This window comes from Entelurus aequoreus, linkage group LG10, assembly GCF_033978785.1.
Source record: "Entelurus aequoreus isolate RoL-2023_Sb linkage group LG10, RoL_Eaeq_v1.1, whole genome shotgun sequence".
In the NCBI taxonomy this organism is placed as follows: Eukaryota; Metazoa; Chordata; class Actinopteri; order Syngnathiformes; family Syngnathidae; genus Entelurus; species Entelurus aequoreus.
In genome coordinates, this window is record NC_084740.1 from 53,856,496 (window position 1) to 53,999,744 (window position 143,249).

At 40.6% G+C, this 143,249-nt stretch overlaps 4 protein-coding genes and 1 long non-coding RNA gene across 9 annotated transcripts; 3 read left to right on the forward strand and 2 right to left on the reverse strand.

Moving 5' to 3' along the window:
• Positions 1 to 13,241: 13,241 nt before the first annotated feature.
• On the forward strand, positions 13,242 to 70,760 carry fam107b (family with sequence similarity 107 member B). Of its 4 annotated transcripts, none has more exons than XM_062061183.1 (4): positions 13,242 to 13,448; positions 54,952 to 55,090; positions 68,048 to 68,204; positions 69,911 to 70,760. In XM_062061183.1, exons 2-4 carry the CDS (start codon positions 54,963 to 54,965, stop codon positions 70,028 to 70,030), a joined length of 405 nt encoding a protein of 134 aa, XP_061917167.1. In that variant the 5' UTR covers positions 13,242 to 13,448; positions 54,952 to 54,962; the 3' UTR covers positions 70,031 to 70,760. The 4 variants fall into 4 exon arrangements, with proteins under 4 accessions (XP_061917167.1, XP_061917166.1, XP_061917165.1 ...); XM_062061182.1 differs by having other exon boundaries at positions 13,243 to 13,448; positions 54,919 to 55,090; XM_062061181.1 differs by lacking the exon at positions 13,242 to 13,448 and adding an exon at positions 51,713 to 51,882.
• A 12,975-nt stretch (positions 70,761 to 83,735) lies between these two features.
• gcsha (glycine cleavage system protein H (aminomethyl carrier), a) lies at positions 83,736 to 89,642 on the forward strand. The gene is made up of 5 exons (XM_062062192.1): positions 83,736 to 83,928; positions 84,034 to 84,116; positions 84,192 to 84,255; positions 86,915 to 87,046; positions 89,208 to 89,642. Exons 1-5 carry the CDS (start codon positions 83,778 to 83,780, stop codon positions 89,303 to 89,305), a joined length of 528 nt encoding a protein of 175 aa, XP_061918176.1. The 5' UTR covers positions 83,736 to 83,777; the 3' UTR covers positions 89,306 to 89,642.
• A 2,987-nt stretch (positions 89,643 to 92,629) lies between these two features.
• si:ch1073-390k14.1 (deoxyribodipyrimidine photo-lyase) lies at positions 92,630 to 105,210 on the reverse strand. 2 transcript variants are annotated; one of them, XM_062061186.1, is made up of 9 exons: positions 104,459 to 105,210; positions 102,432 to 102,915; positions 102,043 to 102,354; positions 99,565 to 99,737; positions 99,407 to 99,491; positions 96,686 to 96,918; positions 96,423 to 96,617; positions 94,838 to 95,063; positions 92,630 to 93,891 (listed from the first exon to the last, which is right to left on the reverse strand). In XM_062061186.1, the coding sequence occupies exons 1-9, from the start codon at positions 104,678 to 104,680 to the stop codon at positions 93,347 to 93,349; spliced, it is 2,475 nt and encodes an 824-aa protein (XP_061917170.1). In that variant the 5' UTR covers positions 104,681 to 105,210; the 3' UTR covers positions 92,630 to 93,346. The 2 variants fall into 2 exon arrangements, with proteins under 2 accessions (XP_061917170.1, XP_061917171.1); XM_062061187.1 differs by having other exon boundaries at positions 102,432 to 102,932; positions 104,459 to 104,585.
• On the forward strand, positions 104,133 to 140,275 carry LOC133658793 (uncharacterized). Its single transcript, XR_009827528.1, has 3 exons — positions 104,133 to 104,281; positions 104,481 to 104,672; positions 139,775 to 140,275. It is a non-coding gene; the product is annotated as an uncharacterized LOC133658793 (long non-coding RNA).
• On the reverse strand, positions 118,600 to 140,392 carry LOC133658789 (zinc finger homeobox protein 3-like). The gene is made up of 11 exons (XM_062061185.1): positions 140,067 to 140,392; positions 131,721 to 133,398; positions 131,122 to 131,654; positions 130,817 to 131,030; positions 129,090 to 129,191; positions 128,894 to 129,027; positions 128,714 to 128,824; positions 127,124 to 127,280; positions 122,423 to 127,038; positions 121,674 to 122,330; positions 118,600 to 121,581 (listed from the first exon to the last, which is right to left on the reverse strand). Exons 2-11 carry the CDS (start codon positions 133,360 to 133,362, stop codon positions 121,465 to 121,467), a joined length of 8,283 nt encoding a protein of 2,760 aa, XP_061917169.1. The 5' UTR covers positions 133,363 to 133,398; positions 140,067 to 140,392; the 3' UTR covers positions 118,600 to 121,464.
• Positions 140,393 to 143,249: the final 2,857 nt, after the last annotated feature.

Here is a 143,249-nt window from a genome sequence, read left to right on the forward strand (position 1 = left end):
GTCATTTTCACACACATCTGTTTCCTGCATTGGGGGAGGCTGAGAGTGGTGGTCCCTGGAGGGGACTGTCACCTCTCTCAGAAATGCCCTTTGTGACTCATCCTATTGTTCAGCGCTTAGTCACACACTCCGAAATGATTAGTACCCCGCCCTAGAGTGGAACCCTTGCTTGTTTTCCCTCATTTCCAGTCATTCTTGGAGGCTTTTTTCTCTCCTGAAAAGAAGGCTGTGGTGGTAAACAGTGCTTCCAGGAAAGTGGCAGCTCAGCGTCAAAATAAGGGGTTTGTGTGAGAGGATTGGACAGAAGGATGGCCGGATAAGTAGATGCACTGACCCCCCATCACTAAGCAGATTACTCTCCATCACAAAGAATACTCCGGATATTCCGTCTGCAACAAGAAGCTGTTGTAATTAAAGGCAAGAGTGATCAAACTGATCTGTTGGAATCAAAGCACTGAATGAACACCCTTAAGCCCTTTTTACAATGCCTCTGCACTTTTACATCTTTTTATGCAAGAAGTGTTGAAAAATGTTAACATTTTTGAGACATATTTTTCGGCCCATAGGACGCACCAAATTATAAGGCGCACTGCCGATGAGTGGGTCTATATAGTTCTATTTTCATACAAAACGGATTTTAGAACAGAATAGAATAGAATAGAAAGTACTTTATTGATTCCTGGGGGAAATTCAGCACCACAGTTCGCTCACAATAGACAATAAACACTTGGGTATTTTTTACATGTGAATAATATAAATACAGTCTATTATACAGCATTATTCACATGTGAATAATATAAATACAGTCTATTACACAGCATTATTCACATGTGAATAATATAAATACAGTCTATTACACAGCATTATTCACATGTGAATAATATAAATACAGTCTATTATACAGCATTATTCACATGTGAATAACATAAATACAGTCTATTATACAGCATTATTCACATGTGAATAATATAAATACAGTCTATTATACAGCATTATTCACATGTGAATAATATAAATACAGTCTATTATACAGCATTATTCACATGTGAATAATATAAATACAGTCTATTATACAGCATTATTCACATGTGAATAGTATAAATACAGTCTATTATACAACATTATTCACATGTGAATAATATAAATACAGTCTATTATACAGCATTATTCACATGTGAATAGTATAAATACAGTCTATTATACAGCATTATTCACATGTGAATAATATAAATACAGTCTATTATACAGCATTATTCACATGTGAATAATATAAATACAGTCTATTATACAGCATTATTCACATGTGAATAGTATAAATACAGTCTATTATACAGCATCATTCACATGTGAATAACATAAATACAGTCTATTATACAGCATTATTCACATGTGAATAACATAGATACAGTCTATTATACAGAATTATTTGAATGTGAATAACATAAATACAGCCTATTATACAGCATTATTCACATGTGTATAACATAAATACAGTCTATTATACAGCATTATTCACATGTGAATAACATAAATACAGTCTATTATACAGCATTATTCACATGTGAATAATATAAATACAGTCTATTATACAGCATTATCCACATGTGAATAACATAAATACAGTCTATTATACAGCATTATTCACATGTGAATAATATAAATACAGTCTATTATACAGCATTATTCACATGTGAATAATATAAATACAGTCTATTACACAGCATTATTCACATGTGAATAATATAAATACAGTCTATTATACAGCATTATTCACATGTGAATAATATAAATACAGTCTATTATACAGCATTATTCGCATGTGAATAATATAAATACAGTCTATTATACAGCATTATTTGCATGTGAATAATGTGAGTGTGAATGTTGTCTGTCTATCTGTGTTGGCCCTGTGATGAGGTGGCGACTTGTCCAGGGTGTACTCCGCCTTCCGCCCGATTGTAGCTGAGATAGGCTCCAGCGCCCCCCGCGACCCCGAAGGGAATAAGCGGTAGAAAATGGATGGATGGATAATATAAATACAGTCTATTATACAGCATTATTCACATGTGAATAATATAAATTTAGACTTCCTTGTGGTCTACATAACATGTGATGGTGGTGCTTTGGTCAAAATGTTGCATAGATGATGTTTTACAGATCATCTTCCAGCCGCTTTCTGACCATCTCTTCAGGATGCGGCGTTTTGTGGGCAGTCTTATTTACGTGGCTCACCTTCGACAGCGTCTTCTCCCCATCATCTTTTTTGTAGTTGTCAGCACTTCCATAGCGAATCTACTGACAGATACATGTTCGAACTGTACGCTACTTTATTTTTAGAAACGGCAACAGCGGAGGATGAATGCCTCACAACAAGAGGATAGACTACACAGGCGGACGCGCGCAAATTTTCAGGACTTATGCAGACCTCAAAAAACACCACAGATACCATTAGGTAAGAAAAGTTGTTTTTTTCCATAATTTCGCGAAACAAAACGGCAGATAATATGTCTGCTTGTAGGTGCAATTCTGGGGTCCTTATACACACGCGATAATAATACCAGATTGTTGAAGCACTGTACGCCTGACTATGGTGGCCGTAATGTTCCGCGTTCCATCAAGTGATGTGGCTTTGTAGCTTACTAAAGTCGTACTAAAATGTGTGTATATATGTGTGTATATATATATATATATATATATATATATATATATATATATATATATATATATATATATATATATATATATATACATGCTACCAGGTAGCATGATTTATTGAACAAGGGTAGATTTGCAGTGGGCCAGCAGAGAAGGCCTTGCTGGCCCACCATTGTAACATACAAGCATTATAATAAGAGCAACAAGTTGTTGTATAGCCAAGTATACAATATCGTAGATGTGGTGCACATGAAAGCAAACTTGCATTAATGAGCAACATTAGTGCTCATTGGGAAAGATGTTACAGGCTTTTCAGAACGGAAGTTTGCCGAGACAGACTTCCCAAGGGGCATCACTTACTGAGAGCACCTTTTAAAATGTTGGTTTATAAACACATCAAAGCTTGCTGGCTGGCTAATTGTCTTTTATTTTTATTTTTTTATTTTTTTGTTTTCACAGTCATACTGGAGCAATATGCTTGTTTTTGTCAAACGTCTGACCAGTGGGGGGTGCACGCCAGATTATTATTAAATACTAGAAAACACATTTATATTTATGCTAGTGGTGAAAAGTACATGTATCACACTTTTGAATTGTGAAAAATATTTGGGTGATTAATCTAATAATTAATGCGATAATGTTTTGTGATTAATCGCATGACTTAATGCATTAAACTTTACAGCCCTAATTCTTGAATTGAATGTATTATTTACAGAAAATATATGTACATAACAGAATAGAAATAATAATAATAATAAAATAAAATACAACGAATCACACTTTTAAATTGTGATTAATTGCAGTAAATTACTTGCTTCTTTTTTATTTAAATACCCCAATATTTTGACACAAATGCAATTATTCATTTTCATTTTTGCAGTTAAAATAAAGGAGCATAAGCGCAAAAAAATAACCGAGTGATTAATCAGAGCTAATAGATAATTAATGTGATATTGTTTTGTGATTAATCGCATGACTTAATGCATTAAATTTTACAGCCCTAATTCTTAAATTTAATTTATTATTTACAGAAAATATATGTGCATAGCTCAATAAAAATTTTAATAATAAAATAGAAGACAATTAATCACACTTTTAAATTGTGATTAATCACAGTAAATTACTTGCTTTTGTTTGTTTTTTTAAATACCCCAATATTTTGACACAAATGCAATAATTCATTTTCATTTTATCAGTCAAAATAAAGGAGCATATGCGGGAAAAAAATAACTGAGTGATTAATCAGTGCTAATAGATAATTAATTCAATATTGCTTTGTGATTAATCGCATGACTTAATGCATTAAATTTTACAGCCATAATTGTTGAATTTAATTTATTATTTACAAAATATATATACATAACTAAATAAAGATAATAATAATAAAATAAAATTCTATTAATCACACTTTTAAATCATGATTAATCGCAGTAAATTACTTGCATTTAAAAAAAAAAAAAAATATTTTGACACAAATGCAATTATTCAATTTCATTTTTGAAGTTAAAATAAAGGAGCATATGTGGGAAAAAAATAACTGAGTGATTAATCAGAGCTAATAGATAATTAATGTGATAATGTTTTGTGATTAATCACATGACTTAATGCATTACATTTTACAGCCCTAATTCTTAAATTGAATGTATTATTTACAAAAAATATATGTACAAAACTAAATAATAATAATAATAATAAAATAAAATACAATTAATCACACTTTTAAATTGTGATTAATCACAGTAAATTACTTGCATTTAAAAAATAAATAAAATACCCCAATATTTTGACACAAATGCAATTATTCATTTTCATTTTTGCAGTTAAAATAAAGGAGCATATGCGGAAAAAAATAACTGAGTGATTAATCAGAGCTAATAGATAATTAATGCGATAATGTTTTGTGATTAATCGCATGAGTTAATGCACTAAATTTCACAGCCCTAATTCTTAAATTTAATTTATTATTTACAGAAAATATATGTGCATGGCTCAATAGAAATTGTAGTAATAAAATAGAAGACAATTAATCACACTTTTAAATTGTGATTAATCACAGTAAATTACTTGCTTTTGTTTGTTTTTTTGAATACCCCAATATTTTTGACACAAATGCAATAATTCATTTTAATTTTATCAGTCAAAATAAAGGAGCAAATGCGGAAAAAAAATAACTGAGTGATTAATCAGCGCTAATAGATAATTAATGCAATATTGTTTTGCGATTAATCGCATGACTTAATGCATTACATTTTACAGCCATAATTTTTAAATTTAATTTATTATTTACAAAAAAATATATACATAACTAAATAAAAATAATAATAATAAAATAAAATTCAATTAATCACACTTTTAAATCGTGATTAATCGCAGTAAATTACTTGCATTTAAAAAAAAAATACCCCAATATTTTGACACAAATGCAATTATTCAATTTCATTTTTGCAGTCAAAATAAAGGAGCATATGCGTAAAAAAATAACTGAGTGATTAATCAGCACTAATAGATAATTAATGCGATGATGTTTTGCGATTAATCACATGAGTTAATCCATTACATTTTACAGCCCTAATTCTTAAATTGAATGTATTATTTACAAAAAATATATATACATAACTACATAAAAATAATAATAAAATAAAATAAAAAAATACAATCAATCACACTTTTAAATTGTGATTAATCGCAGTAAATGACTTTCTTTTTTTTTCTTTTTTTAAAATAACCCAATATTTTGACACAAATGCAATCATTCATTTTCATTTTTGCAGTCAAAATAAAGGAGCATATGCGGAAAAAAAATAACTGAGTGATTAATCTGCGCTAATACATAATTAATGCAATGTTGTTTTGTGATTAATCGCATGACTTGATGCATTAAAATTTACAGCCCTAATTCTTAAATGTAATGTATTATTTACAAAAAATATATATACATAACTAAATAAAAATAATAATAATTAAATCAAATACAATTAATCACACTTTTAAATTGTGATTAATCGCAGTAAATTACTTGCATTTAAAAAAAAATCAAATACCCCAATATTTTGACACAAATGCAATTATTCAATTTCATTTTTGCAGTCAAAATAAAGGAGCATATGCAGAAAAAAATAACTGAGTGATTAATCAGCGCTAATAGATAATTCATGTGATAATGTTTTGTGATTAATCGCATGAGTTAATGCATTAAATCTTACAGCCCTAATTCTTAAACTGAATTTATTATTTACAAAAAATATATATACATAACTACATAAAAATAATAATTAAAAAAATAGAATACAATTAATCACACTTGTAAATTGTGATTAATCACAGTAAATGACTTGCTTTTTCTTTTTTTTAAATACCCCAATATTTTGACACAAATGCAATTATTCATTTTCATTTTAGCAGTTAAAATAAAGGAGCATATGCGGAAAAAAATAACTGAGTGATTAATCAGAGCTAATAGATAATTAATGCGATAATGTTTTGTGATTAATCGCATGAGTTAATGCACTAAATTTCACAGCCCTAATTCTTAAATTTAATTTATTATTTACAGAAAATATATGTGCATGGCTCAATAGAAATTGTAGTAATAAAATAGAAGACAATTAATCACACTTTTAAATTGTGATTAATCACAGTAAATTACTTGCTTTTGTTTGTTTTTTTGAATACCCCAATATTTTTGACACAAATGCAATAATTCATTTTAATTTTATCAGTCAAAATAAAGGAGCATATGCGGAAAAAAAATAACTGAGTGATTAATCAGCGCTAATAGATAATTAATGCAATATTGTTTTGCGATTAATCGCATGACTTAATGCATTACATTTTACAGCCATAATTTTTAAATTTAATTTATTATTTACAAAAAAATATATACATAACTAAATAAAAAATAATAATAATAAAATAAAATTCAATTAATCACACTTTTAAATCGTGATTAATCGCAGTAAATTACTTGCATTTAAAAAAAAAAATACCCCAATATTTTGACACAAATGCAATTATTCAATTTCATTTTTGCAGTCAAAATAAAGGAGCATATGCGTAAAAAAATAACTGAGTGATTAATCAGCACTAATAGATAATTAATGCGATGATGTTTTGCGATTAATCACATGAGTTAATCCATTACATTTTACAGCCCTAATTCTTAAATTGAATGTATTATTTACAAAAAATATATATACATAACTACATAAAAATAATAATAAAATAAAATAAAAAAATACAATCAATCACACTTTTAAATTGTGATTAATCGCAGTAAATGACTTTCTTTTTTTTTCTTTTTTTAAAATAACCCAATATTTTGACACAAATGCAATCATTCATTTTCATTTTTGCAGTCAAAATAAAGGAGCATATGCGGAAAAAAAATAACTGAGTGATTAATCTGCGCTAATACATAATTAATGCAATGTTGTTTTGTGATTAATCGCATGACTTGATGCATTAAAATTTACAGCCCTAATTCTTAAATGTAATGTATTATTTACAAAAAATATATATACATAACTAAATAAAAATAATAATAATTAAATCAAATACAATTAATCACACTTTTAAATTGTGATTAATCGCAGTAAATTACTTGCATTTAAAAAAAAATCAAATACCCCAATATTTTGACACAAATGCAATTATTCAATTTCATTTTTGCAGTCAAAATAAAGGAGCATATGCAGAAAAAAATAACTGAGTGATTAATCAGCGCTAATAGATAATTCATGTGATAATGTTTTGTGATTAATCGCATGAGTTAATGCATTAAATCTTACAGCCCTAATTCTTAAACTGAATTTATTATTTACAAAAAATATATATACATAACTACATAAAAATAATAATTAAAAAAATAGAATACAATTAATCACACTTGTAAATTGTGATTAATCACAGTAAATGACTTGCTTTTTCTTTTTTTTAAATACCCCAATATTTTGACACAAATGCAATTATTCATTTTCATTTTAGCAGTTAAAATAAAGGAGCATATGTGGAAAAAGTTAACTGAGTGATTGATCTGCGCTACTACATAATTAATGCGATATTGTTTTGTGATTAATTGCATGACTTAATGCATTAAATTTTACAGCCCTAATTCTTAAAATTAATTTATTATTTAAAAAATATATATATGCATAGCTCAATAAAAAATGTAATAATAAAATAGAAGACAATTAATCACACTTTTAAATTGTGATTAATCGCAGTAAATTACTGGCTTTTGTTTGTTTTTTTAAATACCCCAATGTTTTGACACCAATGCAATTATTAATTTTCATTTTAACAGTTAAAATAAAGGAGCATATGCGGAAAAAAATAACTGGGTGATTAATCTGCGCTAATACATAATTAACGCAATACTGTTTTGTGATTAATCACATGACTTAATGCATTATATTTGATAGCCCAAATTCTTAAATTTTATTTGTTATTTACAAAATATATATACATATTTAAATTAAAAAAGAAAAATAATAATAAATTAAATTAAATTAAATTAAATTAAATTAAATTAAATTAAATTAAATTAAATTAAATAGTAGTCTTGTGTTTATGGTACGTTTTTATTCTACTTTATACCTGCATTATCCTTTCCAACCTTACCCTTTCCATCCTTTGTAACTAAGCTACTGTGTAGAACAATTGCCCTTGTGGATCAATAAAGTTTGTGTAAGTCTAAGTCTAAGTTTTACCAAAGTTATACAGGGTAAATCCCACCTAACCTTATCCTTGACCACACACACACAATGGTCGTTTAAGACCCCCTGCCCCCCACCATCAGCCGGGGCAACATGACCTAATACGCATGCGCAGAAAATGCACAAGTCATAGTCACCTCCAGTGTTGCTTTGTGTGCAAGTTCTTAAATGTAACTTATCTGAACAATAACTAGTGTTGTGGTATTTCAATGAACTGGAATCCAGTGTGCTGTGGGGCCCTATTGTAGTGAATCACACCTGAGACATCATAAATGTATCAAATCTTTATTAGACACGTAAACAATGTGATAAAGAACAATTTACATCAATCAAACTAGGGATTTAGATATCTGGTCAGGACACGCCTCACTCTTTTGCCTTCACCTTCATTGTCCATTCCTTTTTGGTGACTTTATATACTCTGAACCTAGACGTTGAGTCCGCAACATACATGGCGGACAATAACTGATACAGTCTGCTTTGCCAGTCCAAAAGCATTCGCTGTTTTCCGTAGTCTTCCCTCGTTGGCCAGGTAATACAAAGCACACGCTACCTTTTTTTTATCGCATCCGCGGGAGCCCGCATTCTCGTTGTCACTCCTTCGACAAATGGACAAAGTTTTTCGGTAAGTAGAATCACAGCTGACCCGGACATTGGAAAGTTCTCTTGCCGTCTGAGATGTGTAGTATCCCAAATAGCTGCAATCGCGCGTTTTCTTCTCTTAAGGTATTCATGTGTGATTTCCACAAGCGTCTGTACATGTAGAAGAAGTTGAAACACGGGCACGTCTGGATGACTCGCCTCCATATTTCCAGTGGTTAGCGCCGGTTGTTATGAAGCTGGCTGACGTCACTTCCTGTGTAGGGCGCGGTCTTTCTGACTTCACTTCCTCTCCGAACTCAGTTTGTAAACGATCAATGAGTCCGGAGATTCAAGAAATACACGGCGCACTTACCCGTGTAAAAAAAATATCCAAGGAGGGGGAATCTTAAACGATGGTTTACTGTGGCTGAAACGGGGCTCAGGCTAAAAAATTATTCGTGGTGGGTTTGTTTTCTTTACCCTTTGTGTTCCCATTTCGCTGTGTTTGTTGCATTTTTGTTGCGTTTCGCTTGATTGTAAAATATGTGGATGGAGAGGGGTTGTGACGTTTATATGTTGTCAATATTCAGTGTTTTATCCTTCATAGTTAATATTGTAAATCCCACATTCTTTATTTTCATGTACATTCTGGGTGTCTCATTCAGTAAAATAACGTAAACTTCCATTCCGTTTTTTAAGGGGGTCTGTTATAATGTGTAAAATATGTTTTTAAGCATTCAATCAAACATTATTGTGAGGTTTTGTATTATTGTTCCTAAAAATCAGATATACCGGCCCCCCAGACACATTTTTTTGTCTAAATTTGGCCCCCCCAAGTCCAAATAATTGCCCAGTCCTGGTTTAAGGGGTTATCCGGCTTAGTGTAGACCAGTGGTTCTTAACCTGGGTTAGATCGAACCCTAGGGGTTCGGTGAGTTGGCCTCAGTTCGCGGATGTCAAGACACACCCAACTCATCGTGTAAATAAAAACTTCTCCCTATCGCCGTAATATGGATACCCCTAAACAATGTTCCCTCTAATTTTCCATCTCATTTCCAGGTGTGTAATTGGTTGTGAGTTCATGTGTTGGTTTTGTTCTTTGAACAAGGGGATGTTCATGCACGGTTCATTTTGTGCACCAGTAAAAAAAACCTATAACTTTGTCTTGAATTAGAATTTTTTATTTGTTTATTTTTTCACTAAAGGGTTCGGTGAACGCGCATATGCAATTGGTGGGGTTCGGTACCTCCAATAAGGTTAAGAACCACTGGTGTAGACATAGCCTAAGTATCCACATTATTCCCAGGATATGGCCGGATATGGTCACATATGACCTAAAGTGTTGGTTGTACTTTCTTCAAATAAAATGTGAATGCATTGGCCATTGTTGTTTACTAGCTTGTATGTATCCATAATTCATTTATAATAATGCTGTATTTATATTATTCACATGTGAATAATGCTGTATAATAGACTGTATTTATATTATTCACATGTGAATAATGCTGTATAATAGACTGTATTTATGTTATTCACATGTGAATAATGCTGTATAATAGACTGTATTCATGTTATTCACATGTGAATAATGCTGTATAATAGACTGTATTTATATTATTCACATGTGAATAATGCTGTATATTAGACTGTATTTATATTATTCACATGTGAATAATGCTGTATAATAGACTGTATTTATATTATTCACATGTGAATAATGCTGTATAATAGACTGTATATATATTATTCACATGTGAATAATGCTGTATATTAGACTGTATTTATATTATTCACATGTGAATAATGCTGTATATTAGACTGTATTTATATTATTCACATGTGAATAATGCTGTATAATAGACTGTATTTATATTATTCACATGTGAATAATGCTGTATAATAGACTGTATATATATTATTCACATGTGAATAATGCTGTATATTAGACTGTATTTATATTATTCACATGTGAATAATACTGTATAATAGACTGTATTTATATTATGCACATGTAAAAAATACCTAAGTGTTTATAGCAGTGGTTCTTAACCTGGGTTCGATCGAACCCTAGGGGTTCGGTGAGTCGGCTTCAGGGGTTCGGCAGAGCCTCCGCCGCGGAGGTCAAGACACGCCTGACTCATCGTGTAAACAAAAACTTCTTCCTGTTGGCGTATAATGGATACCCCCAAACAATGTTTCCTCTCATTTTCCATATGTGTGAGCAAACGCAAAAACTCCTTGAGCATTCAGTGGAGCCCATGTGAGCAACATCAGACGTGCACACTGTGGCCACACCAGCAGCACACCTGTCCCAAACCTGACGAAACAACAAGTTCAATGTTTTATTATTATAATCAAATGACAGCAGTCATTTTCATGAGATTATTTTCTACTATAAGTGTTTTGGCCCACTTACAATGACTATAACATATTGTTTTTCATGAGTTGTGTACTAGTATTATATGTCTGGGTGGGGGGTCCTGCTTTGGAAATAATGTGTACCCCTTTCAGATATCGCATTTAGTTCCCACTAAAACATTCACATGTTGCACAATGAGATGTAAACATGGGATCATGTGTACATTCCTGTAACTTTCTGTTTGTAAAATATATATTTATTAGTATGTATTTAATATAATAACATTGTTTTATTATTACGGTTCGGGTTCGGTGAATGCGCATATGAAACTGGTGGGGTTCGGTACCTCCAACAAGGTTAAAGGCCTACTGAAAGCCACTACTACCGACCACGTTTATATATCAATGATGAAATCTTAACATTGCAACACATGCCAATACAGCCGGGTTAACTTATAAAGTGCAATTTTAAATTTCCCGCGAAACTTCCGGTTGAAAACGTCTATGTATGATGACGTATGCGCGTGACGTCAATCTTTGAAACGGAAGTATTCGGACACATTGTATCCAATACAAAAAGCGCTGTTTTCATCGCAAAATTTCACAGTATTCTGGACATCTGTGTTGGTGAATCTTTTGCAATTTGTTTAATGAACAATGAAGACTGCAAAGAAGAAAGCTGTAGGTGGGATCGGTGTATTAGCGGCTGGCTGCAGCAACACAACCAGGAGGACTTGACTTGGATAGCGCTATCCGACGCTAGCCGCCGACCGCATCGATGATCGGGTGAAGTCCTTCGTCGCTCCGTCGATCGCTGGAACGCAGGTGAGCACGGGTGTTGATGAGCAGATGAGGGCTGGCTGGCGTAGGTGGATAGCAAATGTTTTTAGCATAGCTCTGTGAGGTCCCGTAGCTAAGTTAGCTTCAATGGCGTCGTTAGCAACAGCATTGTTAAGCTTCGCCAGGCTGGAAAGCATTAACCGTGTAGTTACAGGTCCATGGTTTAATAGTATTGTTGATTTTCTGTCTATCCTTCCAGTCAGGGGTTTATTTCTTTTGTTTATATCTGCAGTTAAGCCCGATGCTATCACGTTAGCTCCGTAGCTAAAGTGCTTCGCCGATGTATTGTCGTGGGGATAAAAGTCACTGTGAATGTCCATTCCGCGTTCTCGACTCTCATTTTCAAGAAGATATAGTATCCGAGGTGGTTTAAAATACAAATCCGTGATCCACAATAGAAAAAGGAGAAAGTGTGGAATCCAATGAGCTCTTATACCTAAGTTACGGTCAGAGCGAAAAAAGATACGTCCTGCACTGCACTCTAGTCCTTCACTCTCACGTTCTTCATCCACGAATCTTTCATCCTCACTCAAATTAATGGGGTAATCGTCGCTTTCTCGGTCCGAATCGCTCTCACTGCTGGTGTAAACAATGGGGAAATGTGAGGAGCCTTTCAACCTGCGACGTCACGCTACTTCCGGTACAGGCAAGGCTTTTTTTATCAGCGACCAAAAGTTGCGGACTTTATCGTCGATGTTCTCTACTAAATCCTTTCAGCAGAAATATGGCAATATCGCAAAATGATCAAGTATGACACATAGAATGGATCTGCTATCCCCGTTTAAATATAAAAATGTCATTTCAGTAGGCCTTTAAGAACCACTGGTTTATAGTCTATTGTGAGTGAACTGTGGTGCAGAATTTCCCTCAGGGATCAATAAAGTACTTTCTATTCTATCCTATTCTATTCTATTCTATTATACCTATTCTGAGAAATAACAGAAATATAAGAAACTCAGTCTGCATTTAGAGAATATAAAATGACTAAATAAGTCAATCTGCAGCCTTCATTCACTCTGAGCCTGAGGACTCCTGTGTGTGATGAGGGAGAGGGGGGAGGAGCGTTGTGTGACGTCACGTAGCCCCGCCCACTGGCCTTAAATTTACATTTTCTGTGTGTCCCGGCCTGAGTGGATGCGAGTGGGAGAGTGTGTTGACCAGTTTCCAAAAGCGGCCGCGGCAAAGCGAAGACACACCTCGGACCTCACCGGCGACCGTGACATGTGCTCGCCTTGACGTCCCCGCACTTTGGCATCGTACGAGTGGCTCAAAAGTCGCAGGAAAAGAAGAGCTGTTGAGGTGAGTGCGTGTCTGCGTGGGTCTGCCGCGGGAGTCCGAACAACAAAAGCAGAACCGTCGCGTTGTAGAACGTCTGCTTGTTTGTGAAGCCTTTCCGAGGGGGAGGTTAGCTGAGCATAAATGTCCGACACAAGAGTAAAAAGAAGAAGTACAAAAGGGAAGGAGGGATGGCAATTTCAAAATACAAACTCTTTTGTTCTCCTTTTGTTGTTAGCACACGGGACAGTGGAAGAAGCACGTCGCTGTTGTTGCGGCAAGCACTTGTTGTTTCAGCAGCGCACATTTTTTTGGAGAGGAAACCGATAGTTGTTTCAACAGCGCACATTTTTTTGGAGAGGAAACCGATAGTTGTTTAACCAGCGCACATTTTTTGGAGAGGAAACCGATAGTTGTTTCACCAGCGCACAAACTGATAGTTGTTTCACCAGCGCACATTTTTTTTGGAGAGGAAACCGATAGTTGTTTCACCGGCGCACATTTTTTTTGGAGAGGAAACCGATAGTTGTTTCACCAGCGCACATTTTTTTTGGAGAGGAAACCGATAGTTGTTTAACCAGCGCACATTTTTTGGAGAGGAAACCGATAGTTGTTTCACTAGCGCACAAACTGATAGTTGTTTCACCAGCGCACATTTTTTTTGGAGAGGAAACCGATAGTTGTTTAACTGGCGCACATTTTTTGGAGAGGAAACCGATAGTTGTTTCACCGGCGCACATTCTTTTGGAGAGGAAACCGATAGTTGTTTCACTGGCGCACATTTTTTTGGAGAGGAAACCGATAGTTGTTTAACCAGCACAAACTGATAATTGTTTCACCAGCGCACAAACTGATAGTTGTTTAACCAGCGCACGTTTTTTGTAGAGGAAAGCGATAGTTGTTTAACAGGCGCACATTTTTTTGGATGGGAAACCGATAGTTGTTTCACCAGCGCACATTTTTTTGGAGAGGAAACCGATAGTTGTTTAACCAGTACAAACTGATAATTGTTTCACCAGCGCACAAACTGATAGTTGTTTCACCAGCGCACGTTTTTTGTAGAGGAAAGCGATAGTTGTTTAACCGGCACACATTTTTTTGGAGGGGAAACCGATAGTTGTTTCACCAGCGCACATTTTTTTGGAGAGGAAACCGATAGTTGTTTCACCAGCGCACATTTTTTGGAGGGGAAACCAATAGTTGTTTAACCAGCACAAACTGATAGATGTTTCACCAGCGCACAAACTGATAGTTGTTTCACCAGCGCACGTTTTTTGTAGAGGAAAGTGATAGTTGTTTAACCGGCGCACATTTTTTTGGAGAGGAAACCGATAGTTGTTTCACCAGCGCACATTTTTTTGGAGAGGAAACCGATAGTTGTTTAACCAGCGCACATTTTTTGGAGGGGAAACCAATAGTTGTTTAACCAGCACAAACTGATAGATGTTTCACCAGCGCACAAACTGATAGTTGTTTCACCAGCGCACGTTTTTTGTAGAGGAAAGTGATAGTTGTTTAACCGGCGCACATTTTTTTGGAGAGGAAACCGATAGTTGTTTAACCAGTACAAACTGATAATTGTTTCACCAGCGCACAAACTGATAGTTGTTTCACCAGCGCACGTTTTTTGTAGAGGAAAGCGATAGTTGTTTAACCGGCACACATTTTTTTGGAGGGGAAACCGATAGTTGTTTCACCAGCGCACATTTTTTTGGAGAGGAAACCGATAGTTGTTTCACCAGCGCACATTTTTTGGAGGGGAAACCAATAGTTGTTTAACCAGCACAAACTGATAGATGTTTCACCAGCGCACAAACTGATAGTTGTTTCACCAGCGCACTTTTTTTGTAGAGGAAAGTGATAGTTGTTTAACCGGCGCACATTTTTTTGGAGAGGAAACCGATAGTTGTTTAACCAGTACAAACTGATAATTGTTTCACCAGCGCACAAACTGATAGTTGTTTCACCAGCGCATGTTTTTTGTAGAGGAAAGCGATAGTTGTTTAACCGGCACACATTTTTTTGGAGGGGAAACCGATAGTTGTTTCACCAGCGCACATTTTTTTGGAGAGGAAACCGATAGTTGTTTCACCAGCGCACATTTTTTGGAGGGGAAACCAATAGTTGTTTAACCAGCACAAACTGATAGATGTTTCACCAGCGCACAAACTGATAGTTGTTTCACCAGCGCACGTTTTTTGTAGAGGAAAGTGATAGTTGTTTAACCGGCGCACATTTTTTTGGAGAGGAAACCGATAGTTGTTTAATCAGTACAAACTGATAATTGTTTCACCAGCGCACAAACTGATAGTTGTTTCACCAGCGCACGTTTTTTGTAGAGGAAAGCGATAGTTGTTTAACCGGCACACATTTTTTTGGAGGGGAAACCGATAGTTGTTTCACCAGCGCACATTTTTTTGGAGAGGAAACCGATAGTTGTTTCACCAGCGCACATTTTTTGGAGGGGAAACCAGTAGTTGTTTAACCAGCACAAACTGATAGATGTTTCACCAGCGCACAAACTGATAGTTGTTTCACCAGCGCACGTTTTTTGTAGAGGAAAGTGATAGTTGTTTAACCGGCGCACATTTTTTTGGAGGGGAAACCGATAGTTGTTTCACCAGCGCACATTTTTTTGGAGAGGAAACCGATAGTTGTTTCACCAGTGCACATTTTTTTGGAGAGTAAAACCGATAGTTGTTTCACCGCTGCACATTTTTTGGAGCGGTAACAGATAGTTGTTTCACCAGTGCATATTTTTTGGAGAGGAAACCGGTAGTTGTTTAACCGGCACATATTTTTTTGGAGAGGAAACCAATAGTTGTTTCACCAGCGCACATTTTTTTGGAGAGTAAAACCGATAGTTGTTTCACCGCTGCACGTTTTTTGGAGCGGTAACAGATAGTTGTTTCACCAGTGCATATTTTTTGGAGAGGAAACCGATAGTTGTTTCACCGGCGCACATTTTTTGGAGCGGAAACCGGTAGTTGTTTAACCGGCACATATTTTTTTGGAGAGGAAACCAATAGTTGTTTCACCAGCGCACATTTTTTGGAGAGGAAACCGATACCGTAGTGGTGAACAGAAACGATGTTTATTAGCATGCTTTTGTCTTATCCTTGCTGTCACCGCTGCTTTGATTGTGCTTAGATAATTGTGCCGTCCTCCGGATGACAGGCACTTTGTTGCAAAAAGGTCACTTTTCATGCTGCAACACACTTTGTCCGTCAAACTTTAACTAAAAAGTTGCATAAACCGGATCTAACTTGAGCCTTTTTACAACTTTTTCAAGTCGTCAGGTGTGTTTGAGAGTGACAGCTGGTGTCAACCATCCCGTCCAAAAAAGGAGCTGTCGTGTGTGTGTGTGTGTGTGTGTGTGTGTGTGTGTGTGTGTGTGTGTGTGTGTGTGTGTGTGTGTGTGTGTGTGTGTGTGTGTGTGTGTGTGTGTGTGTGTGTGTGTGTGTAAATGATAAGGGGGGGTACTTGCACATGTGTTAGTCATTTAGAGAGTTTGCTAAAGGAGTTTCATATGTTTTCTGATCTTTGAACCCCCTCCCTCTCCTCTTGTTTCCCGTAAGGCTGGGATGCTGTCACTGCATGTAAGTTGTGTGTGTGTGTGTGTGGGGCAGTGTTACAACTGGAATGTGCTCAACTCCGTGATTATTGCGCTCGAAGGAATTTAAGGATGTGCCTGAAATGCCCGCGTTTCCATTCTCAACGGCGCTACGTGTCCATTAGTGGTTCTGGGTCATCTCTCCGACATGTATCATTATAGAGTTGGGGAATGTGTGTTTTGTTGCTACAAAAATCAAGGTATTTTTGGTGCGTGTCCGTGCGGGGGAGCGAGTGACACACGTGTGTGTGTTGACGGTATTATCTCAAAAGTCCGTCTGTGGGCATAAAATGTATTACTCTGCAGAATGCACTGATCCTCAAGACTTACGCCCCCCCCCCCCCCCCGAGACTGTGTTGAGTTTTGTGTTCAGGCCTTGTTGTTAACACTGTTCAAAGAGATCCAACTGTGCTGCTTTGCCCTGCGCTTGACTTTGGGAGTCTAAAAGTTCTGCCTTTTGCAGTCAGGACAAAGAAGTAGTTGTAGTGCAGACAACACAAGGGATGATTACCCAATTCTGAGCTTTTAGACGTACCGACCGAAGTGCTTCCGTACCACCGGGTATTGATTCGCGTAAAATCCAACAGTGCCATTATTTATTCATACATGTGACGTCACCGGCTCAAGCACTTGGCTGGGAAACAAGCAGTCAAACACTCAGCCAGACTGCCTCTATCGGACTGTGTTTACACTGCAGGCCAAAGTGGCCCAAATCTGATTTTTTTTTCTTTTTCCAGCTGACTGTTTACATTGTAAGTAAAAAGTTATCAGACTCCAGTGTAGACATGCGCAGGCCCCGATAGTGGCCTTGACGTCACTTGCATGCGCAGTTGGATAAAGTCAACACAAAGGAAGTTGACTGGATTAAGTAAATGAACAAGGAAGTCGCTGCTACTGCTACTACTACTTTGCAAAATAAAAGTCGCCACACCTTTAAAAAGTATTGCTTTTTACGTGAAAATAAATTAAAGTAATATAATGTATAAATGGATACATATAGTGTGATATATTTTGGAGGGTTATAATCTTTTTATGGCTAAGTAAAGGAGACACGGACATCAGCGTGAATCTACGTTAGCTTAGATTTTTCAACTCACGTAAACAACTTGCGCAATGTACGTAACCAACGTTCATTCTAAGGTGCGCACTGCTCAAGCGTCCTCTGCGCGCGGCAAATCTATGCCACGCACAAAATCAAATAAAAAAAAAAAGCGCATAACAATTTTCGACACACGGACACGACGGAGAAAACAGTTTCCCTCATTATTGTTCAAATATTGCAACGTCTGTCGAGACGCTTTGAGGACATGAATTCCATCCTTCACTTTACTGAGCAAAACTCTTTATTGTCGGCCATAAACACATCACCAAAACATTAGTAAAAAAAATTATATCTAGCAAAATGGTAATTTTCTGCAGTACAAACCAGACCAAAAGCAACTTTGTTATATCAACAGCAGCCACTCGCTCTTTCTCACTTGCGCCAACACATGCACATATGGCACTTAGCCAGTGATGCGTTTACAGACACACAAAAATTCGGAAAACTGCAACACCACACATAAAGTGTCATTCCAGGTCGTTACACTATGATTTACCAATCAAATGTGTGCTTATTCTAATGTCATTTATTAGGAATCTTAATTTATAAATATTAATCATGAAATGCTGTTAGTATATTAAATAAATACTAATAAAAATATAATTTTTTACAAACAGGAAGTTGTAGGGATGTACACATGATCCCCTGCTTCATGTGAATGTTTTAATGGGAACTAAATGCAATGTCTGAAAGAGGTACAAATTATTTCCAAAGCAGGACTTCCACCCAGACAAACAATACAAGTACACAGTTCATGAAAAACAATGTTTGTTGTTATTGTCATTGTAAGTGGGCCTAAACACTTATATTAGAAATGGAAATGACTGCTGTCATTTGATTATAATAATAAGAGAATGTTGTCTGTCTATCTGTGTTGGCCCTGCGATGAGGTGGGGACTTGTCCAGGGTGTACCCCGCCTTCCACCCGAATGCAGCTGAGATAGGCTCCAGCATCCCCCGCGACCCCGAAAGGGACAAGCGGTAGGAAATGGATGGATGGAGATTTAACTTGTTATTTAGTCAGGTTTGGGACAGGTGTGCTGCTGGTGGAGCCACAGTGTGCACGTCTGATGTTGCTCACATGGGCTCCATTGAATGCTCAGGGAGTTTTTGCGTTTGCTCACACACATGAAAAATTAGAGGGAACATTGTACGTAACTATGTAAGCAAATATACTACAGTGTACACGTCTGTTCTGGTCCTCCACTTACGTAAACAACTTGCGCAATGTACGTAACTATGTAAGCAAATACGCTACAGTGCACACGTCTATTCTGGTCCTCCAATGATCACTATGTCTTTAGAGTCAAAGTATATAATGTTCATGTCTTAATATATTGCATATAGCCTATTATTTATGTACTTTTGGCTAGTGAAGCGCCCAAAATTTGGCTGCCAAAAATATACCTTGCTCACCAAAACCGGATGACTTTTCCTGTGCACACACGTAAAAGTCGCAATAAGGTCTGCAGTCACATTTGAAAAGATCAGATTCCAATCGGATTCAGACTGCCTTCTGATGTGGCCCAAATGTGATGCAAAATATAAAATTTGAAGCTTTTTGGAGCGTTAAGACTGGCCAAAAATATCCGATTTGTGTCACTTGAGGGCAAAAAAATTTTGCCGTTTTTCATGCCAACAAAACAAGGAGACCCTTAAAAGTACAGTGAGGCTCCGCTTTTCGAAACGTGCTAGCTCAATGCTAATTTACATTGGATTTGCGGTCGACATGCTACCCATTAACGATTTCGCATGGTGATTTGAACACCTCCAGATGTGGTCATCAAAACTACTACTAAGATGCATGTTACAATCAATATGTACAGTACTTGCAGTATAAACACTTTGTAGGGCTCAACAAAACAAAATACTTCTTAATGGCAAAAGCTACTTCCCGACTAAGGCCATACACCGTAGTCTTTACACGACTGCCAAATGCCTTGAAACTGCAACTGCATGCAAAGCCAATACATGTTACAGTACCGTACTTTGCAAATGAAACAAAAAAACAGGATAACTGAACAGCACAGCTCAGTTTTAAACATTACTAACACGTTTGAAATGGGTACTGATTCTCGGATTGAGTCAAATACGAAAGGTACCGCTCACTAGACAACATTGTCATTGATGACTTTGAAGGCTATAATAGTGGTTAGTACATCACATGTAGCACGCATCAAGGACAGAGAAGTGCTTAGAGAGAGTAAAGGTTTCAGAGTTGATCCTCAGCATTGCGCCCTTAAGTCACATGAAGGGCTTTTGACCAATCAGAGAGAGCATGGCCAGACAATCTACTAAATGATTGGTCAAAAGCCCTTGACGTGACTAAAGGGCGCCATGCTGAGGACCAACTCCTGATCAAAGGGTGACACCCAGCGCCATCTAGACGGGAAAGTGAGCGTTATGATTTTTTTGCGTGTTACGTGACCTCCTGTGACATCATTGCTGCGTCTCGAGTCACGTGTACATGGGCAAAATGTATTTAACCTGATCATAATTCGGATTAGAATGTTACTGTGTACATGGACCCTGAAAAAAACTAGACAATTATGATGTGAATGTTTATTGATCACACCTTAAATCGTGTGAAGCGACTGGGATGATAGTTTATATATCAATGATGAAATCTTAACATTGCAACACATGCCAATACGGCCGGGTTAACTTATAAAGTGCAATTTTAAATTTCCCGCTAAACTTCCGGTTGAAAATGTCTATGTATGATGACGTATGCGCGTGACGTCAATCGTTGAAACGGGAAGTATGCGGACACATTGAATCCTATACAAAAAACTCTGTTTTCATCTCAAATTTCCACAGTATTCTGGACATCTGTGTTGGTGAATGTTTTGCAATTTGTTTAATGAACAATGGAGACTGCAAAGAAGAAAGTTGTAGGTGGGATCGGTGTATTAGCGGCTGGCTGCAGCAACACAACGAGGAGGACAGAGATGGATAGCAGACGCGCTAGCGGCCGAACTCACCTTAACTTTCTCGCCAAACGCATCTGTGATCGGGTGAAGTCCTTCGTCGCGCCGTCGATCGCTAGAATGCAGGTGAGCACGGGTGTTGATGAGCAGATGAGGGCTGGCTGGCGTAGGTGGATAGCTAATGTTTTTAGCATAGCTCTGTGAGGTCCGGTTGCTAAGTTAGCTTCAATGGCGTCATTAGCAACAGCATTGTTAAGCTTCGCCAGGCTGGTAAGCATTAACCGTGTATTTACATGTTCATGGTTTAATAGTATTGTTGATCTTCTGTCTATCCTTCCAGTCAGGGATTTATTTATTTTGTTTCTATCTGCATTTGAGCCGGATGCTATCACGTTAGCTCAGTAGCTAAAGAGCTTTGCCGATGTATTCTCGTGGAGATAAAAGTCACTGTGAATGTCTATTTCGTGTTCTTGACTCTCATTTTCAAGAGGATATAGTATCAGAGGTGGTTTAAAATACAAATGCGTGATCCACAATAGAAAAAGGAGAAAGTGTGGAATCCAATGAGCCAGCTTGTACCTAAGTTACGGTCAGAGCGAAAAAAGATATGTCTTGCACTGCACTCTAGTCCTTCACTCTAACGTTCCTCATCCACAAATCTTTCATCCTCGCTCAAATTAATGGGGTAATCGTCGCTTTCTCAGTCCGAATCGCTCAAGCTGCATTGAAAACAATAGGAAAATGTGAGGAGCCTTTCAACTGTTGACGTCACGCTACTTCCGGTACAGGCAAGGTTTTTTTTATCAGCGACCAAAAGTTGCAACTTTATCGTCGATGTTCTCTACTAAATCCTTTCAGCAAAAATATGGCAATATTGCGAAATGATCAAGTATGACACATAGAATGGATCTGCTATCCCCGTTTAAATAAAAAAAATTGATTTCAGTAGGCCTTTAAATTTAGTCCACCTTCCACAACAGTAAGGATAATTCCGACCCGATTTTTCATGAAGGACTATGGGCATAAACCACCCGGCTCGATCCGAATGAAATTCTAATCCGAACGTGTGATCGGGTCAAAATATTCCGAATGGCATGTTTACGTCAAGCATTTTTATTCCGGTTAGGCTTTTAATCCGATTGAATGTGTCCATGTGCTATACCGTCTCATATTACCACTCCTAAAAGTTTTGTGATTATAAGTGTTTCTTTTCAATAATCAATCAATCAATCCTTTTATTGTCATTGTCGTAATAACACAAGTTATACGTGTCAACCAGACTTTGTTGGCGCGTAATCCAGCCACACAGAAAAAGTGCATTAATGTGCAGGTCGCTTTAGCTTAGTTGTCTTCTGGCATATTCATAGGCCGTCCAATGACCGTAGTTTTCAGTAGCGTTACAAAGAGGAGATTGTTTATATTTATGGCGCAAGTAGATCTTGGATAGCCTTGATTGTAATATGGTTTATGGACTTCTATCTGTAAGCCCGTTCACACCGCGACCCTGCAAAATTGGCACCGCAGATCCATCAAAGCAAAACACTGCATCCCGGATTCAGATAATTAGATGTAATGACATCAATCCCAGCGTCTGGTGCGGTGTATGTAATGCTTGCCTGACAGAGACAATTGCTTTCAACACAACAGTTCAGGAGAGGTCGGTCTCGCATGTTAAAATGCCAAACCCTGGTCCCTGCTTGCCAGTATTCCCATTCACGCTGGTGCTATCACCCCCTTTTACAGCTCCTTTGCTGCCTCCGAAGGCCGAATCAACTTATTAGTCCTCCCAGGCTGTGTGGGCGCGGTTTATACAGAAACAAGCGGGGGGGGGACTGTTAATGAGCCGTGTGAACTGAGTTTGTGCCAAGCAAACTAGCCAAATGCAATTTTAGTATTGTACCATTTTTGTCAAATTCTTTGTGTGTTAAACATACCTGGGTAATAAAGCTGATTCTATTGTTTTTAGTTGAATAATCGGTAGATTGCACGCGGTCTTGCTGGTATGCTATAATGTTGCTCTATTTAGGTACCTAGGCTATTGCTGTCCTGACAACAAATCATACCATGCCAAACTGAACTGTACCACATAATGAAAACACTGCCTGAGCTAATCAATCAATCAATCAATCAATCAATGTTTACTTATATAGCCCTAAATCCCGAGTGTCTCAAAGGGCTGCACAAGCCACAACGACATCCTCGGCTCAGATCTCACATCCCATTATCTGAATGTCCTTGGTCAAAATCATAGGCACTATTACTAAGCTAAAAATGTCTATTAAATTGTACTGAGGAAGCTGTTTATGCAGTTTAGCATATAACATTCCTCCGATGCTGTGCTAATATAGAATAGAATAGAAAGTACTTTATTGATCCCTGGGGGAAATTCAGCACCACAGTTCGCTCACAATAGACAATAAACACTTGGGTATTTTTTACATGTGAATAATATAAATACAGTCTATTATACAGCATTATTCACATGTGAATAACATAAATACAGTCTATTATGCAGCATTATTCACATGTGAATAACATAAATACAGTCTATTATACAGCATTATTCACATGTGAATAACATGAATACAGTCTATTATACAGCGTTATTCACATGTGAATAACATAAATACAGTCTATTATACAGCATTATTCACATGTGAATAACATAAATACAGTCTATTATACAGCATTATTCACATGTGAATAACATAAATACAGTCTATTATACAGCGTTATTCACATGTGAATAACATAAATACAGTCTATTATACAGCATTATTCACATGGGAATAACATAAATACTGTCTATTATACAGCATTATTCACATGTGAATAACATAAATACAGTCTATTATACAGCATTATTCACATGGGAATAACATAAATAGTGTCTATTATACAGCATTATTCACATGTGAATAATATAAATACATTATACATTTAAGTACAGTCAAAAAGGAACATATGCATCATACAGTACTAATATCCCTGGCCTAATATCCTTTAGGGCAGGGATTGTCAAACTGGGGCACGTTTATCACCAGTGATACACGGGCTCCAACTGGTGGCAGGCCAAAGAATCACTTAATTAAAGGACAGTGTTTTAGTTTCCTATATTCAAACACAGTGTTACTGTTCAAATTAAGTGTAATGTTACAGTGGCCAAAAATATTACAAATAATTGTTAAACAAAACCTCTAATGAATACTTAGGCCTACTACGCTAGTGTATTTTATGGTTGGTCATTTTGGTGGTACTTGGAGGGCCAAGTCTTTTTCTGAGGTGGGGGTACTTGGTGGAAAAAGTGTTAAAACCACTGCTTTATAATAGGATAGGAAGCTCAATACATTTTTGACCATAATTTGACAACATTGCTACATCATATCTGTCCATGGTCTTTTTCCCGAAAGAGTTTAATATTTTGTGGGGAAAAAAAGGTCTGAGTAGTTCATCCACTCCAAAGGTGTAGCATGTTTGCTGTTTTCAGATGAAGCAGGTGTGATGCTATTACTTGCGGTCATATTTAGGAATATTACGAAAAAAATTATATTGCCGAAAAATAGCATTTTTGGCAGTTTGTGAATGCATTTGCACAACTTTTAGAAGGTTTTTAAGTAGGTTGATTTGATGGTCGGGAAATATCTAATTAAAGACACATTTATTGCCCATGAATCAAAGACTGACTGACTATAAAGAGAATGCTTTATTATGACATAAGCTATTTTTACGAGCAGATTTGTTTTTAAATCACACCTTGTGTGGTGTTCAGGTCAGTGGGACCCGTTTTTTAATTTTTTATTAAAAGAAAAATGATACAATTAATTAATTTTTCAAACTGAGACTCACTGACTTTGGCTCATTTTCTGTGAAGAACATATATCAGAATACATATTTAATGACCACACACCATACACCCCCCCTACACATTTCTATTACATATATGATGTCCGGGGCTAATAGAAGTGTGGAAATTGATGTTCTCTGTACCACACACACACACACACAGCAGGCCTAGACAGGAGGAGGACAGAGTGTAGGTACACAGAACATCAGAGGGTCAAATGTGCGAGAAAATGAGAGCAGACAGTGGTGACAAACAATGTTGCAACCTTGTGTGGGAACCGCAGGTGCAGAAACACAAAAGAAGAATCCCTGAAGGGATGCAGAAACTGGAAGATAAATTTTCCATGCAACATTCATATTGTTGTTACTCAGCCAGCGTTTGTGGGTCTGATGGACCCGTTGCATTTTGTGGCTTTTAATGCCTCACAATCAAACATTTTTATGTTAAAATACTGAACAGGTGTTTATTGGGATAAGGTAAACATCTGTTCCGTATTTTAACATAAAAGTGTTTGATTGTGAGGCATTAAAAGCCACAAAATGCAACGGGTCCATCAGACCCACAAACGCTGGCTGAGTAACAACAATAGTTAAAATACTGAACAGGTGTTTATTGGGATAAGGTAAACATCTGTTCCGTATTTTAACATAAAAGTGTTTGATTGTGAGGCATTAAAAGCCACAAAATGCAACGGGTCCATCAGACCCAAAAACGCTGGCTGAGTAACAACAATATGAACAGTACACAAGGGTTAAAGGCCTACTGAAATGATTTTTTTTTATTTAAACGGGGATAGCAGATCCATTCTATGTGTCATACTTGATCATTTCACGATATTGCCATATTTTTGCTGAAAGGATTTAGTAGAGAACATCGACGATAAAGTTTGCAACTTTTGGTCGCTGATAAAAAAGCCTTGCCTGTACCGGAAGTAGCGTGACGTCGCAGGTTGAAGGGCTCCTCACATTTCCCCATTGTTTACACCAGCAGCGAGAGCGATTCGGACCGAGAAAGCGACGATTACCCCATTAATTTGAGCCAGGATGAAAGATTCGTGGATGAGGAACGTGAGAGTGAAGGACTAGAGTGCAGTGCAGGACGCATCTTTTTTCGCTCTGACCGTAACTTAGGTACAAGCTGGCTCATTGGATGCCACCCTCTCTCCTTTTTCTATTGTGGATCACGGATTTGTATTTTAAACCACCTCGAATACTATATCCTCTTGAAAATGAGAGTCGAGAACGCGAAATGGACATTCACAGTGACTTTTATCCCCACGACAATACATCGGTGAAGCACTTTAGCTACGGAGCTAACGTGATAGCATCGGGCTTAACTGCAGATAGAAACAAAAGAAATAAACCCCTGACTGGAAGGATAGACAGAAAACCAACAATACTATTAAACCATGGACCTGTAACTACACGGTTAATGGTTTCCAGCCTGGCAAAGCTTAACAATGCTGTTGCTAACGACGCCATTGAAGCTAACTTAGCAACGGGACCTCACAGAGCTATGCTAAAAACATTAGCTATCCACCTACGCCAGCCAGCCCTCATCTGCTCATCAACACCCGTGCTTACCTGCGTTCCAGCGATCGACGGAGCGACGAAGGACTTCACCCGATTATAGATGCGGTCGGCGGCTAGCGTCGGATAGCGCGTCTGCTATCCAAGTCAAAGTCCTCCTGGTTGTGTTGCTGCAGCCAGCCGCTAATACACCGATCTACACCTCTTCATTGTTCATTAAACAAATGCCAAAAGATTCACCAACACAAATGTCCACAATACTGTGGAATTTTGCGATGAAAACCGAGATTTTTGTATTGGATACAATGTGTCCCAATACTTCCGTTTCAACCATTGACGTCACACGCATACGTCATCATACATAGACGTTTTCAACCGGAAGTTTAGCGGGATATTTAAAATTGCACTTTATAAGTTAACCCGGCCGTATTGGCATGTGTTGCAAAGTTAAGATTTCATCATTGATATATAAACTATCAGACTGCGTGGTCGCTAGTAGTGGCTTTCAGTAGGCCTTTGAGAGCAGATTTGTTTTAAATGCTTAAAAGCACATGCAGTGCCATTGACAGTATTGGGTTAGCATCACATAATTTCCGCTTCAACCAATCCATTGTAATCTTTTGTTTTTGTTTTCTCCGAATGTTTATCCGACGCTGCTTTCTTTGTCTTTTTATAATCTGTTTTTCCAGACTCTCCTCGCCCTCCCACCCACCAAAATGAAATGTTATGTTACAAAGCAAGCAAACGTGATGCAAGAGGACAAAAGGCTTGGTTTACATTGCGTCGTCGGCATTAGATTGTTAAGTCACGATGCAGGTATTGACTTTGTTTGTGTGTGTATGTGTGTGTGTGCTGGGCGCCATATAAAAGTCAGGCATGCAAAAGCTTTTGTTTGACCTGCACTGTATGTTGATCTACTGTAAATGAGATAAGATAAGCATCCAATATAAAGGATAAAACACACACCTATAGAGACCGCCGTTCACAAGGAACCCTATTGATTTTTATCCTGTCGTAAAGCTTCAATCACAATATGGCTCCATTAGCGTTCGGGGCCATTTTGCAAGAGTTCTGGAGAATAAATGACACAGGGACGCTAAATATCCATGCTGCTTTTCCAGCCTGGTAGGTTGAAGTATAGAGAGATTGAGAATCTTGGCTGCGTGAATTAGATTAAGCTTTTTGTTAGCCAGTATCAAGATATATGATCTTATTCTAAACATAAGTGGGAACATACACCCACGGCGGAGCAGAGTCACTTCCTGCCGTTACTGCCTGAAACCTACTTCAGTGTGTAACTGACTGCAAAGTTTGGTTTGAGAATCCACTGCAAAAACTGAAATCTAAGTAAGATGAAATATCTCAAATAAGAGTGATATTTGCTTATTTTTTGTCTGATCAGATAATTCTTCTTCCTAAGCAGATTTTATGTTAGAGTGTTTTACTTGTTTTAAGTGCTTTGCTCTTAAATGATCTCAGTAAGATATTACAGCTTGTTGCTGAGATTTGATGACCTATATTGAGTAAAACATGCTTGAAACTAGAATATCAACTGTTGCAAAGCTGTGTCATCAACACTCACAAGTATAAAACTACTTTTTTAAAGTCATCATTTCTTATTTCAAGCATAAAAAAAAAAAAAAAATTGTCTCCCAATTAAAACGGATGGACTTTGCTGTTTTATTTTCAAAGAAACAAGAGAAAATACGTACTCATAAAGTAGTAAAGTTGGCACAGTACAGTAAACTGACAGTTAATATTTAAACATTTAACATGTGACATTTCTAACAATTTTGAACAGAAATAGTTCATTCCTCGCACACTAATTGACTGAAAGAGCACAAACTTGGCGTGATGATGTCATGTTATCGATGGACAAATGCATTTTTAGACAATATGATTTGCCTAGGAGACCTCGAGAGTATTCCATTAAGAACAATAAATTTGTTTTTAGTATAAGTTTGCTGGTTTCAAGAAATGTAATGCCAAGCGCATATCATTATGTCAAGATAATGGCACTAGCATTTACTTCATTTAAGAATATTTTTCAACATCCATCCATCCATTTTCTACCGCTTGTCCCTTTTTATTGAGCAAAAAGGTCTCTTTTTTTTTCTATCAAGAAAAGTGCACTTGTTATTAGTGAGAATATACTTATTTTAAAGGCCTACTGAAATGAATTTTTTTTATTTAAACGGGGATAGCAGATCTATTCTATGTGTCATACTTGATCATTTCGCGATATTGCCATATTTTTGCTGAAAGGATTTAGTATAGAACAACGACGATAAAGATTGCAACTTTTGGTATCTGATAAAAAAAAGGCTTGCACCTACCGGAAGTAGCGTGACGTAGTCAGTTGAACATATACGCAAAGTTCCCTATTGTTTACAATGATGGCCGCATGAAGTGAGAGAGATTCGGACCGAGAAAGCGACAATTTCCCCATTAATTTGAGCGAGGATGAAAGATTTGTGGATGAGTAAAGTGCAAGTGAAGGACTAGTGGGGAGTTGAAGCTATTCAGATAGGGAAGATGCTGTGAGAGCCGGGGGTGACCTGATATTCAGCTGGGAATGACTACAACAGTAAATAAACACAAGACATATATATACTCTATTAGCCACAACACAACCAGGCTTATATTTAATATGCCACAAATTAATCCTGCATAAAAACACCTGCGTGTTTGTTATGCTAGCTCCTAGCTCCTCTGCTAGCTCCTAGCTCCATAGAACACGCCAATACAATTCAAACACCTGATCAACACACACAATCACTCAGCCCAAAAGACCGTTTACCTAACCCAAGGTTCATAAAGCTTATATATTTTTAAAAAGTTACGTACGTGACGCGCACATACGGTCAAGTTATCGAATGTTTAGCAGCCAAGGCTGCATACTCACGGTACCTGATATTCAGCTGGGAATGACTACAACAGTAAATAAACACAAGACATATATATACTCTATTAGCCACAACACAACCAGGCTTATATTTAATATGCCACAAATTAATCCTGCATAATAACACCTGCGTGTTTGTTATGCTAGCTCCTAGCTCCTCTGCTAGCTCCTAGCTCCATAGAACACGCCAATACAATTCAAACACCTGATCAACACACACAATCACTCAGCCCAAAAGACCGTTCACCTAACCCAAGGTTCATAAAGCTTATATATTTTTAAAAAGTTACGTACGTGACGCGCACGTACGGTACGGTACTTGTTATGCTAGGTCCTAGCTCCTCTGCTAGCTCCTAGCTCCATAGAACACGCCAATACAATTCAAACACATGATCAACACACACAATCACTCAGCCCAAAAGACCGTTCACCTAACCCAAGGTTCATAAAGCTTATATATTTTTAAAAAGTTACGTACATACGCAAAAAAAAGCCAAAGCTGCATACTCACAGTAGCACGTCTGCGTCTTTGTCATCCAAATCAAAGTAATCCTGGTAAGAGTCTGTGTTGTCCCAGTTCTCTACAGGCGTCTGTGTATCCAAATCAAAAGTCCTCCTGGTTAGAGTCTCTGTTATCCGAGTTCTTCCATCTTGACTGCATCTTTCGGGAATGTAAACAAAGAAGCGCCGGCTGTGTACTGTTGTGGCTGACTACGTTCGAAAAATACGTCCATTTCGCACCGACAACTTTCTTCTTTGCTTGCTCGGCTTCCTTCTCCATAATGCAATGAACATGATTGAAACAGATTCACGAACACAGATGTCCAGAATACTGTGGAATTATGAAATGAAAACAGAGCTTTTTCGTATCGGCTTCAATGTGGAAGGCATACCCGTGTTCGCCGGGCTACGTCACACGCATACGTCATCCTCAGAGGCGTTTCGAACCGGAAGTTTAGCGGCAAATTTAAAATGTCACTTTATAAGTTAACCCGGCCGTATTGGCATGTGTTATAATGTTAAGATTTCATCATTGATATATAAACTATCAGACTGCGTGGTCGGTAGTAGTGGGTTTCAGTAGGCCTTTAAGGTATTTTGGGGTTCATTGAGATTAGCTAATTGTACTTGTTTTGGAAAGTCTTGACAAGCCAAATTTTCTTGTTCTATTGGCAGATAATTTTGCTTAATTCAAATAAAGTACCCCTAATTTTTTTTTTTTTTAATTGTTTTTGAACACTGACTTTTTGTAGTGCAAACCTCAACATAGCCTGCTATGTTAATTAAAACATGCATACTGGTTCTATACTTGGTGTGGGGATGATTTTTATGCAAAGAATCCGAGAGAACAAAGAGTCTCGACGTGGTTTGTTTTGTGCACTTCGATGCTAGTGTGTGTTGCTCCTGCTCTGCTGTCTCTTGTCTGGATGACTGTGAAGCGCCTGCTTTCCCCAAGGTAAAACAGTTGTTGTTGGGTTTTCCCTGCTAACATGTAAACAAAGGAGAACCTCCCAAATCCTACCCGGTGTGCCTCGCAGCCAGTAAGATTTCAGCTCCCCGCTGGGCTCAACCAGTGGATAAAGATGAGAGGCGTGACTCCCCTCCATGAGGGGGGAAACGCTCTCGTAACCCACAAAGCTTTGAACCTAGAAAGGCAGCAGAGCCATAACAAAGACCTGTCGGGGTTTTTTTTTTGTTTCATTAAAATCCTACTTAACTGTGCAACATGTACAAACACTGAACACATCCTTAGCTGTTAAGTGGAATAAGTCAACCACTGTACAAAAGCAGTGAAGTTGGCATGTTGTGTAAATGGTAAATAAAAAGAGAATACAATGATTTGCAAATCCTTTTCAACTTATATTCAATTGAATAGACTGCAAAGACAAGATATTTAATGTTAGAACTGAGAAACTTTAATTTTTTTAGGAAATAATCATTAACTTAGAGTTTAATGGCAGTAACACTTTGCAAAAAAGCTGTCACAAGGGCATTTTTACCACTGTGTTACATGGCCTTTCCTTTTAACAACACTCAGTAAAGGTTTGGGAACTGAGGAGACACATTTTTGAAGTGAAATTGTTTCCCATTCTTGCTTGATGTACAGCTTAAATTGTTCAACAGTCTCCGTTGTGCTATTTTATGCTTCATATTGCGCCACATATTTTCGATGGGAGACAGGTCTGGACTACAGGTAGTCCAGTCTAGTACCCGCACTCTTTTACTATGAAGCCACACTGTTGTAACACGTGGATTGGCATTGTCCATGATAACGTTGCTTGGATACCATCTTGAACTCTAACTTATAATAATAATTCACCCCTATACAATATCCTACCCTAATACCCTACTGTGCAATATTACCCTTCGAGTGCAATACATCCGACACTGATTGTTATTTATTACTCCGGTACTCTTGTCTTGTTCTGTATATTGTACAGTATTTTGTATTTCTATAGTGTTTTGTATACTGTACAGGATTGCTTATTTTTATTGGATAGTAGTCTATTTATTTCAATTGTTAGCTTTTTTTTATTACCTCTTGTGTAATTTATTTTCACCCCATATTTGTTCCCACTACCGCACCTTAAGTTGGAGTCCTTAATCTCGTTATATGCAAATATAATGACAATAAAGTCCATTCTATTCTATTCTATTCTAACATATGTTGCTCCAAAACCTGTATGTACCTTTCACCATTATTGGTACCTTAATAATGTGTAAGTTACCCCTGCCTTGGGCACTAATACACCCCCATACCATCACACATGCTGGCATTTGAACAAAGCGCCTAGAACAATCCGGATGGTTCTTTTCCTCTTTGTTCCGGAGGACACGAAGTCCACATTTTCCAAAAACAATTTGAAATGTGGACTCGTCAGACCACAGAACACCTTTACAGTTTGCATCAGTCCATCTAAGATGAGCTCGGGCCCAGCAATGCTGGCAGCGTTGCTGGGTGTTGTTGATAAATGGCTTTCGCTTTGCATAGTACAGTTTCAACTTGCACTTACAGATGTAGCGACCAACTGTAGTTACTGACAGTGGTTTTCTGAAGTGTTCCTGAGCCCATGTGGTGATATCCTTCACACACTGGTGTCAGTTTTTGATGCAGTACCGCCTGAGGGATCGAAGGTCACGGGCATTCAATGTTGGTTTTCAGCCTTGCTGCTTACGTGCAGGGATTTCTCCAGATTCTCTGAACCTTTTGATGATATTACGGACCGCAGATGGGGAAATCCCTAAATTCCTTGCAATAGCTGGATGAGAAATGTTTTTCTTAAACAATTTGCTCAGGCATTTGTTGACAAAGTCGTGACCCTCGCCCCGTCCTTGTTTGTGAATGACTGAGCATTTCATGGAAGCTGCTTTTATACCCAATCATGGCACCCACCTGTTCCCAATTAGCCTGTTCACCTGTGGGATGTTCCAATTAAGTGTTTGGTGAGCGTTCCTCAACTTTCTCACTCTTTTTTGCCACTTGTGCCAGCTTTTTTGAAACATACTTGCAGGCATCAAATTCCAAATGAGCTAATATTTGCAGAAAAATAACGTTTTCCAGTTCGAACGTTAAGTATATTGCAGGCATCAAATTCCAAATGAGCTAATATTTGCAGAAAAATAACGTTTTCCAGTTCGAACGTTAAGTATATTGTCTTTGCAGTCTATTCAATTGAAAATAAGTTGAAAAGGATTTGAAAATCATTGAATTCTGTTTTTATTTACAATTTACACAACGTGACAACTTCAGTAAAACTCAGAGCTGTTAAGTGGAATAAGTTAACCACTTTATAGGTATTTGATAGAAATAACTTCAATAGCCACATTGTAAGAAGCAGATATGTGTACGGTTTATCTCGCTATGGCTACATTGTAACAAGTTCCATTTTCGGTTGTTGGCCATCACCACACCTTCCTTCTGACATCAGCGGTACCCTTCCGTGTGGTCCACTGATGGCACAAATAAGCCAAAGAAAAAGTATGTGATGTATATTTGGTTTGTTTCCAAATCGTACAATTGCTCACTATAGTTCTGTTACATTTGCATGCAGTTTATCCGTGACTGTATGGCAAGTCCCACACATGTTGGAACCACCTGTTCCCCTCATATGTGCATATAGGAGCACGTGTCACTCTCAGCTGTGTGTGGGGGGGTCTATAGACCAGCCGTTTCCATTGACAGGTGTGACCCCCACATAGTACCCGGTCCGTGTACGTCGCGGCCGTTCGTTTTTCGTTTGGACTAGAAAAAGGATTTTTATGAAAGTCAATATCCCCTGTTTTTTAGTTTGAAAATAAAATAATAAAAAACGGATCATTATGCTTTATCTGCTATCCTATTTTATATATGTTTTTAAAAAATTAAAATGGGAATTAATACGAGTGGAAAATTAATTTCACTAGTCCCCGTTCAATTTCTATGGATTGGACTTGTGTTGTCCCAATACCAATATTTTTGTACCGGTACCAAAGTGTAATTCGATACTTTTCTAAATAAAAGGGACCTAAAAAAATTGCACTATTGCTTTATTTTAACAAAAAATCTTAGGGTAGATTAAACATATGTTTTTTTACTGTAATTTAGTCCTTAAATAAAATCGTGAACATACTAGACAACTTGTCTTTTAGTAGTAAGTAAACAAACAAAGACTCCTAATTTTGCTGCTGACGTATGCAGTAACATATTGTGTCATTTATCATTCAAATATTTTGTCCAAATTATTAAGGACAAGTGGTAGAAAATGAATTATTAATCTACTTGTTCATTTACTGTTAATATCTGCTTATTTTTTTGTTTTAACATGTTCTATCTACACTTCTGTTAAAATGTAATAATCACATACTCTTGAGTTGTTTGATACTTTACATTAGTATACCGTACAACCCTAGATTGGACATATGCGTGGATTAGAGTGCACATGCGCTGTGTCTCTTTTCACATCCTGGTTTGTGATTGACAAAGAACGGTGACAGTTGTGTCGTCACAATAATTTTCGCGCTGTCAAGAGTTCCCTTCGGTTTTTTTCATGTCCAGAGACATGGGAAGTGACACATTTTATTGGTTCTCTATCGAGAAAGCAAACGTCGCTCTTCTTCTGTTGTTGTTGTTGTTGTTCTGGGTCACTCACAGACGAGGAGCTGAAAAGAGAGACTACGCATGTGCAATATACGCATATGTCCAAACCTTGAACAGGGAATAGAGAAATTTGTTTTGTATTCTTTGTTTTAATTCCCATTTTTCAGGGTTAAAAACATCATTCAAATCGGATAATGGATTACGATTCGTTTTCCGTTTTTTTTAAAATTTATTTTCAAACCAAAAATTGGGAAAAGTGGATTTTTATGTAAAACTATATTTGTATTCCAAACCAAAAATTCATTTCCGCGACGTACACAGACCTAAACCCCTCCATAGGGCCCCCCCCCCCCTCCCATTTTCACTACCGAGCATGTGTTCACAATTTGCTTTGAATGGGCTTTTGGGTTTTAACCTTCTGAAAGAAAAAGTGCACATGACATCCATTTTATTCCATTCCATTTAGTTGTGTATGCGTGCGATAATCACTTTGCAAGTTCATCACATTCTCATAGCGTGACTCAACGTGTTGTGTCGGCCTTTTCAATACCCCCCCCCAAACACCCCATCCCCTCCCCACTGTGCTTGACGTGTGACAGCAGTGAGGTGCAGTTTTAACTTATTTTGTTACAAAAAAAGCTGTAGTTTTAAACTCACTTGTTGGTGTGCATCCTGTTCTTTTAATATTATCGTTGTCGTAGTAGCCATGTTGCTCTGAGCAGCCAGGACAGAAATGGGTATACGGCTTTCCTATGTAGAAATATGTTCTGTTTAGTGTTATACTGTATTGACATCACTGGCATTAATCTGCGGTGGCATTTCCGAAAAATCCAAACATACCTGTCGAGGCAATCCTTAAAATGCTCACTGAGCTACCATGAATGATTAACGTGGACCCCGACTTAAACAAGTTGAGAAACTTATTCGGGTGTTACCATTTAGTGGTCAATTGTACAGAATATGTACTGTACTGTGCAATCTACTAATAAAAGTTTCAATCAATCAATCAATCAATCTTCTCAGCTTTACCATGAATTGATTGATGTGGACCCCGACTTAAACAAGTTGAGAAACTTATTCAGGTGTTACCATTTAGTGGTCAATTGTACGGAATATGTACTGTACTGTGCAATCTACTAACACAAGTTTCAATCAATCAATCAATCAATCATGTTATGATCCGCTGCCGGGATCATGTTCAGTTTGGTTTTAGGACTCCCTCAGTTCCCATTTTTGTGCACCCCTGGGGTTGTTTTCTGTTTCCATGGGTGCTTATTGTTTCCACCTGTCTCTGATTGGTGTTCGGGAAGCTCACCTGTTCCCCGAGCACTAATCAGTAACACTATTTAACACTGCCTTTTCCGGTCAGTCAGTCTGGCTTCCTAATTTGCTACACGCAACAGTTGACGACTTTTGATTCCTGCTACCTGAAGACTAACTTCCACGCTAGGCTCTGTTTGTTGCTAGCTTCCACGCTAGCCCCTTTGGTTTTTGCCTTCCGTGCTTTGAGAACGTTTTTGTTTGTTCCCGTCTGATTTATTTCTTAAATAAATAATTTCCTACCTGCATGCTGTGTCCGAAGTCCGTCTGCAACCTGTGAGAACAAACCCTGCATGACCATGTGACCCGGTCGACACAAATCAGCTGAAATCTCACCATATATGCTGAAGTTTTGTAAGATTTGTGGAGGTATTGTGTGATTCCTTGTATAGCCGTTTCACTCTTTTGTTAAATTAATATCTCTGTGACAGTAAATACAAAAATAGCATTAGTTGTGCACGCAAACAGAGTCTTTAGGTATTGGGTATCTAAAGCATGGGTGTCCAAAGTTCGGAACAGGGTTAGTTTGTGGCCTACAGCTTGTTTAAAATTTGTTTTGACAAAAAATAAAATCAGTCGCATTAGAACGTTACAAAATGAGGAACAGCTTAGCATTATTTTGCTGTATACTGCCCTCATTGGAAAATGGTCGGCTTGAAAGTGTGACGTGGAAACAATGCTTTGCACTCTGAATGGCTTACTTACGCAGCTGACTGCAAGACTGTGTCTGAAAGTTGACTTTTTTTCTTCAACAAGTTCAAAACATGGCGCAAACGTGCAGCATCATTAACTGCCACAATGTTTGTCATGATCGCTCCAGGGGGAAAAAATAGTATTTGGTGAGATTTGTGTCATTTTCAGCATCGAAGCAAAGCCGAAGGAACTCGAGTTAGTGAGCTCGGCTAGGACGATGAAACTTTGAATGCCATCACCTAGATGTTGGTGTGTTCACGGCCTTTTCGGACTGGTAAGTTTGAATTAAGGCATGTAGCATTTTTAAGTAGGATTTTGCGCTAGCTTTAGCTAAGCCAGCTACGAGCTACAAGCAACGTACAGTATTTTGGAAAAAAGGAATGCCACTATTCATAGATCAATAACTGAGAAGACTATAAATATTTCTCACATTAATGCAGAGTGTATTTCAGTCCTAAAATATATTTAGTTTAAAACAAATGTATCCAGTCCTGTTGACTTGCCTTTTGAGATGACGAGAGTCTTCTCTTTCAGATGTAAAATTCCAAGGTGTTGCACCCACCCAAAGTTGGTTTGCCCGTGAGCCCTTACTGATTTTGCATTCCTCTATCTCCGTTGACCAGATAGATGACAAATTCGGCTATGACAAGGGTGGTAGCTTACTCAAATCTCTTGTCAATTGGATGTGCTAATATGGATCAATTCCACCATTTGTATTCTTTCAAAGTTGCCTTTGGCATGGGGTACAGTCTCTGGTTGAGTACAACTATGTAAACAAAAGCTTTAACCAGCAACAATGGCTACCTGGCCCCGACAATGCTTTGTAAAATCACGTGTCCTTTTGAGCCCTATTGTGAACTATATGTTTCTACTTGCATGTAGTGTCAGTATATTATTTCACTCTGCATCTTGGTTGTTGATTGTCATCATAGTTGATCTACGTGTTACACCCTAACACTGGAAGAAACTAGTATTTTAATGGAATATTATTATGATGCATGTTGTTCCATTCCATGGGCAACCAGCAGAGAGTCTAAATGATGATTCATTCTCCTTGGAATAACACCAAATACAGATCTTCAACTCGTGCCTGACAAAGACCAAAACTCCCTGTAGTAATATAATTATATGGGGTGGAAAATCTCTCTGTGTTATCACACACACACATCCTAGAAATAGAACCTTAGCATACACTGGCCTGCCTCACATGATAGATACACTATCTGTGATACTATGGTGGCCTTGTGTTCTTGCATGGCTGCACATCTGTTTTATGACCCTCAAAACACTGGTTGTAAATTCCCATAACCCAGCGTCTCCCTGGTGACATCAGGGAGAGAAGTGGGTGTCCCAGCGAGGCTTCAGACTCAGGAAATACAACAGAACTGTGATGTGTGTGACTTCTTAGTTCTTAATATGGTGATTGTTAAGAGACTACTCTACGGACCATGAAGTCCAGGCCCAACTAGTTTGCCATGGAAATTTGTATCAATAACGTTTGTTTTGTTTGCTGCGCATCTATCAGTAATAGGAGCTTCACCACTCTGCAGACCATAAAGTTTAGGCCTAACTAGTTTGCTACTGAAGTTCATATCAATAAAGTTTCTGTTTTGTTTGCTGCACATCTATCAGTAATAGGAGCTTCACCACTCTGAAGACCATAAAGTTTAGGCTTAACTAGTTTGCTACTAAAGTTCATATCAATAAAGTTTCTGTTGTGTTTGCTGCATCTATTAGTAATAGACAACAGACAACACAGTTCAGGTCCAACTTGTTGGCTGCCTAAACAGCCTAGAACTGTTAACTTGGAGTACAGTGTGATCTCAGGGCATTCAATCGATCGCAACTGGACTGCTTGGTTTGTCTTAGAAGATGTTTCGCCGCTCATCCAAGTAGACTTCATGAGTTCGTGCTCATGGACTTAGATTGGTCAGATCTAGTCTTAAACTTAGATTGGTCAGATGTACTGTAGTCCAGCGGCTGGTGCCAAAACCCCAAATATTTATACTTCAAAAACCAGGAGGGTGTGCCTGGGCAAGGATTGTTTCGCCCTATCGTAGTGAGAAAAACAACTGTTTTAATGCAAACGAGCAATCCTACTGTCAAAGCCAACGACAGTCGTTAAAGTGTAATTTCCCCTCGTTAGCATTGAGGTATTGTGTGGCAGACTATTAGCAGGCCAAAATAGACAGAATCCCCACGTAAGCATTCCATTCAGTTGTAAACAAATGGCATTCTGGTCACCTTCTGTGACCAGAATGTTTCCAACTTCTGTTATTCGTTTGAGGCTAAATTGCAGAGTCTTTTAGGAATGGTAGAAAGGACAGTGTTGTATGTGGGAGACGGGTGGTTAACAGTACAGTGTGGAACTATTTTGAATTAAAACTATGACAAGGCTGTAACTATTGTACAATACTCTCAAAACTTGCGAAAAGTGAATGAAGCAGGGTTCCCCTGGCTGCCAAATTTAGCAGTTATTCTTAAATTAAATAAGGCCTTTTGTCATCCAGATTTCATTTTGGTAAAGCACACTTGTACTTGTATGAGCCTTTTTTCTTATCTAATTGGCTCCTTCTGTCTTTGCATGCATTGGCAGACCAGGTTTTTATCCTGCGGGGGAGTTGAAGTGCAACCATTTCTGTGCGTATACTGCACACATGCACAAATGTAGCCTGGATATGTTTGTGAGGGTCTGGACAGTATATGCTGCCATTGTTTTGGGAATTCACTCTAGTACGTCACTGCGCTTTTCCCGCTGTGATTTATCCACGTCGTCATGGTCGGGAAGCTTTGTGAGTGGGCATGTAGGTACTTGCGATCTGTACAGGAAGTGACCTCATTGTCACCACTAGGCCCCCCCAGGTCTCCTTCGCTTTTCTGTCACACTTTGTCCTACAAACACATGCACCCCCCCTTACAGCTGTCAATTAAATGCCTATCTTTGAGCTTTAATGAGTGCTGCTCCTGTTTATGGCTGAATGACTGCTTCATTAACAGACAGACTGCTGGGCGCATACCCGGATCTGTCCGTCTTGTAAAGGGTGTGTGAGAGAGAGAGAGAGAGAGAGAGAAGTGAGAGTGAGAAAACAGGGTGTGGGGGTCGCTTTGGGGGTATTGATGATGCAATTTCCCCTGAGGGGTGGACCTTCCATCTGTCAGTAGACTATAGGCGAAAAAATGGAATGTACAAGACCAGTGTGTTTTATATTATTAACATTGTCAATCAGACTGAGGACAATACCCACCCCAAATGGTCTTTTACGGCTCACACTAAAGAGACCAAACCACCTGGAAGATGCCGACCTATCTGTTTTGCAAACATATGCCTTCCTGCTTCATGCTGTGGAAAAAACATCCTGGCGTGTTGATGACAGAATGGGTGTGGTCAGCTGCAGCTGACAGAGCTTACCCCAACCTGTGCAGAGCTCTCAAAGGCCACACTATACTGTAACTACCCTGGATAGGAATAAGGAGTCAGATGGTACTGCTTGCATGGGTCTCTTTGAACTGAGCAGAATTACCAGTTGAGACTAAATGTATTTGTGTTGGAAACATCCAATGACTAGTAGTCGAAATAGCCAAACACAATCAGTTCTGGGATGCTGATTCAACTCAGACTCATATCTTCAAATTTTGACAGGAAACAATTGTGTTCAAGCAGTTGAAGTAAGTTTTGAGTGTAAAACATGAGACTCAAGTCCAGAGAAAGGTTCCTTCCAGCCTCTGTTACGGCTCTATTACTCCCCCGGGGAGCTGTGGCTTAACTTCAAGCCTTTCTGTGTCGGCACTGTTCCACGGAACAGCAACACAAAAAGCTAAAGAAAAACAAAGCACAGCCAATAACTGTGCAGCATGCCTCACGCTGATGGTTTGTATGACTTGAGAGAGATTGTGTATATATTTTTGTGTAATTCTGAAGTTTACAACCGTAGCATTCCAACTTTAGAGGTTCCGTTGGTTACTGCTATCGCTGTTCTTTTGGGTTCTTGGTATGTGAGAGATGTATAATCATTTGTTGCGTTTCATGTAGGATAAGGCTGCAGCTAACGATTATTTTTCTATTGATTAATCTATGGATTATTTTTTCGATTCATCGGTTAATCTATAGATAATTTTTTTCGATTCATCTGTAGATTATTTTTCCTTTTACCGATTATTTTTTTATTTAAAACGAAGATGAAAAAAAAATGTAGGCCTGTTTTTTCAAAAGGCATGGCTTTTATTTACAAAAAAAAGAAGTATGGCCACTCAGTCAACATTGACAACAACATGACAAAATATTCTGTAACAATGTAAACATTTAAAACTTTTAACATTCAACAAAATTAAAAGTAGCTTATTTGCTTTTCAATGTGCAAATATAAAAGTAAACATCCAGTGCAAATCTTAATATTCTGCAATAGTATAAGCATTTCAAAAGTAAAAGTATTGCTTATTTTGCTTTAAAATGTGCAAAAATAAAGATAAACATCCAATACAAAAAAGTGCAAAACAAAATATTCTGTAACAACAGTGTAAACATTTCAACAAAAGTGAAAGTATTGCTTATTTGCTAAAATGTGCAAAAATAAAGATAAACATCTAATACAAAAAAGTGCCAATCTAAATATTCTGGAGCACTGTAAACATTAAGTATTGCTTTTAAAATGTGCAAAATAAACATCCAGTCCAACACAGTACACAATAACCAATTCTACTCATTCCAGTGAGTGACTAACAGTTGTAATGAAGAAAGGTTAGCATGTCTACATGCTCTGCTTCTTTTCTTGTTTACAATATTCCCAGCAGCTGAAAATAGGCGCTCAGAAGGGGTCGATCTGGCTGGAACTGAGAGCTAATTACCGGTAGCCTTCACCTCAAGCCAGGACTGCGAGTGAGCTGAGCTCCAGTTTATATTCCTAGAAGGTCAACGGGCTCATAGTGATGTTACTAGTAGTTGACTGGGAGGTGTTTATTATCATTTGGGGAGAGTCCGCTGCCCGATGCTCACCTGCTAAACACCTATCTGCTCCACGCTGAAGCGCTGACTACATGCGCTCTGAATACGCACTGCTGATTGGCTGATAACGCTTTGTATAACGCTTTGTGTGTACCAATCAGATGGTTGTGTGGGTGGGACAATGCTGCGTGCTGAGACAGAGGCAGCCGCAGAAGGAGCGAAGCAGCTTGTTAACACTTTAGCAGCTAAAGTTAGCTTTAGCTTAGAAACTCGTTTGGTACACCCCCGTACCGAACCGAAAGCTCCGTACCGAAACGGTTCAATACAAAACACGTACCGTTACACCCCTAGCAGATACAAATGACACATTCATGTTTTTGTGTAATGACAACGTATACTCGCGCGGACGATTGACTAGTTGATGGTTTTCTTTTCAAATGTTCGTTCATAGCCGTTGTGCTGCTATGATAGGCCATTTCCGCTCGACACAGTGTGCATACAACAACATTATTAGGCCGTGTATTGAAATACTCCCACACATTTGATCACTTTTGGCGTGATTTTTTCCCCCTCGCTCGCACAGTCTGCTTTGCGCTCCGCCATGACGGTAGTGTGACGTAAATATGCGACGCGTCGACGCACAAAAACGGCGTCGACGTATTTACGTAACCGATGACGTCGACTACGTCGACGCGTCGTTTCAGCCTTAATGTAGGACAACATGATGTCATCAGTTGCTTGTAAACCACACATGTCGTTTCATTGAAGTTATTGATTCATTCACTTGTTTCCTTAGAAACTGCCCCACATGCAAAGTGAAATATAATGCTTGTCTCTTCATTGATTGAACATTTCCTTTATTTTGTGAAATTAGTCAAGTGCCAGCCATGTGAATGACAAGGAAAGAGTGAAGTAAACAGTGGAAAGCACTCTTCAGCCAACTCCCCTTTCCACTTCCCGCTACCCTTGTGACTGTCTGACCCAGTTTTACTCCTTTCATATAACGTTACTCTCCTTTAATGCCTGAATGATTTTTATGTAGTATCCTGATTCTCCTGGATACGTCTCAGAGACTTGGGTCTTTTAGAGGCTCATTACATGTTTGTGTTCCCCTGTGCCCTGCCTATGATCGGAGGGTGTGTTCATTCCCAAGAGCACTGGACAAAAATGTTGTAATGGGATTCCTGGAAGAAATGTCAAGTGTTGGCCCAAAACAGTGCACTGGGAGAACACAACACCCCTATAGGTGTTGATATTGAAAATACACTCTACAGTGATGATCAGTCCTACAGTTATTTTGAGATAGGTTCCAACATGCCTGTGACCCTGAATGGAGTGGATTCACAGTACAAAAGCTTGCAAAAGTACTGTAAAACCTGAGAAACCGGTCATTGCGTTCTGTGGAACCCGAAGGATTGATCCAAACTCGCATGACTTTAAGATGATAAAGATCAGTCTTTTAACTAAAAAAGGAGAAAATACAACCGGGAAAAGTAAAAAGGGATATCCCAGGTTGATGCATAGTGGAGACATCATGTGGATATGTTCACCCTTGGTATCTAATACCATGAATGTATTATGGAACTACTGCTTCAGACTTAGAGAGTTGGGAATAGGACAGAGGTGCTTCAGCTGACCCACTACAGCCAAGTTGCATTCTGTGGTATATCTTGAAAATTGGTCTGAATGACGGTGGAACAAGGGTTGCAAAGGGGTGGAAAGTTTCCGTTAAATTTCCGGAAATTTATCACGGGAAGGTAAGCTCGGGAAGTTTGGAAATTTTGACCATTTTGTGATTATTCAAAGTTGGACACCGTCCATCTTATTCTGTAGAATAAGATGAGAAGCTTGTCAAACACTAATGCAATGCCACACACAGATATAGATAGTCAGCTAAACAATTGGAGTAGTCTTTAAAAATATTTGACTGATGGACAAAATAATAGAAATAGGCTGGATGAATAAATGAACAGTCAATCAGCATGCTAAATCAAACTATAAGCTACATTCTTGTATGACAACAGAATGGCTAGCAGAACAGAAGGCAGAGGAAACTACACCTTTTGATTTAGTATTTGCTAGTTGAACTTTACAGATCACAAAAAAGGTAAATTCGGATCGCTAACGTTGTTAGCATAAATGAATGGGATTTAACGTAGAGAAAATTAGCATCACGGCTAACGGAGAAATATTTTGGGTTCATTATGAGATAGTGGTGGTACATAAACCTAGCTAGCTAGAGATTTTGGCCCCAAAATAATTGAACAAGTACAGGAACAGCTAGCTAGCTTGAGTGGAAGTCTGCTGGAGTAGTCTACAGTCTTGCAGTAACAAGCAATTACACCTCTATTAAACTTAAATACCATAGATCAAATATATTTACCCCAGTAATATCATCAACACTTACCTGACTGGATGAAGTCCTTGGGCTCAAATACTAGTGTGGCCTCAATAGCCCTGCTGTAGTGTGTAGCATGCTGGGAATTATCTGGGCATGTGATGGAAGAATGCACTGCACATGTGATTGAGGAATGCACAGTGCAGGGTTGAAATTCAACTGAATTGGCATAAAATCAGGTTGTTTTAGCTAATAATCATGCTGCAAGATCTAGCATGTTGCATTCAATGTTTATTCCCATGAATTTCCCGTTAAATCCCATATATTACCGTTAATTCCCATGGAAAGTTACCAACTTTGAATATTCCCGGAATTTTGCAACCCTAAGTGGAACCTTTCAAAGTCAAAGGTTTTTTTTTTTACTCACAACGACGGCCAATAATCCCTGAGACCTGATCTGCTAAGCTTTTTGTGTCATAATCCAACACATTTTCGACTGCAATTGTTGCAAAAGGTGATGACTTTTTGGAGGTGAATTTATGTTATGCTGTTATGTAATTAAAGAAATGTAAAAAAATGTTAGGGTTTATTATGCGCATTAGCTTTGTGTGTTTCTAGCTATCCAATTTGCTATCATTAGCTAACATTGTGTGTGGCAAGACAACAGTGTTTTTGACAAGCCTAAACACCAAACAAATTCCTCGGACCGACCAGCAATTTTCATTTTATATAATTGGGTCGTTGTGAAAAACATTGACACTTCAAAAAAGACATATGTTCTGGTAAACCACTAATAGTAACATAAGCTAGCCGGTAGTGTTCTTGTTGTACTTTTTGGTTTAAAAAATGTAACTTTGGATAAGTTGCAAGCCGGGGTGTCGTGATCCGACATTGACATTGGTATCAGCCGATACTCAAGACTGCAATATGGTATCGGAACTGAAAACGGCCGTAAAATTAACACCTGTTTTTCCACTGAAATATTCACTAATAAATCACCAAAAATTATTCCCGGGCGTGGCCACTGCTGCTGCTCACTGTTCCCCTCATCTCCCAGGGGGTGATCAAGGGTGATGGATAAATGCAGAGAATAATTTCGCCACACCTAGAGTGTGTGTGACAATCATTGGTATTTTAACTTTAACTTTGACCAGAGAGTGTAATCAGTTTTCCAGGTAAATCTCCAAAAATGACTCCCGGGCGCGGCCACTGCCGCTGCTCCCTGCTCCCCTCACCTCCCAGGGGGTGAACAAGGGTGATGGGTCAATTGCAGAAAATCATTTCGCCACACCTAGAGTGTGTGTGACAATCATTGGCACTTTAACTTTAACTTTGACCAGAGAGTCTAATCAGTTTTCCAGGTAAATCACCAGAAATGACTCCCGGGCGCAGCCACTGCTGCTGCTCCCTGCTCCCCTCACCTCCCAGGGTGTGATCAAGGGTGATGGGTCAAATGCAGAGAATAATTTTGCCACACCTAGAGTGTGTGTGACAATAATTGGTATTTTAACTTTAACTTTGACCAGAGAGTCTAATCGGTTTTCCAGGTAAATCACCAGAAATGACTCCCGGGCGCAGCCACTGCTGCTGCTCCCTGCTCCCCTCACCTCCCAGGGTGTGATCAAGGGTGATGGGTCAAATGCAGAGAATAATTTTGCCACACTTAGAGTGTGTGTGACAATCATTGGCACTTTAACTTTAACTTTGACCAAAGAGTCTAATCCGTTTTCTAGGTAAATCACCAAAAATGACTCCCGGGCGCGGCCACTGCTGCTGCTCCCTGCTCCCCTCACTTCCCAGGGTGATGGGTCAAATGCAGAGAATAATTTCGCCACACCTAGAGTTAGTGTGACAATCATTGGTACTTTAACTTTGACCAGAGAGTCTGATCAGTTTTCCAGGTTTTTTATGTTCAACTATAGTTTGTTAGCGGACAAAAGAAACTCAATGAAGTATGAAATATGTTTTTGAAAATACCTGCGGCGTGACTTGGTTAGCGCTCTAAGGTGGACTTTCAACAAATGGTGTCTGTATCTGTTTAACTGGAAACAGAAACGAGGGTAAATACAATATTTAAAGCCCGCAGTGGAAAACGCAGGGCTCCAATTTGAGGTTGCAGGACCCCTTTGAACTCCCTATGTCACTTCCCCTCTCCCTGGGGCCACGCAGGAAGTCGGAGCACATGTGTTAAGCTAACGGACACTTCGACAACACTGCCAGTCTTTGAGTCCCTGCACCCCCCCGCTACTGGCATGAACAAAAACCACCTTTGATGTGCACAGCATGCGTGCCCCCGTTTACAGCCACAAGCTTATCTACACACATCCCTACTTACTAGCGTAGCACTCAGGAGATTTATCACCTTCCAACCTTGGCAATGGTGTCTTTTAGGATTTTTGTTTAGAATGTGTTTAGTTTTAAGAGATGCAATGACAAACTATGAGTAAGCATGCATGACATTGTTTAGTAAAAAGTCTCTTCTTGGAATTCAGTCATTTGGAAAAATGGTGCCTCAAAAGTACAACATAAGTTCATTTCAGTTTGCTTTGACTTTATGTGCTTTCAGTTTAAACCTGGACTTAGGGCTGGGCGACATGGCCTTTTATTAATATATCGATTTTTTTAGGCCATGTCATGATTCACCATATATATCTGGATATTTTGCCTTAGCCTTGAATGAACACTTGATGCATATAATCACAGCAGTATGATGATTCTATGTGTCTACATTAAAACATTCTTCTTCATACTGCATTAATATATGCTACTTTTAAACTTTCATGCAGAGAGGGAAATCACAACTAAAAGTGTATTTATTAAACAGTTATTAAGCAGTGGCACAAACATTCATGTCATTTCAATACAGAAAGTGCAAGATTGTCAGAGACATTTTAAAACGAGCTATTAGTGCACTTTGGTGCATGATGTCACTAAGATGACATATCAAAACAACACTAAATTAAAGTGCACTTTTTGTACAGAACGCCACTACAATAGTTTAAAACAAATAAAGTGCACTTTTGTCACACAAGACAGTGTTTCCCATAAACTGCCAAGATACCTGTGGCGGTGGGGGCGTGGCTATGGGCGTGGTCACCATGACATCATCGAGTAATTTGCATAATTTACAACAATGATATGATTTTCTGTAAAAAGGCTCAAAAAATGTATCCTTACTAATTAATAATAACAGTTTTGTTTTAAACGTCCATCCATCCATCAATTTCACAATATAATTACAGCACTTTATGTACATATTTATATACAGATTTGAACAATAAGTTATTCACTGAAATATATTTATTAATTGTGGTTCTTACAAAAAATATATATCTTATAAAATATAAAAGCTAAAATGTCTCTTAAAGCTCTGCCCCTTTAATTAGTGCATACTAAATAATTTAACTTTAGCCTACTACTACAACCATATTATTTACCAGCAACATAAAGTGAAACAGAGGCAGAGGTGTCCTGCCACAGTCAGTAACAAATAAACAGAAAACAGTAGTGGTCAAATACAAATAAGGCAACAAGAGAAGTATCCTACACTTCTCTTTTGTAAAGTAAATCTGAACAGCCTATATGGGCATCTACATCAACTATATGATTTGCCTGAGAAGCTGGACAGGACAAAAAAAAAAAATATATATATATATATATATATATATATATATATATATATATATATATATATATATATATATATATATATATATATATATATATATATATATATATATATATATATATTTTTTTTTTTTTTTTTTATTGTGGCGGACGTAATTTTTTTGTGGCGGGCCGCCACAAATAAATGAATGTGTGGGAAACACTGCAAGATATTTCAATAAGTGTCAAATAAAAATGAGCTGCATAATAGGAAATCAAATAGTGTATGTCCTTCACTATGTGGTAGGTTCCTGCGGACGTTATCTCCTTCTGTTGTTGACTAGTTTTTTCATACGGTGTTGATCTGGAAATGGTTGCTTGGGCATTTTGTGGGTGTGGCACCGAACGGAGATGTTGACATGCGGAGTTTCAGCTTATTTTTACACCTGTGTGACAATGAAGAAAAATGAAATGGCCGAGGCTTATGAAAATGACTTTACCTGTGTAGATACGAGAATGTTAGAGGCCATACAAATAACCGCAAAGGAAATTTTTAAGCACATTTCTAAAGATTGTGTTCCATCTTAGAGGTCCTACTGCATAATGTGTGAAAATTGCCTATGTCGTTGACCGCGTGACAACATGCACTGGACCCAGGGTGGACCACTCATCTGTGCATCAGTTGGGGACGTCTCTGTGCTGCTGACCTGTCTCCACTCAAGATGATCTCCTGCTGGCCCCACTATGGACTGGACTGTCACACTTATGTTAGATCCACTATGGACTGCACTCTCACACTATTATGTTAGATCCACTATGGACTGGACTCTCACACTATTATGTTAGATCCACCAATGACTGGACTCTCACTATTATGTTACATCCACTATGGACTGGACTCTCACCATTATGTTAGATCCACTATGGACTGGACTCTCACTATTCTGTTAGATCCACTATGGACTGGACTCTCACTATTATGTTACTGGACTCTCACTATTATGTTAGATCCGCTATGGACTGGACTCTTACTATTATGTTAGATCCACTATGGACTGGACTCTCACACTATTATGTAAGCTCCACTACAGACTGGACTCTCACACTATTATGTTAGATCCACTATGGACTGGACTCTCACTATTATGTTAGATCCATTATGGACTGGACTCTCACACTATTATGTTAGATCCGCTATGGACTGGACTCTTACTATTATGTTAGATCCACTATGGACTGGACTCTCACTATTATGTTAGATCCACTATGGACTGGACTCTCACTATTATGTTCGATCCGCTATGGACTGGACTCTCACTATTATGTTAGATCCGCTATGGACTGGACTCTTACTATTATGTTAGATCCACTATGGACTGGACTCTCACACTATTATGTTAGATCCACTATAGACTGGACTCTCACTATTATGTTAGATCCACTATGGACTGGACTCTCACTATTATGTTAGATCCACTATGGACTGGACTTTCACTATTATGTTAGATCCACTATGGACTGGACTCTCACACTATTATGTTAGATCCACTATGGACAGGACTCTCTCACTATTATGTTAGATCCACTATGGACTGGACTCTCACAATATTATGTTAGATCCACTATGGACTGGACTCTCACAATATTATGTTAGATCCACTATGGACTGGACTCTCACAATATTATGTTAGATCCACTATGGACTGGACTCTCACTACTATGTTACATCCACTATGGACTGGACTCTCACAATATTATGCTAGATCCACTATGGACTGGACTCTCACAATGGTATGCTAGATCCACTCGACATCCATTGCACCAGTCGCCCAGGGAGAGGGGGTACCCACATCTGCGGTCCCCTCCAAGGTTTCTCATCGTCATCCCATTGGGTTGAGTTTTTCCTTGCCCTGATGTGGGATCTGAGCCCAGGATGTTGTTGTGGCTTGTGCAGCCCTTTGAAACTCTCGTGATTTAGGGCTATATAAGTAAACATTGATTGATTGATTGATTGAGATCTTCAGCCAATGCATCTGCAGTTGTTTCGGGCCTGATATAAATGTGTTTTTGACGTGTGCAAAGTGTTCCTAACCAGCCATCAGAGGGTATTAAGCACGACATTGTGGCTGCATATGCTCATCAAGCACCCTTTTGTGTATAATGTCTCCAGTGTACAGCATGTTTAACACAGGCAGCTTTGTTATGTAATAGACATGATTGCATCCTGCCCATGCAAGGATGTCGACCTCTAGTGGCGCTTTGGTTGCACTGCAGCAGCACGCCTTGTTTTGATTTGAAGGAAGCCGGACCAGCCCCCAGGGAGGTTGTATACTGGATGTTTAGTGTAAACAACACATGGGATTGGTCAGCTTCACACTGTTTTTCTCCCTATAGAAATAAGCTGTTTGTATGTGTTCAATGCACGCTATGTTAAAAAAGAAGTTGTTTTGCACAACAAAAGAAGAAATGCGAAACATTAAAAAAAACATAAGTGAATAGACTGCCTGTGAGTAGACTTTGTGCTTTTTCGTTTCTAAGATTCTTGCATATAGAAAACATATATATACATATATATTTTTTCTTTTTTCAATTCTGTTTATTAAGAGGACTGCTGCAACTACAAAACCCAAAACCAGTGAAGTTGTCACGTTGTGTAAACCGTAAATAAAAACAGAATACAACGATTTGCAAATCCTTTTCAACCTGTTTTCTTTTTTGGATGTCAAACTAATTGTAAGTTCTGTTTGCTTATTTGATTAGTTCTGACGGCATTATATCTGGCATTGTTGGTAGCGTGAAGAAGACGTGGCTAAAATAAATGTCTGTGAGCAAAACGAAGGACATGAGCCTTGATTAAGACCTCGGAGGGAGCAACAATAGTCATTGAATTCTTCCACAACTATGTGCTGCCATTGGAATTATTTTCTAAGTATTTGTGCACAACCTAAATTGGATCCATTGCATAGTGGAAAAGTGTTCTGTGGTCTGACCAGTCCACATTTCAAATTGTTTTTGGAAACTGTGGACGTGGTGTCTTCTGGACCAAAGAGGAAAAGAACCATCCGGACTGTTCTAGCGTCAAAGTGTAAAAGCCAGCATGTGTGATGGTATGGGGGTGTATTAGTGCCCAAGACATGGGTAACTTACACATCTGTGAAGGCGCCATTAATGCTGAAAGGTACATACAGCTTTTGGAGCAACATATGTTGCCATCCAAGCAACGTTATCATGGATGCCCCTGCTTATTTCAGTTACAACAGTGTGGCTTCATAGCAGAAGAGTGCGGGTACTAGACTGGCCTGCCTGTAGTCCAGACCTGTCTCCCATTGAAAATGTGTGGCGCATTATGAAGCCTAAAATAGCACAAGGGAGACCCCCGGACTGTTGAACAACTTAAGCTGTACATCAAGCAAGAATGGGAAAGAATTCCACCTGAAAAGCTTAAAAAATGTGTCTCCTCAGTTCCCAAATGTTTACAGAGTGTTGTTAAAAGGAAAGGCCATGTAACACAGTGGTAAAAATGCCTCTGTGACAACTTTATTGCAATGTGTTGCTGCCAATAAATTCTAAGTTAATGATTATTTGCAAAAAAAAAAAAAGTTTCTCAGTGTGAACATGAAATATCTTGTCTTTGCAGTCTATTCAATTGAATATAAGTTGAAAAGGATTTGCAAATCATTGTATTCTGTTTTTATTTACATTTACACAACGTGCCAACGTCACTGCTTTTGGGTTTTGTACATTCATTGAGGTGAACTGAATTAACCGTTGATTAAGAGAACTGCTGTATTTAGACTGTGTTGATGCAAGTTGTGACAAACAGGAGAACAGGAAGTGAGCATATATGTTTTAGTAAATACTACAAATGGGAAAATGGGTAGGATTAAATAGGCTGTGCTTTGTCCTACTTTTTTTCGGACACGTAGCAAAGAGAAATGACAATATCATGGGATGTATTATATTGCAAGTGTAGACGTGTTCGGAATAAAGCAACCCACCAACATATTTGAAAGAAGTTGCCTCAAAATGTGTAAAATATTATAATGGTATTTCAAAAAGGACGCATATTAAACATGAGTGAGATGATATGGATGGAGGAGGAGCAGCATAGAGAGAGAGAGTGTGTGTGTGTGTGTGTGTGTGTGTGTGTGTGTGTGTGTGTGTGTGTGTGTGTGTGTGTGTGTGTGTGTGTGTGTGTGTGTGTGTGTGTGTGTGTGTGTGTGTGTGTGTGTGTGTGTGTGTGTGTGTGTGTGTGTGTGTGTGTGTGTGTGTGTGTGTGTGTGTGTGTGTGTGTGTGTGTGTGTGTGTGTGTGTGTGTGTGTGTGTGTGTGTGTGTGTGTGTGTGTGTGTGTGTGTGTGTGTGTGTAAGTGAAGCTATAAAAGACTTCTAACCAGCTCGGCTTGGTAGCAGACATCTGTGCAGGACAAAGCAGATCTCCTTTGCAACTCTCTGATAAGAAAGAACAAGAACTAGTTTTCCACAGCTTATTCCTTGATCAATCAAAGCCAAATAGAAGCCATGGCAACAATGTTCAGGTACCCGGTCTTTCCCCATCTGCAGGGTGAGTTTCCGACATTATTTCAAACCACTTTTCAGCTGTTTTGGTGGTATGACTTATTGTTGTTGTTGTCTTTTCTTTAACCTTTAACTGTTTTAGTGACGTATTGTTCAGTGGGTCGTGTTTCTCATTCAGCCGTCTTTCTGTCATCATCTTTTAATGTCTTGAAGCTGGCAGAAAAAGTTGTTTAAACCCACTTATTTATAAGACTGAAAGCCTAAGTCAGGTATTTCTGCATACAATAGCTGAGTGTGGCTATAAATGAAATGCTATAAAACATGTCTAGAATATGTTGTGTTCTGTCTCCATGACAGCGTTGTACAGGATTATTGATTGATGGCAACCTTTGAAATCATTTCGTTATTATGCAAATTTGCAGCAAAAGAGACCAAATAAATGTTGCTTTCATTGTTTTGCATGTGGCTTTTTTGTTTTTTCTCAACCATTTTTTTTTCCTTCCATGTGGGGACAATTACGTAACGAGTCCATCCACCACTAAAGTGGCTGTTCAGAATCTTTTGAACACGATCCAGAGGATGACTTCATTAAAAAATTGTAGAGGGAGTAAACAGTGTTATTATGTATTTTACAATGTACTGCTTTTATATTTCCTGTATCTTATATTATTACTTTAAACTGTTTTATCTTTTAATTTTTTATTCTGTAAAGCGTCTTTGAGTGCTCTGAAAAGCGCTATACTAAATAAAATGTATTATTATTATTATTAACATTCACTGGCACCCAGGTGGCCTAAAGCAGTGTTTTTCAACCTTTTTTGAGCCAAGGCACATTTCCTGCGTTGAAAAAATGCGGAGGCACACCACCAGCAGAAATCACTAAAAAACGAAACTCAGTTGACAGTAAAAAAGTCGTTGTTGCAATTGTTGGATATGACTATAAAGCATAACCAAGCATGCATCACTATAGCTCTTGTCTCAAAGTAGGTGTACTGTCACCACCTGTCACATCACACCCTGACTTATTTGGACTTTTTTGCTGTTTTCCTGTGTAGTGTTTTATTTCTTGTCTTGCGCTCCTATTTTAGTGGCTTTTCCTCTTTTTTTGGTATTTTCCTGTAGCAGTTTCATGTCTTCCTTTGAGCGATATTTCCCGCATCTACTTTGTTTTTAGCAATCCAGAATATTTCAGTTGTTTTTATCCTTCTTTGTGGGGACATTGTTGATTGTCATGTCGTGTTCGGATGTACTTTGTGGACGCCGTCTTTGCTCCACAGTAAGTCTTTGCTGTCGTCCAGCATTCTGTTTTTGTTTACTTTGTAGCCAGTTCAGTTTTAGTTTCCTTCTGCATAGCCTTCCCTAAGCTTCAAAGCCTTTTCTTAGGGGCACTCACCTTTTGTTTATTTTTGGTTTAAGCATCAGATACCTTTTTACCTGCACCCTGCCTCCCGCTGTTTCCAACATCTACAAAGCAATTAGCTACCGGCTGCCACCTACTGATATGGAAGAGTATTACACTGTTACTCTGCCGAGCTCTAGACAGCACCGACACTCAACAACAACATATCATTTGCAGACTATAATTACTGGTTTGCAAAAAATATTTTTAACCCAAATAGGTGAAATTACATAATCTCCCACGGCACACCAGACTGTATGTCACGGCACACTAGTGTGTGCCAGTAAACACTGGCCTAAAGAGGTCTGCTTTGCTTATTTGGAGAGGCAACATGACAGCGTTGTACAGTATTATTGAGTGATGTCAGCCTTTGAAATTATTTCGTTATGCAAATTTGTTGCAAAAGAGACCAAGTAAATGTTGTTTTCGTTGTTTTGCATGTGGCTTTTTTCCTCTTCCGAGTCCATCCACCACTAATGTGGCCGTTCAGAATCTTTGAACACAATCCAGAGGATGACTTCATTAAAAAATTGTAGAGGGAGTAGTAGGGGTGTAACTGTACGTTTATTTGTACTGAACCGTTTCGGTACGTGGGTTCCAGTTCGGTTCAGAGGTGTACCGAACGAGTTTCCACACGGACATATTAAGTAGCGTAACGCACGTTGTGTAAACAATGCACACCGAGGCACAACACACGGCATGCTAGCAGCTAACGGGCTACGATAGACCTCTTTTCACCGGACATGTCCTCTTTTGTCAGGGCGGAGTTTCTTAAATGCCTCAAATGTCCGGCATTTTGAGTTAGGGTTGCGTGTATTTTCAATGTACGTCCAGGGTTAAGAAGGGGTTAAAAACAAAACAAATTGTGCGCGCAGCAGCATTGGTGAGGGAGGGGCAGAGACAGAGAGAGAGAGAGAGTTATGATAAACGCGCATGCGTCGCCAGGCTCTGCTTTTTATCCATGGATTTATCACATTTAATTTGTTATTATCTATAGCAGGGGTGTCAAAAGTGTGCCCCGTAGGCCATTTGCGGCCCACAGCTAATGTTTTAAAGGCCCACGGCACATTCTAAAAGTACTATTAAAATAAACAAACATAACAAAAGTGAAATACAAAAGGTTAAATGTAATTTAGAAAAAGTTGCAATGTTGACTAATAAAACAAAGCTGTTTTTTTTCTTTTCAAACTGTCATTGCTCAAAACATAATATTGAATCAAAATCAATGTTATTATGAATTATTGACCTATCCAAGGTTCCCATTACTTCACATCAAATATTACACTAAGAAAAAATATTTTGGGTGGAAGATTTTGCAAATTTGGTAAATAAATAACCCAAAAATGATATTTTGTTGTTTTTTTACTGTACCGAAAATGAACCGAACCGTGACCTCTAAACCGAGGTACGTACCGAACCGAAATTGTTGTGTACCGTTACACCCCTAGGGGGTAAACATTCACTGGCCTAAAGAGGTCTGCTTCGCTTATTTGGAGAGGCAACATGACAGCACAGTTATAAAAACGTTGTATGACAGTGAGCGTCATCACCCGCCTCTTCTTTATCGCTTTGGCAAGTCTACCTAATAAAGGGAGTCGTCCGGAACAAAGTGTTCTCATATTTCTGTTCCCTTTCATATATAAAACGTGCGTTTAAAAGTGTTTGGTGTCTTGTCTGGTTCAGATTCGCGTGACCCTGGTCTGTCGCTGTCACCAGGGAGGAGTGTCATGGCTGAGCCAGACTATCTGGAGGGAGACTGCGGCGAGCTTATCAAACCAAAGAAGTTGATCAACCCGGTCAAGAACTCCCGAAACCACCAGGACCTGCACCGGGAGCTGCTCATGAACCAGAAAAGGTATGTCAAATGTGCACTTTGTCACATCTTGGAATGCCTGTTAAAGAGTCCATTTGTTAGGATGTGGGTTTAAAGTAGAATGCAATAAAAAAATGTAATAATATTTCAGAATTATTGCCTGGGAGGTGAGTCTCTTATCATTGCACAACTGACTCCACAGGGACTTTATTGTTGCTTCAGCCATATTGTACTGAGTAGCCAGGACAGAGTGTCTTGTGTGTACATTCTGTGAAATAACTTCCTTTTCTGAAGTGGTACCATGTAGAAAAGAGTTAACACTCGGATCAGGAGTATCCAAAGTGCGACCCCCGCAGCTTGTTTTTTACTGGCCGCCACGCATTTCACAGACAACATAAACACGTCCTGGATTAGAACATTACTAAAAAAAACTAAGCTAAACTGAAAACTAAAATGGTAGTGTCCTAACTGTACAGGCTCTTTGAAGTGTGTACATGAAACATGTTTATTATTGCAATTTAGTCCTTAAATAAAATAGTGAACATACTAGACAACTTGTCTTTTAGTAGTAAGTAAACAAACAAAGACTCCTAATTAGTCTGCTGACATATGCAGTAACATATTGTGTCATTTATACACCTATTATTTTGTACACATTATGAGGGACAAACTGTAAACATTTATTAATCTACTTGTTCATTTCCTGTTAATATCTGCTTATTTTCTGTTTTAACATGTTCTATCTATTATTAAAATGTAATAATCACTTATTCTTCTGTTCTTTGATACTTGACATTAGTTTGGGATGATACCACACATTTAGGTATCGATCCGATACCAAGTAGTTACAGGATCTTACATTGGTCATATTCAAAGTCCTCATGTGTCCAGGGACGTATTTACTGAGTTTATAAACATAATATACATTTTTAAAAAAGGAAAAAATATTTTTTGACGATAAAAAATATCAATGTAATCATAGCGACTAGATACACTATTGTACTTGGTATCATTACAGTGGATGTCAGGTGTAGATCCACCCATGGAACTTTTTTTACATTCAGGCGCGCTAGCTTTTGTTAGCGGTGACACCGGTGAGCTATTGTATCATCCTACGGTATGTAGTGAAGCATGTTTAGCTATTCCTCGTCCTCCAGTGATAATGATACTTGTAAGAAACATACTTTATTTAAAGTTACACTACCGTTCAAAAGTTTGGGGTCACCCAAACAATTTTGTGGAATAGCCTTCATTTCTAAGAACAAGAATAGACTGTCGAGTTTCAGATGAAAGTTCTCTTTTTCTGGCCATTTTGAGCGTTTAATTGACCCCACAAATGTGATGCTCCAGAAACTATATCTGCTCAAAGGAAGGTCAGTTTTGTAGCTTCTGTAACAAGCTAAACTGTTTTCAGATGTGTGAACATGATTGCACAAGGGTTTTCTAATCATCAATTAGCCTTCTGAGCCAATGAGCAAACACATTGTACCATTAGAACACTGGAGTGATAGTTGCTGGAAATGGGCCTCTATACACCTATGTAGATATTGCACCAAAAACCAGACATTTTCAGCTAGAATAGTCATTTACCACATTAGCAATGTATAGAGTGTATTTCTTTAAAGTTAAGACTAGTTTAAAGTTATCTTCATTGAAAAGTACAGTGCTTTTCCCTAAAAAATAAGGACATTTCAATGTGACCCCAAACTTTTGAACGGTAGTGTAAGTTAAAGTTAAAGTTCCAATGATAGTCACACACACACTAGGTGTGGTGAAATGTGTCCTCTGCATTTGACCCATCCCCTTGATCACCCCAAGGGAGGTGAGGGGAGCAGTGGGCAGCAGCGGTGGCCACGCCCGGGAATCATTTTTGGTGATTTAACCCCCAATTCCAAACCTTGATGCTGAGTGCCAAGCCGGGAGGTAATGGGTCCCATTTTTATAGTCTATGGTATGACTCGGCTGGGGTTTGAACTCACAACCTACCCATCTCAGGGCGGACACTCTAACCACCAGGCCACCGAGTAGGTACTGTAAAAATGGATTATTAATCTACTTGTTCATTTCCTGTTAACATCTGGTTATTTTCTGTTTTAACATGTTCTATTTGTCGCCGTGGAGGCCAGGATTAGTGATTTAGAAGTAGCTAAAGCACTGGGGATGGATGTTATCTGCTAGCTAGCTAGCCATGTCTTAAAGCACCTCTTCCTGAGGGCGTTTCAGTGTTATAACTTCACCTTTATCTTTAGTTTTAAGGCCAAAATGCGTCCATTCTCCCTTTTCTGTCTACACACTGTGTCTGCTTGTAAGTACTCTGTGATTGTGCGCTGCCGAACATGCTCCTCTGCTCGTAAAACCATCAATGTCATGACGTGAATATGCACCGTCATGCCCGTTTAAAAAAAAAATATATATATATAGTATAACACTGTTTTTGTTTCATTAGTACCGCGATACTATACCAGTACCGGTATACCATACAACCCTACAAGAGGGTTAGACTGACATTAAATGGAGAAATGCTATAATGAAAGGCTAAGATAAGATACTATACAACATCCCACAATGGGGAAATGATGTGGTGCAGAGCAGATTGAAAAAAGTCCACCAAAAATGAGGTGAAAACAAGAAGAAAACGTTAAAGAACACCACGGAGCTGCTGCAACCAGCTGCCACTTCAGCCAAATGCTGAGATAGGCTCCAGCAACCCCCCACCCCCGAACGGGACAAGCGGTAGAAAATGGATGGATGAATGATTGACCTACAATGCATTGATTTTAGCATATTTGATGTAGTAAATGTGTCAGTATATTCTTCCACCTTTTTGTATTCTGCCCTCGTTGGGAAAACTCTGGACACCCCTGCCTTAGATACTCACTGATCAGAGGTCCAACCTGACTTTAGAGGCACATATTCCAGACCATTTCAGTCAAATTCCACAGAATTTTTAAAGCATGTGAAATAATGGCCTTCCCGGTAAGGTCTATTCAGGTGTACTGGAGAGGAGGCTACGCCGGATAGGCCAACCTCGGATTTAGGAGGAACAGTGTGGTTTTCGTCCTGGTCGTGGAACTGTGGACCGGCTCTATACTCTCGGCAGGGTCCTTGAGGGTGCATGGGAGTTTGCCCAACCAGTCTACATGCGCTTTGTGGACTTGGAGAAGGCATTCGACCGTGTTCCTCGGGAAGTCCTGTGGGGAGTGCTCAGATAGTATGGGGTATCGGACTGTCTGATTGTGGCGGTCCGCTCCCTGTAGGATCAGTGTCAGAGCTTGGTCCGCATTGCCGGCAGTAAGTCGGACACGTTTCCAGGGAGGGTTGGACTCCACCAAGGCTGCCCTTTGTCACCCATTCTGTTCATAACTTTTATGGACAGACTTTCTAGGCGTTGAGGGGATCCGGTTTAGTGGCTGCAGGAATAGGTCTTTGCTTTTTGCAGATGATGTGGTCCTGATGGCTTCATCTGGCCAGGATCTTCAGCTCTCACTGGATCGGTTCGCAGCCGAGTGTGAAGCGACTGGGATGGGAATCAGCGCCTCCAAGTCCGAGTCCATGGTTCTACCCCGGAAAAGGGTGGAGTGCCATCTCCGGGTTGGGGAGGAGATCTTGCCCCAAGTGGAGGAGTTCAAGTACCTCGGAGTCTTGTTCACGAGTGAGGGAAAAGTGGATCGTTAGATCGACAGGCGGATCGGTGCGGCGTCTTCAGTAATGCGGACGATGTATCGATCCGTTGTGGTGAAGAAGGAGCTGAGCCGGAAGGCAAAGCTCTCAATTTACCGGTCGATCTACGTTCCCTTCCTCACCTACGGTCATGAGCTTTGGGTTTTGACCGAAAGGACAAGATCACGGGTACAAGCGGCCGAAATGAGTTTCCTCCGCCGGGTGGCGGGTCTCTCCCTTAGAGATAGGGTGAGAAGCTCTGCCATCCGGGAGGAGCTCAAAGTAAAGCCGCTGCTCCTCCACATGGAGAGGAGCCAGATGAGGTGGTTCGGGCATCTGATCAGGATGCCACCCGAACACCTTTTTGGGCAAGTCCGGCCGGTAGGAGGCCACGGGGAAGACCCAGTACACGACGGGAAGACTATGTCTCCCGGCTGGCCTGGGAACGCCTCGGGATCCCCCGGGAAGAGCTGGACGAAGTGGCTGGGGAGAGGGAAGTCTGGGCTTCCCTGCTTAGGCTGCTGCCCCCGCGACCCGACCTCGGATAAGCGGAAGAAGATGGCTGAATGGAAGTAATGGAGAGGCAGTACAGATGGCGGGCTCCATGGAGTGTGACCTCCACGGATGGAGGCGGAGTTAATGCAATATTAGACGTCCTTTTTAGGATGCTGTTGCCCTCTACAGGAGGGGTGGGGGGGTCCTGTTAGGTGACTTCCGTGTGGCATATACCAATGCCAGCGGCAGTATTATGTAAACCATGAATCTTGCATGGCAGCGGTTACATAAAAGCCTCATGTCCATTAATGTGTCACAAATGCGTTATGCAAAAGTGGCAAGAGATCAGCGGCGAAGAGCCCAGCAGGTCATGTGGTCAGCGCAGCATCACCACCGCACTGTGGACTCATGGAATAGCGCTGCGGCATCTTTGTGTCCCAACTATAAATAACCCCCCGGCAGCTGTTACATCACAGCCGCCGTGTTGGTAAACAGGTCGAAGAGAGAGGTGGCGCTCCGGAGATGGGAGGAGAGGATGCAGAGGTCAGGGCGGTGGAGATGATGCAATGGTGCCTTTTTTCCAATGGAAGAACAAGAGTGTCCATGGCATTTATTGGCAATCTGAACGTGAGGAATATAGCAGGTTCACCAGTGGTTTTTGATTGGGCGTTTGCTTGGCGGATTAGTCACACTGATGAGAGCGGTGGGGGTGGGGGTGGGTGGAGGCCAGGATGGATGGATGGTTGCATGAAAAGGCAAAAACGTGTTATATAATCAAGATTACAAAACAGTCACAGCTGAGGGCCTTTCTCTGCCTCTGCACACACACACACACACACACACACTCTATGAGCAATTTAGTCAAGACTGGTGGAGAACTCGATGGTTTTGTTTTTGAACAAGGATTCCTCCCAGTGTGTCGGAATCAAAGGTGGGTAGAGTAGCCAGAAATTGTACTCAAGTAAAGACGAGTACTGTTACTTTAGAGATTTATTACTCAAGTAAAGGTAAGGAGTAGTCACCCAAATATTTACTTGAGTAGAAGTAAAAAGTATGTTGTGAAAAAACTACTCAAGTACTGAGTAACCTGTTTGTTTAATGATGACGGCAACAAATAATGCACAAAAACATAAAAATAGCAATGAGCAAATTCAGAGCCAGGAATATCTCTTAAGCAACTAAAACAATAATGTATATTTTATGGAAATATTCAGTTGTCTTTTTTTTTTTTTTTTTTAAATAATAAATTCCCATCATCAACATTAAAATATACACAGAACTTTCCTCCAGAAAGTCTTATCTTTGTCCATGTGATGTCAGATGAAACAAAAATGGAGCTGTTTGGCCACAATACCCAGCAATATGTTTGGAGGAGAAAAGGTGAGGCCTTTAATCCCAGGAACACCATTCCTACCGTCAAGTCAAGCATGGTGGTGGTAGTATTATGCTCTGTTTTGCTGCCAATGGAACTGGTGCTTTACAGAGAGTAAATGGGACAATGAAAAAGGAGGATTACCAGGACAAGCTAAAATCATCAGCCCGGAGGTTGGGTCTTGGGCGCAGTTGGGTGTTCCAACAGGACAATGACCCCAAACACACCTCAAAAGTGGTAAAGGAATGGCTAAATCAGGCTAGAATGAAGGTTTTAGAATGGCTTCCCAAAGTCCTGACTTAAACGTGTGGACAATGCTGAAGAAACAAGTCCGTGTCAGAAAACCAACAAATTTAGCTGAACTGCACCAATTTTGTCAAGAGGAGTGGTCAAAAATTCAAGCAGAAGCTTGTGGATGGCTACCAAAAGCGCCTTATTGCAGTAAAACTTGCCAAGGGACATGTAAGCAAATATTAACATTGCTGTATGTATACTTTTGACCCAGTCACATTTTCAGTAGACCCATAATAAATTCATAAAAGAAGCAAACTTCATGAATGTTTTTTGTGACCAACAAGTATGTGCTCCAATCACTCTATCACAAAAAAATAAGAGTTGTAGAAATGATTGGAAACTCAAGACAGCCATGACATGATGTTCTTTACAAGTGTATGTACACTTTTGACCACGACTGTCTGTGTATATATATTTACACTACCGTTCAAAAGTTTGGGGTCACATTGAAATGTCCTTATTATTGAAGGAAAAGCATTGTACTTTTCAATGAAGATAACTTTAAACTAGTCTTAACTTTAAAGAAATACACTCTATACATTGCTAATGTGGTAAATGACTATTCTAGCTGCAAATGTCTGGTTTTTGGTGCAATATCTACATAGGTGTATAGAGGCCCATTTCCAGCAACTATCACTCCAGTGTTCTAATGGTACAATGTGTTTGCTCATTGGCTCAGAAGGCTAATTGATGATTAGAAAACCCTTGTGCAATCATGTTCACACATCTGAAAACAGTTTAGCTCGTTACAGAAGCTACAAAACTGACCTACCTTTGAGCAGATCGAGTTTCTGGAGCATCACATTTGTGGGGTCAATTAAACGCTCAAAATGGCCAGAAAAAGAGAACTTTCATCTGAAACTCGACAGTCTATTCTTGTTCTTAGAAATGAAGGCTATTCCACAAAATTGTTTGGGTGACCCCAACACACATATACATATAGATATAACTTACATTCATAAACGAGTCATCGGAGCAAAAGAATATGACTCAAAGTTTCGATTTCATTGATTCATCTTTGCTTTGTCCTTAAATAAAATAGTGAACATACTAGACAACTTGTCTTTTAGTAGTAAGTAAACAAACAAAGACTCCTAATTAGTCTGCTGACGTATGCAGTAACATATTGTGTCATTTATACACAAAACTCTCCTGAAGGAATCAATAAAGTACTATCTATCTATCTACCTATTATTACCTAATCTTTGTTTGTTTACTTACTACTAAAAGACAAGTTGTCTAGTGTGTTGGTAAATATATATACAGTGGAAGGTTTTGTTAAGAAACCATTCTGAGCCTTATCTTATTTAGTTTTTATTTGATATATGTTGACCACATGAACCCTGGCAATGGACCCTGTGTGTATATGTATGTTATTGTTATGCTTAGCATTCATGACTGATCAGCCTAGTGGTGGCTCACATCCATCACACACACAGCTATTTCTATTTTGGGGCAGACTTAGTGTTAAAAGGATAAAGACATTGTTTACAAATTTGGTAAATAAATAACCAAAAAAATGTATATTTTATTGTTTTCTTACTGTACCGATAATGAAACGAACCGTGACCTCTAAACCGAGGTACGTACCGAACCGAAATTATTGTGTACCGTTACACCCTTAATCCTCAACATTTGAAAATGTGTTAAATCAGGACAAACCTAGAAAAATAATGCATACAAATATATATATTCAGCACTTGGACCAGCAGTGAAAATCCAGACGTTGTATTTATTGTTAAAGCCTTCAGTTTGTCTCACGAGATCCCATCCAACACGCTCACTTCTTTGGCATGGAAGTAACATCACGATGCAGAAGAACTCCCGCGGCTTCTCGGAACATTGTGAGCACAGTTATGTAATCGTCACCATTGGGTAATACATTTAATTAAAGCCTCCTGCTGTTACATTATTGTAAGATTGATGGAGGTTTCTGCCTGAAGGTAGCCTCACATCACTTCTGCATTTCTTCAACTTGTCTTTGTTTGGGGCTTTAGTGTACCCGCGCTCATCTTTTCAGGCTTTTACCTCAAATCCATTGTGATTCTCCTCCGTCTTCACCGCTCCTGCTCTCCAATAGTCGTTGGCCTCCTAACTTGGGAGGAGTTGTTGGAGGGATGACATCACATCTGGTATGGCTGCAAAAAGGCACACATGCGACTCACATGTCTCTGATGACTGTTTGACTTGTGTGATCCTCCCTGAGATGTTGTAACCTGATGAGCAATCATCTTGGCACACGCCTCAGCATGTTTGGCCAAAGGCTCAGTGGATTGATTTTCTACTTTCTGTTTAGTCTTCATGCCATTATTTTCTATAAAACTATAAAACTGTCAAGACAAATAACTTAACGGTGGTAATTGACATTTTTGGGGGAACACTTCAATGTTGTACCTAAATAAAGTACATTAAAGCACAAAAAAATAATAAAAATAAAAAAATTGACAATTATGATCTGACTGACCATCACATCTTTTTGTTGGAATAATACCATTGAAAAGTTGTTTTTGATGCACGGAAAACCATGAGGTAGTACTGCAAAGATTAATTGATTTAAATTGCTGAGAAAAAAACTTTGACTCATATTATTCCAAAAAGAATCAATGTAAACATGAATAATTGGTTCTGGTCTTGACAAAAGTACCTATTATTATAGTAAAAAAAAAAACACTGCAGACTTTGAAGACACTATTATATATATATATATATATATATATATATATATATATATATATATATATATATATATATATATATATATATATATATATATATATATATATATATATATATATATATATATATATATATATATATATATATGCTGTATGTATATATGTATGTGTATGTATATATATATATATAGTGTATATATGTGTACAGTCGTGGTCAAAAGTGTACATACACTTGTAAAGAACATCATGTCATGGCTGTCTTGAGTTTCCAATCATTTCTACAACTCTTATTTTTTAGTGATAAAGTGATTGGAGCACATACTTGTTGGTCACAAAAAACATTCATGAAGTTTGCTTCTTTTATGAATTTATTATGAGTCTACTGAAAATGTGACTAAATGTGCTGGGTCAAAAGTAAACATACAGCAATGTTAATATTTGCTTACATGTCCCTTGGCAAGTTTCACTGCAATAAGGCGCTTTTGGTAGCCATCCACAAGCTTCTGCTTGAATATTTGACCACTCCTCTTGAGAAAATTGGTGCAGTTCAGCTAAATTTGTTGGTTTTCTGACATGGACTTATTTATTCAGCATTGTCCACATGTTTTCAATGGGGTTTAAGTCAGGACTTTGGGAGGGCCAAAGACCCAACCTCCGGGCTGATGATTTTAGCTTGTCCTGAAGAATTTGGAGGTTATCCTCCTTTTTCATTGTCCCATTTACTCTCTGTAAAGCACCAGTTCCATTGGCAGCAAAACAGGCCCAGAGCATAATACTACCACCACCATGCTTGATGGTAGGCATGGTGTTCATGGGATTAACGGCCTCACCTTTTCTCCTCCAAACATATTGCTGGGTATTGTGGCCAAATAGCTCCATTTTTGTTTCATCTGACCACAGAAAGTTCCTTCAGAAGGTCTTATCTTTGTCCATGTGATCAGCAGCAAACTTTAGACGAGCCTTAAAGGCCTACTGAAATGATTTTTTTTTTATTTAAACGGGAATAACAGATCCATTCTATGTGTCATACTTGATCATTTCGCGATATTGCCATATTTTTGCTGAAAGGATTTAGTAGAGAAAATCGACGATAAAGTTCGCAACTTTTGCTCGCTGATAAAAAAAAGCCTTGCCTGTACCGGAAGTAGCGTGACGTCACAAGAGCTGGTATTCCTCACAATTCCCCGTTGTTTACAATGGAGCGAGAGAGATTCGGACCAAGAAAGTGACGATTACCCCATTAATTTGAGCGAGGATGAAAAGATTCGTAGATGAGGAACGTTACAGTGAAGGACTTGAGAGGCAGTGATGGACGTATCTTTTTTCACTCTGACCGTAACTTAGGTACAAGCTGGCTCATTGGATTCCACACTTTCTCCTTTTTCTATTGTGGATCACGGATTTGTATTTTAAACCACCTCGGATACTATATCCTCTTGAAAATGAGTCGAGAACGCGAAATGGACATATAAAGTGACTTTTATCTCCAAGACAATACATCAGTGACACACTTAGCTACTGAGCTAACGTGTTAGCATCGTTCTCAAATGAAGATAGAAACAAAATAAATAAACCCCTGACTGGAAGGATAGACAGAAGACCAACAATAATATTAAACCATGTACATGTAACTACACGGTTAAAAATTCTCAGCCTGGTAAGGCTTAACTATGCTGCTGCTAACGACGCTAAGGCTAATTTAGCAACTTAGCAACCGGACCTCACAGAACTATGTACTCTCTCCTTTTTCTATTGTGGATCACGGATTTGTATTTTAAACCACCTCGGATACTATATCCTCTTGAAAATGAGAGTCGAGAACGCGAAATGGACATTCAGTGCCTTTTATCTCCTCGACAATACATCGGCGAAATGCTTTAGCTACGAGCTAACGTGATAGCATCGTGCTTTAACTGCATATAGAAACAAAAAAAATAAACCCCTGACTGGAAGGATGGATAGAAAATCAACAATACTATTAAACCATGGACATGTAAATACACGGTTAATGCTTTCCAGGCTGGCGAAGGTTAACAATGCTGTGCTAACGACGCCATTGAAGCTAACTTAGCAACCGGGACGCACAGAGCTATGCTAAAAACATTAGCTCTCCACCTACGCCAGCCAGCCCTCATCTGCTCATCAACACCCGTGCTCACCTGCGTTCCAGCGATCGGCGGAAGGACGAAGGACTTCACCCGATGCGTTTGGCGGCCCGGAGACGTAGGAAGTCAAGGTGAGGTCGGCGGCTAGCGCGTCTGCTCTCCAACAAAGTCCTCCTGGTTGTGTTGCTGTAGTCCTCTGCTAATACACCGATCCCACCTGCAACTGTCTTCTTTGCAGCCTTCATTGTTCATTAAACAAATTGCAAAAGATGTCCAGAATACTGTGGAATTATGAAATGAAAACAGAGCTTTTTATATAGGATTCTACGGGGGTACCATAACTTCCGTTAAACTGACTACGTCACGCCCATACGTCATCATACCGCGACGTTTCAGCCGGATATTTCCCGGGAAATTTTAAATGTCACTTTATAAGTTAGCCCAGCCGTATTGGCATGTGTTGCAATGTTAAGATTTCATCATTGATATATAAACTATCAGACTGCGTGGTCGCTAGTAGTGGGTTTCAGTAGGCCTTTAAGGTGTGGCTTCTGGAGGAAGGGCTTCCTTCTTGCATGGTAGCCTCTCAGTCCATGGCGATGCAAAACAGGCTTGACTGTGGACACCGACACCTGTGTTCCAGCAGCTTCCAATTCATTGCAGACCTGCTTTTTGGTGGTTCTCGGTTGACTCTTGATCATCCTGACCAATTTTCTCTCAGCATCAGGTGACTGCTTGCATTTTCTTCCTGATCGTGGCAGTGACAACTGTGCCATGCACTTTATACTTACGAACAATTGTCTGCACAGTTGCTCTTTGGACCTTAAGCTGCTTTGAAATGGCTCCAAGTGACTTTCCTGACTTGTTCAAGTCAATGATTATTTGATTATTTATTACAGTTTTATCAGGTCTGTGCTGAGTTCCTTTGACTTTCTCATTGTGGCGTTTGGAACCGAGTCTAATGACTGCATCACGTGAGCCCTATTTAATTGGGCTCAGATAAGTCAACAGGTGTTGTCAATCATAATCACTCACATGAAGTTAAGAGGCCATGAAGCTCATTTGATTTGATTGTAACTTTTCTACATCACCAAAATTGATAATGTATGGTGCTGTATGTATACTTTTGACCCAGCAGATTTGCTCACATTTTCAGTAGACCCATAATAAATTAATAAAAAAAGCAAACTTCATGAATGTTTTTTGTGACCAACATGTGCTCCAATCACTATCACACAAAAATAAGAGTTGTAGAAATGATTGGAAACTCAAGACAGCCATGGCATGATCTTCTTTACAAGTGTATGTACACTTTTGACCACGACTGTATATGTGTGTGTGTGTGTGTGTGTGTGCGTGTGCGTGTGCGTGTGCGTGAGTATTAGCGGGCACATGAGAGCAATGGTGTTTAAACAAACAACTATATTTTAATGTTGTGAATTTATTGTTAAAAGAAAAAGACTGAAGGGAATGCCAAGCAGAAAAATGTATGTTTCCATAAAATGTTTTTTTATCCAATTAATCCGATAAATAAAATGTGATAGATTAATGGAACAAAACAATCGATAGATTACTCTATTACTAAAATAACCCTACCATCACGTGAGGTGTTTTTGTATTTTATACTGGTTAACTTATATTTACACTTTTGTGTCTTTGTTTTATATTTTCGACATAACTGTAGTTCAGTTATTTAAAAAAAAAAAATATCAATCAATCAATCAATGTTTATTTATATAGCCCTAAATCAAAAGTGTCTCAAAGGGCTGTACAAGCCACAACGACATCCTCAGTACAGAGCCCACATAATGTTACCTTTTACAGTTACTAACAATGTTTAATAGCCACATTTTCACACTGAAACATGTTTTTTTATAATGTCAACGTAAAAAGAATGGGATGTTGACCAGGGTCAGCAACAACTTTTTGTTTGGATTTGAGCTATATTATGTACTTAACTGGGTCATGGTGCCAGATAACTTCATCTTGGAAGGCTTGTATTTGACCTTAGAAAAGGGGTTTGAACTCCTGCGTCCCTCAAAGGACATTTCTTCTTGGTGCAAGTGAAGACACACAAAAATACTCGTGACTCTGTGACGGATTTGGGAAAATCGACTATGATTATATGTCACTTTCCCCAAGATGAGTTCCAGTGTTGGCAGTCAGTCAGTCAGTCAGTCAGTCGTCTTGTCCACAGAGCGGAACATTTGTCCCAATCTGCGTGATTGGCCGAGAGTCAAAACTTATCACAACATGACTGACATGTTTAATCCAGAACACTTGAACTGGAGATCCAGAATGAGGTCACCATCATCTGTTCCACATTCATACGTGACTGAAGCATGAACGCAAGCAATAGACTGATTAGTTGTTTTTCTCTCTGGTTCATTCCTCACAGGGGCCTGGCTCCTCAGAACAAACCCGAACTGCAGAAGGTTCTGGAGAAGAGGAAGAGGGAGCAAGTCCTCAAGGCTCAGAAAGAGGAGCAGGAGGCGCATAAGAAGAGGAGCGACTTGGAGATCGAGCTCATGAAACGACAACAGAAACTGGAGCAGGTAAAAGGCTTAAAGCACGTACTGGTTTTCCTTGAATAGCGGACGCCACATCCCAGTTAGTGGCCCAGTGGGTCTCCCAAATGTCACATATCATGGATAACTGCTGGAACGGTTCAAGCACCTGTGCCAACTAGTGTTGTACCGGTACTTTTCTGTACTTTTCTAAATAAAGGGGACCACAATGGTTTTATTTTAACAAAAAACCTTAGGGTACATGAAACATATGTTTATTATTGCAAGTTTGTCCTTAAATAAAATAGTGAACATACTAGACAACTTGTCTTTTAGTGGTAAGTAAACAAACAAAGACTCCTAATTAGTCTGCTGACGTATGCAGTAACATATTGTGTCATTTATCATTCTATTTTGTCAATATTATGAGGGACAAGCTGCAAAGTAAACAAAAACGGAACGCTGGACGACAGCAAAGACTTACAGCGTGTGGAGCTTAGACGGTGTCCACAAAGTACATCCGTACATGACATGACCATCAACAACGTCCACATGGAGAAGGATGAAAAAAACTTAAATAGTCTTGATTACTAAAAACAAAGCAGGTGCGGGGAATACAGTTTAAAGGAAGACTTCAAACTGCTGCAGGAAAATACCAAAAAAACAGGAAAAGCCACCAAAATAGGAGTGTAAGACAGGAACTAAAACACTACACTAATGAGAGTCCAGTCCATAGTGGATCTAACATAATAGTGACAGTCCAGTCCATAGTGGATCTAACATAATAATGACAGTCCAGTCCATAGTGGATCGCACATAATAGTGTGAGAGTCCAGTCCATAGTGGATCGCACATAATAGTGTGAGAGTCCAGTCCATAGAGGATCGCACATAATAGTGAGAGTCCAGTCCATAGTGGATCTAACATAATAGTGACAGTCCAGTCCATAGTAGATCTAACATAATAGTGAGAGTCCAGTTCATAGTGGATCTAACATAATAGTGAGAGTCCAGTCCATAGTGGATCTAACATAATAGTGAGAGTCCAGTCCATAGTGGATCTCACATAATAGTGAGAGTCCAGTCCATAGTGGATCTAACATAATAGTGAGAGTCCAGTCCATAGTGGATCTAACATAATAGTGACAGTCCAGTCCATAGTGGATCTAACATAATAGTGACAGTCCAATCCATAGTGGATCTAACATAATAGTGTGAGAGTCCAGTCCATAGTGGATCTAACATAATAGTGTGAGAGTCCAGTCCATAGTGGATCTAACATAATAGTGTGAGTCCAGTCCATAGTGGATCTAACATAATAGTGTGAGAGTCCAGTCCATAGTGGATCTAACATAATAGTGTGAGAGTCCAGTCCATAGTGGATCCAACATAATAGTGAGAGTCCAGTCCATAGTGGATCTAACATAATAGTGTGAGAGTCCAGTCCATAGTGGATCTAACATAATAGTGAGAGTCCAGTCCATAGTGGATCTAACATAATAGTGAGAGTCCAGTCCATAGTGGATCTAACATCTGACATGGCATATTCCTGATTTTTGTTATGTTTGGTATACCAAGCATCATTATTGGAATACAAATATACACATCGATATATTTTTAAAATAGCATTCTTGATTTTAGGGAATAAGTGGTAGAAAATGGATGGATGGATGGATGGTGTTACAAAGTTCTTTATGTTCAATTATGAAGCTCTGCTCCATTTGGACTCAATTTCCCACATGTTTGTTGTTGCAGCTGGACCTGGATCAACAGAAAAATGAGGAGGAACAAGAGAATACTCCGGAGTTTGTGAAAATGAAGAGCAACCTCCGCAGGACCAAGCAGGAGACGGACGCCGAGGAAAGAGCCACTTAAGACCCAGAAATCCGTCAGTGGCTCTGGCACGCCACAAGTGTGTGTGTGTAAGCCAGAGTGTGTGTGCTGACCCGACCCTGGTCCCAGGTGAACCTTCCTGCCTTTTCCCCAACCGAGCTGCTCCTCCCTGCAGTGAGGCGAAAGACTTGTACTGACTAGAGAACCCCACGGACCAGCAGCACTCACTAGTCGCAGCGGCACACAGCACCCTCTGCTGGAGAGACTGGCATGTTACATCCCTTTTCAGGCCGGCTGATGACCTCTAACGGAGAGCCACGCACACAGACTTTGTCTTTCTGTCTGTTTCACTCGCCTCTCCACACCAAGCTGTCATGTCTCTGTACTGTTATCGTGTTTTATTCTCACCCACAGAATCATAGAAGGATAAGTGGACACTGGATGGACTCTTTAAAGCTGTGTAATTTGTAAAAAGCCAAACAAAATGTGCTTTTTGTTATTTATGTTCTTAGCTTTTAGCCCATTTCTAGAGGGGATGCAAAGGGGACACTTTTAGTTGTTATTTTTATTTTGTTTCACGGCCTAGATGACGAAGCCAGAACAGGACAAAGGGAGTGTATGCTTGTTTTATTTTTGTTGTTTTTTTAAATTTCCAAACATGCCACTTTCTCAGCTAACGCAATTTGGAGCAATAGAACTCCCCGGGCATGAGAAAGTTATTTTTTTCTTTATACAGCCTGTTTTGTATTAATAAAAGTGTTACTTAAATATTTGAAGTTGTTTTTTGTGATCGATTATCAGTAAAAGGATGTTGTGTTATTTTGTATACTTGAGTTAAAGAAGAGTGAGGTAGTTAAAAAGCTCCTCTGAGGCAATGAGATGCGCCCGGAGTTCCTTAAGGCTCTGGATGCTGTAGGGCTGTCTTGGTTGACAAGACTCTGCAGCATCGGGGGCGGTACCTTCGGATTGGCAGACCGGGGTGGTGGTTCCTCTCTTTAAGAAGGGGAACTGGAGGGTGTGTTCCAACTATTGTGGGATCACACTCCTCAGCCTTCCCGGTAAGGTCTATTCTGGTGTACTGGAGAGGAGGCTACGCCGGATACTCGAACCTCGGATCGAGGAGGAACAGTGTGATTTACGTCCTGGTCGTGGAACTGTGGACCAGCTCTATACTCTCGGCAGGGTCCTTGAGGGTGCATGGGAGTTTGCCCAACCAGTCTACATGTGCTTTGTAGACTTGGAGAAGGCATTCGACCGTGTTCCTCGGGAAGTCCTGTGGGGAGTGCTCAGAGAGTATGGGGTATGGGACTGTCTGATTGTGGCGGTCCGCTCCCTGTATGATCAGTGTCAGAGCTTGGTCCGCATTGCGGGCAGTAAGTCGGACACGTTTCCAGTGAGGGTTGGACTCCTCCAAGGCTGCTGTTTGTCACCGATTCTGTTCATAACTTTTATGAACAGAATTTCTAGGCGCAGTCAGGGCGTTGAGGGGATCTGGTTTGGTGGCTGCAGGATTAGGTCTCTGCTTTTTGCAGATGATGTGGTCCTGATGGCTTCATCTGGCCAGGATCTTCAGCTCTCACTGGATCGGTTCGCAGCCGAGTGTGAAACTACTGGGATGAGAATCAGCACCTCCAAGTCCGAAAAAAGGGTGGAGTGCCATCTCCGGGTTGGGGAGGAGACCCTGCCCCAAGTGGAGGAGTTCAAGTACCTCGGCGTCTTGTTCACGAGTGAGGGAAGAGTGGATTGTGAGATCGACAGGCGGATCGGTGCGGCGTCTTCAGTAATGCGGACGCTGTATCGATCCGATGTGGTGAAGAAGGAGCTGAGTCGAAAGGCAAAGCTCTCACTTTACCGGTCGATCTACGTTCCCTTCCTCACCTATGGTCATGAGCTTTGGGTTATGACCGAAAGGACAAGATCACGGGTACAAGCGGCCCAAATGAGTTTCCTCCGCCGGGTGGCGGGGCTCTCCCTTAGAGATAGGGTGAGAAGCTCTGCCATCCGGGAGGGACTCAAAGTAAAGCCGCTGCTTCTCCACATGGAGAGGAGCCAGATGAGGTGGTTCGGGCATCTGGTCAGGATGCCACCCGAACGCCTCCCTAGGGAGGTGTTTCGGGCACGTCCGACCGGTAGGAGGCCACGGGGAAGATTCAGGACACTTTGGGAAGACTATGTCTCCCGGCTGGCCTGGGAACGCCTCGGGATCCCCCGGGAAGAGCTGGATGAAGTGGCTGGGGAGAGGAAAGTCTGGGCTTCCCCGTGACCCGACCTCGGATAAGTGGAAGAAGATGGATGGATGGAGTTAAAGAATGTATTCCGTTGAGCATCATTAGTCGATGTCCATGTTTTTCCTCATTTCTAAGGACATTTTCCCACCCCTCTGTTTTAATAAGTACACATTGTATTACAATATTAAGCAGAGTAATATTAGTCTGTGGGCAATGATGCGGAATAGAACGTTTGTCTTCAAACATGAGAGCATGACCAATTTACAGCTGGCTATTCTTAAGTCCAGTTAAAAAAACAAATGATTAAAAAAACATGTCAAAAATGAATACCAGCCCAAAAGCAATGCAACAGTGAAAAACAGTGTCAGCTATTGGGACAGAATCAATGTCCTAATCGCCCACGGGTAAAACGTGTTTGAACTGATTGTTCTGCTCTTGTGTAACCGAAGTCTCTTCCCTGAGGGCAGCCGGTTGAACAAATGCTGATCAGGGCGAGAGCTGTCCACCAGGATTTTCTCTGCTCTGTTGAGGCAGCGAGAGCGAACAATGTCCTCTAACGAGGGCAGAGGGTGGCAGATAACCTTCTCCGCTGTCCTGGTCACCCTGTGCAGGGCCTTCTTATCTACAGTAGAGCAGGCAACAAACCACACATCAGCAACAATGGCTCTATGGTGGCCCACGTTGGTTCCTCCGTAGCACACAAAGAAAGTGGAGTCCCTGCTGTGCCTTTTTGACCAGTACTGAAGAATTGACAGTCTGTGTGATGTCGTCCGAGACATACATTTCCAGGAACTTTGAAGAGGTCACAGTCTCCACACATCATACTTGCCAACCCTCCCGTTTTTAGCGGGAGACTCCCGGTATTCAGCGCCTCTCCCGATAACCTTCCGGCAGAAATTTTCTCCCGACAAACTCCCGGTATTCAGCCGGAGCTGGAGGCCACGCCCCCTCCAGCTCAATGCGGACCTGAGTCCGCTTTCCCACAATATAAACAGCTTGCCTGCCCAATGACGTCATAACATCTACGGCAAGGAGACGAAGCAGAAGAACGAGGAAGTTACAGACATGGCGACGCCGTCGACGAGCAAGATGAAGAAATACGCTTGCAAGTTCCAAAACGAATGGAAACAAGAATTTCAGTTCATCCAGGACAGTTCGAAGGGGAAGGGGTATGTATGTTGCCTGTACGTTTTGTAGAACAGACTTCTCCATTGAACACGGTGGCCGAGTCATGAACGGAGGAGAAGTTAAACAGGACAATACTGCCATCTACTGGATAGCCCCCGGAACACTGAAATTCAAGTATTTATTTTATTTATATGTATAATAAAATAAATATATCTACATATATATATATAGCTAGAATTCACTAAAAGTCAAGTATTTCATACATATATATATGAAATACTTGAGTTGGTGAATTCTAGCTGTAAATATACTCCCCTATTAACCATGCCCCCAACCACGCCCCCGCCCCACCCCCGACCACGCCCCCCACCCCCCACCTCCCGGTATCGGAGGTCTCAAGGTTGGCAAGTATGCCACACATGCACAGTGCATCCGGAAAAGTATTCACAGCGCTTCACTTTTTTTCCGCTGTGGAAGTCGCTTCCTAGCAATTATGCTGATCACACACGTCACAGGAGACCGGCATCCAGAGTTGAACAAAGTTTTAATGCACATCAATAGTTTTTCGCTATTTTTGACCTTTCAGTCTCTCCAACTCTCCAAGTCCTTCCTCCTCCTGCTGTTCCCGACCGCTAATGTTAAAGACAACCGGTGATTAGACCGCTCGTACCACCTGGGAAATCTAATCACCTGTTCAGCTGTGACTCGCCGTCGGCACTGCCACGCCCCCGTCTGGTGGTGCTTTGTCCTCAGCACCATGCATACTTGCCAACCCTCCCGATTTTCCCGGGAGATTCCCGAATTTCAGTGCCCCTCCCGAAAATCTCCCGGGGCAACCATTCTCCCGAATTTCTCCCGATTTCCACCCGGACAACAATATTGGAGGCGTGCCTTAAAGGCACTGCCTTTAGCGTCCTCTACAACCTGTCATCACGTCCGCTTTTTCCTCCATACGATCAGCGTACCGGCCCAGTCACATAATATATGCGGCTTTTACTCACAAGCATACTTGGTCAACAGCCATACAGGTCACACTGAGGGTGGACGTATAAACAACTTTAACACTGTTACAAATAACCCACACCAAACAAGAATGACAAACACATTTCGGGAGAACATCCGCACCGTAACACAACATAAACACAACAGAACAAATACCCAGAACCCCTTGCAGCACTAACTCTTCCGGGACGCTACAATATACACCACCCGCTACCACCAAAATACAGTTTTTTTATAAATTTGCAAAAATTTCAAAAGAAAACATTTCAACATTGTCACTATGGGGTGTTGTGTGTAGAATTTTGAGGAGAAAAGATGTATTTCACTTTGGAATAAGGCTGTAACATAAAATATGGAAAAAGTGAAGCGCGTTGAATACTTTCCAGATGCACTGGTACGATGACACCTAATTAGTTGAAAACATGTTTCTATTAAACTAATTATTTACAAGTCTTTATTACGATGAATTAAACCGGTGGAACGTGGGTTGCAGCTGGTAGGAAGAAGTTCAAGCCAGAAGGGACAAAAATATATTCAGGAGGTGATCAACTATTGAGATATGAACAAGCAGTGACAGTCATTGTTTCTTATTGTATACTGTAGTGTAAATCAAGGATAATACCTAGTAAATAAATACATCCATGTTAATTGGGGCGGCATAGCTCGGTTGGTAGAGTGGCCGTGCCAGCAACTTCAGAGTTCCAGGTTCGATTCCCGCTTCTTCCGCCATCCTAGTCACTGCCGTTGTGTCCTTGGGCAAGACATTTTACCCACCTGCTCCCAGTGCTACCCACACTGGTTTAAATGTAACTTAGATATTGGGTTTCACTATGTAAAGTGCTCTGAGTCTCTAGAGAAAAGCGCTATATAAATATAAGTCACTTCTTTTTTTCTTTCTTTAGTTTATTTGGAACATGAACACACTTACAGTATAACACATCACACAATTTCGTATCATTTCACTTTTCATCATGTCCAAAAAGGAGAAGGAAGAAGCAAAGCTCATTTAAGTAAAGAAGTTAAAAATTGTACTGATATGATCCACTTTAAGAGGTTGTTCAAATGAATAGTGCTCACAAAGTACAAAGAAGAAGAATTATGACAAATACTTTCAACTTTATTGAAAATAAGATATTCTTCATCCCAGTATGTTAATAATGACTGACTTAATTATATATTACAAAACTGTTGTAGTACTCATTCACGGATGTCATTTTACTATATAAAAAAAAAAAAAGTCAGTAAATGAATGTATATATTTGTAAATGCTCTGAAGTGGGAAATGGGTAGGATTAAAGGCCTACTGAAAGCCACTACTACCGACCACGCAGTCTGATAGTTTATATATCAATGATGAAATCTTAACATTTCAACACATGCCAATACGGCCGGGTTAACTTATAAAGTGACATTTAAAATTTCCCGGGAAATATCCGGCTGAAACGTCGCGGTATGATGACGTATGCGCGTGACGAAGTCAGTTTAACGGAAGTTATGGTACCCCGTAGAATCCTATACAAAAAGCTCTGTTTTCATTTCATAATTCCACAGTATTCTGGGCATCTTTTGCAATTTGTTTAATGAACAATGAAGGCTGCAAAGAAGACAGTTGTAGGTGGGATCTGTGTATTAGCAGCGGACTACAGCAACACAACCAGGAGGACTTTGTTGGAGAGCAGACGCGCTAGCCGCCGACCTCGCCTTGACTTCCTACGTCTCCGGGCCGCCAAACGCATCGGGTGAAGTCCTTCGTCCTTCCGTCGATCGCTGGAACGCAGGTAAGCACGGGTGTTGATGAGCAGATGAGGGCTGGCTGGCGTAGGTGGAGAGCTAATGTTTTTAGCATAGCTCTGTGCGGTCCGGTTGCTAAGTTAGCTTCAATGGCGTCGTTAGCACAGCATTGTTAACCTTTGCCAGCCTGGAAAGCATTAACCGTGTAGTTACATGTCCACTGTTTAAAGGCCTACTGAAATGAAATTTTTTTATTCAAACGGGAATAGCAGATCCATTCTATGTGTCATACTTGATCATTTTGCGATATTGCCACATTTTTGCTGAAAGGATTTAGTAGAGAACAACGTCGATAAAGTTCGCAACTTTTGGTATCTGATAAAAAAAAACCTTGCCCTTACCGGAAGTAGCGTGACGTTGTCAGTTGTTCACTCCCTCATATTTTCCTATTGTTTTCAACGCAGCTAGAGCGATTCGGATGATTACCCCATTAATTTGAGCGAGGATGAAAGATTCGTGGACGAGGAACGTTAGAGTGACGGACTAGAATGCAGTGAAATACATATTTTTTTTCGCTCTGACCGTAACTTAGGTACAAGCTGGCTCATTGGATTCCACACTTTCTCCTTTTTCTATTGTGGATCACGGATTTGTATTTTAAACCACCTCGGATACTATATCCTCTTGAAAATGAGAGTCGAGAATGCGAAATGGACATTCAGTGCCTTTTATCTCCACGACAATACATCGGCGAAATGCTTTAGCTACGAGCTAACGTGATAGCATCGTGCTTTAACTGCATATAGAAACAAAAAAATAAACCCCTGACTGGATGGATAGATAGAAAATCAACAATACTATTAAACAGTGGACATGTAACTACACGGTTAATGCTTTCCAGGCTGGCGAAGGTTAACAATGCTGTGCTAACGACGCCATTGAAGCTAACTTAGCAACCGGACCGCACAGAGCTATGCTAAAAACATTAGCTCTCCACCTACGCCAGCCAGCCCTCATCTGCTCATCAACACCCGTGCTTACCTGCGTTCCAGCGATCGACGGAAGGACGAAGGACTTCACCCGATGCGTTTGGCGGCCCGGAGACATAGGAAGTCAAGGTGAGGTCGGCGGCTAGCGCGTCTGCTCTCCAACAAAGTCCTCCTGGTTGTGTTGCTGTAGTCCGCTGCTAATACACCGATCCCACCTACAACTGTCTTCTTTGCAGCCTTCATTGTTCATTAAACAAATTGCAAAAGATGCCCAGAATACTGTGGAATTATGAAATGAAAACAGAGCTTTTTGTATAGGATTCTACGGGGTACCATAACTTCCGTTAAACTGACTTCGTCACGCGCATACGTCATCATACCGCGACGTTTCAGCCGGATATTTCCCGGGAAATTTTAAATGTCACTTTATAAGTTAACCCGGCCGTATTGGCATGTGTTGAAATGTTAAGATTTCATCATTGATATATAAACTATCAGACTGCGTGGTCGCTAGTAGTGGCTTTCAGTAGGCCTTTAATCCTACCCATTTCCCACTTCAGAGCATTTACAAATATATACATTCATTTACTGACTTTTTTTTTTTTTATATAGTAAAATGACATCCGTGAATGAGTACTACAACAGTTTTGTAATATATAATTAAGTCAGTCATTATTAACATACTGGGATGAAGAATATCTTATTTTCAATAAAGTTGAAAGTATTTCTCATAATTCTTCTTCTTTGTACTTTGTGAGCACTATTCATTTGAACAACCTCTTAAAGTGGATCATATCAGTACAATTTTTAACTTCTTTACTTAAAGGCCTACTGAAAGCCACTACTACCGACCACGCAGTCTGATAGTTTATATATCAATGATGAAATCTTAACATTGCAACACATGCCAATACGGCCGGGTTAACTTATAAAGTGCAATTTAAATTTCCCTCCACACTTCCGGTTGAAAACGTCTTTGGATGATGACGTATGCGCGTGACGTAACCAGTGAAACAGAAGTATCGGTACCCCATTGAATACAATACAAAAAGCTGTTTTCATCTCATAATTCCACAGTATTCTGGACATCTGCGTTGGTGAATCTTTTGCAAATTGTTTAATGAACAATGAAGACTGCAAAGAAGAAAGCTGTAGGTGGGGTCGGTGTATTAGCGGCTGGCTGCAGCAACACAACCAGGAGGACTTACTTGGATAGCAGACGCGCTAGCCGACGCTAGCCGCCAACCACACGGATGATCGGGTGAAGTCCTTCGTTGCGCCGTCGATCGCTGGAACGCAGGTGAGCACGGGTGTTGATGAGCAGATGAGGGCTGGCTGGCGTAGGTGGAGCGCTAATGTTTTTATCATAGCTCTGTGAGGTCCCGTAGCTAAGTTAGCGTCAATGGCATTGTTAGCAACAGCATTGCCAGGCTGAAAATCATTAACCGTGTAGTTACATGTCCATGGTTTAATAGTATTGTTGATCTTCTGTCTATCCTTCCAGTCAGGGATTTATTTATTTTGTTTCTATCTGTATTTGAGCCAGATGCTATCACGTTAGCTCAGTAGCTAAAGAGCTTTGCTGATATATTGTTGTGGAGATAAAAGTCACTGTGAACGTCCATTTCGCGTTCTCGACTCTCATTTTCAAGAGGATATAGTATCCGAGGTGGTTTAAAATACAAATCCGTGATCCACAATAGAAAAAGGAGAAAGTGTGGAATCCAATGAACCCTTGTACCTAAGTTACGGTCAGAGCGAAAAAAGATACGTCCTGCACTGCACTCTAGTTCTTCAGTCTCACTTTCCTCATACACGAATCTTTCATCCTCGCTCAAATTAATGGGGTAATCGTCGCTTTCTCGGTCCGAATCTCTCTCGCTCCATTGAAAACAATGGTAGAATATGAGGAGTCCTTCCTCTGGTGACGTCATGCTACTTCCGGTACAGGCAAGGCTTTTCTTATCAGCGACCAAAAGTTGCGAACTTTATCGTCGTTGTTCTCTACTAAATCCTTTCAGCAAAAATATGGCAATATCGCGAAATGATCAAGTATGACACATAGAATGGATCTGCTATCCCCGTTTGAATAAAAAAAATTAATTTCAGTAGGCCTTTAATCGATTCCATCATTTAATTCCACATACTGATATGCTAAAGGTTCTAAGGGTTGTACGTGCATATAAATGTTTTAAAAGAGATGTTCCTCTAAGATTATATTTTTCCTCTTTAGTTGAGAAGAATTGTTGTACATTCTTTGGTTATAGTTTGCTTTGTACATCATTTTAGCTGCAATTTTACCAAATCATCGAACTGTAATATTTTTGATTCAATAAATAACGTGTTTGTATGTTCGCTACATCCAACATTATGTATCAGTCTAATTGATCTTTTTTGTAACACAGTTAGCGAATGTAGCACACATTTGTAGTTATTTCCCCATATTTCTACACAATAACTCAGACATGGTAACACTAGCGAGCAGTAGAGAATATTAAATGATTTTTGGCCCAGGACGTATTTTGCTTTATACATTATTAGAATGTTTTTTGCCACCTTATGTTGTATATTTTGTATATGAGATTTCCAGTTCATTTGATCATCTATTAATACTCCCAAAAATCTGGTTTCTTTTACCCTTTCAATGTCTACTACGTCTATTTGTATTTGTGTCTGATGCTCTTTTCTACTGTTACCAAATAGCATTATTTTAGTTTTACTGAGATTCAAAGATAGTCTGTTTTTGTCAAACCATCTATTTAATTTGTTCATTTCTTCTGTTATTATTTGTATTATCTTCTGTGTGTTCTCTCCTGAACAGAAAGCAGTTGTGTCGTCTGCAAATAAAACTAACTTTAAGTCCTTTGTAACTTTACAAATGTCATTTATATAAAGATTAAACAATCTTGGTCCCAATATTGATCCCTGAGGTACACCACAGCCGTGTTGACATATTTTCACCCATCTTCACATATTGCTTCCTGTTGGTTAAATAGCTTCTTACCCAGTTCAAGACCAAACCTCTGATGCCATATCGTTCTAATTTATGTATTAAAGTATCGTGATTAATTGTGTCAAATGCTTTTGTTAAGTCCATGAATACTGCGGCCGCACATTCTTTACCATCTATTGCATTGGTAATTTCCTCTGTTATTTTGATTAATGCTATCCATGTTGAGATATTTGCTCGGAATCCATATTGGTTCTCCACGAGCGTCCCACTTTTGTTAATAAATAAATCTAATCGGCTATTGAATAGTTTTTCCCCGATTTTGGAGAATTGTGGAAGTAATGAAACTGGTTTGTAGTTGGTAAATTGGTGTATGTCTCCATTCTTATAAATTGGTACGACTTTTGCAATTTTCATTTTGTCAGGGAATTTGCCAGTTATAAATAATGATAAATGATAAATGGGTTATACTTGTATAGCGCTTTTCTACCTTCAAGGTACTCAAAGCGCTTTGACAGTATTTCCACATTCACCCATTCACACACACATTCACACACTGATGGAGGGAGCTGCCATGCAAGGCGCTAACCAGCAGCCATCAGGAGCAAGGGTGAAGTGTCTTGTTAGAAATGATACGTTGCTGATTTATGTCAGAGGTTCTGAAATGTCTTCTATAACCTTTTTTATCGTTACCATATGTACTCCATGACAGTCGGTTGAGGTCTTGGATTTACACTTTTTTACAATTTTGATTATTTCTTCTTTTGTTACGCTCTTAAGAAACATGGAATTGGGATTTCTGTCTATGAGCCCACTCAAGTCCTCAACTGACCCATCCTCTGAATTTGGAATTCTTTGATCCAGATTTGTTCCGATATTAACAAAATAATCATTGAAACGTTCAACCATTTGGTTCATATTGTAATTTTTTGTATTTCCATGTAGAAAGTACTGGGGGTAATCTTTCTTAGCAGCATTTTTAATGATGCAATTTAGGATGCCCCATGTTGCTCTCATGTTGTTTCTGTTCTTGTTTAATAATTGACTGTAGTATTCCTTCTTACATGTTCCTAGTATACCAATTAGCTTGTGTTTATATTTCTTATACTTATTTTCTGCCTCAATAGATCTCTCCAGAGCCTGCCCAAGGCATAAGCGTACTAAGCGCTTGCTTAGGGCCCCGCGGCCACCAGGGGCCCCCAAAAGCAATTAACAAAAAATTCTTATTTTTTATTTTTTGCATGTACGAGTCTGACTGATGATTTCTAAATGAGCAAAGATATATTATCGTACAAAAACACAATTTTAGGTCAACAGAGTGCTGCTGCTGATCTAGGCGTAGTGATTCTTCCTGCCTCTCTTTAAATGTAAAGCTACCTCTGCTGCACCTGTGACGTTTGCCGCCTGCCGTGCAATGCCAGACATGCGCACTGGGCATCAAAAGCGCAGATAGAGGCAAAACAATGTCACAAAAAAGGACATATCCTTCAGGTGCAGAAAAAAAGGAAGAAGAAGAAAGTGGAAGAGGAGAAAAAATGCCATGATAAAGGTATGTTTGCATGACTTGGTAATAAAAAGTTTATCAAAGAGATTTGTAGCTGTAATTAGCTTTAGCTAGGTGACGTTAGCTAGCTAGCGCGGTGCTAGCAATAGGTTTTTAGCATCAGGTTACTAGTGAGATATGTTGTTTGCACAAACTGTTTGCAGCAGAGCACGGTAATTTATGTGAGTAAAATAAACATTATTTTTTACATCAACTCATAAGTTATGTGAAACTTCCCCAGGAGCATTGTTAAAATACTTTAAGGGCACAGAATCAGCCCAGAGCCAGTCCACATCCTCAGGCTCAACTGTGAGTGATGAATCAGGTGAGGAAAAGACTGTCACCATACAGTATACATTTAATTTCTTAGTATAAACATTACACCTGAAGGGAAATTAATATAGTCAAAGTATCTCATTAATATGTGTGCCTATATGTATGTATGTATGTATGTATTTCATATTAGGTCCATCTCCATCCTCTACAGTGCTCTCTCACACACCTCCATCCCCTGTGCCCACTGTCCCCTCCATGTCTGAAACAACAGCTGATTTATCTAGTGAATTAACTGCAAAACACCCTTTATAATTGCTCATTGTACTGCAGAACATCCTGAGATTAATAATTATGTCCAACAGTGCAATTTAATGACCTTATAGGTCCTTCTTTTTTAGTCACTGTCTTTCTTTGGTCACTTCCTCAGCAACTTCCACCACAACGTCCCCTTCACACCATGGACCATCATCAGCTCCGCCAGTTGACCCAGCTGAGTGGCCTTCTTTCCTCTCAAAATGAGATCTGTGAGTTGTACCCAAATCTTTGGGTAGCTCTGCGGATAGCCTGCACTCTTCCTGTGACTGTTGCATCTGCAGAGCGGAGCTTTTCCAAGCTCAAATTAATGAAAAACTACTTGAGATCTTCCATGGCTCAAGAAAGGACTGAGTGGACTGGCAGTGATTAGTATTAATAAGAAAGTCGGCCATCAGATTTCTTACAGTGATGTCATAAATGACTTTGCCTCCAGAAAAGCCAGGAAGCACAGGTTTTAAGGAGTGGGTGGAGTGGTGTGGGTGGTGAAGAACAGAGGAACAAAACTGTGATGTGATGGTCAAATGTGTGAATTAAGGACCTTGATTTTAGGTAGTTTATTTTGATTTTTTCCCAAAACAATTTTTGCACATCGTTATGTACATTTACATAGTTTTAATATGTAGTAACTTTATATTTGTTTGTAAACCGTTATGTTACCTTGTTTCTGGTAACTGTTCATTAATATTATTAAAGTATTTGCTTGATATTTAATTATGTTGTTTTTTGTACAATTGAATTTGTTCCTTTTTATATATATTTAAGTGATTTTATTGTTGCACTTTATTGTTTTTCTTGCACTACGAATTATTTTTGCACATTGCTGTTTCAGGTTTTTGTTACTAAAAATAATAAAGTGAATCAGAATCAGCTTTATTGTCCAGTTATGTTTAACACACATGGAATTTAACTTCAGTAGACTGCGCTCTCTTTGTACAAAGTAAACATTAAATATGAACAATTAACTACAAATATAAACTAGTAATTAAAGACTAATATGTACAAGACTGATGAGACAAGATGACACTTTTACTGTAAATACAAAGCTTTATCACTTGGACTGTTCAACCCCAGGCCACTCTTGTAGCTGAATGTTTTCTACATTTTAAGATTAGGAACAATATGTGGCACTCTGGACATCATTCGTTCATTCATTGGTATTATTTATGTTCTTAACTGGGCCACCCCCATATCTTTATAAATGACATGTCATTTGTAAAGACATGCCAGGCTGACAATAGGATAATGTAAACAACACTGCCAGAGCCGCAATGAGTTTATAGTAGGTGTGTGAATGATCAACAATCAATATTATTGGCAGAAATAGAGGGCCCCAAAATCAAATTTTGCTTAGGGCCCCATGGAGGCTTGGGCCGGCACTGGATCTCTCTGTTATAAATATTCGATATAATGTGGTTTTTTTGTGACAAGCATTTCTCAGTCCTTTTGTCATCCATGGTTGGTTGTTTTTCACTCCACTTCACTAATAGAATTATTAATTTTAAGTAAGTTAAAACGTGTAAAAATAAAACAAGTGTTGTAATTGCCAGTTCCTCCAGACCAGCAGAGAGCGCTGATAAAAGCGTCAGAATGTTGCGTCATCACTCGCGGCGACAGACGAAGAAGAAATATGTCTGCCTGTAGATTATTCCGCTGCTTGTCTTCTAACTTTTCCAGCGCCATTCCTTCACTAACACGGCCGCTACCGCACGCATCTCATCGACTGTGTCCCAAACCCTTCAGTCGGAGAAGCGTTTCCTCGTCGAGTCCATCCTTAGCAGGTGTTCCTGGTTGTTTCTCCTCACATGTTAGCCGCTAGCTAGTGAAGGACGCGCCAGCTAACTTTCCGCTTTTGTAACTTTAAATTGTGTTTAATTATGTTTCAGCGCTTAAATTCACAGACAAGCACGAGTGGATCCGGGTGGAGGATAATGGTGTCGGCACGGTGGGAATCAGCAGCTTTGCTCAGGTAAATTATTCCCGCTCGAACTCCACCCTGTGTTGGTCAACGTGACCTTTGACCCTTGGTGTGGTTTACCCGCAGGAAGCTTTGGGAGATGTGGTCTACTGTGGACTACCTGAGGTGGGGACGCAGCTGGCCCAGCAAGGTGACGCACGGCTAGTCCGAGTTTCTGCAGCCAATTCCTAAAAACAGGGTTAGGGTTAGGCTAATTTCACCTATTTGGGTTACAAATATTTTTTGCAAACCAGTAATTATAATACGCAAATAATGTGCCGTTGTTGAGTGTCTGTACTGTCTGGAGTTCGGCAGATTTACCACGTTATACTCTTCCGGTGGCAGCTGGTAGCTAGTTGCTTCGTAGATGTCGGAAACAGCGGGAGGCAGGGTGGAGGTAAAAAGGTGTCTAATGCTTAAACCAAAAATAAACAAAAGGCATTGAAGCTTAGGGAAGGCTATGCAGAACGAAACTACAACTGAACTGGCTACAAAGTAAACAAAAACAGAATGCTGGACGACAGCAAAGACTTACTGTGGAGCAAAGACGGCGTCCACAAAGTACATCCGAACGTGACATGACAATCAACAATGTCCCCACAAAGAAGGATAAAAACAACTGAAATATTCTTGATTGCTAAAACAAAAAAGGTGTGGGGAATAGCGGTCAAGGAAGACATGAAACTGCTACAGGAAAATACCAAAAAAAAGATAAAGCCACCAAAATAAGAGCGCAAGACAAGAAGTAAAACACTACAGACAGGAAAACACTAAAAAACTCCAAATAAGTCGGGGTGTGATGTGACAGGTGGTGACAGTACACCTACTTTGAGACAAGAGCTATAGTGATGCATGCTTGGTTATGCTTTAAAGTCATATCCAACAATTGCGACAACAACTTTTTATTGTCAATATCGGCTGCTGAGTTTCAGTTTTTAATGATTTCTGCTGGTGGTGTGCCTCTGCATTCCCCTTTAAGTCCTCACACATTCTGACTGATCAGATTTATTGTAAGTTATATACCGGAATATACACTGCAGTGATACAGAGAGGGGGTATTGTTAATATGCTATGTTTCTCCCACCTTGTATGCATGTTCAAATACAGTTTAAAATCAGTCAATAAACTGTCTACTCGGGCTGCACAATTTTGAGGAAACAAAGTAATTGCGTTTTTTTCTCTGAAATTGCAATTTGATTTGCGATTTTTTTATTTTATACATAAAAATGCATAAAACAGAAAATAACAGGAGACTGTCTATCAGCATATTTTTGTCTCAAGGTGCCACACACAACATTTACCGTATTTTTCGGAGTATAAGTCGCGCCGGCCGAAAATGCACAATAAAGAAGGGAAAAAACATATGTAAGTCGCATTTTTGGGGAAATTTATTTGATAAAACCCAACACCAAGAATAGACATTTGAAAGGCAATTCAAAATAAATAAAGAATAGTGAACAACAGGCTGAATAAGTGTACGTTATATGAGGCATAAATAACCAACTGAGAAGGTGCCTGGTATGTTAACGTAACATATTATGGTAAGAGTCATTCAAATAACTATAACATATAGAACATGCTATACGTTTACCAAACAATATGTCACTCCTAATCGCTAAATCCCATGAAATCTTATACGTCTAGTCTCTTACGTGAATGAGATAAATAATATTATTTGATATTTTACGCTAATGTGTTGTTAATTTCACACATAAGTCGCTCCTGTGTATAAGTCGCACCCCCGGCCAAACTATGAAAAAAACTGCAACTTATAGTCCGAAAAATACGGTAACAATTTACTTGTGTACATATTTGGCTTTATGCAGACAAACTTAGAGCTTTTGTCCACATCATGCTCTTAAACTGCAGAAATAACAAACTATACAGTGTTAATATTGTACTGTAATCATAATATATAATAATGATGCTAGTAACCATTTACAAGGATAAAAACATATTTCTAATTACTGTTGAATTGGTTGTCATAGTACTGTAATTGGAAGGAAAATAACTTTATCCTGAATAAATAAACAAACATACAAATAAAGTTGACTCATTTCTGTATTGAAAACCATTCTCGCTCGTTCGCTTGTGTTGACAACCATATACAGTCGTGGTCAAAAGTTTACATACACTTGTAAAGAACATCATGTCATGGCTGTCTTGAGTTTCCAATCATTTCTACAACTCTTATTTTTTTGTGATGTAGTGATTGGAGCACATACTTGTTGGTCACAAAAAACATTCATGAAGTTTGCTTCTTTTATGAATTTATTATGGGTCTACTGAAAATGTGACTGGGTCAAAAGTATACATACATCAATGTTAATATTTGCTTACATGTCCCTTGGCAAGTTTACCTGCAATAAGGCGCTTTTGGTAGCCATCCACAAGCTTCTGCTTGAATTTTTTGACAAAATTGGTGCAGTTCAGCTAAATTTGTTGGTTTTCTGACATGGACTTGTTTCTTCAGCATTCACACACACATCACAAGTGGTAAAGGAATGGCCAAGTCAGGTTAGAATTAAGGTTTTAGAATGGCCTTCCCAAAGTCCTGACTTAAACATGTGGACAATGCTGAAGAAACAAGTCCATATCAGAAAACCAACACATTAGAGAGACGAACAAACGCAAGATTGTCAACATGGCTGTCCCTCAAATGCCTGTGACGGAAGAGAGAAAAAAACCTCAGTCTCTTGCAGTTATGTAGTTGCACTAATCAAAAGCTTGATGTTGATTTGATGTCTATTAATCGTGCAGCCCTAATGTCTACTTTTAATCTAAATATGAGTGTTTATTTGCTATTTCAGATGAATTTGGAGCTCTGGAAAGTGTCAAGGCTGCCAGTGAGCTGTTTTCTCCCCTGACTGGAGAGGTGGTAGAAGTCAACTCACTGCTGGCTGACAAACCGGGCCTGGTCAACAAATCCTGCTACAAAGATGGTAAGCACACATTGCTGCATTACAAATATTTACATTTTTAGAAAAGGTGGGAAGACATTCCATTTGATACCTGCAAAATGTTAAATATTGTTATTTGTAGTCATGTAAAACCAATCTTATCTAAATTAGTGCTGCATGATCTTGAGAATAAAACATAGTTGCGATTTTTCTCTCAAATTGCTGTTGTGATCCAATTTCCGATTTTCAAATTTTGTACATAAAGTTGCATAAAACTGCTAAAATAGCTAGTGAAAGAACACATGGTACTTTTAGACTGTCAATCAACTTATTGTCTCAACAGAACAAAACTCAATAATGTACTTTTACAAATAGTTGCGTTTATGCAGACATACTCAGAGCTTTTGTCTCCAACATGCTCTTAAACTGAAGCAATAACCAATAAAAATCACACATTGAGTTTATGGTTAATTATTGCATACCTTGGTAGTCTTTGCATAGCAGAATAAGACATAACGCTAAATAACTTGACAGAATTCCAATTATTTATTTTCACAGCATCACAGGGTAAACTGGACAATCACCAAACGTAAACATAATATGAAGAAAATAAAATCTCTTTATAAATGATGTTATTACAAATAAAAATGGTACACGTTGCGCACATTTTCTGACATAAAATAAGCTGCCATGCCTTAAAGTATAAATAAAAAGTGTATGTATGTGTATATATATATATATATATTATGTGTGTGTGTGTGTGTGTGTGTGTGTGTGTGTGTGTGTGTGTGTGTGTGTGTGTGTGTGTGTGTGTGTGTGTGTGTGTGTGTGTGTGTGTGTGTGTGTGTGTGTGTGTGTGTGTGTGTGTGTGTGTGTGTGTGTGTGTGTGTGTGTGTGTGTGTGTGTGTGTGTGTGTGTGTGTGTGTGTGTGTGTGTTAGTATCTGTGTATATACATATATGTGTGTGTGTGTATATGTAAATAAGTGTGTATATTGTATATATATTTAATCTTGTCCTTTTTGTGTTGAGCTGTTAAAAAAAAAAAAAGCATAATAAATAAATGTATTGTTTTGTAGATGTACCTAATAAAATAGCTTGTCCATGTAAAACAATGGTGAGCACTCTGACATCCTTAAATTATTAAGGATGATTTGAAATGATCCTTAATTTATAATAACACATAACAATAGTAAATGTTAATTGTTTTGGAGTATTAAAACTAGAGATGTCCAATAATGGCTTTTTTGCCGATATTCCGATATTGTCCAACTCTTGATTACCGATATATACAGTCGTGGAATTAACACATTATTATGCCTAATGTTGTTGTGATGCCCCGCTGGATGCATTAAACAATGTAACAAGGTTTTCCAAAATAAATCAACTCAAGTTATGGAAAAAAATGCCAACATGGCACTGCCATATTTATTATTGAAGTCACAAAGTGCATTATTTTTTTTAACATGCCTGAAAACAGCAGCTTGGAATTTGGGACATGCTCTCCCTGAGAAAGCATGAGGAGGTTGGGGGGTAGCGGGGGGTGTATATTGTAGCGTCCCGGAAGAGTTAGTGCTGCAAGGGGTTCTGGGTATTTGTTCTGTTGTGTTTATGTTGTGTTACGGTGCGGATGTTCTCCCAAAATGTGTTTGTCATTCTTGTTTGCTGTGGGTTCACAGTGTGGCGCATATTTGTAACAGTGTTAAAGTTGTTTATACAGCCACCCTCAGTGTGACCTGTATGGCTGTTGACCGAGTATGACTTGCATTCACTTGTGTGTGTGAAAAGCCGTAGATATTATGTGACTGGGCCGGCACGCAAAGGCAGTGCCTTTAAGGTTTATTGGCGCTCTGTACTTCTCCCTACGTCCGTGTACACAGCGCCGTTTTAAAAAGTCATACATTTTACTTTTTGAAACCGATACCGATAATTTCCGATATTACATTTTAAGGCTTTTATCGGCCGAGAACATCGGCAGTCCGATATTATCGCACATCTCTAATTACAATTGATTTGGAGTATTAAAACACATTTCACCATAATTCATATTTTACCATTACCAACTCTCAAGCTAATGCATTAAATCCTACGCAGCGTTTTAAAGTCTACTTTTTCCTACATTCTTTTGTGGGAGCGCTTTTGGCACATCGGTAGTCAAAAGTGATCGGCTTGATCTAACGACTTGATGGATCCTTTTCAACACAGGTTGGTTAATGAAGATGACCATTGCCAAGCCTTCTGAGCTGGACTCTCTGATGGACGAGGCAGCATATGAGCGATACGTCCGCTCCATAGAGGACTAATTGAATCCCTCTCCCCAAGTTTTCCTCTTCAGATAACACTGGAAGGCAGTGTCTTTTTACATCATCTTGACACTGCGGTGCCACTTTGCTGCCCTGCCAGTGTTGTACAAATGTGAGCCTTAGGGATCCTTTTAAAAGCGCTGATCAAGAAACTTGCTTTAGGGAGCGACCAATGTTGAGTTTTTGCAGCATCGACCCCTCCTCAAAACAGGTGAGACTGGCACTCGAGTCAATATAATTGTTCCATCATATTTCAATCCTGGGGAAAAGCACTTTGATTTGTATGATATCATCCATGTCTGTTGATGATCTTTACAATAAACACCATTCAACTGTTTTTTTCCCTGATTCTTATTCATACGTTATCTACAAAAACTCATGTCAATGTAGACACAATATTTGGGCTCAGTCATTGCTCTACCAGCTACAATTTTAAGTCAATTTTTGTCTATTCCCAAGTAAAATACTGTGATTTAAAGGATTAAAATGTAGCTAAGGTCAGGTCCCATCTGCATGTATCAAGAGTTATTTTCTATATGCGTAAGACCCGCAAGTATATATTATAAACCCAACAACGAAACATAGCACATTTTTAGATAACATAGTCACTAACTTCCATCCATTTTCTACCGCTTGTCCCTTTCTGAGTCACGGGGGTGCTGGAGCCTATCTCAGCTGCATTCGAGCGGTAGGCGGGGTACACCCTGGACAAGTCGCCACCTCATGGCAGGGCCAACACAGACAACATTCACACACTAGGGCCAATTTTAGTGTTGCCAATCAACCTATCCTCAGGTGCATGTCTTTGGAGGTGGGAGGAAGCCGGAGTACTCGGAGGGAACCCACGCAGTCACAGGGAGAACATGCAAACTCCACACAGAAAGATCCCGATTGAACCCAGGACCTTCGTATTGTGAGGTACGTGCACTAACTTATTAAAAGCAAATGTTCATTTGGTGCATTTCTGTATGTAATTAGGATGTTGCTTTGCTGCCTTCGTCATTGCACTTCCGGAATACCGTATTGATCCAGCTAGAGCAGTGGTCCTCAGCCACCGGTCCGGGGACCGGTACCAATCCGTGACGCGTTTGCTACCTTCTCTGACTTAACTTTCGCCTGTCCCACTAAACACACCAATAAGCTTGTTAATAGTTGCATATTACAACTCCTTTGTTATAGTACATGGGACAATGCACATTAATAGACATATAAAATGTTAATGTGCCAGATTGGAGCCAAAGGCTAATTTGTTGGCTGTTTTTATCTGCCACACGTAGAAAGCCGGTCCGTGAAAATAATGCTTACGTTAAACCGGTCCCTGGTGGGAAAAAGGTTGGGGAACTCTTGAGCTAGAGGATTAAAAAAATGGGTCGTTCCACAGGTAAAACTCGGAACGTTTTGAATATCTGTAAAGCAGACCTGGGCAAATTAAGGCCCGGGGGCCACATGCGGCCCGTTAAGCTTTTCAATCTGGCCCACCGGACATTCCCAAATTATTTTTTTCAGATCTTTAAGACGGAAAGTGTAGCTGCCATTATGATGTGCAGTCATGTATTCAAATGACCGTAAGTCTTGAACTGTACAAAATATTTCAATGGTTGGAATCTGGGCTTTTGCATGATATACTAGTTACTATGGTAATTTAATTAGTTACTTTGGTAATCTAAGTCACAGACGAGGCACCAAGCACTGTGGGAAGGGAGCGTTTCCACAGTGTCAGCCTGAAACGCGGGTGTCAGGGAGTTTGAGTTTATTTGGAACATGCATGCATACAACATGATACATCACAAATTCCAGTTTCTCTTTTCAACATGTTTGAAAAGGATTAGGAAGAAGCAGAGCTTATTTAATCCTACCCCTTTTCTTTACATAACAGTTGCTAAAACTTTTTGTTCACTTCCTGTTCACAATTTATTCACAATAAACTCCATAAGTAATCACAATAAAAAATAAATGAATAGTAATAATAATTTAATAATAATAATTGGTGAAGTAAGTCATATTTCATATGATGAGATAAGTAAGATTACTTTAAGAATGAATGAATGGATGGATGAAATAAATTCAGAATGTTTATCATGGTTCTTTGTACTTTGTAAACACTTTAAGTTTGAAGAGTTTCTTGAAGTGGATCATATTAGTACATTGTTTGATTGCTTTGCTTAATCCATTCCATCATTTAATTCCACATACTGATATACTGAAGGTCTTAAGTGTTGTACATGCATACAAATGTTTTAAATTACGTTTTTCTCTAAGATTATATTTCTCCTCTTTTGTTGAGAAGAATTGTTGTATATTCTTAGCTAGCAGGTTATAATTTGCTTTGTGCAAAATTTTAGCTGTTAGCAAATTCACTATGTCGTGGAATTTCAGTATTTTTGATTCAATAAATAAAGGGTTTGTATGTTCTCTATATCCAACGTTATGTATTATTCTGATCTTTTTTGTAACACCGTTAGTGAATGAAGTGTACTTTTGTAGTTATTTCCCCGTATTTCTACACAGTAGCTCAGATATGGTAACACTAGCGAGCAGTAGCGAATATGAAGTGATTTTTGGTCTAGAACATGTTTTGCTTTATTCATTATTGATGTGTTTCTCGCTACTTTGTTGTATATTTTTTACATGAGATTTCCAGTTCAATTTATCATCAATCATTATACCTAGAAATTTAGTTTCATTTACTCTTTCAATTTGTACTCCCATCTATTTGTATTTGTGTTTGACTTTCCCTTCTACTGTTACCAAATGGCATTATCTTAGTTTTACTGAGATTGAACGATAATGTATTTTTGTCAAACCATCTTTTTAATTTGTTCATTTCTTCTGTTATTATTTGTATTAGCTTCTGTGTGTTCTCTCCTGAGCAAAACGCTGTTGTATCATCCGGGGACAGACGCAGAAGGAGATTTTTACAACAAAGTTCTAAAGCTTAGTGATATATCAGATTGTAGGTGGGTGTATTTTTTACTCTTTGCGTTCATATTTCGCTGTTTGTTGCATTTTTGTTCCATTTTGCTTGATTGTAAAATATGTCGATCGATAGGGGGTGTGACGTTCATATGTTGTCAATATTCAGTGTTTTATCGTTCATAGTTAATATTGTAAATCCCACGTTCTTTACTTTCATGTCCATTCTAGGTGTCTCATTCAGTAAAATTCCATTCCGTTTTTTCAGGCGGTCTGTCATAACGTTTTTAGCATTCAATCAGACATTATTGTGAGGTTTTGTATAAGTGTTCCTAAAAATCAGATGTGCTGGCCCCCCGACACAATTTTTTCTCTAAATTTGGCCCCAGAGTCAAAATAATTGCCCAGGCCTGGTGTAAAGGTTTGTTTATTCCAGCAATTACATTTACAAGCTGAAACATATGCTCATACCATGCAACTCAATATATTTCAAGCCTTTTGAAAGCCTTAGAGCAGTGGTTCTTAACCTTGTTGGAGGTACCGAACCCCACCGGTTTCATATGCGCATTCACCGAACCCTTCTTTAGTGAAAAATAAAATGGGTTTTTTCTCAAATTCAAGACAAAGTTATGTTTTTTTTTACTGGTGCACAAAATGAACTGTGCATGAACATCATCTTGTTCAAACAACAAAACCAAGACAGTGCATGAACTCACAACCAATTACACACCTGCGAATCAGATGGAAAATTAGAGGGAACATTGTTTGGGGGTATCCATAATACGGCGATAGGGAGAAGTTTTTATTTACACGATGTGTCTGGTGTGTCTTGCCTCCGCGGCGGAGGTGCCGCCAAACCCCTGAGGCCGACTCACCGAACCCCTAGGGTTCGATCGAACCCAGGTTAAGAACCACTGCCTTAGAGCTTATGAAAACCTCAAATTGAAAATCAGAACATTTTAAAGTTCCGTCTGTATTTAGTGTTTAGAGATTTATACATGTAAACCAGCAGATGGTGCTAGACTTGTCCCCAAGTCAGTCAGAGGCAAGTTAATACCTGACTTTGTAACATCTTGTCAACTTTTTTACAGTGTGGAAGTGTCCTCAGGAAGCTCCTCTGTCCCTTGGTCATCTGGGGGATTTCACAGCACCACCAGGTACTATTGAGAACCTGTCTTTGGCATTTGGTGTGCGCCTTGCTCTTCCTTGTGGCTCCAGAGGTCTAGGCAGCCCCTCCATGCGGCGATAGTCCCTCTCCAGCCTCTCTTTCCTCTGTACTCCCTCGTACAAAACGCTGGCGGTGAAGTCTCGCTCGTTCAGGAACGCGATGGTCTCGTCCCTTTTGCGACTCACGTAGCCTTTAAGGACGGCGTTGTAAGGATTGGAGGCAGCGTCTGCGTCCGGATCTTCTAGCTGGTACTTGAACTCCATGCGGGTGATGACGGGTAGGAGGAAGTGCTTGCCAGCTGAGGCCACGCCGCCAGCATTGTGGGACAAGCTCAGGGCCTCCGAGACCAGGCGTGGCGGCATAGGGACCAAGTCGCAGCCTGTGCGTTTGTCCACGTACTGTCCGTGTTGTCTACGAACCTCGGCGACGTCTTGGAGAGACTGACTCCGCCTCTCCTCCAGGTCTGTAACGATTCTCTCAGGATATGTCTGGCCAAATACCACACCTTAGTAGAGCAAGAAAGGACAGGATAGTATCCATTCCAAAGTCGACAAAATATTGCAAAGTACAGTATCAAAACTAAGTATTATCATTCTTAAAATTATGACTGTAAGGTGTATGGCTGTGTAATTGGAAAGAAAAAACGTAAAGTTAGCACTATAATGTTAGCATGCTAAAGTAAACACACTAACAGTTAATAGGTGACACATTCCAAGTTATATAACTCTAAGGTGTATGGCTGCGGAATTAGACAAAAAAGTGTAATATTAGCTGAAAACGTTCTAAAGCTAATGTTAGCATACTAGCATGCTAACGTTAAGAAGGTAGCACATGACTGGGTAAGAAGAAATACCAAAATGCAGTATATGTTGGTGTAGACATAGAAAGTAGCAAAAAAGCTAGTATTAAACGTTTGCATGCTAATATGAGATACGCTAGCAAAAAAATAAGCTAGCATGCTAACGTTCTCACAAGTATGCTAGCAGTTAACGTGCTGACGCACGCTTAATGCTAGCAAACTTGCTCGACACCAACGCAAATAGGGAAAAAAAACATGATTTTAGTCCTGGGGTTGCCCTGTTTGTCTATGTTGTGTGCCCATTTAACTGTTAACCCTGTAACAGACTAAGATACCTGAGGGGAGGGGCTGTCACGTGACTTCATGTAATTAGATGACCCTGCCACTATTACGCAGTTTATGTAGGATTTGTTGGAAAACTTCATGCTGAACAATGTCTGATCGTGGGCAAACTCTTTCAAATATTAAGTTCTTGTGAAAACTGTGAGCGCCTCAAGACTTCGAGGAACGTTTCGGTGTTCTCATATTTCCGATAAGCGGAGAAATGGCCGAGTTAGAGCGAGGAGGAAAATAAGAATTTTTGTGTTTTTGTCTTTTTTGGCGCCGACAAATAAACATAGGCGTCAATGAGAATGGAATGATCGTTTCTTACCTGCTCGTCGCAGCATGGACGCCGGGCATTTCCAGGGTTTATGGATAAGGTCATCGGGCAAATCTGCAAGCTCAGGACACCATTTCCTGACGTAGCTGCCAACGGGGTCGCATGTCATAGCAGCGTCCACAGGATGCATGACAAAATTCCAATGATCCAGACCAGACATGCCACCGTTCTGCCACATCATGGCGTCGATGGCGACGTCTGGGTCCACCAGTGTGTCCTACACACACATGCAGATGTTTTCCAAACTGAACTGAAGCTACAGTTGTGGTCAAAAGTGTACATACACTTGTAAAGAACATAATGTCATGGCTGTCTTGAGTTTCCAATAATTTCTTTTTTTTTTTGCGATAGAGTAATTGGAGCACATACTTGTTTGTCACAAAAAAACATTCATGAAGTTTGCTTCTTTTATGAATTTATTATGGGTCTACTGAAAATGTGACCAAATCTGCTAGGTCAAAAGTATACATATATCTGACATCACATGGACGAAGATAAGACCTTCCGAAGGAAAGTTCTATGGTCAGATGAAACAAAAATTGAGCTGTTTGGCCACAATAACCAGCAATATGTTTGGAGGAGAAAAGGTGAGGCCTTTAATCCCAGGAACACCACTCCTACCGTCAAGCATGGTGGTGGTAGTATTATGCTCTGGGCCTGTTTGGCTGCCAATTGAACTGGTGCTTTACAGAGATTAAATGGGACAATGAAAAAGGAGGATTACCTCCAAATTCTTCAGGACAAGCTAAAATCATCAGCCCGTAGGTTGGGTCTTGGGCGCAGTTGGGTGTTCCAACAGGACAATGACCCCAAACACAGGAATGGCTGAATCAGGCTAGAATTAAGGTTTTAGAATGGCCTTACCAAAGTCCTGACTTAAACGTGTGGACAATGCTGAAGAAACAAGTCCATGTCAGAAAACCAACACATTTAGCTGAACGGCACCAACTGTGTCAAGAGGAGTGGTCAAAAATTCAAGCAGAAGCTTGTGGATGGCTACCAAAAGCGCCTTATTGCAGTGAAACTTGCCAAGGGACATGTAAGCAAATATTGGGGACGGCGTGGCGGGGTTGGGAGAGTGGCCGTGCCAGCAACCTGAGGGTTCCTGGTTCAATCCCCACCTTCTACCAAGCTAGACACGTCTGTTGTGTCCTTGAGCAAGACACTTCACCCTTGCTCCTGATGGGTCCCGGTTAGCGCCTTGCATGGCCCTCAGTGTGTGAATGGGTGAATGTGGAAATAGTGTCAAAGCGCTTTGAGTACCTTGAAGGTAGAAAAGCGCTATACAAGTATAACCCATTTATCATTTATCATTATCATTATTAACATTGCTGTATGTATACTTTTGACCCAGCAGATTTGCTCACATTTTCAGTAGACTCATAATAAATTCATAAAAGAAGCAAACTTCATGAATTTTTTTTTGTGACCAACAAGTATGTGCTCCAATCACTCTATCACAAAAAAATAAGAGTTGTAGAAATGATTGGAAACTCAAGACAGCCATGACATTATGTTCTTTACAAGTGTATGTACACTTTTGACCACGACTGTGAATAGGGCCTGAATGTCTTACCTGGAACCAGCGGTAGCCCTCTTGCCAGGGTAGATGCAGGTATGCTATGAGGAAAGATGCCACGATGTGTCTGGTGTAGTTGTTCATCCAGCCCGTCAGCCACAGCTGCCTCATGGCTGCGTCCACCATGGGGTAGCCTGTTCGACCACGCTGCCAAGCCTTCAGGTGATTGCTATTGCTGCTCCACCGTAGTGCCTACAAACCCCAGAAGGTCAGCCACATCCTACAATATTCTAACATATAGTGGAATGTGCAATATCGACCTTGTACGGAGGCCGGAGGGATTCCCAGGGTAGGTCAGGAAACAAGGTTAGCTGCCAGTATGCCAGGTCTCTCCACGCCAGTTTGCGTTGGAATTTCGGAGGTCGACAGCGTGCCCCCTTGGCGTCCCAGAGTAGCCAGCGAGGGCTGAGTTGACCAAAGTGAAGGTACGGAGACAGAGAGCTGGTGTTTGGAGCGTCGGCCCTGCCTGACTCTTTCTCGTATCTATACACACCTTGGAAAATAAAGGATTAAGGAAATGTTAACCGTGTACAGTACATCTCATGTTTTTATCACCTTTTGATTGTGAAATGTTCCCTGATGTGTGTTTTGACACACACACTATCGGAGGCACAGTGAGACACTTTATCCTAACATTAGTTGGATGAATGGGGACCGAGTATGTTTTTTTAAATTTTCACTTCCTGTAGGGCAGAGCTATTCAACTGCCGACCCAAATCCATCCCAGGAATGACGTGGTAGCTCAAAACTTTTTTTCAGCAAATTCCTAAAAACATTTTAAGTGCTCCTGTTGTATGGAGGAACTTGGACCACTCTCTAAACACATGGTCAGATCCTTGCATTGACAGCAAACAGAACACTGCAGGGTTCCAAGCTTGGCATTTACCTAACAGAGCAGTTCCTCAATGCACCCCTTGTTTTTTTGCATTGTAATTTATGTAACCAAGTCAATGCTGTCGCGTTTACTTTAGATGTAGTCATTTGTTCAACTTCTTTGGTTATACCAGTGGTGTTCCTCATGGTTTCATTTTAGGTCCTCTTTTTCATCCTTTGGGCCAGGGGCGTCACTAGCTTTTAAGGACAGGGGGGGCTTAGCCCCCAGGAGATGCACAGGATGCGAGCGAACGTAGCACGAGAGCACAAAACTTCACAAACAGCTAATAAAGACTTAGAAATTAATCATTGTTATTATTATTATTTCAGTCGGTTTATTTTTAATCTGTGTTCAGTACAACAACAAACATGGGTTTGCACAGTGACATTTTGTTTACAGCATCAACAAGAAACAATTACTTGCATGATCCTTCAAGATACACTGAAACACAGTGAAAGTCATGGCATAAGCCTCTATGTTATTCATTCACAACATAGAGGCTAATGCCACGACTTTAGCTCACAATACAATAATTGTTTGTTCCCAAATATTTTGAAGTTGCACAGATTACATTTTGGGCACATATGTGACTAAAATGGTTGTAAATTCAAGCCCTGGACATATTACTTGATTACTTGAATTAAAGTAATATCTGGATCGGGATAATTTGGCTTGTATATAATATATTTATATATGTATATTATGGCAAGCCGTTAAGAAAATTAAATATATATGGAAGTCTGAATAGAAATGAGAAACTTTTATATATACTGAAAATAAGAAAGACTTAGAGTCCGTCTGCTGATCTGAAAAAGAGCCAAAGCTGTCAAAGTGCAATGCTGAAACAAATAATGCAAACAATAAAATGTAACTTCCAGGGCTTGAGATTAACGCAGTCCCGTCGTTCCGGGGACGGTAAAAAAAAATGCACTGGACGAAATTAAATGCTCCCCGGGACGATGGCTTTTAACCATTTTTTTTCTTTCTTTTTATGTATTTATTCATTTTACATTTTATATTAAATGTCTTGGTTTTTCCACCCTCTGAAAATCATATGAAATGTTTAACAAGCCATCCTATAATAATACAACAGCTATTAATGTAACAATACAATAAACAAATATATTTAATGATGTTTTTTTCATTATTTTAACAATAGGCTAATGTATATTACTTTATATAGATTCTACAAGAAACACAAAACTTAAAAACTAAATTATTTACAATTGCAGACACAAGGTTCTTGTTCTGCAGTGCTGTGTGCTAATGTGCTTCGTACACCTGCAGGACCGCAAGCAAGGTCGCAGAAAAAATGTGGACTGGAGTTTGAGTGGTGTGGGCATTTTCTATATGAACAAGTGGAATGGATTGGATACTGACGCACTAAAGGGGCTCTCTACCTTACGCTATGAAGTGAGGGGAAACTGAGTGAATAATGACAGGTTATATGATTATTTATTTAAACTCATATTCGGGCCACCTTATAATGAATATGTCGGCATGTATTTGTAAAAAAAAAAAAAAAGCTTTTTTTTTTATTTTATTTTTTTAAACACCAAATTATTTAGGGGGGCTTAAGAACATTTTAGGGGGGCTTGAGCCCCCCTAAAATAGGCCTAACAACGCCAATGCTTTGGGCTATTCAACTGGTTTCTTGCGAGTTCAGTTCAAAAACTTGTAAGAGACTCCGATGTTTGCAACAGATTTTTAAAAACACTAGAGTGCCGTCACTGAGATAATCTTTGAATAGATGTTTAGTTGGTCCTTAAAACAGCAGCGAGCTCCTGAAGATTTTTAGTTGGTCCTTAAAACAGCATTGAGCTCTTGAAGATTTTTAGTTGGTCCTTAAAACATCATTGAGCTCTTGAAGATTTTTAGTTGGTCCTTAAAGTAGCAGCGAGCTCCTGAAACTGACCAAATAAATAGAGCAAAATCACCTGTCTAGTGTAGAGTATGTTGGTTCTCCAGAATTGACAAAATCAGACTAATGGCAAAGGTAGAATTCCGTACACTGGTCATTAGAGTTCTGGAAATGTGGCGCCCAAAACAATTTAGTGTAATTTCCCTGAACTAGGTGCTCGGTGTGTGTGCGTGTAACCAGTCGCACCATCGTGGAGAAAAGCTTCAAGGCGTGCATGAGCTCCTTCTTCGCTAAAATCCCAAGACTTGCGAATATTAGCGGCCCAATCAATCTGAAAGCCACAATGCACAGTAGAATTAGACTGAGGAATACTGCATTTCTAATTGTGTAATATGATCACTTACCGTTGTGCCGTCTTTCCTCCGCGGCATACGTGCCAGGCCCAGTTCTTCTAGAGTGACACCCAGAGGCCAGTTGGAAGGTGCAGGCAGGGACACGGGCGGGTCCAGTGGAGTGCCCAATACAGAGCCAGGGTTCTGTCTGCAGCAGTTCGTGAAATGAGACACTGATCCGATTCCTACACCACAAACCACGTAGGAAAACGGTTAACGCAACTTCAGTCACTACCAAGAGGAATCACAGGTATTTATCTCACAACTGTGAATCCACCCATGTTTCAACTCTCATTTGTATTACAGAATATCTTCTAAAGGCACAAGACTATAGAAAGTAAACTTGGATATACCTTGTAGTCATTTTGAGTTGTCCACTGAACCTGACCTAAAGAGGTCATATCATATTTGTTTCTACATTTAAAACACTTCTTTGTCGTTCTTAGGTCAAAAATGTTGCGTAGATTATGTTTTACAGACTGTTTTCAAGCTCTCAGGACACCCGGTCTAATTTACGAGCCTCAACTTCGACTGTCTTCTCCCCGTCATCCATGTTTTAGTTTTTAGCGCTTCCATTGCGAGTCTACTGACAGATGTACGTTCGAACTACACGCTGCTTTGTGTTACAAATGGCAAGAGCGGAGGATGCATGTGCATGACGAGCCAGTCTTCCCCACGACAAGAGGATAGAGAAAAAGGAGCTTATTGACTACAGCGTCGGACTACAACGGCGAGGCGGCATGGCTCAGATGGCAAGGCAACTTTATTTATATAGCACGTTTACAACAATTTTTAAATTGGACCTAAGTGCTTTACAGGTTAAAAAGCATAGAGCAAAAAAACAAAACAAAGAACATAATGAATGAGCTAAACAAGATAGTGCAAAAGCAATACGGTAAAAGGGTTTGAATATAAATAATGAAATAATAAAAGTGTGACAAATTGGAAAAAAAAACTAAAGCGAAGGGGGGGGGGCTAGAAATGGTGGCCTAGTGGGCGGGCTCAGCTCAGGGTAAAGGCCAGTGAGAAGAGATAGGTCTTAAGAAGGGTTTTGAAGACCGCCAGGCTCTGGGCTGACCTAATGTGGAGATGGTAGAGCAGCCGGCCAGAAACTTGAGGGTCCCTGGTTCGAATCCAGCTTCCACCATCCTAGTCGCTGCTGTTGTGTCCTTGGGCAAGACACTTCACCCACCTTGCTCCCAAGTGCCACACACAATGGCTTAAATTGAGCTTAAAAATTTTTAAGTGCGTTGAGTCTCTAGAGAAAATGGCGCTATATACCGTAATTTCCGGACTATAAGCCGCACCTGACTATAAGCCGCACCAGCTAAATTTAGGGGAAAATACAGATTGCTCCATATATAAGCCGCACCCGACTATAAGCCGCAGGGTTTTGATGTGTAATTACCGTAGTATATAGGGGTTCCTGCTACCACGGAGGGGATTGTCGGGACAGAGATGACTGTTTGGGAACGCAAAGCGTCCCATTTATTAACAATAAATCTTTCAATCATTCAATCAAACTTTCACATCTTTGACATGGCGAACAGCATTCGTGCAGAGTACAAATAATACAACGGTGCAAAGTAATACAAAGTGCTCGCCTGTACGTTATCAAAATAACCAGCCTACCGGTATACGAAAAGTCAGTCTTTAATCATTGTCATCATCTTCCTCCTGCGTACTAAAACCACTGAAATCCTCTTCGTCGGTGTCGGAGAAGAACAGGCCGTAGATAAGCCGCACCGTTGTATAAGCCGCAGGGACCAGAACGAGGGGAAAAAGTAGCGGCTTATAGTCCGGAAATTACGGTAGATATAATTCTCTTCACTCGCGCAAAGCATTTTGGGAAATGTTTTACCATATATGGACATATCCGCCGTCACACTTGGGAACAACGTCACAGGTTGTGCAAATTCCAAACGATTCTTTTGGAGGAAGTATGAAGGAACGCAAGATTGTTTTATAAATATCTCCTCCATGATTTGATTTTACATTTTCGGGATTTATGCAGACCCCAAATACACAAAAGTAAAGTGCCACTAGGTAAAAAATGTTGCTTTTGCGTAATAGGTCCCCATTTAATACATAGCCATTTTTTGTGGTACTGCTTAAGTGCTGCCAATACTATTGAGCGGTTCATTGATGGACTAACTAATAACAATGGATTATATTTATACAGCCCTTTCCTTGACACTGAGATTCAATCATTCATTCACTCCCCATTCACACTTTGATGAAGGTAAGCTACATTTGTAGCCACATCTGCCCTGGGGTAGACTGACTGATTCATTCACATTCATACACCAGTGGGAGCGAGGTGGGTGGAGAGTCTTGCCCAAGGACACAACGGCTGTGACTCGGATGGAGGACGCTGTAAACCTCAAGTTGCTGGCACGGCCACTCTACAATCAGGGCCACGGCGTGTGACATTCTGAAATATACTGCAACATTTGTGAGATAAACTATCCAAATAATACGGCGACATACCTCTGAGTCCAACGCCCTCTGTGCTGACAGAGTACGGGTCTCTGATGCAGTACGAGTGGAACATGGTGCAGTCAATCCCTTCTTTTTGCAGCGCTGACAGCACCACGTCATCCCTCTCCTTTAACCAGGGCTCATACAGGCCATTGGCCAGCACGGTTCTTGCCCCGGTCTCCTTCACCAGCTCTTTAAGCGTGTGCAGAGTGGATCCGACGTGGCACCCCTCTCTGTTTGCCTCACGGAAGATAAGACGGCTGCCGATACGCTCCAGAGATGAACAGAAAGACGCCAACGCTTGATGAAGCCAGTATTTACCTGCCAAAAGAGTAAAAAGAGGCAGTGAATGTCAACAGTGACACAAAAAGGAATCAGGAGTGACTCATTCAACTTACAGGCTCCGCCCATGGCCACGGTGATCCCGGGCCCCTCCTCCTCTTGGGCACTCCAGATGAAGATGGGTATGACAGGTGCACCTACCTCCAAGGAGCTGATGAGAGCAGGGTTGTCACACAGTCTCAAGTCCCTGCGGAACCAAAGCAACACAGGTGGTGTTGCTGATGGAGAGCAGGGCAGACCAACTACCTGCTGGGCGCCTGCTTTCCGCCTTCTGGTTTTAGAACGCTTGGCCTTCTGCTGTGAAACCTTGTCCTCCATTACATTGCTGACATTTTTGTCGGTATTCCGCATGGTAGAAACTGTTGGACTCGCGTGCGACATGTTCAGCTCTGCATCCTTCTGATGCTCAGGCTTTCGTGCTTCGCATAGCCCTCCTTCCTTTGTGTGCCCACCTGTGGATCCTTCATCTTTCTGAAGCAGGGTTTCTTGCATTTCAAGTTGTGACACGGTCAGTGTAAGTTCCAGCTCGTCATCTTCCACCTGACATTAAAAAAACACTAATAAAGTTGATATATGTGAGCATAAACTGTCCAACCTTATGAGATCAATACATCAGCTGACTGTCTACCCCGCAGGATACATTTTGAGGATCAGTCATAGACAATTTAGAGTGAAAAGTAAATGTTATTTTCACTCGCATACCAAACATTCTAATTTGGATTGTTTCCCTGGCTTGGAGACTCCCGAAGGACAGTGCAGCGAAGACACAACAAACTCCCTTCTTGTCTCCAATAGACACACACCTGTTGTTGTTGTTGTGGACTTTGGACTAGTGAATGCACGACACCAAGGTCGCAGAACAGAGACACGCGGCAGCTTTACACACACGCATGCATCCCCAAAAAATATACGCCACACACACATACCCCACGCACCATCCAACGCCCTTGACGCGAATCCCTTAGGGGTGATGGACGGCTGGGCAGTGCCTGAAGAGCTGCAGCCTTCCACCGTAGCCCCCACTCCCTCCCCTCTGTTGCAAGTCTCGAGATATATGTTGTAATATGTATATGTGCTTTGCTATGGAGGGTTTTTCCCACTCCAGACTGGGCCCCCTTAGGAGCCCAGTCTGGATTGTATTTTTTTACTCATCCTCCCCCAGCGTTTACCTTTTTCCTATCTTTTACGGGGCGCCTTGTGGCGACCCATCAGCGTTCCTGTTCAGTAACCCTGTACACTGTTTGTTTGTCTCATCTTGAACGGGTTTGTGCTGAAAACAAAGTTTTGTTGTACTTGTGCAATGACAATAAAGACCTGCCTAATGAGAGTGCTGATATAAAAATAATTTAAGTTAATGACAAACTTGATTGACCCTTTTGATTGTATGGAATCTGTTTATTGTGACACCATGTTGTAATTATAATTTTAAGGTTAACTCATCTGCCTATCAAAATACTTTAAATGATTAAAAATATTTAGGTCAAATAATGTCTAAACCACGAATTCACGATATTTACAAATTGTTGTATTAATAACTTGGTACAGGTGTTTTCGCTGGTTAATTAAACCTGTGTGTACAATTAGGCCTCATATAACTAATAATTGTGTTATTTGTAAATACCCATTATAAAAAAAATGCATTAGTATTACAGTACTATCGTATATTTTGTACAATTAACAACTAAAAAAATTGTTTATGAAAAAAAATGTTTTGGCTAAAGCAATGTGGACACATTTGCAGTCAGGTGAGTTGTACAGCAGCCTCTCGTTAACCACAACATTTAACAATGAAGATTAGTATTAACCACATGAATTCACCTAATTGTTTTTCACGTTAACATTTTATTTAGGAGGTATAAGGGCTAATTATTTGTTAAGGTGTTTCACGAAAGACACTATAGTGAAGGTGGGAAGCCAGAATTAGCTACAGTTCAGCTAGCTGTTAGCTAAAGGCTGTTTTCAAAACAATTTTACAAAACACTATTTTGTAAAATTGTTCCGAGAACATTTTTGTTTTATTCAACAGACAATTTATTGTGAATCAATAGCTGTTAAGTGTACTTTAAACAACACCAATACTGACCTGAGTGAAATATTCCCGATAGATGGAGACGAGGGCGGAGTGCAGGGATGTGTTGGCCGCTATCAGAGGCTTGATGACGGCTAAAAAGTGCCCTCTGGTCTCCTGGTGCCCCAACACGGACACACACTTCGCAAAAAAAACCTCCGGATCTTCTCGGCCCAGAAGCACTTCTCTCAGAAGCTTTCTCACCACAGCTCGGTCGTCTTCTCCGCCGGTAGGCATCTTCAGCTTTTTGTACCAATAGTCTGTTTTTTACTGTGGTTTAAAGAAACATCAAAGGTGCCACATGGTCACAGTGCTTGTTACCCAACAGCTGATTGAAACTTACACAAGTCAGTTTTGTAACTTGTAATGAACCAACGTCACCGCCAGATGGCGCTCAAGCCTAACAAAGCACACCATTAGACGTTCATTAGTTAGAAAATAAGGTTCCCAGATTACATACAACATGATAAATTGTCCTCCCTCTTCTTCTCCCTCTTGGCCATCCCTTAACTACTTTATTTATAAAACACATTTAAACAACAAAAATGTTTCCAAAGTGCTGTACAAAAATATTAAAAACAAGATTCAAATACTATCCTTAGCTCCACCAATGACTGAATAAAAACAAAATAAATATAAAACCAATACATAAACAACCAGATTCAAATACTATCCTTAGCTCCACCAATGACTGAATAAAAAATATAAAAATAAATATCATTAAAAAAATAAATAGAAATACAAATTTAAAAACACAGGACCACACAACTCACGTAGTGTTAAAAGCCAGAGAATAAAAGTGGGTCTTAAGACGAGACTTAAAACACTCCACTGTGGGAGCAGTTGGAACATGGAGGGGCAGAGTGTTCCAGAGCTTAGGGCCGACCACAGAGAAATCCCCGTCTCCCCTGGTTTTAAGTCTCGTCTTGGGCACCGCGAGCAGGAGCTGGCTCTCGGACCTCAGAGCGCTCGCGGGGGTGTAATTTTGGATGAGGTCCGAGATATAATGAGGTGCCTGTCCGTGCAAAGCTTTCAAACCAAACAGTGCAAAGTGTCAAGAATTGGAGTTTTATATGCTGGCGTTTCCTGGCCCCTGTTAAAAGTTGTGCTGCCGCGTTTCTGGACTAACTGCAAACGGGGGAGAGCTTTTTGGCCAATGCCAGCATAAAGTGCATTGCAGTAGTCCAGGCCACTTGAAATAAAAGCATGCAGGACTCGTTCAAAAAGGTTAAAAGATAAAAAGGGTTTTAATTTTGCTAAAAGACGAAGATGTTAAAAACACGATTTTAAAATGGTATTGACTTGTTTGTCAAGTTGAAAATCACTGTCTATAGTGACGCCAAGACTGGTGACTTTGGGACGCACATCACTTTGCAATGGTCCCAAGTCGAAGAGGGCGAGACCAAAAACTAAAATTTCCGTTTTTCCCTCATTCATTATTAAAAGGCCATCCCTTAACTACTTTATTTCTAGCTGCACAAAATAAAATTAATGGCAGGGGGCCCCCCACTAGCTAAATGTGATCAAACAAGAGAGCCTTGTTTTCACTTGAATCAACGCCTTCATCTCGACAGTTCCTTTTCAAGTGCACACTGTGATGTGAGGCTGCAAAACAAAAGGCAGGAGACACAGTAACAAGAGGTGAATGTTTAATCACGATATGCGTATTCTGCACAGGGATTGATTTTAATGAGACCGTGCACCCGCTTTTGACTATGTGCCACAGCAGGGGGGCGAAGGCGTTGAGGCTCCTGTGTTGCAAAGTCTTGAGTTCCTGTGAGCCAACTGCTGAAAGGATCATTCATACTCTTGTTTGTGTGTGCTAAACCCTGCTCCAAACGTCCACAGAGTGACTCATCCACTGGGCAATATACAATCCATATTATTCAGTATTATGAAGAGAAGTGCGTTGAAAGCTGCGGTATGCGGAGGCAGGGACCAGACGGAGAAAAGAGGGAGAGAGAATGAGATTGAGAGAGAGGGGGAATCAATAGTGTTTAGACAGAGAAGTGGAGTCTAAGTGTGTGATCAATAGAGAGCAGAGAGGAGAGATTAGCTGCTTTTCTCTCTCAAACTAACACTGACAAATTGGTGAATTGGTGTATCGGCCCCTGGGCTAAATGGATTGACCCGCTGTTTCCATGTTCTGCTGTGTACTGTCAATAAAAATCTCTGTTCTGTTCACTGAAGCTCTCTGTGACAGGAAGGGACGATGCACCGAAAGAGAGAGCAAGTAAGAAATGACAGTGGCCAACCCTCAAAAGATGAACCCAGTTGGCAACTGGCCATCTTTGTTGTACTTTGGACACACCAAGGAAAAGGTCCGGTTGCCCTCATTTCAACTTTTTTTTACTCACTTAGGCAGTGGAGGAAAATGCAGGCGCCATTAAAACCTCTTTCCCAGCAGGCACAAGACGTTGATACAACGTTGATTGTACATACATGTCCTTTAAAACTGGCTTTGAAACATCCAGCCATCCATTTTCTACCGCTTATCCCTTTTGGGGTCGCGGGGGGTGCTGGAGCCTATCTCAGCTGCATTCAGGCGGATGGCGGGGTACACCCCGGACAAGTCGCCACCTCATCACAGGGCCAACACAGACTGACAACATTCACAATCACAGTCACACACTAGGGCCCCTTTAGTGTTGCCAATCAACCTATCCCCAGGTGCATGTCTTTGGAGGTGGGAGGAGCCTATCCCCAGGTGCATGTCTTTGGAGGTGGGAGGAAGCAACATTGCAAAATAGTTGTATTTGTAAATTGAAACAATGTTGGTTTCTAACGTAGGATCCGCGTTGTTGGTTGGGAAATGACCAAGTTTCAATGGTCAAATCCTCGTCACGACCGGACATTGGGTCGGTGTGGCTCGGTTGGTAAAACGGCCGTGCCAGCAATTTGAGGGGTTCCAGGTTCGATTCCCGCTTCCACCATCCTAGTCACTGCTGTTGTGTCCTTGGGCAAGACACTTTACACACCTGCTCCCAGTTAAATGTAACTTACGTATATATGTAGATAATGCTTTACACTATGTAAAGTTCTTTGAGTCTTTAGAGAAAAGCACTATATAAATAAATATAATTCCCTTCACTTCAAATTGAATAAACGTCGTCAAAAAGCATGTTGTTTCAAAAAATTTTGTGTTATAGAATATTGTTTGGGAAAGGTCCAAATTTCAATGGTCAAATTAAGGTCAGAACCCAACATTGAATAAATATCGTCAAAAAGCATGTCGTTCCAATGATAAGTTTTGTTGCGCGCGACAGTCACACTAAACTATCGTTTAAGGTCCCCCCTCCTAGGATAATTTTTTACACGGGTAAGTGTGCCGTGTATTTCTTGAATCTCCGGCTCTTAGCTTTGTATGGACTCATTGATCGTTTACAAACTGAGTTCGGAGAGGAAGTGAAGTCAGAAACACCGCGGCCCACACAGGAAGTGAAGTCAGAAAGAACGCTCCACAGCCAGCTTCATAATAAAGCGGTTTCGTAACTCGGAGCTAACCAATGGAAATATGAAGGCGAGTCATCCGGACATTCCCGTGTTTCTCCTTCCTCTACATGTACAGACACTTGTGGAAAACACACATAAATACCTTAAAAGAAAGCGATTGCAGCTATTTCAGATACAACACTTCTCAGACGGCAAGAGAACTTTTGAATGTCCAAATCAATCAATCAATGTTTATTTATATAGCCCTAAATCACAAGTGTCTCAAAGGGCTGTACAAGCCACAACGACATCCTCGGTACAGAGCCCACATACGGGCAAGGAAAAACTCACCCCAGTGGGACGTCGGTGAATGACTATGAGAAACCTTGGAGAGGACCGCATATGTGGGTAACCCCCCCCCCCCCCTCTAGGGGAGACCGAAAGCAACGGATGTCGAGTGGGTCTGACATAACATTGTGAAAGTCCAGTCCACAGTGGATCCAACACATCAGCGGGAGTCCAGTCCACAGCGGGGCCAACAGGAAACCATCCCGAGCGGAGACGGGTCAGCAGCGCAGAGATGTCCCCAACCGATGCACAGGCTAGTGGTCCACCCGGGGTCCCGGCTCTGGACAGCCAGCACTTCATCCATGGCCACCGGACCTATGCAACTCCCCCTCGCAAGGGACAGGGGAGAAGAGGAGAGAAGAAAAGAAACGGCAGATCAACTGGTCTAAAAAAGGGGGGGTCTATTTAAAGGCTAGATTATACAAATGAGTTTTAAGATGGGACTTAAATGCTTCTACTGAGGTAGCATCTCTAACTGTTACCGGGAGGGCATTCCAGAGTACTGGAGCCCGAATAGAAAACGCTCTATAGCCCGCAGACTTTTTTTTGGCTCTGGGAATCACTAATAAGCCGGAGTTCTTTGAACGCAGATTTCTTGTCGGGACATATGGTACAATACAATCGGCGAGATAGGCTGGAGCTAAACCGTGTAATATTTTATACGTAAGTAGTAAAACCTTAAAGTCGCATCTTAAGTGCACAGGAAGCCAGTGCAAGTGAGCCAGTATAGGCGTAATATGATCAAACTTTCTTGTTTTTGTCAAAAGCCTTGCAGCCGCATTTTGTACCAACTGTAATCTTTTAATGCTAGACATAGGGAGGCCCGAAAATAATACGTTACAGTAATCGAGACGAGAAGTAACGAACGCATGAATAATGATCTCAGCGTCGCTAGTGGACAAGATGGAACGAATTTTAGCGATATTACGGAGATGAAAGAAGGCCGTTTTAGTAACACTCTTAATGTGTGACTCAAACGAGAGAGTTGGGTCGAAGATAATACCCAGATTCTTTACCGAGTCTCCTTGTTTAATTGTTTGGTTGTCAAATGTTAAGGTGGTATTATTAAATAGATGTTGGTGTCTAGCAGGACCGATAATCAGCATTTCCGTTTTCTTAGCGTTGAGTTGCAAAAAGTTAGCGGACATCCATTGTTTAATTTCATTAAGACACGCCTCCAGCTGACTACAGTCCGGCGTGTTGGTCAGCTTTAGGGGCATGTAGAGTTGAGTGTCATCAGCATAACAGTGAAAGCTAACACCGTACTTGCGTATGATGTCACCCAGCGGCAGCATGTAAATACTAAAGAGTGCAGGGCCAAGAACCGAACCCTGGGGAACTCCGCACGTTACCTTGACATAGTCCGAGGTCACATTGTTATGGGAGACGCACTGCATCCTGTCAGTAAGATAAGAGTTAAACCAAGACAAGGCTAAGTCTGACATACCAATACGTGTTTTGATACGCTCTAATAAAATATTATGATCGACGGTATCGAAAGCGGCGCTAAGATCAAGAAGCAGCAACATAGATGACGCATCAGAATCCATCGTTAGCAATAGATCATTAGTCATTTTTGCGAGGGCTGTCTCCGTAGAGTGATTTGCCCTGAAACCGAATTGAAAAGGTTCACAGAGATTGTTAGTCACTAAGTGTTCATTTAGCTGCTGTGCAACAGTTTTTTCGAGAATTTTGGAAATAAACGGAAGGTGGGAGACCGGTCGGTAGTTTACCATGAGGTCAGGATCGAGGTTAGGTCTTTTGAGCAGAGGATGAATAACCGCTTTTTTGAATGCTAGGGGAACAGTGCCGGAGGAAAGTGATAAGTTTATAATATTTAACACTGATGGACCTAATAATACAAACAGTTCCTTGATAAGTTTCCCAGGAAGTGGGTCAAGTAAACATGTTGTTTGTTTTATCCCACTTACACGCTGTAATAATTCCTCTAATGTTATTTCATCAAAAATAGAGAGACTATTTTGGAGGGCAGTGTCCGTCGTATATACAGTCGTATAAATCAGCTGTGATTCTACTTACCGAAAAACTCCGTCCATTTGTCGAAGGAGTGACAACGAAAATGCAGGCTCCCGTGGATGTGATAAAAAAAAAAGGTAGCGTGTGCTTTGTATTACCTGGCTGTCGAGAAAACTACGGAAAACAGTGAATGCTTTTGGACTGGCAAAGCAGACTGTATCAGTTATTGTCCGCCATGTATGTCGCGGACTCAACGTCTAGGTCCAGAGTATATAAAGTCACCAAAAAGGAATGGACAATGAAGGTGAAGGCAAAAGAGTGAGGAGTGTCCTGACCAGATATCTAGATCCCGAGATTGATTGATGTAAAATGTTCTTTGTCACATTGTGTACTTTCACGTGTTTATTAAAGATTTGGTTGATTTATGATGTCTCAGGTGTGATTCACTACAATAGGGCCCCACAGCACACTGGATTCCAGTTAATTGAAATACCACAACACTAGATATTGTTCAGATAAGTTACATTTAAGAACTTGCACACAAAGCAACACTGGACGTGCGCATTTTCCGCACATGCATATTAGGTCGCGTTGCGCCGGTGGACGAAGAGGTCAGAGTGTCTTAAACGGTGGCATTTTTGTGTGTGTGGACACTGATAAGGTTAGGTGGGATTTACCCTGGATAACCTTATCCGGCTTAATGTAAACAGGATGGCGGAAGCTGTAATCAAACCTGGAACCCTGAACCCTTTACCATGAATTGAATTGTACGGAATATGTACTGTACTGTGCAATCTACTAATAAAAGTTTCAATCAATCAAAACCCTGAAGTTGCTGGCACGGCCACTCTAGCATCTAAGCCACACAGTCCTAAGTCCTCCGTTTCAGTTGCTCAACGTCAGGACCTAATTCAACAAAGTTGTTTCAATGTCTTGTGCCTGCTGGGTTTCTTGTCCAAATGTCCACACCTCTGTCTCATTAAACGATAAAGGTGCACTCACATGTGCATCCTCCCAAATCCTGCTCTGAAACCGTAATAACCAACATCTCAGGGAAAATTAATGGAAAGACAGATTAAAAACTAAGTGAGAAGAAACGGGCCACTGGTGTAGCTATTTGCAACTCATAAATCATTGTGACACACCTATGTGGATGTATACACACGCATGGACACACACACACACACACACACACACACACACATGCATGTACTGTAATTAACCAGAGGCTATTTACTCTCTCCTGCTGTAAATTAGACATGCAGACACAGTTATTACATTACAGGGGGATCTGCCATGCAGAATACTAACAGGAGGAGGGTGGGTACACACAACAAGCGGCACGTACAAACATAAACACATACACGAGAAAGAGCGTACGGAAGAATCATAGACTTGACGGGAGTGAAAATGAAGCCGCAGCCCAGAGAATAGGGGCCCCCAGCTCTTTGTTCCCTGCTGCATTTCATTATCTGAAACGCCAGCCAACACATACGACGCACCTCCCCCTTCCCTAAAGCTGTCTGCTTCCACTCCACGCACCAAAAAAAAAAACGAGAGAAAAATAAAGATACTGCGTCAGATCCCTTCACGGGCATCTGGGCTTGGTCTGCATGGTCATCGTGAGCACATCGACCGCAACGGTCACCCTTAAAACCTCAGTTGCTTATTTCAAGCCATGCTAGATGAGAACTTGATTAAAGCAAGTGTCGATACTCTTGTCTAAGGTAGCTTGTCTCCAATTAGTTCATGAACTTCTTTATTTTCCTCCTCCTGCTGTGTGTGTCCTCTGCTTTCCCTCGCCGTCCCTCCGTTTTCCCACGGTGATCGATAGCTCATTACAATCATTGACTGAGGCTCATCAGCACCTGTTAAGATCTGGTGAGACAGCGGTGGTGCATATGAGTGTTGTGTGTTGCATGCTTATTGATAAACACAAGATTGGCCTGCAGCGAGTTGAGGTGTGACATTTTTGTTATTCACTTTCACCAGCGAGGCTACCTGGCTTGCAGCAGCTTCATGGTCTGTGGGCTGAGGGAACATCTTACTATGCAACTCACGTGGGTGCCTTGGTTTGTTGCTATGGTGATTGCCAAGGGAGCCCGAGTATTATAGGTGTTTATTGTAGACAAGCGCCAGGCTACTTGTGTCTATCAGGACACGCTTCAATTTACCACACAGTTTTAGACCACACATTAAGTCGAACACAGCCGCAGAGGGACAAAGGGAAAAGACAAGAAACCAGCCACAGTCAAGTGTGGGATGTGATGTCGGATAGATTATTCAGTATTCATATTCCTGGAAGACAGACCCTGTTCAAACACTCAGTTGTTGGTTTAATGCGTCTCTGCAGGATTTGTTTTGGCAAGGACAGACTGTTAGCAGACGAAAGCAAACAGAGAAAAAGAATGCAATGCCCTGAGACATTTAGAAACTAAAGAGGCGAGAACAGATCAAATAAAAAGGTCCGCCTTGGATACATTCACAGGGTGTGGTCGTAAAGAAGGACATTTGGTGTAAGAATGTGAAATTTGAAGAGAAAAGGGGTGAATACAAACGAGGGCTGAAAAGAGAACTCGTCTCTCAGCCCATGCATAAATTACACACATCATTTACATATTCATTATGTTTTGTGTACTAATGAGAGTATTTGCTTAATGGCTTCACCACCACTGGCAGCTTTTGTCTGTCACAAGAGAGGAAAACGGAGAAAAGGAAGGGGACAAAGGTCACTTTAAGTAAAGTGGGCAAGATCAATTGTACACAGTCAGTTTTACTAATAATCCGATTAATTGCGTGTGCACGTTGGTGTCCAACCTGCACAAAGACTTGGGAAGTGATGCACCCTTGATGGGGGGGGGGTTGGTAAAAGTTAATTAAAACAACACCAGCTAAATTCCAAACTCAGGGCTCACTTAATTTCTCTCCTCTTGTCTCAGTGGAATAAGTCAGCGCTGCAGTAATTACACACAGCCCGGGCTATCTGGGCATTCCTTCAGGTGCCAAAAAGTCTCCCAAGTCACAAGTCCACCGCATCTGACAGCGTCCCTTTGAGAAATGAAAAGTTGAGGGTGTGTTTATACTCTTCAAACACAGCATATTTCAAACGCACCTAACGACTCCCAAAGTAGATGAGGAAAAGAGAGGGATGTAAACGTGGTGGCGGGGGGAAGGGCAACGATGGGATGAGCTACAAATGAGAGCGATGGCGGCGGCAGGTTGGCACCGTGCCATCCAGTCAGGGCTTGAGCGGGGGCGGGCATGGGCGAAGGGGCGAGGAGAATAAGACAGGCAAAGCGTAACAGACCTTCATACTGCCACCCTGATGCCACCTTGGCACAGGCACAGCGTGGGCGGCGGGAAAAAGAAAAGACGACAATAGCTGGAGAGCGTATGTGAGCGAGATGGGCAGACTCGGCGGAAGAAAAGAAACATCGAAGGACGTCGAAGATCCAAAGACAATGTCATATTCCAAGATGTGAATTACCGCTAATCTCACGAGACAGAGAACACCAGCGAAAAATGCGGTCAATCCACCTATGCCAACGAACGCGTGCCAGCCGCCCGGCGCCATGCCAGTTTCCTTGGCATAGCCCGCAACCAACGGACATCTGTGCCAATACAAGCGGATTTACCTCTGACGTCTCCCTCGTTAGTCGCAGTTTATTTGGACAAAGACGACAACGGGTGCCAAGGCAATGGTTGCCAGCGCCCTTATGTTGGCATCATCTGCGAGACGGCGAGGACACGGCTCGGAAAATGGCACGCGGCCAAGCCTACTTAGCACAAACATTTGTAAACAGCAATCCCCATATGGTGAGCAAGGCATTCTTAGACACCTCCACTGTTTGCAGAGATGGCATGCCCTCAAGGGAGGGACCCGGAACAGAGATGGCAGCGTGCCAAACGCTAACTGGGAAATATTTACAAGCGCTATGAGAAGCTGTACAAAACAGTCGTAAAAAAGCAGAAGGTTAGAGTCGGAGGCAATTGCATCTGGGGACAAACTACATTCCTGGGATGCCAACTTTGTCTGTGCCAATACCAGGAGGAGGCATCTGCCCATTCCAAAGACAGAAGGTTACCCCCTGCTGTTATGGAAAAGACCTGACGAGAAAAGGAAAGCGGAATCGCGCATTAACGATGAAGAAAAGATGGATAATTTTCAGCGAAATGAAGAGGAGTGGGAATGTGTGGACAAGTATGATGGAGCGTCTCTTTCTTGCACATGCACACCTGGGATGTTCTTAAAGGGATAGGCACTTAAAGGGAGGGACGTGTTGGCATCATCTCCAGAGTGTCAAGCCACTGCTGCGTCAGGGGCGGGCAACTGTCTGGGCATCGGATCTGCAGCTAATTAACAGCCGCACACTAATTCCAACAGCCGATCATAATTAGTGATTTAATCGCTCGTCAAGGCTTTTCTACCCCCGCCCCCTCTCTAAATTGTGCATGCTATTTGGAAGCGTGCGGATAAGCTGAGGAATGCCGGAACTCCCACTCCCCTCCTCCTCATCCTGCTTTCCTTCTTCCTTGGCTCCAGACTCCGGTGGGATCTTAATTAAGCCTGGGCTTCATTATGCAAATGGAGTACAATAAACGACAGCAGATCTGAAACTGGATCCAGACTGAAACGGAACAGTGGGAGGGGACGACCAGAAATGGGAAAATGTGCATCTGTGTGATTGTATTTTCTTCTAGTGCAGTGTTTTTCAACCTTTTTTGTGGCAATGCACTTTTTTTTTTTCATTAAAAAATCCGGAGGCACACCACCAGCAGAAAACGTTAAAAAAAGTGTGTTGTGCTTTAGTTCTTGTCTTGCGCTGTTATTTTGGTGGCCCTTCCTGTGTTATTGGTGTTTTCCTATAGCACTTTCATGTCTTCCTTTGAGCGCTATTCCGCGCACCTGGTTTGTGTTAGCAAACAAGGCTGTTTACGTTGTTGCTATCCTTCTTTGTGTGAACCTTGTTGATTGTCATGTCCGGATGTACTTTGTGGAAGCCGTAAGTTTTTGCCCTCATCCAGCATTCTGTTTCTGTTTACTTTGTAGCCAGTTCAGTTTTACTTTCGTTTTGCATAGCCATTGCCCTTTCGTTCATTTTTGGTTTAAGCATTACATACCTTTTTATCTGCACGCTGCCTCCCGCTGTGTTCTGCATATCGGGATCACAACAAACCATCCTCGTCTCACCCAACACATTCCGACTTTTACAAAGCAATGAACTACCTGCTGCCACCTACTGACATGGAGTATTACGTGGTTACCCTGCCAAGTTTTACACAGCACAGACACTAAGCAACGGCACATCAATTGCAGATTATAATTATTGATTTGCGAAAAATATTTTTTTGGACCAATTAGTGAAGTTGCATAATTTCCCACGGCACACCAGACAATATCGGCATAGTGGTTGAAAAACACTGTTCTAGTGTGTGCACGCCGTTTAAGAGCCGACTATTGGAAAGAAATGATGAAACGGCTGAATATGCAGAAGGTGCTTTCTCACATTGGAAATTCATAAGCAAACGGTGACAGTGAATCCCTTAATATCACAAGTTGGCCGTTGTTATGGCTAAGCAGTGAGATGGAAGCGATAGGGAGAGGAGACAGACGGAAACACTGACGGTGGCGGCAGCGTAGTAGCTAATGTCATTTCAGTTTAATCATCGCATGGGATCATGGGGTTCATGAAAATTCATTTGCATATCATTAAATAGAGAGAGGTTATTTGGCGTGGGCAGCCAAAATGGGATTGGATGAAGACGGGAAAAAATGGCAAATGGAGGCGCTTGTTATTAAGCAGCAATGTTTTATAGTCTGCCAGCCGATTCATTTAATTTGGAGGTAATTAAAATGTGTCAGACTCAATCAATCATTCCAACAGGCATACTATCAATATTTCTGTCTGAAAAAAGAATGACTGACATTCTCCAATAACTGACCTTCAGTCCTTCATTTTACTGTGAGTTTGACCCGTTCGGCGCTGTCTAAAATATCCAAACATCCATAATAATAATGACGTGTCGAGTCAAGGCGTCAATCTGCGATGCCCCACTCTGCACGTCTTTTTGACCTGAACAGTAAGCTGCCATTGGTGCCTGCATTGCTCATTTGCATAAATGCTATAATTAGACCACCTTTTCACATGCAGAGCAGTTTGACAACATGGCAATCAAGCCCCTAACACACACATACTGAAGATGACACACGCGCACACACACTCCGCCGTGACCACCCCATATCATGCCGAGTCTGTTGTCTGTGAGCAGGGAGTGTAAAGATTAACATAATCCAGCTAATAAGTGTGAGTAATATTCACACAGTGACACGTGGCGCAGGACATTGTCCTGCTGATGCGTATTTGTATCTCATTATAGATGTAAAGTACTATGGGTGGGGGTGGCATGAGTGGGGGATTGTATGGCATCACAAAAGAAGTGTAGGGCCTAAACGGAAAGACGCTAGAAAAATAACCATAAGCTTCAATATCTTCATAGCATGTTTTACATTTGTGGTGTGCAAACTAGTTTTAATGACTTCGCAGTGTTTCTCTGCGCAAAACTATGCTGGACATCAGTATTTGTTTATTACTATAGATTTTAGTACCTTTTACTCAATCAAAATGGTATTTTATGTAGCCATACTTTATGATACTGACCCTTGTTACAAGATTAAATTGTACTTAATATCGCGGTCGTCAATTTTTTTCTAAAATTCCACAAAATCCGAAGAAGGTTTGCACCGATTCTTTTACTCATTAGCCTGAACACACACAAAAAAACAGAAAGCAAAAGCGTTTGCAGCAGAATGCAGGAAATATAAATAGTGTATTTGCGTTTGCGGCCCGACTCTGCCACATGATTGATTGGGATGGTGTGGCTACCATTAAAAAGTCATTTAAAAGATGGATAGGGACCACATTTCCAAATAAAAACCACTTTATACCTGATGAAGTGCTGAACAAACTCTCTTTCTGAGACAGTTACTGATGACTGAGTGTTATGCAAGCACGAGCTCAGTAACAACTGGAGAAGGAACCACAATCAGCATGTATGCCGGTGTTGGAAAGTGTGATTGTGTTAGTACATTTAAAGCAGGGGGCGGACCACCATTTTCCTAGCCCTCCTAGGGTGGAAAAAAAGATGCTGCAATATTAGAGGTGTCGAGATGAACGTTCAAACAATTTTTCATTGTTACGGGTTCTGAAATTGTTTTTAGAATTGCACACGGAGGGAATATCCACACGTGCCATAGGTTTTCCGCCCTTGATTTAAAGCATAATGTCGTTTTTGTTCAAGAGGTAGTCAGTGTATCCCCCAAACATGTCCCAAACAGGCCTCCTTAGACACTTACTTACATGGACATGAAGGCAAAAGTGCAACTTCATCCTGCACCTTTTTCCAAAAAAGCAAATCGTGCAAACATATTTCTGCTCTGTCTCTTTAATTCAGGCTTCTACCACGGCAGCATGCTTTGGGCTTCATGCATAAACATGAGCTGGCCTTTCAGCTCTCTCCTCACATAACCAATCTAAATCTAAATGAGCCCCCACTACAGATTCACCAGCAGGCAATGACATTACACCCCTCCCCACAACCACCACACACACACACACTCATACAACACAGCCCAACCCCCCCGTACCCTACCCAGCTTCCCCCAGCGACACATATACACCAGCAGGCAATAATTTCACGCCATTCCTCAAAGCCCCCCTCCGCCCCACACACTCATACCCCTTTTTGCTGCAACCCCACCAGCTGCACAGTGCTCATTTGATTAAGAAGGGGGAGGACAGGGAGAAGGAAAAATGGTGGGGGATCACTTTATCAGGATGACTTTCTAAGATGGCTATCATCAGCTGCAAAGCAATCTTAAGCTCTCTTCTGTGTTTGCTTTACTTTTTGTTCCCCCTGCATATCCATTTTGTCTGTGAGTCGTACTGTCGGTGCAAAGCTCTGTAATGGACGAATAAATGGTTTGTTGATGGGGCTCGAAATGCAGTTACCAGTTCGTGCTGCAGACCGTCAACGCAGTGCCTTAGAGTTTCAGTTTTGACTCTCTTGTAAAGAAGGTGTTCCACTAAGAACGCCAACAACTGAATACAAAGTCAACCACTCTTTGAAAATCTGCTTATCCTGAATGTGCTGTAGTGAGCATTTTTTTCCTCCCAGTCATAAAACGTACATTATCATCATCAGCAGGAGCAGCGGTGTAATTCATCCAAAGTCGTTAATATTCCTCATATCATTTAGTCACAAAGGAAACTCATCTGGCTGAATGTCACAGATGTAATTAATGAAGTGACCCTAGAGGTCATGCCTCCATTCACCAAAGAGCTTCCACGCTTTGGCGTGTTACACACACACGATTACACATGAAAAGCATTCAAGCCAGACATCCAGCACCCCGGATAAAAGCTACCTGCAATATGAAGATTATTTATTAAGAAGATTTAGAAAAAAAATAAACCTGGCATCGCACAACATATAAAAAAGGGATGAGACCAAAGCATGCACCAAAGCAGACTTTATTTAGCTCAGTGGAATATGGGAGCGGTAAAGAAGAGTAACACACCAGTGGGGAAGGGAATATTATAGAGACACACTAAACCACTGGAGCAGGACATAAGGACAGGTGCACTTCACACGTATCTTTTTGGTCATCACTATGGCAACAACATATCCAGAAAAAAAAAGAATTTTACCTACAATAAGGTTCACAGAGTCCCTTCACCATAGAAGACTCCCAATATGTACATCTTACAGTCACCAAGATCAAGAAAGACACATGAAATAAAAATAATCCGTGTACAAAAACGGTCTTTGTGGTTTTTGGAATGCACATTTCTGTACAGAAGAAAGCTCATTGGTATTGTCGTAAACATTGGTTAGTTTTGAGAACAAAACAAAGACGGCGTTAGTCAGTCCACATCCTTTGGAAAGCTGTTTTAGCTAGAAAAATGGAGTAGAGACATCGAAGGACAGAAAAACCTACATCTTATTAGTTCTGGGGCTGAAAGACTTCAAACAGCAAGACGTTTTAACATTTGACAAGTAAATGCAGCAAACATGTTTAGCTGAAAACTGAAGGCTTTTTTCTTGCATGAAAAAACCCATTAAAACCACTTTTATCCTCTCTGAATTAGGCCAATTAACAGAATAATGAAATAACCAACTTGATGGAATTTAGCCCCATACACCAATTTGTTTACAAAATAAAAACAGGAGCAGTTCATCCATGGTAACATCACAGCTATCATTATTATTACAGTTTGTAGTCATTAAAGCCTAGTGATAAAGCGATCAGAGCATGCATCTTCCTACAGTATCATTAGAAACTACAGTACATTAGCAGCAAACTGGACATCCTTTAGGGCTGGAGTTTTCACACCATGGTAAAAAAAAACAAAATAAAAACTAAACAGATCAACAGCAAAATTGCTCAAGAAAAGTAAAACTCTTCAACCGCTATATTACAGACTGCCATGGCTCTAGTTTTGGGTTTTGGTTACAGAGTACTCCAGTGTGCTTATGAGAGGCAGAAAACAGTAGCTTAGATATAGAGACTCCTCCTTCTTTAAAGAAAAAAAAAACAGCAAAACATCGTCAAGTACACAGTAGCGCTTATTTTTGTAGGTCATATGGTAAAGTATTATCACGTCTTTGGATTTTTGTCTTAAAGCATTAATTATTGTTTAGCTATTATTGTTATATTATTATTACAACTGGTTGCAAATAAAGAGGAGGAGGAAAATAGTTCAAAGGAGGAAGGGGAAAAAAAGGGAAAATAAATTAAGTGTACAAAAATAACATTGATAACATCCATTATTAGTGTTTTTGCTCTGCTCAGCGCAGAAGCTCCTTGTCTGTGTGTACAAACAGGGGCTATGTCTCAAACATCCAATGAAGTCTTGAGTCAACCATACAAAAGCTAAATACTGTACATTTACCCCTCACACTATTAAACACTTTAGTTTCAATAAGGTTAACAATCTATTCGAGGTGAAAAGCTCAGATCTTTGATATACAGAGATGTTTTTGTTGATGTCTTGTAATACTTAGTTCAAACTTAAACCATGACACTTCTGTTTGGAAACCAGAAAGTATTCGGTTCACATTTGAGGTGAAGCCATATTGAGCTGCTGACCTGAGCATAGAAAGCTTTAGATTCATCACACAACATTGGTAAGCCATTGGTATATCCAAAGAGAACAGAAAGGCAGTTCGTCTTTACCTGAACATATCAAAGCTGTCACAATCATGACACTATTACCGAAGCAAGACAGTTTATCTCAGTTCATAAGCTTTATATTAAGAAACTATTACTAGACACACAATGTAAATTAGAGTTTGGTTAAAGTTATCATATACAGTATTATGGTTGAGTGCTATAAAAAATAGTTTGCCCCTTTTAGGACAAACTGGCCTTTCTGCTCTGTGCTATTTGGGCTATTATCCACAAAAGGAACTTAGAAGGTGTCCATGTACAACAGAAAACTCATCATTGGCTTGTGGTGGGTGGTGCTGCACTCTAGCACTGTATCAGTCTATTGGTTCTCTTTTCCTGTGCCAGGTGCAGATCTCACCCTTCACTGTACAGACGTCAGCTCTGCAGTTTGTTGCTGAAAACAAACACGATGAAACGATAGACGTGTAAAATTTTGGTTACGAGCTTTGGAATCTGAGTCAGTCTTTACAAAAGCTCAACACAAATACCTCCGTCTATTTCGGGCTATTCTTTTGTTTCCTCCTCATTTTCCATGTTTAACTGCTTTGTTTGTTTTTCTTCAAGTTTATCTTTTGGAACTCTCTATTTACACTAATATCTCTTGTTTTTGTTCCAACCTTGCAAAGACCAGCACTACATGCTACACAGCTAGTCGTCAAGCACTGTCCGGAGGAGGGCCCACTGTGAGTCTGTCATGAGGACCGAGAGGTAGACTGCAGGTCTCGCCGGGCAGTGAGGTCATATACTTTGAGAATGCTCTTTGGCCTCTGTGGCATTGTTTTTTTTCCATGGTGGAGTTTGGTTGTAGAGCAGGAATTGGGGAAACAAGGAAAGACAGGCAGAGTATGAAAGAGCAATACAAAATGAGAACGGTTTGGGCTCTATTACGTTCAGCTGAAATGGTTTTCTTTGGGCCCCTGTCGCTCTGCATCTTTGGGGTGCTCAGGGAACAGGTTTGGCAAAAAAAGTGAAGTTTAGGCAAGAGTCTTGGGGACATAACTGAAGAATGTAAAGGGACCCCAGTCTGCCTATTTTAGGCTCTGTCTCTCTCCCCTGCACCGGCAGTCAATTCCGCCTGCTCTCTTTCTGCAGAGTCAGAGCTAATGGATCTCGCTCTTTTCTCCTTTGCTCTAGCATTCTGGAACCATACCTGAAAACATATGTTGAATGATACATTTCAGATATCACACGTATGGGTTTTAGAGAATGTTATTTGTTTCTTTGATCTTGAATTTTCAATACCTGTACAACCCGGTGAGGGAGTCCCAATTCCTGCCCTAGTGCTTCACACTCATGTCGATTTGGTGTACGGTGGTTCTTGTAAAAGTCTCTAAGCTGGAGCACTTGGAAGTGGCTCATCTGTGTCCTTTGGCGTTGCTGCTGATGATGGTACGGCTGCAGAGTCTCACCCCAGTCCGGGCTTGGACCCCCAGATCCCACAGAACTAGGGGACGCTTCATCAGCTATAATTAAACCCTCATCATATTGGAATTCATCATCTTCCTCAAAGTCACCGTACTCCCCTGGGTTGATCAGATCATTGGATGAAGATGAAATTATAACTGGTTGCTTAACTGTTTGCTCTTTGTTGTTGATGGCAATGCCCATGTTTGGTACAAGGTTACAGGAGACCGATGGGCCTGGTTTATCCATGACAGAGGACATAGCCATTCCAATGGGCATGCTGGACCCATTACTTATTGATAAGTTGTAACCTGCTCTTTCAGCCTCTGCCCAGTGGCGTGATCTCATATGGGCATCCAAAGCACTCTTTACCTTAAAGAGAGCCCTGCAGAATGGACAGCGCAGGTGGTTCAAACCCAAGCTAAAAGTAGATCCTGGCCCCATTGACCTGAACTGTCCTTTTCTTTCTCTTGCCCGTGTGTTCTGAAACCAGACCTGACGAGGAAAGAACAGCATGTTTAAAATTCAGGATATACAAATAAATATTACGGTTTCTGTGAAATAATTAATCTATGTTCTTCTGATACCTGAACCACTCTTCTTGCGAGGCCCACATCTTGTGCAATGCCCTCCAGGACTCCTCTTGTGGGGTTGGAATCTAAGCTGTAACGCTGATACAAGATTTCAAGCTGCTCAGGGGTGATGGTGGTTCTCTGACGCTTGTCCCTTCTATGCTCTTCCTCGCTCTCTCTGCCACATCTTTGAATATCAAAATTGGCCTCTGACATTTGCTTTGAGTTCTGTTTCAAGGATGTGAAGGAACTCTGAGAGAGGTCAGAGAATGAGTTCTTCACTTGTGTACTGTTTAAGTGCGAAATCATGGAATTTGTGGCATTTGAGTGCAACTGGGTCATTGCACCTGAAAGCAATTGGTTGGCCATCAGGGAGTGGTTGGAATGAAGCATCATGTACGGCATTGTTCTGTCTGGGAACCCAGAGTGAAGAAGTTGGACTTGTGACTGAGCCGCTAGGAGGTGCCTTGTCTGATGCTCCTGCCACATCTGGAATGACGGCAAGGACATTGGGCATACACTGCACTGAAACTGGTTTGGTGGTGGAATTTGGTTCAGTGACTGTGTCTCGGTGGATTGGCGGGAGGGGGCCTCAGGATGCCGAGTTACTTCCAACTCGGAAAGTGAAGGTTTGCTTGGTGTATCTGCAGGTTTTTCGATGGCTGGATTTAAGGAGGAACTGTGGATACGCTCTTGGCTTGAATCAGACATTGAGTGCCTGCTATTTACCGAGTTTTGTGTGGGGGAGGAAGCATGAGGCTCAGATTTTTCAGCTGAATTTTCTGGCTGATGTTGAACCAGATTCTCAGCTTCTGGTGAGGACACCATTTGAGGTGTCTGTACTTTTTCCTCGGGCCGGATATTCACATCTGTAATTTGTTTTTCAACATTTTTGTTAGTCTCAGAAGTGGCGGTTTTATTTCCTTGTTTCTTGAGAGTAGGTGTTGTTTCATCTTTGCCAAAGGAATGCTCGCTCTCTGTATGACTAGCAGAAGAAGAATCAAAGGCAGGAGAGTCAGGTTGGGAATAATATTCATATGTCAGATCCATGGAATTTTCATTGTGAGAATCAGTTTGTTGTTCATCGCCACAGCTGTTATCATCATTATCATTCCTGTAGCATCCGTCTCTCTGTCTAAGAATGTCAAACTGGCTTGGCCCTTCTATTCCATCATCGGCTTCTCGGTCCTGGCTTTTTCTGGCTCTCTGCCTGGCATTTTGAAACCATACAACTATGACTCTGTTGGGGAGAGACAACAGGGAAGACAGCCTATCATATTCCTCCTCTCTAGGATAGGGAGTTGCCTCAAACACCCTCTGTAGTGTCTCCAGCTGGTTCTCTGTAAAGCGTGTTCTAGAAGATCGTCTCCCCCTGTGGGTTTCCCCCCTTTGGATGTCAATGGACTGGGGCATGTCTTGCAGTTTTGGAGATGGTGAAGACTGGGACAGTGTTAGAGACTGATTTTGTAAGACTTCCTCTCTGTTCTCCTCAAGGGCTATGGTTGGGGGGTTATTGAAATTGTAAGGGGAGTCCTTGTCTCGCTGGCGCTCTTTAAATAGGGTGTTGCGAAACCAGTGTTTGATGACTTTGTGAGGTAGACTAGACAGACTGGATATCTTGTTTATCTCATCATCACTGGGGAGGCTGTTGATATCAAAATGTTTTCTAAGAATAGTCAGCTGGTCCTCAGAGATTCGTGTGCGGGTTCTCTTACCCTGCTGTTGCTCTATTAATGTTGGACTGACTTGGGGCTGCTGCCCTGTTTGAATGGAGTTTGTCTGGGCTGATTGACCCAGCAACCCAGTATTAACTTGGTGTGGCTGGCCTAGCAAAGATGGGCTAAGCTGAGATGGTTGGGAAACCATTGAAGGACTAATAGGTCCCTGTTTCCCATGCAGTACTGGATTAAGTTGAGGCTGGTAGATTTTTACCAACTCTGGGTTTATACTTGATTCTAACCAGGTTTGGGGCTGTAAGGCCTGCATTACAGGAATAAGAGGGAGATCCATCGGGAAATGAATCTGATGCAGCGGAAGCTTTGGTAAAGAAAGTTGGGTAATTGGAAGCTGGGGCATAGGCAGAGGGATCATAGGTATATTTGGTAAGGGAATAGGCATGGCCTTTGTGTTTTCAGAAGTAACCGTAGAAGATGTAGAAGTAAGGGTTGATTCCTTATGTGGTAATATCTGAGGCTGAGAAAACGAAAGCGAAGGGGAGGGTGGAGATGCAGATGTCAGGTCTTCAGGTGTAGCACATGTTTTTGTGTCAGAATCGGAAAATGAAGGTTGAGGTGATGTTTTAATTTGAGGCTGATCTGGTTCAGATACAGGTTCTGATTCTAAAGATGTAGCTGGAAATGCCACTTGTGTACTAGTCGATACATCCTCTTCAGATATTGCCTTTTTTAAGGGGTACAATTGGTCATATTGCAGTCTGTATTCTTTGGAAAATCTCTCCAGTGCAGCAGTAGGAAGAAGTAGTCTGTGAATGTATTCCTGGTGACTTTTTAAAATCATAGCATCTGAAAAAAACTTACCACAATCTCTACATTTTTCTCCACTTCCACAACATCCTTTCTTTTTGTTTCCCAGTTCATCAACTCCATTATTATCCCTCGTGAAACTCTGTAAGTCTTTAACTTCACTTGTGTTATCCTGACTTTTTATTACTGCCTGTTTTTTTTCCACAGAATACAATTCCATTTTACGGATATTAGCGCACTCTCTTTTCAAATGTATCATTTGGGTTGCTATGTGGTGCTGGTTTCTATGTCGACTTTGTATATATTGCAATGCCAACTCGTAGCCATAACTCTGTAGCAAAGCCCTAAGAGCTTCCCCATTAACAGCAGCGTATGGCACCCTAGGTGGGGGGCACTGCAATCCAGGGAAATTAACAGAAGTGGAATCTTTCTCCTGTGTTTGACCATCATTTTTAACAACTGAAACAGACATTTCTTCTTTTTTCTCTTCAAGCTTGACACATTCTTTTTCTTTTGGGCAATTGGAAGATCCATTGCAGCCATTTTCAACTCTGGTGTTGAAGTCCATATTTTCCATTAGTATATCATCAGAAATTGAACTTTGACTTTGACTTGTTTTTTCATCTGTTTGAGGATTGACCTCTTTTTTAGCCTCTACCTTCGTGTGCTCTCTCACTGTGGACTTGGCTGCCTCAGCTTGGGTGTGTTCCAGGGTCTTTGTGGCCAACTCTGGGTTAAGTTTCATGTCTCCGGGGAAGTAAAAAGGCAGAAGAAGCTGTTGCTGCAGAGAAAGCATGTTGTCTGGTGTCAGAGGGAAGTGCTGAAGAAGATTCTCTGGTCCAATGGGAAGGTGCTGCATCATTTGGGCCTGGAGCAACGCTGTGTGCTGCAACTGTGCTTGGGCCTGGGCCTGAGCCAGTTGCTGCTGTTGCATTAGTAGTAGTTGGTTTCTTGATGCTATCAGTTCTGCCACTCTCTTTTTAGCTTGTTGTCCATCAGTTGATACTGTCAGTTGGGCCTCAGCTACAAATCCTGTTGATGAACTCGCTACATCTGGCTTCTTGGTGAAAGTTAAATTCTTAGATGTTTCCTTGGCCAAAGTAGTAGTAGGCGTGACAGGTACTGAAGCTGCTACATTAGACACGGATATCTGTGGACCTGGGTTCTGTGCAGCACGGGCTCTTGTTTGGTGAAGAACAGAGCGTAAATGTATGTCCAGTGTGGAGCTTTGGCTATAACCCACTCCACATAGTTTACATCGATAGGGCCGAGGATCTTGTCCACGGGTAGCCTCTGGGGAAGAAACCCCCGTGTTTGATTCCTGCAGAGTTCGCCTTGCCCGGTGAAGATGGGACACAGAATTGTAGTGAACCAGAAGAATGGTTTTCTGAGTAAAAGATTCTGAACATACAGTGCACTTATAGGGCCTTGATGGATCCAAATAGCGGTCCATTGTTGGGTTGGAGCTCTTTTTGATAGGAGAGCTGAAACTAGGTTCGAGTGGGATTTCATCAGTTACTTTTTCTAGCTCAATTAAATCACCTTCAACTCCACAAGTTTCACCGATCCTGTCTTTCTCTTTAGTTTTGAATTCCTCTTTTTCTTCATTTCCTTCAGTCTCAAGTATGTCATTTTCATCCTCCATTTCTTCCTCCCTCTCTTCTTCCTCTGCCTCTGCTGCTTCTTGGCCAGCTTGAGGAGATAAACTCATATTTTGTTGAACTGATTCACTCTTATAGTGTTCTATGTATTGTACAGAATGAGGCAGTGAGCCTGTATTCTGAGTGTTGTCCTGCTGCAAGTGTGTATTCTGCATATGTCTCTGCAAGGCCTCCTGACTGCGACACTGTCTGGAACAGATGGGGCACTCTGTCGCCGCCCTCATGGCATGGTACTGCCAGTGCAGCTGTAGCTTCTCTTGAGTAGGGAATGCCAGACTGCACCTGCTGCAACGAAACCGGTAACCATGGCGATCAGAAAGAGAAGGGGGGTCGGCGGTTGGTGAGGAGGGAGGGGTGTGAGTCAGGGATTGAGGAGCCAGTCTTCCATTGGAAGGGTGAGTGGCGTTGTCTTCCAGGGGTGGGGTGAGTAGAGCTGTGACATCTTTGGGTGCGGCTAAATTTTCCTCAGTGTTCTCCCCTGAAATGCCTGCGAAGCGCATAATAGCAATGTTTTTATAACAATGATTGTCGTAGTACAATTGATGTTTACTTCAAGTCACTTCGAAACATACTTTTGTTTTTTGGTGAATCATCTGGGGTAAATGAATCGGTTGTATCGGAATGTTCCTTCTTGTTATCCGTGATATTTTCATTTTTTACAGTGTCATCCGTGTACAGGTTTGATGGTAGTTCGGTCTCTAGCTGAAGTCGTTCCAATGATGGTGTGACCTGAAAAAAAAAAATGTATTCATTTAGAAATAGTAGGGCCTAAAAAAAAAAAAAGGGTGATCTCAAATGCTTTTTCTTTAACCAACTTTATGAATAAAGCATGTTTAATTGTACAGCTTAATAGCAGGCAAATTGCAAGATGTACTGTATAAACCTGAAGAGGCTTCTACACCCCCTGTCCTAATATCATGAAACATTCAAGAGTGAATCTTTAAGTGAATTGTTTTATCTTTCCCCTGTCTGCATAGCGCTATATGCAGCAAGGCACATCAACTTGGTAATAAGTGTATATGGCTGAGATATGTGGCTCTGCCCTTCAGCGCCAATGACGCCCTCCCTACATGCCCCAAGGGTTTAATAAAACTTTACTGAGCTGAATAATGAATTTTATTTAAAATCATTCTTCATATAGAAAACCTCCATCTCCACAGCTTGAAGCACTAAGTAAAAAATGCACCATCTTGGACGGCTAAAGATGAGATTTGCATGACAAGAGTTTTCTCCATGTAACAGCTTCATAAGGAGGAGAGAAGAACCCATCACCACACACATACACACAGACTGCAGGGAAAACTGAAGGTCAGGCTTAATCTAGAGAGCGTAATTGGAAAGCAAGGTACATAATGGCCATCATCACCTCAGTCTGAATTAATGAACCTCAATTACTATTAGAGTGAGGGAGGTGTATGGGGAGGAGGAGAGAGGACGGGTGTGGGTGTGTTGGGGGGGGCCCTAACGGGTAAAAAAAAAGATGAAAAATAGAGACCAGGCAGAGGGAGGGAGTATGTTATGGGCAATAAACAAAAAAAAACAATGTTGGAAAAAGCCAGCAGGGGAGGGGTAACGCATCGGAAAATGAGGGACAGAAAGGGAGGAGCAGGGACGGAGATTGCAGAATTGGAATGATAGTAGTAGCTGGGGGGTGGGGGGTACAGCAGAGGGGAGAAAGGGTGAAAAGCGGTACGTGAAGTGGAGGCAAAGAGAGCAAGAGACAAAGGCCACTTAGCATACGGGCCAGGAAGATGGAGGATGGTTGATGTGGATAGATGACCGGTCTTTGTTAGCTGGAGAGACACAGTAAAAAGCACGGGGCCCCCTTTTTAGCTTGACTGCACTTCTGGTAATAGAGGGCTACTTAAACATGCATTATAAAAAAACCCACTGGCTTTCCCCTCACTTCTGCAGTCAAATCGGCCCTCCTCCACTTAGAAAAAAGCATACACACTCACACACACACACGGATAGTTCGTCTGCATCAAAGATGATAGTGGGGAACTCCTTAAACATGCAGCCTTTCTCTCTGGGGCCTTTAATGGAATTGTCTTCCTATATTTCATTCCGGCCCCATCCCCTATCTCTTTGCCTTCTGATTTTTTTAGCACTTGGCTCAATAAACTCAAATCAAAAAATATACACACTTTGTGTTGACTTACTGTGCTGATGAGCTTATCGACACAGTCCTGCGCCACACTGTGCACATGTGTGAGATGCGGTCGAAGATGTGTGTACGGGATTTTAACCTGGCACAAAGGGCACTGGACAGTCTGAAAATAGTAAAAAGTTATTTTGCAAAGCAGCAATTTAGCAGAAATACATCTGGGTCCGCTGCTCACCTGCTGGTTCTCGCTTTGCTGGTGCTTTCGGGGTCGTTTGCTTATGATGGAGTTTTCCACTTCCCCGCATCCAGATGCTTGGCGCTTGACTGAGAGTGATTCCATCTTGTCTGTCTCCTCCACCATTTTCTCTTCTTCAAAAACATACACGGTCCTATAAACATTTTTTCCGTATTGCATCATACTGAAACCATACCTGTCTCCACATCCATCTGCTTAGCTCCCAAGTTGTCTTTGGTTTGATCCAAAGGACCAGTGGTGACCTCAGTGGAATGTTCCATATCCTCATTAAGTTCTCCTGAGATAGGACAATACACATCAGTATGTTATGCATTTTTATACTGATCATACTCAGGCTAATATATTCTTCTCTAGCTGCCCCCCACTGAAAACGATGGTGTGTGAGGACCCCGCTTCATTCCTCTTGCTGGCTTTGATACCCTATTGATCATGTATTGATTCTCCATTAGATACTCCTCCAAAGGTGGTGTAGAGCTATACCCTAGACTTGGAACCCATCTGTTCGTCTTGATAAATCTTAATTAAGGAAATCGAATATATGAAAGAAGCGTTAGATTATTGTTCAGACTAAAGAGGTGACTGTAGACCTAAACATAACCCAGTGTGCTACCTTGCACACATGTCACTATCATTACAAACCACAACCTCCCCCATTCTTGTCCAGGGGATTTGTATTGGTTCATTGATTAGCCAGGCGGTGCTAGTTAGCGGTCGACAGGCGCGATCGGGGATATAACAAGGATGTGTATCGACTGAGCAATTTTACTCGATCAATAGCTCGGCGACAGCCATTACTCATTTTCTCACTTTTTATCTTAATCCCTGGGCCTTGTTTCCCATGTCAGATGTATTTTTTTGTCCAAAACACATCAGGGTTTCCCCCGCGCACCGCCACAGCATTTTTATTGCCGCGGTACCTTGAAAATAAGGTTGTTGTTTTTTTACGTGAAAACAAATTAAAGTAATATATTGTATTGTAGCCCCCCCCAGAAGAAGTCACAAAAAGTCTGACGCTATTTTTAACTTTTATTGCCAATCTTATGATAGCAAACGACACTGTTCCAACAGGTTTTACCTCCCGTGCAAACACTTTGGTCTTTGTGCTTCCCCAGACACACAACACTTTTTTATTCTCCGCCAAAACGCTTTCAGGCACAGACGGTGTTTGCGGTCATGGGAAAAATGTACTTCAAATCAAAAACCACACAAACATAAAACATTACCACCAGCAGGTCGTTACAGTATTAATAGATATATATATATTTATAGCCTATTATTTGCGCACTATTGACAAGTAATGCACCGAAAACTCGGCTACCGAAAAAAAAACTGATCATCAAAAACAGCGCTGCCGAAACCGAAACAAGACGCACGCCATTGTCTGGAGCGTTGTCGACGTAACTTTAATATATTCAAGATATACCCGCGGACAGCGATCTACAAAATTTCCAAATAATAAGAGGACAGTGGCTGCTTTTAAGGAAAAAAAGTCTAACTAGAGCAGCAGCGTGCAGCAAGTGTGACGTCATGCTCGCCTCTTTCGTCAGGGACATCGAGGGACAGAAGTAGAGTCTCTAAACACGAGTGCATTTCTGGTAATTTTTTTAATAAAAAAAGTCATTAAAAGTCTCTTGACACTTGAAAAATTCTCAAAGTCCATCATCGTACAATAAGCAGCAACAATTGAAAATATGGCAAAACGATATAAAAATATGTTAATGCTAATTAATGATAAAATATTTGTTTTTAAATGTATGTGTACATTTTTTTGAGCTTTTTTAAAGAAAGTCATATAACTGATTATGCAAATTATGTGAGGATGTCATGGTGACCACGCCTCCACCACCACAGGTACCTTGGCAATCGAGGGAAACTCTGAACTTCCACGGTTCATATTCTCACCTGTGACCTCCTCAGGGATTTTTCTGATGGTGAAAATTGCTGCGAGCTCCTCTCCACCCATTGGCTGCAGCTGTAGCAATCCCTCCCTCTGCTGATGGGTTAGGGTTTGACTGTGTTTCAATACTTCTAGCTTCGAGGAGGAGGAGTGGTTGCATAGGAGACAATGGAATAGCCATGAACCGCCATCAACCTCGCCATCGTACTGCTGCAGAAACTGAAAGTGAAGTCATGAAGTGGTAGATTACGTTATCGCTCATCTCAAGACCCAGGAGTTGTTTGCACAGTGCATACAAATCGGTACTTACTCTGTAAACCCGGACGCTGGACTCGTGGTGGGATGTTTGGGAATGTCCTTGCAACTTTTCTAAACTACTCGTCACAAATTCGCACAGGTTGCACCTCAGCTGGATTGGGTGACCCTTCGCTATCAAGGCGGCGCCTTCCTGACCCCGGTCACCCCCTTCTTGTAGGTGAGCTGCAAGCTGGTAGCGGGTTCGGTGTCGGTCAGTCTGGCAGTGCAATGAAAAGTTAGCCCTCAGCGGGGTGGTATAGCCACAGAGCCTGCAGTGGCAGCCACCAGCGATCAGGGAGCACCATTCAGACTGGGGCAGGGAGCGAGGGGTGTTCAGATGATGCTCCATGGACTCGATGCTGTCAGTGGTAAAGCAGGAGCAGACGAGGCATTGGAGCACACCTTGGGAGAGAGGTCCAGTAGGAGACAGACATGCAACTGGCGGAGGAGAAGGGGAAGGGGACGGGGAAGGAGTCAGCGTCGAGCCAAGAGTGACCGGCTGTTCTGCAACTTGTTGCGTCAGCCGCATGTTCAAGAGTTCCCCACCTGAAACACAAAAACGAACTGAGCTCGGTTTTACAAAAGCAGCAAACTGTATAATGCGTGTCTTACCTGTGCTTTGTAAGTGTTTTAGATGGGGAGCAAGGCTCCTGCAATGGGACAAGTAGTACCCTCTCTGCAGCCTCAGCATGTTATGTGTGTGTTTCTCGCTGGTTGTGTGTATGCGTAGGTTGCGGGCTATGCTTGTCTCGTAGTCGCATACATCACACCGCCAACGCTTGCCATTGGAGGGAGAGTGTGCAGGTGGTGTGAGCTTGGCTGGCTGTGTAGCGGGCGTTGGAATTGTAAGTGGAAGCTTGTATGCCTGATCATCCATCACGGTGCCATTGGAAGAGCTACTGTTGTTGCTAATGTGGGAAGTATTTATCTGACCATTGGAGAGTCCCCCATTTTGAACATTATTTAGGTGTTTGTCTGACTGCATGTGTATGCTGAGGTTTCCTTTCGACGAGGTAGCATAGTCGCATACCTCACAGCGATAGGGCTTGTAGCCGCAGGCATAGGTTTCGCCCCGAGCCAAGCGGGGATGGGGTTTCCCTGAACTGCAGTATCCACACACACCTCGTGTTGCGCTGCCACAAACACACTTCCCATCAGAGGCAGCGCACACGCACTGACCGCCTGTCTCTGGATGTTTCTCCTTCATGTGGACTTGCAGTGTATGCTGAGACTTGTAGTGCCAGTTACACTTGGGGCATTTCAGTGTCTTACAGGAATTACGTGAGTGCATTGCAGTCATTTGACTAGTCAGGGAATTTGGAGAGAGCTCTTGGTTAAGGTTTTTGGGGACAGCTTCTTTCTGTTCCCCTTCGTTGTCTCTGTCATCATCCATGTCTGTCTCAAGCTGGCTGTCATTTGGTTGTAGAGCTTTGGCACCATCTCCATTGGAAATGGAAGAGTAAGGAACCCCTGCCGGCCCATCTTCCTCAGCAGGTGCGCTGGCCTCCTCCATACCTGCCAAGGGAAAAGCCGGAGTCGACTGCTGTGAGTTAAAGCTCTGAGGAAACACAGAAATCCAGTCCTGATCTCCAATAATGTCGTCCCTCTCGCTCAACGGGACAGAAGAAGAGTAGGGTGGACAAGTGAAGTGCTTTGGAGAGGTGGAAAGAAAAGGGGAGTTTCTTGGAGAGGTGGAGGAAGTCTGGGAGGACTTTAGAGAGGCGGCTGTTTTGCTATTGAGCGTGCCACTGGCCTTTGCAGTGCTGGAAAAAGCGCTTTGCTGGCTCTGTTGAGGTAATAAAGAACATTTGGATTTGGTTTGGCTTTGGTTTGAGATGGCCTCCTCCTCCTCCTCTCCTCCGTTGCTGCTGTTGCTGTGGGCATTTGGGAGACCCTCTGTATCCGGCTTCACTCCAGTGCCGACCTTATTTCGCCCTGACACAGGTCCCTCCTGTAAGTTTCCCTTCATCCACCTCTTTTGACATGCTCCATCTTCTTGTGAATGACCATTCTCCTTACCCCCTACCTGGGCCTCTCCTCCACCCCTGGACCCCTCTGCGCCCTCCTCCTCCTGCTTCTCACGCAGGGTCGGGGGCTCTTTGGCAAGGGTCCTGGCTGAGGTACGAGAGGCTGACCCCTGCTCAGGAATGAGCGGCGAGGTCACGAGAGGGAGAGATAAAGCTTGGGCACTGAGGTCAGCATCTCTTTCCTCTCCTCCCCCTCCATCCCCTCCTCCTCCCTCACCGATGTCCATATCGGGGGCTACAGCTGCCACACATTACCACCACACCTGTATATGAAAGTCATAGAGAAAAAGAGAGAGGGGCACAAGAAAAGGAGGAGAATTAAATAAATGAGTCCTGTAAATAATATTGCATAACAATGGAGACAATTGATTAAAGGCCTTGGATAGCATCTGTTCAATACAGCTTTCAGGGTGTGTAACACAGAGGCCGGTTTCTCAGGGGTTAGCGTTAGCCCTTAATGGGAAAATCAATAGTATAAGCGCCAAACTAGGTAGAGGAATGTGGGTAAGGGCTGTGCAGGAGGTCTATAATATTCCTCGGGGGATAGGATTAAATAAAGAACTGAACACTCTGGAGCTAAAGGGCTTCCGGTAAATTGCCACACGAAGATAAAACGCGGATAAAAGCACTCCTTTAAAGCAATTGTATCATTTTGCCTGGGTCACAAATGAGCTTGGAGATTTTCAAGTGGAGCAAGGGATCTGTAGTTAGCCAAATAAACAAACCTGAATACAATATTTACTTAGCACATAAGCTAACAGGTCTAATCCAATATAACACAACTTCACTGTAGCATTACGACGCACCTCTGCCTTTACTATTCCATGACTTCTAGTGCATACCATCGAAAAAGCCATTTGTGATGCCACATTACACATTACTCATTTAAATTCAAAAAGCAAAAAAAAATGACAATAAATGTGTAATAAATAGTTGTGTCTCTCCTGTGAATGCCAAAGGAGACCGATGCATCTGTCTCTCTGTCCCGCAATTTAATTAGTGACCTTTTTTAGAAATCAAGGCGCAACCTCAATTCACCTTCCACCTTCTGCCCCAAGACCCCTCCTCCTCCTCCTTCACCTCTTGCAACATCCAAAGTGGCTGTCCCTGCAGCTTCAAGATATATGACTCACATCCACGCTCTGATAGCGCTTTAATGCACTGTGTTTGTGTCACAGGCCACAGACCCTTGCCCACTGCAGTGGTATTTTTTAAGTGTTCTGTGGGACACCGCTCGGGGTGTTGAGGTCTGCCAACAGTCAACAGCTGAACAGTCTCTAATCTGATAAAGATTTTCATTTACACTGCGATCGATAGCCTCGAACCATCAGCAATGCAACTATTTATACGAGCATTCCGGGCCTCGTATTGATCACAAATACGGGAAAGCAGCTTTTATTATGTGTGTGTGTGCGTATACGCCCTGGTGTGTGTGCACCTAAATATCACCTGAATATCATAAACACATGCATTTTTTTGTCATTTTAATACGTGAAAAAAATGTTCACACCAATCTAATTCTAATGCCAATGATTACACTTGAAATAATACACAATTTTTGCAGATCTGATTTTTACTGGCAACAAAAAAGTGTGTAAGGGGTGGAAAGAGAGTGAGAATGATATATTTTTAAGAGTTCTTTCTTTATCAATAGTCATGTTTAAAGCAGCATATATTTTCCCATGTGTAGTGGTTAGAGTGTCCGCCCTGAGATCGGTAGGTTGTGAGTTCAAACCCCGGCCGAGTCATACCAAAGACTATAAAAATGGGACCCTTTGCCTCCCTGTTTGGCACTCAGCATCAAGGGTTGGAATTGGGGGTTAAATCACCAAAAATGATTCCCGGGCACGGCACCGCTGCTGCCCACTGCTCCCCTCACCTCCCAGGGGGTGAACAAGGGGGTGGGTCAAATGCAGAGGACACATTTCACCACACCTAGTGTGTGTGACAATCATTGGTACTTTAACTTTAACTTAACTTAATGTCCACCGGTAAACTCTATGTTTCACCTTGAAGGTGCTGGAATGTGTATTGGGAGTATAATGTACTCCCTTTTTACCTGATCCGTTTAGAACAATAAGGCTGTATTTCTTTCTGGGCGGAAGGGGGCTGTTTTCATACTAAATAAGCTGACTCTTTCCATTTGATTTTCAGACCGCTTCTTGATGCTGCTATTACCGCGTTGTAAGGCTGGTCTCCTAAAGCTTTAGTAAAATTTGGTATTATTGCTATTCTGTCTTGGTGGTCCTTCTTACTCAACATATATGTCATCCGAAAGAACTTGGGATTGACCAGTGTCTTTTATTCCTTGAGAAGAAGACTGGTCGGACGCAACAAAAGCCACGGGTGAGTGTGGGAGAGGGGCAAGAAAGAGGACAGTTGTTTAGATCTACGTGGCTGTAAATCTATGTTGTACTTTTACTACCGAGCGTGGACCGGCATCATTTGGGTTCTTTGGGGACAATAGTGCTTCTGTCTGAACGTAGACTAGAGCAGTATTTTTCAACCTTTTTTGAGCCAAGGCACATTTTTTTTCATTGAAAAAATCCAGCAGAAAATGTTAAAAATGAAACTCAATAGGCTATATTGACAATATAAAGTCGTTCTCATCAAATAGTGAAGTGAATTAGTGAAGTGAAGTGAAGTGAATTACATTTATATAGCGCTTTTTCTCAAGTGACTCAAAGCGCTTTACATAGTGAAACCCAATATCTAAGTTACATTTAAACCAGTATGGGTGGCACTGGGAGCAGGTGGGTAAAGTGTCTTGCCCAAGGACACAACGGAAGTGACTAGGATGGCGGAAGCGGGGATCGAACCTGCAACCCTCAAGTTGCTGGCATGGCCGCTCTACCAACCGAGCTATACCGCCCCACAAATACCTGACCCAATTGTTGGATATGACTTCAAACCATAACCATCCATGCATCAATAATGATCTTGTCTCAAAGTAGGCTCACAAAGCAATTATCTACCTGCTGCCACCTACTGATATGGAGGAGTATTACACGGTTACTCTGCTGATCTCTAGACAGCACCGACACTCCACAACGGCACATTACTTGCGGATTATAATTATTGGTTTACAAAAAAATATTTTTCAGAACAATTAGGTGAAATTGCATCATTTCGCATGGCACACCAGACAATATCTCACGGTACACCAGTGTGCCGCGGCACAGTGGCTGAAAAACACTGCGTCTAACCAACACATTTCACACGGAAATGAGGCTATTTTCAGAAGAAGTACGTCATGCCTGCATATAATATCACAACAATCTTATGGTTATTGTTATGGTTATCTTTCTTGCCCCTCTCCCACACTCGGGACCCAGGGTGGACCACTCGTCTGTGCATCGGTTGGGGACGTCTCTGCGCTGCTAACCTGTCTCCGCTCGGGATGGTCTGCTGCTGGCCCCACTATGACTATTATGTTAGATCCACTATGGACTAGTCTCACAATATTATGTTAGATCCACTACGGACTAGACTCTCACAATATTATGCTAGATCCACTCAACATCCATTGCACCAGTCGCCCAGGGGCGGGGGTCCCCACATCTGCGGTCCACTCCAAGGTTCATTGTTATCCCATTGGGTTGAGTTTTGTGGGATCTGAGCCGAGGATGTCGTTGTGGCTTGTGCAGCCCTTTGAGACACTCGTGATTTAGGGCTATATAAGTAAACATTAGGGGTGTAAAGGTACGTGTATTTGTATTTGTATTGAACCGTTTTGGTAAGGGGGTTCCGGTTCGGTTCGGAGGTGTACCGAACGAGTTTCCACACGGACATATTAAGTAGCGTAACGCACGTTGTGTAAACAATGCACACCGAGGCCCAACACACGGCATGCTAGCAGCTGACGGGCTACGATAGACTGACCATACGTCCTCTTTTCACCGGACATGTCCTCTTTTGCGGAGCTGTCAGGGCGGAGTTTCTTAAATGCCTCAAATGTCCGGCCTTTTGAGTTAGGGTTGCGTGTATTTTCAATGTACGTTAAGGGTTAAGAAGGGGTTAAAAAAAAAAAAAATTGTGCGCGCAGCAGCATTTGTGAGGGAGGGGCAGAGACAAAGAGAGAGAGTTATGATAAACGCGCATGCGTCGCCAGGCTCTGCTTTTTATCCATAGATTTATCACATTTAATTTGTTATTATCTATAGCAGGGGTGTCAAAAGTGTGCCCCGGAGGCCATTTGCGGCCCACAGCTAATGTTTTAAAGGCCCATGGCACATTCTAAAAATACTATTAAAATAAACAAAAACATAACAAAAGTGCAATAAAAAAGCTTAAAGGTTAAATGTAATTTAGAAAAAGTTGCAATGTTTACTAATAAAACAAAGCTGTTTTTTTTTCTTTCAAACTGTCATTGCTCAAAACATAATATTGAATCAAAATCAATGTTATTATGAATTATTGACCTATCCAAGGTTCCCATTACTTCACATCAAATATTCCACTAAGAAAAATATTTTCGGTGGAAGATTTTGCAAATTTGGTAAATAAATAACCCAAAAATGTATATTTTGTTGTTTTCTTACTGTACCGAAAATGAACCGAACCGTGACCTCTAAACCGAGGTACGTACCGAACCGAAATGTTTGTGTACCGTTACACCCCTAGTAAACATTGATTGATTGTCAGTACTATCAGAAAACAGAGACTAAAACCAACTACAACCAACTCCAGCAATGCTTAGCAGAATAATGTACGGCCAAAACTGAAGAGGAGACATGTTACCAAGGTATAGGCTACTGTTTTAAACCTTTCAAACGTTTTATTAGTTTGCCAACAATATTTTTTTTGACCAGTTAGGGGGATTTGCATCATTTCGCATGGCACACCAGACAATATCTCACGGTGCACTGGCTGAAAAACACTGCGTCTAACCAACACATTTCGCACAGAAATAAGGCTATTTTCAGGAAGAAGTATGTCATGCCTGCATATAATATCACAACAATCTTATGGTTATTGTTATGGTTATCTTTCTTGCCCCTCGCCCACACTTGGGACCACTCGTCTGTGCATCGGTTGGGGACGTCTCTGTGCTGCTGACCTGTCTCCGCTTGGGATGGTCTCCTGCTGGCCCCACTATGGACTGGACTCTCACTATTATGTTAGATCCACTATGGACTGGACTCTCACACTATTATGTTAGATCCACTATGGACTGGACTCTCACACTATTATGTTAGATCCACTATGGACTGGACTCTCACAATATTATGCTAGATCCACTCGACGTCCATTGCACCGGTCGCCCAGGGGCGGGGGTCCCCACATCTGCGGTCCCCTCCAAGGTTTGTCATTGTCCCATTTGGGTTGAGTTTTTCCTTGCCCTGATGTGGGATCTGAGCCGAGGATGTCGTTGTGGCTTGTGCAGCCCTTTGAGACACTCGTGATTTAGGGCTATATAAGTAAACATTAGGGGTGTAACGGTACGTGTATTTGTATTGAACCGTTTCAGTACGGGGGTTCTGGTTCGGTTCGGAGGTGTACCGAACGAGTTTCCACACAGACATAAAGTAGCGTAACGCTCGTTGTGTAAACAATGCACACCGAGGCACAACACACGGCATGATAGCAGCTAACGGGCTACGATAGACTGACCATACGTCCTCTTTTCACCGGACATGTCCTCTTTTGCGGAGCTGTCAGGGCGGAGTTTCTTAAATGCCTCAAATGTCCGGCATTTTGAGTTAGGGTTGCGTGTATTTTCAATGTACGTTCAGGGTTAAGAAAGGGTTAAAAACAAAACAAATTGTGCGCGCAGCAGCATTGGTGAGGGAGGGGCAGAGACAGAGAGAGAGTGAGAGAGTTATGATAAACGCGCATGCGTCGCCAGGCTCTGCTTTTTATCCATAGATTTATCACATTTAATTTTTTATTATCTATAGCAGGGGTGTCAAAAGTGTGCCCCGGAGGCCATTTGCGGCCCACAGCTAATGTTTTAAAGGCTCACGGCACATTCTAAAAATACTATTAAAATAAACATAAACATAACAAAAGTGAAATAAAAAAGCTTAAAGGTTAAATGTAATTTAGAAAAAGTTGCAATGTTGACTAATAAAACAAAGTGTTTTTTTTTTCTTTCAAACTGTCATTGCTCAAAACATAATATTGAATCAAAATCAATGTTATTATGAATTATTGACCTATCCAAGGTTCCCATTACTTCACATCAAATATTACACTAAGAAAAATATTTTCGGTGGAAGATTTTACAAATTTGGTGAATAAATAACCCAAAAATGTATATATTGTTGTTTTCTTACTGTACCGAAAATGAACCGAACCGTGACCTCTAAACCGAGTTATGTACCAAACCGAAATGTTTGTGTACCGTTACACCCCTAGTAAACATTGATGGATTGTCAGTACTACCAGGAAACAAAGACTAAAACCAACTACAACCAACTCTAGCAATGGTTGGTACAATATCACAACAATCATTTGGTGTGTCAGTACTATCAGAAAACAAAGACTAAAACCAACTACAACCAACTCTAGCGATGCTTAGCAGAATAATGTACGGCCAGAACTGAAGAGGAGACATGTTACCAAGGTATAGGCTACTGTTTTAATCATTTCAAACGTTTTATTAGTTTGCCAACAATATTTTTTTGTACCATTTAGGTGGATTTGCATCATTTCGCATGGCACACCAGACAACATAGAGGACTACTATCAGGTAAAACACACACACACACATAAAAGGAGGCTTGGTTGTGAGCTCCATGCAAGAGGCAAGGGACGATAGCGAGTTCTCTCCCCGCGTGAGAGTGTTGTCAAGCGGCCGACTTTGCCTTTGTTTACACCGCCACCCCACGCACGCCGTGACAGTTAACAGGTGACTCCATGCACCAGCGAAACCCACCCCAAAAAAAAACAAAAAAAAACGTCATTTTGAAGCGAGCGGATCACTTACATTTCTGCAGCGGCTGCGGCACCGGTCTCTGCGGGCTGTTGTCGTCCACAAAAACAACCGTGGGGAGAGATCACGCATTCCTTTTTTTTTTTGTCTTTTTTTGTGTGTGCAATGATCCCGCGTGGAGAAGGTGGAGGAAGAGAGGAGGAGAGCGCAGCCAAGTTGTTTAGCAAACAACAGTGTAATTAAAGCTACGTGCACACGCACACACGCGCGGCGTGGGCTGGCGTGGGTTCGTCGAGGGGGTGGGGGGGGAGGACGGAGGGGTTCTGTGCGAGCTCCGGAGGTAGAATGAGTTCTGATCACTGTGGAGGGGAGAAAAAAAACCACTTGGCTCTTTATTCCTGCTAATTACTTTCCCCTTGGAGGAAAAAAAATGGCTGAGGCGGCGGCCGGTGCGCATGCGCGTCATTGCGCAGACGCCCGCTAATTAGCCGGTGTGGATCAATAGGATTCCGCGAGAGAGGGGAGGCGGGGGGAGGGGGCGTGGACGACGTGGAAACGCGAGGAAAAAGTTGACACACAAAACAGCGAAAAGGCGCAATAGTGCGTGTTTTCGTGGAATATCACCGCCAGCGCAATGCAACAAAAAAAATGCGTGGAATGGGCTTTTGTCTTGCACATTTTATTTCACAAATAAGCCCAAAAGAAGAAAAATACATTTTGCTTTCTTACATGTCACATTACTTTGATCCGACACAATGCGGCATTGGGATCTCACTGCAAACACTTGCAACTAACAATTTATAATTGTTACCTGCAATTGCTAAAATATGACAGTTTGTTTTCTAATAACACCATGAATAAATCAGACATTTTTAATTGACGTATTGCAAGGTGTTATTACCTGTAAAATAATAATAACAACAAAACGTTCTAACCTTGATGTGTGTATAAAAAAATAAATAAAATAAAAAAACAACCCGCCAGACCTTTCTTTTTTTCTGTTTATGTAAACTGATATGTGTTATTTTAAAGTGTGAACGTCCATCCATATGTCTGTCATAACAAATGACCTTTTTTTCCCCTTCTTCTTCTTCTCTGGCCATCCTTGCACCTCGCCTCCATTGTCATGATAATACTATTGTCATTGTTTTAACATTGTTATGATAATACCATTGTCAATTTTTAACGCTCGATCTGCAATCTGCCCCATCGCATACAAGCAGAGAATTGCGTTTATTTTCCAAACGTATTTAAATATGCTTATTTGTCAACTCTGGCGACGGTGACGTCATCGTTGAAAAAGAGCAAAATAGCATAATAATCATGTGTGAGTCAGGATAATACAGTATATGGATGTGTCACATGAATATTAATACAATATGCTGATTTGGCAGGATACACTCACAATTTTATGTTTTTTTCCCCCCCTTTCATTTATTATTACACCATTAAGTATTTAGAGAATTGATTCGTAGGCCAATTAAAAATGTGTTCAATGGCTTGACCCACGTTTATTGTTCATCCAATAATTGTTTTACGATTTTAAAACGCTGCGAGTGATGGTGTGCCTGGCATGTGCCACCATGCAGCTTGCATCAACATAAATCACTGCTGCTCTTTTTATGCTTTTTTCTTGTTCTTGTTGTCGTGGATGCACTTAAAAAGATAATTTAATGTATTTCCTGTCAGAGGACATGACTGAGAATTTTACAAGTGTGTGTGTGTGTGTGTGTGTGTGTGTGTGTGTGTGTGTGTGTGTGTGTGTGTGTGTGTGTGTGTGTGTGTGTGTGTGTGTGTGTGTGTGTGTGTGTGTGTGTGTGTGTGTGTGTTAAAATAAAGGAAGACTTTCCTGTCTATAATCAATTCAGATTGATTAAATCACAATTATACGCCACTCATATTATTCGGTTTTGTTTTGTTTTTTTACCTTTCCATCAGTGTTGTTATGCTTTTTAACTGGCGAGCAACATTATTATTATCATAAGTCAAAATGGACTCACAGCCATGTGATTTCTCCCAGCCAATCAAGGAAGACATGCATGGTAACATCATACAATACTGTGTATTTATTCAAAGGAAATTATGTTATATGGATATCTGGAATTATTTTTGACAAAAAACAATTTTTTAAGCGTATTACAATAATTTTGATGGATTATTGAAACAAATGCGAAGCAATGAATAATCACCATTGCATGATGATCTCCGCTCTGTTGGTTTTTACTTGCATTCCAAAAAAAATAAAAATACACTCGGGCAATTTCATCTAATCAGATCATAAAATAGCAAATGATCATAAAGTTTACATTGTGCTTCAGTGGTACGATGCTATCATTTTTTATTTTTTTGTTAAATTATTGCAACACAGATTATTAAATTGTTCATTTATATTTGTGTCTGCAGTTGCATTTTAGTGTTCTTACCAATAAACATACATGCACACACATATGAATTTGAGACTTGTAGTTCATTTACCCTTTTTTTTTTTACGTATAAAACATTTCCATTGCATGGAGTCAGTTTTTTACAATTTATTTGCTTACACTGCAAAAACTGAAATCTAAGTAAGATTAAATATCTCAAATAAGGGTGATATTTGCTTATTTTCTGTCTGTTAAGATAATTCTTCTCACTAAGCAGATTTTATGTTAGTGTTTTGCTTGTTTTAAGTGTTTTGGTCCTAAAAAAGATATTACAGCTTGTTGCTGAGATTTGATGACCTATATTGAGTAAAACATGCTTGAAACTAGAATATCAACTGTTGCAAAGCTGTGTCATCAACACTCACAAGTATAAAACTACTTTTTTAAAGTAATAGTTTCTTATTCCAAGCATGAAAAAAAAATAATCATGATGCCGAGCGCATCTCATTATGTCAAGATAATGGCACTAGCATTTACTTCATTTAAGAATATTTTTCAACATATTGAGCAAAAAGGTTAATTTTTTTTTTCTACCAAGAAAAGTGCACTTGTTATTAGTGAGAATATACTTATTTTAAAATATTTTGGGGTTCATTGAGGTTAGCTAATTTTACTTGTTTTGGAAAGTCTTGACAAGCCAAATGTTCTTGTTCTATTGGCAGATAATTTTGCTTATTTCAAGTAAAATACCCCTAATTTTATTTAATTTTTTTCTTGTTTTTGAACAATGACTTTTTGCAGTGCAGATCATAAAATATCAAATGATCATAATGTTTACATTGTGCTTCAGTGGTACGATGCTATCATTTTTCTT

What these genes read in the sequence shown, in the direction of transcription:
- fam107b (XM_062061180.1), top strand. Translation starts at nt 51,840, where the DNA reads ATGGCAACAATGTTCAGGTACCCGGTCTTTCCCCATCTGCAGG. An exon ending in GGTCTTTCCCCATCTGCAGG is followed by an intron (nt 51,883 to 54,918) that starts GTGAGTTTCCGA and finishes TGTCTGGTTCAG; the next exon opens with ATTCGCGTGACCCTGGTCTG. An exon ending in GACAACAGAAACTGGAGCAG is followed by an intron (nt 68,205 to 69,910) that starts GTAAAAGGCTTA and finishes TTGTTGTTGCAG; the next exon opens with CTGGACCTGGATCAACAGAA.
- gcsha (XM_062062192.1), top strand. Translation starts at nt 83,778, where the DNA reads ATGTCTGCCTGTAGATTATTCCGCTGCTTGTCTTCTAACTTTTCCAGC. An exon ending in GTCGAGTCCATCCTTAGCAG is followed by an intron (nt 83,929 to 84,033) that starts GTGTTCCTGGTT and finishes ATTATGTTTCAG; the next exon opens with CGCTTAAATTCACAGACAAG. An exon ending in GACGCAGCTGGCCCAGCAAG is followed by an intron (nt 84,256 to 86,914) that starts GTGACGCACGGC and finishes TTGCTATTTCAG; the next exon opens with ATGAATTTGGAGCTCTGGAA.
- si:ch1073-390k14.1 (XM_062061186.1), bottom strand. Translation starts at nt 104,680, where the DNA reads ATGCCTACCGGCGGAGAAGACGACCGAGCTGTGGTGAGAAAGCTTCTG. An exon ending in GGAGGAAAGACGGCACAACG is followed by an intron (nt 99,492 to 99,564) that starts GTAAGTGATCAT and finishes TGTGGCTTTCAG; the next exon opens with ATTGATTGGGCCGCTAATAT. An exon ending in GTCCATGCTGCGACGAGCAG is followed by an intron (nt 93,892 to 94,837) that starts GTAAGAAACGAT and finishes TGCTCTACTAAG; the next exon opens with GTGTGGTATTTGGCCAGACA.
- LOC133658789 (XM_062061185.1), bottom strand. Translation starts at nt 133,362, where the DNA reads ATGGACATCGGTGAGGGAGGAGGAGGGGATGGAGGGGGAGGAGAGGAA. An exon ending in AGCAAAGCGAGAACCAGCAG is followed by an intron (nt 128,825 to 128,893) that starts GTGAGCAGCGGA and finishes TACTATTTTCAG; the next exon opens with ACTGTCCAGTGCCCTTTGTG. An exon ending in TCCCTCACCGGGTTGTACAG is followed by an intron (nt 121,582 to 121,673) that starts GTATTGAAAATT and finishes ATATGTTTTCAG; the next exon opens with GTATGGTTCCAGAATGCTAG.